The following is a 114,556-nucleotide window of genomic DNA, read 5'->3' as shown; positions in this document are numbered from 1 at the left end:
TCCTTTTTTCTGCATTCTTGTCTTCTCGTTTCATTTCACTGAGCTGGTCCTTGACTTCTGATATCCTTCCTTCTGCTTGATCAATTCGACTGTTTAAACTTGTGCATGCTTCGCGAAGTTCTCGTGTTGTGTTTTTCAGCTCCATCAATTCACTTATATTCTTCTCTAAATTGTCCATTCTCGTTAACAGTTCGTCAAACCTTTTTTCAAGGTTCTTAGTTTCTTTGCATTGGGTTAGAACAAGTTCTTTTAATTCACAGAAGTTTCTTATCACCCACGTTTTGAAACCTGCTTCTGTTATTGGAACACACGTGTAATCTATTAAGCCTTGTTCCGTTACTGATGAGGAATTGCAATCCCCTGTAGAGGGAGAGGCATTCTGATTTTGAGTATTCTCTACCTTTTTACGCTGGTTTCTTCCCTTCATTATATATTTGTCCATCTGTCGTCTTTATAATTACCGGCTTTCTAACTGGGTCTCTGACGTCCAACTTGTTGATTCCCTGCGCCGAAATCTGAGCAATCCACTGAGCCGGCCAAAACAGTGGTGTTAAGATTGCTGGTGCTTTTCTGCCCGGGAATCTCCGGACTCTGCACCAAGAACTGGCGTGCTAAGGCACCAGCAAAACCACCACGCCGGCCACAAGAGTCGCCCTGGCGACCCGTGGGGCTCCTCCACTGGGAATCTCCTGGTCCGTGAGCAACAAATATTCGTCTGAAAGTGTGGCGTCCTCTCGTTCTTTGCGCTTTCACTGGGAGGTACGTGCCCGAGCTGCTAATCATCAGCCATCTTGGATCTCTCTCTCGGCCCATATTTTCTTCTCTCCAGGTTTGTTTAATCTCTGTTTAGGTGCTGTGCCAGAAGCCACACAGCTGGCAAATAGTGGATCCATCTGGAATTTCTGTTTTTTTTTTTTGAAACGGAATTTCGCTCTTGTTGCCCAAGCTGGAGTGCAATGGTGCAATCTCGACTCACTGCAACCTCCGCCTTCAGGGTTCAAGCAATTCTCCTGCCTCAGCCTCCAGAGTAGTTGGGATTGCAGGTGCCCTCCACCACGCCTGGCTAATTCCACCTTCCTAAATAAGAATAAAACAAAATTCAATATGGAAATTTAAAAATAGTTCAAATGAAAACAAATGAAACATGTTTACCCACACCTGTAGAGTATGGCAAAAATAGTACTTTGAGATAAATTTGTATCGTTAAATGTATATATTAGAAAAGAAGAAAGACTTTAAATAAGTACAAAGCTAACCATTCAGTTAATTTTTTTTTTTTTGCATTCAGTTAATTTCTAAAAAGCCAAAATAAGCTCCAAGAAAGTAGAAAAAAGTTATGATAATGTTAGCAATAAAAATTAACAAAAAAGAAAACAAAGAGTCAACAAAGGCCAGAGGTGCAGTGGCTCATGCCTGTAATCCAGCACTTTGGGAGGCCAAGAAGGGAGGACCACTTGAGGTCAGGAGTTCAAGACCAGCCTGGGAACATAGTGAGAACTCCCCCATCTCTGAAAGAAGGAAGGAAAGAGGAAAGGAAAGAGGGGAGGGGAGGGGAGAGAAAGGAGAGAGAAAAAAAGAAAGAGTGGGACTATCTCTGCCCACTGCAACCTCTGCCTCCCTGGGTTCAAGAGATCCTTCCACTTTAGCCTCCCGAGTAGCTGGGACTGCAGGTGTGGGCCACCATACCGGGCTAATTTTTAGTAGAGATCGGGTTTCTCCATGTTGTCCAGGCTCATCTTGAACTCCTGGGCTCAAGCAATCTGTCTGCCTCAGCTTTTGACAATGTCAGTGTTCAAAAATTAATAGCACAATTGAGAAAATCAATGAAACCGAAATTAAGTCTTCTAGTTTGATTGATCAAAAAAAAAAAAAAAAAGAGAGAGAAGATTCAAATGACTTAAAATCAGGAGTGAAAAAGGAAACATTAATACCAGTCTTACAAAGTAAATAACACTATAGGAGAATGTTAACATGAATAACCATACACTGACAGATAACCTACATAAAACTGGCAGATTCTTTGAAACACAAAAATTACTGAAACTGACTCAAGAAGAAATAGAAAATCTGAACAGACTGTAACAAGTAAAGAGACTGAATCAGTAATCAAAAAACTTTCCACAAAGAAAAGCACAGGGCCAGATGGTTTCGCTGTTGAATTGTACCAAACATTTCAAAAAGAATTAACACCAATCTTTCATAAACCCTTTCAAAAAATAAAAGAATAGGAAACATTTCCAAACTCTTTCTCTGAGGTGAGCATTACCCTGATATCGAAACCAGGCAAAGATATCACAAAAGGAGAATACTACAGACTAACAACCCTTATGGATAGAAATGCAAAAGTCCTTGCTGAAATACTAGAAAACTAAATCCAGAAATATATCAAAAGGATTATTCATCACGACAAAAAGCAATTTATCCCAGGAATGAAAGGTTGTTTTAGAATCTGGAAATCAATCAAAATCACACTTCATATTAATAGAATAAATCACAAAACCCAGACAATCAACTCAATAGACAAGAAACAGCTTTTGACAAAATCTAACACCTTTTCATGATAAAAAACACTCCATAGGTGGGAACAGGTGACTCATAGCTGTAATCCTAACACTTTGAGAGGGTGAGGTGGGAATATTGCTTGAGCCCAGGAGTTAAGGACCAGCCTTTAAAAATTTTTTTTTTAAATTAGCCATGTGTAGTGGCACGTGCCTGTGGTTCTAGCTACTCTGGAAGCTGAAGCAGGAGGACTTTTTGAGCCCAGGAAGTCCAGGCTGCAATAAACTATGCTTATATCATTGCACTCCAGCCTGGGTGACAGAGCTAGACTCTGTCTCAAAAAAAAGAAAGAGAGAGAGAGAAAAAAAAAAACTCGACAAAGTAGGAATAGAAAAGTACTTACTTCCTCACTTTCTTAACCTGGTGAAAGGCATCTACAAAAATCCATAACTACCAACATATTTCAAATGGTGAAAGACAAAGTTTCCCCTTTTGATCAGGAACAAGAAGAGAATGTACATTCTCATCACTACTCAATATGGTAGTGGAGGTTCTATCCAGGGTTGTTAGTCAAGGAAAAAAATAAAAGGATTTGAAAGGAAGAAGTAAAACTTCTCTACTTGCAGATGACATGGTTTCGAATATGGAAAATACTAAGGAATCCACAAAAGAAACTATTAGAGCTAATAAATTTATCAAGTTTGCAGAACATATAAAATATACAAATCAGTTCTAGTTCTATACATTAGCAATGAATAATATGAACATGAAATGATAAAACAATTCCATTTGTAATAACATCGAAAAGAATAAAATACTTAGGAATAAATTTAATGAAAGTACATGCAAGAATTGTACATTGAGAACTACAAAGCATTGCTGAAATAAATTCTTTTTTTCTTTTTAGATGTCATTAGTGTCTCAGCAAAAGATCTAAATAAATGGAAAGATATCCCATGTTCATGTATTGGAAAACTTATTGTTATGATGACAATACTCCCTAGATTGACCTATAGATTGGATAAAGTCCTAAATCCCAACACAATATCAAAATTCCAGCTGCTTCTTGTTTAGTTGTTGCAGAAATTCACATGCTGGTCCTAAAATTCACATAGAAATGCAAGAGACTCAGAGTAGCCAAAACACTGTTTAAAATGAAAAACAAAGTTGAAGGACTCATACTTCATAATTTCAAAACTTATTGCAAAACTACAGTAATCAAGACCGTGTGGTACTGGCAGGAGGGCAAACACATAGATGAACAGAATAAAATGGAGGGTCCTGAGATAACTCATACCTCTATAGTCAATTGATTTTTCAACAAAGGTACCAAGACAATCTGGTGTGAGAAGAAGAGTCTCTTCAATAAATAGTGCTGGACAACTGGATATTCATATGCAAAAGAGTAAATTTGGACCTGTAGTTTCCACATATACACACATTTACTCAAAATGGATCGAAGACCTGAATATAAGAGCTAAAACCACAGAATTCTTAGAATAAAACTTATGTGGACGTCCTTGTAAACTCAGGTTACACAATGGTTTCTTAAATATAACTTTTAAAGCTCAAGCAACCAAAGAAAATATTGGACTTAATAAAAAGTAGAAACGTTTGTGTTTTGAGGACACTACCAAGAGAAATGAAAAGACAACTTATAGAATGGGAAAAATATTTGAAAATCATATATCTGATGAAGGTCTAGGATCTAGAACTAAGAAAGCACTCTTAAAACTCAGTAATAAAAAGACAAGCAAATTAAAATGGGCAAAGGATTTGAATATACAGTTGTTCAAATAAAATACATAAATGGTCAAAAAGTCAAAAAGCACATAAGAAGATGGTCAACATCACTGTTCATTAGGGAGTGCAAATCAAATCTACAATTAGATAAACCTACTAGAATGGCTATGATTTTTAAAAAAGGACAGTAACAAGAGTGGGTGAAGTTGTGGAGAAACTGGAACCCTCAGATGTTGCTGGTGAGAATGTAAAATGGTGTAGCCACTTTGGAAATGTTGACTGGGGTTGCACATGACCCAACAATTCCACCCTTAGGTACACACTCAAGATAACTGAAAACATATGTTTATACAAAAATTTGTACACAAATGTTCATAGCAGTATTATTTATAATAGCCCAAAATGGAAACAATTCAAATGTCCATAAACTAATACATGGACAAGCAACTATTTATCCAGATAATGAAATATTAGTCAGCCATGAAAAGGAATGAAGTATTGATACGTGTTTCAACATGGATGAAACTTGAAAGCATTATACTAAGTGAGAGAAGCCAGATGCAAAAGGCCACATACTGTGTGGTTTCATTTATGCGAAACTATATCCAGAATGGGCAAATCTATAGGAAGAAGATAAGTGGTTTTCAGGAAGTAGGACAAAGGGGACGTGGGGAGTGATGGCTCGAGATTGCAGGATTTCTTTTCAGGATGATAAAAATGTACTGAATTAGTAGTGGTGGTTGGGCAACCTTGTGAATATATTAAAAACCACTAAATTGTATACTTTAAAAGGGTGAATTTTATACTACATGAATTATTTCTCAATTTGAAAAAATTAATATCGTTCCTGAGCAACACCTTATTAAAAAGATAACAAATGAACTTACAATATCGAGAAAAAGGCTGAGTGTAGTGGCTTATGCTCTTTGGGAGGCGCTGAGGTGGGCAGATTGCTTGACCCCAGGAGTTTATGACTAACCTGGGCAACATGGTGAGACACTGTTTCTACAAAAAAACAAGACTGGGAGACTGAGGCAGGAGAATCTCTTGAACCCAGGAGGCAGAGGTTTCAGTGAGCCAAGATCATGCCACTGCACTCCAGCCTGGTGACAGAGTGAGACTCTGTCTCAATAAAATCAAGTTTAAGATTGGGAAAAGATATTTACAAGTGTATGATCAACAAGGAATTAATATCTAGAATACCTAAAGCACTTATATAAATCAATAAGAAAAATATAAAAAAATTGAAAATTGAAAGGTTGTCACCAAGAAATTCACAGAAAAGGACACCCAAGTGGCCAATAAACAAATGAGAGAAGCGTAATCTGACTAGTTGTGAGGATAATGCAAATTATTATTTTTTGACTTTTTTTTCCCATAGGTGTGGTGTTTGGTTACATAAGTTCTTTCGTGGTGATCTGTGAGACTTTCGTGGACCTATCACCCTATCAGTATCCACTGCACCCTATTTGTAGTCTTTTATCCCTTACCTTCTTTTCACCCTTCCCCGGCAAGTCCCCAGAGTCCACTGTATCATTCTCATGCCTTTGCATCCTCATAGCTTAGCTCCCACATATCAGTGAGAACATATGATGATTCGTTTTCCATTCCTGAGTTACTTCACTTAGAATTATCGTTTCCAATCTCAACCAGGTCACTGCAAATGCTGTTAATTCATTCCTTTTTTTGGGTGAGTAGTATTCCTTCACATATATATCTCTCTCTCTCTCACAGTGTCTTTACCCATTTGTTGATTGATGGGCCTATTTGGGTTGGTTCCATGATTTTGCAACTGTGAATTGTGCTGCTATAAACATGTGTGTGCAAGTATCTTTTCCGTATAAAGACTTCTTTTCCTCTGAGTAGTGGGATTGCTGGATAAAATGGTAGTTCTACTTTTAGTTCTTTAAGGAATCTCCATACTGTTTTCCATAGTGGCTGTACTAATTTACACTCCCTCCAGCGGTATAGACATGTTCCCTGATGACCACATCCATGCCAACATCTTCGTTTTTTTTTATTTTTTATTTTTTAATTATGGCAATTCTGGACAAAGCATATTATAACCACTCACACCCATCAAGTTGGGAAAATTAACAGGACTAATAATTCACCAAGTGGTTGACTTTTCACCAAGTATTGCTGAAAATGTGAGGAAACAGGAATTCTTATACATTCCTATTGGAAGTATATATTTCTACCATCACTTTGGAGAATAATTTGGCTATATATATCTAATAAATTTCGAGATGTGCATACCCTTCAACCAACCCAACACCTCTTTTTCTAGGGACATAACCTAAACAAGTTTTCAGACATGGTCACCACGAATAATTTGCCATAAAGAAGAATGTTCACTGCAGCACTACTTGAAAAGTGTAAGAGACAGAAACAGCATAAATATCCATTGATAAGAAAATGGATAAATAAATTGTGGTCTCTTTATGAGATAAAATATTATAGTTCAGCAAAAAAATGTATTGATCAGTTAACTTGCAACTCTCCAGGTATCCGATCTGACATCTAGAAACGACTATGTTCAGTGAGAAAAAGAAGTTACACAAAGATTCACAAACTATAATGTGAATATACAAAAGTAAAGCAAAGTAAAGCATGATACTGATGCAGATTGTTACAGGTAAACACAGATGAAGTGCCTTTGTGGTTGTTTGGTTGGGTTGTTGTTGTTGTTGTTGTTGTTTTGAGGCAGAGTCTCTTGTGTCTTCCAGGAGAGAGTGCAGTAGCTTGACCATGGCTCACTGCAGCCTCGATCTCCCAGGCTCAGGTGATCCTCTACCACAATTTTTTGACTTTTTTGTAGAGACAAGTTCTCACTATGTTGCTCAGGCTGGTCTGAAACTGCTGGGCTCAAGCAATGCTCCAGCCTCAGCCTCCCAAAATCCCGGAATTACAGATGTGAACCACTGCGCCCAGCCTGAAGTAAATGTTTAATAATATTGATTGAAGGATATGTATCATCTTTAGGAAAGTAATCACCTCTGGCAGGGAAGGGAGGAAATGGGATGGTGACAACTGTATTTTTTTGTTTTAATTAATTAATTAATTAATTAATTTATTTATTTGGAGATGGAGTCTCACTCTGTCTCCCAGGCTGGAGTACAGTGGCACCATCTCGGCTGCAACCTCCGCCTCCAGGGTTCAAGCGATTCTCCTGTCTCAGCCTCTTGAATAGCTGGGATTACAGGCATTTACCAGAGAACCTGGCTAATTTTTGTATTTTTAGTAGAGACAGGGTTTCCCCATGTTGGCCAGGCTGGTCTTGAATTCCTAGCCTCAAGTGATCCGCCCACCTCGGCCTCCCAAAGTGCTGGGATTACAGGTGTGAACTATTGCGCCCGGCCCAACAACGGTATTTGTATTGTTTTATTTTTTGCTAAAAAGCATCTGAAGCAAATACGTTAACAGTGGTTAAAACTGGGAGATAGACATGTGGCTCTCTTTTCATATTTTCTGTATTTTGTTTACCTTTGAAATATTTAATAATTTATTCTAAAAAGTAAATACAATCTTTGTTTTGTTTGATGGTAGAAATTGATGTTTGATATGGGGGAGTCCTTTAACCTCTGTCTCATAGGTTCTCTTTACTCAAAGGGGAATGGTGACCCTTCTTTTTCTATCTGCTAGGGTTTTGGTGAGAATCAAACTCATACACAAGAGAGCACTTTACAAACTATAAATTCTTCTTAATGCATGATACTTTTGTTATCACGTAAAATGAAATGGCGAAAAAGAAATAATGAGCTAAGAACAGGTCAATCTGAGATTTACGACTACAGCTCACACTAATTTTGAATTAGGTTATAGATAAAGAAAAGGTACTCAATTTCCCCTTCACATTTCCCCAGGGTGTTCTAAACTCTGCAGATACAGGCTGCTTGCCCAGGAAGGGGAGCCAGAAGGTCCTGGTTTCACTGTGAGCATAAATCAGTGTTCTGGCAGTCTACCATGCTATCCATCAGACTAGCCTTTCAGAGAAAAATGCCAGAGGCAGCAACCGAAAGCAGCTCGTGGGAGTCATCGATTAGGCACCGAGGCAAATCGTCTGAGAGAAGGTGAAGGTGAGCTCTTGACATTCCTGGGACAGGAAGACCTGCCCTGGGAGACTCCTCTGTGCACGACTCAGCTTCTCTTACCCTGGGGAAGGTAATTGATGAGTTAATTAATATGCACAGGAGATGCAGCACTGTCAAAAGAAGACGGGCTGTTTCTGGTCGTCACCCACTATCATTGCTAAGATGATCTGAGCCTTTCAACTTGATTGGGAGAAACCGGTTTCCTGGGGGAAATCTCAATAAAATTGTTTTCCTATCATCAGGTGGAAATCTTGTTAAGTGCTCCAAGGACCCTTGATTTTATGGGTTTGTTTTTCACAGCCCCCAGCAGCCTTGGCTAGGATTTCATTCTAAAATAACATTTTCTCTCTGTAAAAAATATCTTGTTGCTCCAGGCTCTGGGGCTCAGTGACCCTCATGAGTTTTTGACTGCAGGAGACCAAGGGGTGAACTGGAGGTTTGCAATTTATGTCAAATATGCACACAGGGACACACGGTTTGATCTGTCCTCTATGCTTCCTCTTTTTTCCTGTATTATTCTCTTAGAAGATGAGGTGATGACTCCTGCTGTGACTACCATGACAGCGCCCCCATTCAACAGTTCAGAATTAGCAGTAGATGTACAGCAAGTTTGTTTTTTTCCTTTTAAATAGATTTTAGGTTTTTTTTTAAGAACAGTTTTAGGTTCACAGCAAACTTGAGCAGAAAGTAGAGTTTCCATATACTCCTTACCCCAACACATGCACAGCCTTCCCCCATTGTCAACATCCTACCCCAGAGTGGTACATTTGTTACACTGATGAACCTACACTGACACATCATTATCACCCAAAGTCCATAGTTTGCATTAGGGTTCACTCTGGATGTTATACATTCTATGAATTTGGACAAATGTATAATGACATATGTCCATCATCATAGTATCCTACAGAGTAGTTTCTTGGCCTTAAAAATCTGTACTCCACCTACTCATCCCTCCCTCCCCCACTAACTCCTGGCCACCACTGATTGGCTTTTTCCAGAACGTCATGCAGTTGGAATCTTACAATAAGCTACTTACAAAGGCTACAGCCTTTCCGGATCGGCTCCTTTCACTTAGTAAAACACATTTAAGGTTCCTCTGTGTCTTTTCACAGCTTGATATCTCACTTCTTAGCACCTGATTATTTTGTGCAAAATAATATATCCTTGTCTGGATCTGCCACAGTTTATTTATCCTTTCACCTACTGAAGGACATCTTGGTTGCTTCCAAGTGTTGTCAATTATGAATAAAGCTGCTACAAACATCTGTGTGCAGGTTTTTGTCTGGACATTAGTTTTCAACTCCTTTGGGTATATAGTAAGGAAAATGATTGCTGCATATATGGTGTGAATATGTTTAGTTTTGTGAAAAACTGCCAAACTGTCTTCCAAAGTGGCTGTACCATTTTTTTGTTTGTTTGTTTATTTGTTTTTAGAGATGGAGTCTCTCTCTGTTGCCAGGCTGGAGTACAGTGGTGTGATCTCGGCTCACTGCAACCTCTGCCTCTCAGGTTCAAGCAATCCTCCTGCCTCAGCCTCCCGAGTAGCTGGGACTACAGACATGCACCACTATGCCCAGGTAAGTTTTTTTCGTATTTTTAGTGGAGACAAGGTTTCACCATGTTGGCCAGGATGTTCTCAATCGCTTGACCTAGTGATTCGTCCGCCTTGGCCTCCCAAAGTGCTGGGATTACAGGTGCGAGCCTCATATAAATTTTAGAATCAGTTTATTGATATGCACAAAATAACTTGCTGTGATTTTGATTGGTATTGCATTGAATTTATAGATCTACTTGGAAAAAACTAAAATCTTGGTAATATTGAGTCTTCCTATCCATAAATATGGAATATCTTTCCATTAATTTAATTGTTTTGTTTGTTTGTTTTGAGCCAGGATCTGGCTCTGTTACTCAGACTGCAGTGCACTGGTGCGATCTTGGCTCACTGTAACCTCTGCCTCCCAGGCTCAAGCCAACCTCCCACATCAGCCTCCCAAGTAAATGAGGCTATAGGCATATGCCACCACGCCCGGAAAATTGTAGTATTTTTTATAGAGATGGAGTTTTGTCATGTTGCCCAGGCTGGCCTTGAACTCCTGAGCTCAAGCCTGCCTGCCTCGGCCTACAAAAGTGTTGGGATTAGAGGCATGACCTACCTTGCCTGGCCTCCATTAATTTAGTGTTTAAAAAATCAATGTTCTTAGAGTTTTGTAGTTTTCTTCACATCGATTATATATCCTTGACATCCTTGCCTTGCTCCTGATGTTAGTGGGAAAGTTTCTGGTTTCTTACCGTTAAGTAGAACGTCAGCTGTAGTTTTTTTTTTTTTATAGATGTTCTTTACCAGTTAAGTTAGTTTCTTCTCTATTCCTAGTTTTCTGAGTTTTTACCAAGTATTTTATCAAAATGTTTTACCAAAATATTTCATTTTGGGGGTGCTAATGTAAATAGTTGTTGGACTTTGCCAAATGTGTTTTCTGCGTCTGTTGATATGGTTGTGTGATTTTTCTTCTTTAGCCTGTTAAGTGGATTACATTAATTGATTTTTGAATTGAACTAGCCTGACATACTTGATATAAATCCCATTGGGTCTTGGTATATAATCCTTATATACATTGTTGGATTCAGTTTGCTAACAATTTGTTGAGGATTTTTGCATCTATGTTTATAAGAGATATTAGCATATGGTTTTCTTTCTTATAATGTCCGGTTTTGGTATTAGCGTAATGTTGGCCACATAGAACGAGTTAGGAAGTACTCCTGCTGATTGCATTTTCTGAGAGAGATTTTAGAGAATTTATATAAGTTCTTCCTTAAATGTCTGGCAGGATTCATCAGTGATCCTATCTTCGCTATTAATTTTTTTACTAATTTATTTTTAATTCATTTTACCAATATCATTGCTACCAGCTCTGTTTAATAGTAATAGTCCCTTACAACTTTATAAAGTAATAGTCCTTTATAACTCACTATCAGAGTGGTTATGGGAAAAACAGGCTACGTGATTTTTGGGGCCTGGTATAAAATGAAAATGGGGCTTTTTGTTTAAAAATTATTAAGAATTTCAAGATGGCAATAATAGAGCATTAAATCAAATGTAGGACCCTTCTAAGCACAGGCCCTGTATGACTAGAAAAGTCAAATGCCTTGAAGCCAAACTGACTGTAGGGCCCAGAAGATGAAGCCAACAGGTATGGGAAGTCCTTTTGAATTTTGGAAGGAACTAGCATTTATTGAGCATTGACTGTGCCTGGCACATTGTCATTATAGGCATTTAATGAATGTTTATTTAATAAATCCCAGCGAATCCTCACAACCACTCTATGAGGTGCATACTGTTTTCCCACGGTTACTGATCTAGCATCTGAAGCTTGGAGAAGTAAGGAAATGTGTCTAAAGCACAAGGCTAGGTACCAGCAGCGTGACAATTCAAACCAGAATTTTCTGAGTTTTAAGCCCATACGCAGGCCAATGCAACATGCTGAAGATTTGTGCCTGCAAAAGCTCAGGGGAACTTCTGCCTGTGGAAGATTCACTGAGAGCAGTGCCACATCCCAAAATTTGGGGACTAATATAGAGGTAGGTGCCGTAGAGGGATGGAAAGACCAAAGCAGGTCAGTTAAGTGGTGGAGGGCAGTGCTTAGAGGTGTAGTGGAGGAAAATAGTAATCCATCTGGAAACCATGGGACATGCTCTGTTATCCACCGTCCCCTTCAATTTCTTCTTGGTAGAGGTGAATTGTATATTCCGTACTCATAAAGCCTCGTACATTACAGTCTCTATTGGACCTGCCTCCAGACAGCCAATCTGCCCTGACATCCTGTCTGCCCCAACCAGAAATGTTCTTGGATCTAGCTCTCTAGAGGAAAGTGCTTTGGGCCTTACATCTCACAAAGATTTGGCTTCTTTATTTCTTTCCCAAGCTCCATTCCTTTTTCCCACCCATGGAATGGAGAACTGTTGAAGCTCAAACGGAAAGGCCTTTGGTGGGGATGGTTTTGCCCTCCCTCACCTCTGTGTCCGAGTTCAGTCTTCCTGTCATATATTTCCAAAGCACTGTGGGATTTTCCTCAACATGGGTCACATGGTGCTTAATTTCCCTGTTTACTTGTCTGTGTTCCTAGCTGGACCGAAGCCACGTGACATCAGGGATTTATGTTTTGTTCAATGTCATGTTCTCAGCACATAGTGCCTGGCACACAGGATGCACTGATACATGTTTGCTGGATACCGAATGAATTTATTTTTATTTTTCCTTCTTGAGATGAAGTTGCCCAGGCTGGAGTGCAGTGGCTTGATCTTGGCTCACTGCAACCTCCCCTTCCTGGGTTCAAGTGATTCTCCTGCCTCAGTCTCCCGAGTCACTGGGATTATAGGCACCTGCCACCATGCCTGGCTAGGTTTTGTATTTTTAGTAGAAGCGGGATTTAACCATGTTGGCCAGACTAGTCTTGAACTCCCGACCTCAGGTGATCTGCCTGCCTTGGCATGCCACAGTGCTGGGATTACAGGTGTGAGTTACCACATCCAATCTCTTTTGCTTTTTATTCTTAAATAATGTTAGACTTACAGAAAAGTTGCAAGAATAGTAGAAAGAATTGTGTGTTTCTCAGTTTCCCCTAGTGCCAACTCTTTACATAACCGCAGGTCAATTTGTTTTTTTTTTTTTTTTTTAGAAATAGAGACGGGGTCTCACTATATTGCTCAGGCTGGTCTTGAACTCCTGGGCTCAAGTGATCCTCCCACCTTGGCCTCCTAAAGTTCGGGGATTAATTAAAGGCATGAGCCACTTCACTCACTATTTAATTAGTGCCCGGTTGATGGATATTTAATTAGCTTTCCATTGTTTCATCTCTCAATGACATGGCAATGCATTATGCCATCACAAAGGTGCAAGTATTATTGTAGGGCAAGTTCCTGGAGGTGAAAATGTGGCCAGAGGGTATGTGCATTAGTAATTTCCACAGATGTCAATGTCATCTCCTTATTGAGGCTTTATTAATCTGCACTCTCATCAGTAATACATGAGGAAAGCCTTTTCCCCTTATTAACATAACACACCATCAAATGATTTGCTCTTTGCCAACCTAATCAGTGAAAAATGATATCTCGGTGTAGCATATTCAAGTAATTTTTATTGACATATGACATAAAGAAATGTGGACCAATAAGTGTACAGCTCCATTCATTTTCACAAAGTGAATTAATCTGTGTAACAGCACCCAGATCAAGAAATAGAATTTACCAGAATCCAGAAGTCTTCCCTTATCCTCCCACTCACTGCCTCTCAAGAAAACCACTCACCTAACCTGTAACTCCTTCAATTAATTTGGCTTATTTCTAGACTTTGTATGACTATAATCATCCATGTGTCCTCTTCTTTCACTCAGTATCTCAGTGAGTTTTATTTTATAATTAATTTTATTATGAGTGCAATAGAATATCATGTCATATGTTTTAAGAGCCATTTCTTTTTTTGAGAGACAGGTTCTTGCTCTGTCCCCCAAGCTGGAGTGCAGTGGTGAGATCACGGCTCACTCCAGTCTCAAACTCCTGAGTTCAAGACATTCTCCTGCCTCAGTCTCCTGGGTAGCTGGGACTCCAGGGATGTGCCACTGTGGCTTTTGTTATTGTTGTTTTACAGAGATGGGGTTTCACCATATTGCCCAGATTGTTCTCAGACTCCTGGGCTCAAGGGATCCTCTCATCTTGGCCTCTCATTGTGCTGGGATTATAGGCGTGAGCGACCACACTCAGCCAGCAGCCATTTCCATAAATTCTCTTTTCTGTGAACCCTCTATTCATATCCTTTGGCCATTTATCTCTTGGGCTGGTAGTCTATATTCTTATTGATTTATAGGAGCTATTATATATTAGGAAGTTAGTCTATTTTCTGTGATGTAAGTTGTGAATATTTTTTTCTAGTTTATCTTTTTTTTTTTTTTGAGACAGTCTTCCTCTGTTACCCAGGTTGGAAAGTGGCGACAATATCTCGGCTCACTGCAACCCTCTGCCTCCCAGGTTCAAGCGAGTCTCCTGCCTCAGCCTCCCAAGTAGCTGGGATTACATTTGCCTGCCACCACGCCCAGCTAATTTTTCTGTTTTTAGTAGACACGGGGTATCACCATGTTGATCAGGCTGGTCTCGAACTCCTGACCTCAGGTGATCTTCCTGCCTCAGCCTCCCAAAGTGCTGGGATTACAGGTGTGAGCCACTGTGCCCCAGCCTTTCCTAGTTTATCATTTGCCTTTACCCATGGTGGTTTTTGCCACATCAAAAAAAAAAAATTCCTAGGTGGTTGAATATATTAGTTGTTTGAGGTTTGTGTCGTATTTAGTAAGGCTTTTCCTATGCCAAGATTATTTTTTAACTACCTATAATTTACCTAGCTTTTGGTTTACATTTAAATCTTCAAACCAATTGATTGTCTTTCGTTTCTTTCTTTTTTCCTCCAGGAAAACCAGAAAAGATGACTATCTTTCATTTCTAAATAATTGTATTTTTATCTTTAAATTTTCTCTTAACCTAATAGTTATTTAGGAGAATATTTTATTTTTCTAAGCAGATAATAATTTGGTTATCCTTTTAAAATAATTACTAATCCTAAATATTATTTCACTGCATTCAGAGATTGTAGCTCTTTATGACTTTTGATTTTTATAAGTTATCGAGTTTTCTTTGTCGCCTATGGCAGAATGAACTTTTTCAGAGTGTTCTCTGTATGTTGTTCGTGTGTATTCATGTAGTTTTAATGAATCTGTGTGTGGTTTTGTGTGTCTATGTCTTGGTGTGTTTAGGCTGCTATTATTAAAAAATACCATAAACTAGGTAGCTTAGAAACAACAGAAATCTATTTCTCATAGTTCTAGAGGCTGGAAGTCCAAAATCAAGGTGCTGACAAATTCAGAGTCTGGTGAAGGCCCTTTTCCTAGTGAATAGATGGTGCCTTCTCACTGTGCCCTCATATGGCGGAAGGAGCAAGGGAGCTTTCTGGGGCCTCTTTTTATGAACACCAGTCCTGGAAATGACGGCTCTACCTTCCAAAAGACTTCACCTCCTAATACCGTCACATTGGGAGTTAGCGTTTCCACAATTAAATTTGGGGCTGATGCAAACATTCACACTATAGCAATATACATGTATATGTGTGTGTCTATATATATATGTTGTATGTGTATTCATATACATATTTATATGTGTATGTACACATATAATGCAATTGCAATATATATTTGTATATGATTAAGTTTAATTGTGTTATACAATTTTTACTTATTTTTGCATACTTGATTGATGTACATGGTAAAAAAATCTACTATGTGAATTTATTAATTTCACTTTGTTTTTCTATTGATTTTCGCTTTACATATTTCAAAGCCATATTCTTAAGCCATATGGATCCATTATTTTGATATACTTTAATTTTATATAGAAGTTAATACATGAATTAATTCTCATTGTTAAAATGCAAATGATACAGAAATGCAAGTGAAAAATTATTACTCTGTGCTATGTACATTAAAAGAACAATGAGATGCCGTTTCTCACAACGGTTGATTGGCCACATTTTTTTTTTTTTTTTTTTTTTTTTTTTTTTTTTTTTTTTTTGAGCCGGAGTTTTGCTCTTGTTACCCAGGCTGGAGTGCAATGGCGCGATCTCGGCTCACCGCAATCTCCGCCTCCTGGGTTCAGGCAATTCTCCTGCCTCAGCCTCCTGAGTAGCTGGGATTACAGGCACGCGCCACCATGCCCAGCTAATTTTTTTTTGTATTAGTAGAGACGGGGTTTCACCATGTTGACCAGGATGGTCTCGATCTCTTGACCTTGTGATCCACCCGCCTCGGCCTCCCAAAGTGCTGGGATTACAGGCTTGAGCCACCGCGCCCGGCCTGATTGGCCACATTTTTAAAGACTGAAAAGAGTCTGTGGCTGGGTGCGGTGGCTCATGCCTATAATCCCAGCACTTTGGGAGGCCAACGTGGGCGGATCACGAGGTCAGGAGTTCGAGACCAGCCTGATCAACATGGTGAAACCCCATCTCTACTAAAAATACAAAAATTAGCTGGGCTTGGTTGTGGACGCATGTAATCCCAGCAACTCAGGAGGCTGAGGCAGGAGAATTGCTTGAACCCAGGAGGCAGAGGTTGCAGTGAGCCAAGATCCTGCCATTGCACTCCAACCTGGGCAACAGAGTGAAACTCTGTCTCAAAAAAAAAAAAAAAAAAATCTGTGATGGTAAGTGTGCAGGAGAAGCAGATACTCTCCTGTGTTGTTAGAATATGTCAAGTTCCTAGAACACTGTGGCACCATGGTAAGTGCAATAAATGTTACCTCTTAATACAAATGAAACTATTGGGAGGTGACATTGCAAGTTTGGTAGAGACTAGCAAAGTGTCCACCTAAAAAGCTTGAGTTGCTCTACACCAGATCCATTCTGCTCTGTGTCCCTGTTTTGCCTCCATGTGAAGGAAGTGCTATCTAAGTCATTGTTTCCTCTCCCTGCCATCAGGGCTGTGCAAAGATTCTGGGTTGTCTCAGATGCCAACCTACCGGGCTGGCCCCTCTGTAGCTCCCCAGTTCCACAGGCTTCCCTGGGCTGAGCTCTCTGCCATCTGCATAGTTCCTTCTCACCAGGGGACTCTGAGTCATGTGTGGGATAAGGAACACTTGGTAAGGTTGGGAGCCTGGGTGCCTAGACCCATCTGACATCTCACCATCCCCTTAGGAGCACTGATGGGCATAGTGCCCAGCTCTTTGAGCAGTGGAGACCCACAGACCTCTGTCTCTTTCCCAGGCCCCAGAAAATCCTGCTTCTCCAACTTCACACTTCTTTTGCTCTACCTTCCAAGACGCCTCACATAATTCCTTGTTCTGTGGCTTAACATTTTACAAAAGAGGGGAAGGGCCTTGCCTACTGACTGCTTCTGCTTTCTGACTTGTTCCAAGGTGAGGAGGGGGAAATTTTGTCCCCAGTGACTAGAATTGAAGGGGCAGGAGGGAAAACTACAGGTGAACAGATAAAATAGAATATTTCAATATATTTTCCAGCCACAGTATGTGTTATTATTATTCTACCTGAAAGAATAACACTACGTTATTCTTTCCCAGCTCCCTTTAAGTATGCCCCTTCAACATACACACACACACACACACACACACACACACTCTCCCTTTAAAAGGACGGCTGACTAGAACTTTCTGGCACCTCTCTGCGCAGCAGAGATCATATTCAATAGCTGCTAACTAGGCTCCCTGGCCCTGTCACTCTCAAGTTTTTCTCTCCTGTAGGATCATCAAGGTTGCCTGGCAACCACCAGCAGGTCAGCCTTTCACATGGTTTCCTTAAAGAAAATGGCAAAGCTCTCGTTCCTGCTACAGTCTAAGCAAGGCCTAATTAGTGTGAACCGGGAATCGATCAGAGAGGGGAGTGGGGGTTGGTAAAAGGGTGTGAAACACACAGAGGACGGCCTGTTATGGGCACTTGGGAGCCGGTGTGATAAGAGCCATGCTTTCCCAAGGGTCTGTGTCTGAAAATCGCCCACTGACAAAATCATCATTTCATCTCTTACTGCCTCCATGATGAAAATGGTGCAGGGCCCACAGCACGAGGGTGCTGTTTAGGCTGATGTCTGAGCTACTGTTGAAAGAACAGGGGATCTTTCACCTGCACGAATCTCCCTTCAAGGATGAGGGACATGATTATCTTCAAATATTTGGAGTCTGAGAGTACAGAAAAGGGATTAGACTGCTTCTAGCTGGCATGAGAAGGAAGCAAATGTGGGCTCATCAGGGAGTGGTTTTGAAAATACAAGTGGTTCATAAAGGAAAGCAAATTCACTGCAGTACAGGCATGCATGCTGGAAAAGGGTGTGCAGGGGTGAGTCTAACGCCTTTGATGTGTCCACCCAGCACAGACAGGCTCACCTTGGATTGCTCTGCGTTCCTGAGTGGACACAAATAGCACTGGGTCTGCCCCGCTGTCTTAGTTTAGGCTGCTGTAACAAAACACCGTAAGCTGGGTGGCATATAAATAACAGAAACTGATTTCTCACAGTTCTGAAGGCTGGAAGTCCAAAGTCAAGGTGTTGGCAGATCCGGTGTCTGGTGAGGGCTCAATTTCTGGTTCATAAATGGCACCTTCTAACTGTGTCCTCGGGTGGTGGAGGACAGCTCTCTGAGGCCTCCGTTATAAGGGCACTAATCTCATTCATGAGGGCTCTACCTCTATGACCTAATCACCCCCTAAAGTCTTCACCTCCTAATGCCATCACATTGGGAATTAGATTTCAACATATGCATTTTGAAGAGGACACAAACATTCAGACCATAGCACCCACCCATGCCCTGTGCGCCAAGGAACCACCACTCCCTGGCCCCTGTTGGCAAGTGTTGAGAGGCTGTTGATGTCCTTTGCATGCACCACAGGAATTCCAACCCAGTGTCTCCTGAGCCGACAGGTAGGGTTGGAGCCATGCTGTTGATGAGGGGCACACAGAGTCAGGGTTGGGGTGATCTCAATGGATTGAGGGTAGAAAGGAGTGATCTACTCTTGCTGCAGCGGGTGGCAGCACCTGCCTGGGACAGGCCAAGGCATATAAGCAGGACTTCTGCAGTTGAAATGAGGAGCAGGGGCCGGGTGCCATAGCTCACGCCTATAATCCTAGCACTTTAGGAGGCTGAGGCGGGTGAACCACCTGAGGTCAGGAGTTTGAGACCAGCCTGGCCAACGTGGTGAAAACCCATCTCTACTAAAAATACAAAAAATTAGCTGGGCAACCTGCGTGTGCCTGTAATCCCAGCTACTTGGGAGGCTGAGACAGGAGACATTGCTTGAACCCAGGAGGCAGAGGTTGCAGTGAGCTGAGATTGCACCACTGTACTCCAGCCTGGGCGACAGAGCAAGACTCAGTCTCAAAAGAAAAAAAAAGAAAAAAGAAATGAGGAGTGGAATCCTGGGGTCGGTGAGAGGTGGAGGGAGAGGTCTGGGTGCCAAGCAACATCAAAGTTTATTTCAGGACAAGGTAAGGACAAGGGAAGCCAGCTATTACATGGTAATGAGCGCTGCCATTTGGTGTGTGTCTTCGATGTGCCAGGTTTGCCATTTAATCTTTAATCATCGCAACAGCCAGTAAGACAGCCAACATCATCCCCACTTTGCAGGTGAGGAAGCTGGGGAGCAGAAAGGCCAAATGACTTGCCCAGAGTGACGTAGAAAGTGGCAGGGCCAAGATGCAAATACAGATGTGCCTTCCTCCAAAGTGCACGTCTTTTCCACCTTGCTGCTGCCTTGCCCTGCGCAGCCAGAGATCCAGCCACACACAGCCTGGGCCCCTTGGTTGCAAGGGTAGTGTCGCTACTCCTGAGAGTTTAGTGTTATTCAATTGTGCATTTTGTTTTTAAAGAATAGATTTTTCTTTCTTTTTTTTTTTTTTTGTGATAGAGTCTCGCTCTGTTGCCCAGGCTGGAGTGCAATGTCACGATCTTGGCTCACTGCAACCTCCACCTTCTGGGTTCAAGCAATTCTCCTGCCTCAGCCTCCCAAGTAGCTGGGATTACAGGCATGTGCCTCCATGTCCAGCTAATTTTTTGTATTTTTAGTAGAGACAGGGTTTCACCATGTTGGCCACACTGGTCTCGAACTCCTGTGTTCAGGAGATCCACCACCTTGACCTCCCAAAGTGCTGAGATTAAAGGCATGAGCCATCATACCCAGCATATTTTTCTTGTAAACTTATAAATAGAAGGATAAGAAGAGCAAGCGAGAGAGCAAGCTAGAGAGAACATGGATAAAGGGCACTTAAGTGTAGAGCTTGATGCTGTTTTATAAATGTAAAACCATCATCCAGGTCAGGATATAGAACATTTCCAGCAGCCCCAGCGATGTTTTTCTTAACACAAATCAGAACTCATTTGGAACAGCTAAACATATACATTAATGGGTCACGTGCTGCTAGATAGCGCCTAACAAGATCTGCTAACATAGGTACTGTGCTGTCTCCTCAAATGCTATGGTTTCCAGAGCCCAGACGAGGGGATGAGGTGATTATACTGGAGATAAGATTCTGAAGCCCAGCATTTGAGATGATTAATGATCCCTGGGCTGCTGCTCCAATTGAGTCTGATATGAAGAGAAGAAAAAGCCATGGTTAAACTCTCCCTGTTCCAGCCTCACCACTACGTTGCTCCGTTATCTCAGCCAGGTGAGAATCAAACTCCAGGGAGCCTTAGCGGGGGTCCCCACCCCTGCTACACTGCTGCTAGAGAACCATCTCTCAAGAAAGTAAAGAGGGATTTCTGAAGTGTTACCTGGGGACCCAGAATGCTGCCTGGAAGCAGCTGGGGCTTGGGGTCGGGGTAGGGGGGGACACTCATTCTCCCTAGCAGGTGTTCTGGGACCTCTGCAGCCCACTGCCTTTGAGGAGGTGGGCAAAGAGGCCTGGGTGGCCTGGTTAGGAGGATAAAAGTGCCAGATGGCCAGGCAGGTGTTCCGGCTGACTTAACAACCTTATCAGATGCACTGTGGGGCCCAGCCTCCAGCAGACAGTAATGATTTGTGAAGTTGGCAGGGGAAGGCATCCCACTGCTCTCTTCCCTCCTCCCTCCTCTTCAACATGCCCCATGTTGGTGAGAGGGCATCAAATGGTTCGCAGCAGCTGACTATCCCTCTGCCCCTATCATGTCAGGTTTCTGGCAGAGGCTGCTGGCCAGGTCCCTAGAAGGACCTTGGGTGCCTGTCTCCCAAGCTTGCCATGTATAGACCGGCAGGGGAATGGACTCTGGCAAGTCACCCCACTGGCTGGCCATGGGGACAGATTCCTGGGAGTTGCCGGGTGATTGATCTTACTGTGATCACACTGAATGGCACTGGCATTCCCAGGTACCCACACTCTGAGTGCTCGGGCCTCATGTGCGGGACCCAGGCCTCCAGCATTTTAGTTTTGTCTCATCGGAGATGCTCAATGGGGTGGAAGAAAGACAAGAGTAAATCTGGGTGGCCTCACCCATAGAAGAGGTGGCCAAACTTCATGCCTAATCCTAGCATAAAGACTCTCCTACGATTCCCACATTTTTCTTTCTAACCTAATTCCCTTCCTCATCCCTATACTCCAGTCAAACTGAAGACAAGGGCTCCCCTTGTTCTTGCTGTGTCTCCTCCCCTCACCCCGCAGCTCCAGCACCTAGCCAGGTGACCTCTGCACGGAAGACGTTCATATAAAGGACTTACTGAGCTGGATTGAGTTTAGCAGAACACAATGTCTCTGAGCTGCAGAATGAAGGAAACATAATTTGTCTTCACTGAGACAGTGTCCATGAATGACCTTGTTTTGAGGGAGAAGGGAAATAAGCAGCAGCTTGAAAACAACATTTTTCTAAACCTACCATTTTCTGCTGTTATTCCTGTTTTAAATTTTGCATTAAAAAAAAATTTTTTTTTTGAGACAGAGTCTCGCTCTGTCGCCCAGGCTGAAGTGCAATGGTGCGATCTTGGCTCTCTGCAACCTCCACTTCTTGGGTTCAAGCGATTCTCCTACCTCAGCCTTCTGAGTAGCTGGGATTACAGGTGTGTGCCACCATGCCCAGCTAATTTTTGTATTTTTTCAGTAGAGATGGATATCACCATGTTGGTCAGGCTGATCTCAAACTCCTGACCTCATGATCCACCCGCCTTGGCCTCCCAAAGTGCTGGGATTAGAGGTGTGAGCCACTGTGCCCGGCCATTTTAAAAATTTTAATATTTATTTATTTTGGAGACAGAGTCTCGCTCTGTCGCCCAGGCTGGAGTGCAGTGGCACAGTCTCAGCTCACTGCAACCTCCACCTCCTGGGTTCAAGCCATTCTCCTGCCTCAGCCTCCTGAGTAGCTGGGACCACAGGCATGCACCACCACACCCGGCTAATTTTGCTTGAACCCAGGAGGCAGAGGCTGCAGTGAGATCTCTCCACTGCACTCCAGCCTGGGCAACAGAGTGAGACTGTCTCAAAAGAAAGAAAGAAAGAAAAAAGCAATTTGTTTAAACAAGCTACAAAAGAAACATCAGCCACAATCTCTTATCCAAGCACGACCATTTTGTACTATTTCATTTTGGGCATGGTTCTTCCCATATGTTCTTGTTGACACATTTTATTGATTGATTTTTTTATTTTGGTTTTAAACTGTTCTTTTAGGTTCAGGGATACATGTGCAGTTTGTTATATAGGTGAACTCGTGTCACCGGGGTTTATTGTATAGATTATTCCGTCTCCCAGGCACTAAGCATAGTATCTGGTAGCATTTCTCCTGATCCCCTCCCTCCTCCCACTCTGCTCCCTCCAGTAGACCCAAGCGTCTGCTGTTTTCCTCTTTGTGCCCATTGGCTCTCATCATTTAGCTCCCACTTAGAAGTAAATGAGAACATGCAGTTGGTTTTCTGTTCCTGCGTCAGTTTGCTGAAGATAATGGCCTCTGGCTCCATCCATGTTCCTGCAAAGGACACAGTCCTGTTCTTTTGGTACCTGTCCAGTTTGGGTTCTACTCTGGCACTTACTTCATCATAAACATAAAATGCCATGCCTTAGATTTCGTCACCACTGGCTTTGGCAGCTGCTTAATGTCCCCTGAGGGCCTTGGTGGAGTTTCTGAGCTATTCCAGGCTGTGGGACATGTTGGTTGTGATGGCATTTTGGTATGGATGGTTCTATTGCCCTAAGCATTGTCACTGTAAATTCCTGTCAGGGTAATAGTCCTTCCCCCACGTTGCTTTTTTTTTTTTTTTTTTGAGATGGAGTTTCACTCTTGTTGCCCAGGCTGGAGTGCAGGGGTGCGATCTTGGATCACTGCAACCTCCGCCTCCCGAGTTCAAGTGATTCTCCAGCTTCAGCCTCCCAAGTGGCTGGGATTACAGGTGCATGCCACCACGCCCAGATAACTTTGTATTTTTTTTAGCAGAGATGGAGTTTCACCATGTTGGCCAGGCTGGTCTCATATTCCTGACCTCTGGTGATCCACCCACCTTGGCCCCACAAAGTGCTGGGATTAAAGGCATGAGCCACTGCACCCGGCCTTTTTCTTTTCTTTTCCCTCTCTCTTTTATTAGAAAATAAACTTGGTCTTTAATGGCAAATGGGAGGGAGGGCTGTCTGGGCAGGAATGAAGGTAGGATGATTTCGGGGTAAGTCAGCTCCGGGCTCCGCTTCTGATTCTGCAGCTCATATATGGTGTCCTCGCAATCATGCAATGTGGCCATGGCATAGCCCGCAGTGCCCAAGTCATAGCCGCTGGAGGAAACCAGCAAGTAGGCAGGCAGTGGCCACAGGACCTCCCAGCAGGACAAGGGCAGCTCCAGGCCCAGGGCTCCCATGGTCAGGGCCAACCAGGTGGAGCCAAGGATCCCCAGTTCCCAAAGCCATTGTGCTGATTCATCCTAGTCACTCTTCGCCCCACGTGTCCCCAAGTCGTTTTTCTATCTCATAGAAACCTTCTTCAAAACCTGCCTCCCTAATCTGTCATGAGATTAGAGTAAGAAATTTTTAAAAAATTGAAAGGAAAGAAAAACGTGCCTCTGAAGTGCAATGCATCCTCCAGAAGGTGCTTGTGCTTTCTCAGCTATCATCCTTTCCTATTGACTCCTCTCCCCACAGCCATGCGTCAGGCCCCATTCAAGACCCCTTCTTCTTAAAGACTTCCCCTAACTGAGGAACAGCTGGGCTGGGCTGTCGCCTGCTGTTTGCATCCACGTGGCCCTGTGCTTCCTAACTAGCCCTTTCCACATTTCATTCTGTTTCATGGTGTGAGTTACTCACCACTATATCCTCAGCAGGTGAAAGGGAGGACGTGGGGGACAGGGAAGGAGGGAATGCCCTAGCTCCTCCCAGGGCCTCCGGTGGCCTGTGGTCTGCAGGTGAAAGGGAGGTCAGTCCTACAGTAGCCACCCCCATTAGCCTCCTGCCCTTACAGCAGGTCCAAGCTTCACCATTCTTGGGCTTCCAGACCCCAGGAGTAGCGTGTTGTCTGGGAGGAAAGCTTAGGTCTTGTCTGTGGTCAGCCTACCCCTACTCCTCTGGCTGCTCCAGCTGCCCCATTACAGGGCAGTGCCGTTTGGGGCCAGGAAGGACTGTTTGTTCAATTCCCACAACACAGGGGCTATTACCAGCGGCGCTGGAGGGGAGGAACAGCTGTTCCATCTCCCGAGCCAGTCCCAGCCCCCCTTACCTGATTGCCTCCCTAGGTTTTATCGAATCTCTGTGTCTCACAATTACCTCTAATTTCATTGCCTTCATTGCAAAGAAAAGCGCTTTTCCCTGCAGCTAAGATTTTCTTCTGTTCCCTCAGCTCTGCCCCTTCAGTCCCCAGCCTCTTCCTTGTACTCCCAGTGAGCGACATGAGCAGCCATTTCCTGGGACTGGAGCTCGGCCTGCACCCCCACCCTGGCCACTCACACTTCAGCCATGCTCCCCTGTCCTGCCCCTGAGAGCAGAAAGCAGAGACTGGAAGCCCTAAGGCAACCCAGAGGCCCCCAGTTTAAGGAAAATGCTGCACAGGGCTTTGCTCTATGGTCCAAGCAGTTGCTCCCTCTGGAAAGAAGGTTTTGATGTGCTTCCTCCTTCTTGCTCCTCTCCAAAGACCCTCCTCCAACCCTATATCTCAGGCAGGCCGAAGTGGTGAGGACCAGGTTTCAGGAATGGCTTGTTTCATTCATTCAACAAATACTTATTAGATCTCTATATGTGCTAGCACTAGACAATCAGAAACTACTTATTTAACACAAGTTTTATGCTCAGCACAGTGTCTGATACTCATCCCCTTCCCTGAGCACGAACCGGTGCCAGAGGCAGTGCAAAGAGAGTATCTGAAAAAGACTGAAGGCTGCAGGGTCACCAAAGATAAAGAAAAGACCCTCCTGGGGCAGTGAGCATTTAGTCCAGGGCGTGACGGAAGGGTATGTCTGCAGACAGTGTGCTATCAGGGTATAGCTGTAGACATGGCACCTGCCTTTGAGAAGTTTCAAAACTAGGGCTGGGCGCAGTGGCTCACTCCTATAATCCCAGCACTTTGAGAGGCTGAGGCAGGTGATTGCCCAAGCTCAGAAGTTTGAGACCAGCCTGGGCAACATGGCGAAACCCCATCTGTACTGAAAAAAATCCAAAAATTAGCCAGGCATGGTGGTACATGCCTGTGGTCCCAGCTACTCAGGAGGCTAAGGCAGGAGAATCACCAGAGCCCAGGAGGCAAAGGTTGCAGTGAGCCAAGGTCACGCCATTGCACTCCGGCTCGGGCAACAGAGTTTCAAAACTACCTGGGCACAAAAGCAATGATGCATTGAATTCAGGTCCAGCACGACGGAGGTGATAGTCATCCTTGATTTAGAGATAAGAAAAATGAGCCTCAGAGGCGCTCACCCTTTCTCCTGCTGTGCCCACCTGACCCTCTGTGCTTCAGGAATCCTAACTGTGCTTTGTTCTTTGCAGATACCATGCTGTTTTGCATCTCACTGCCTTTTCCTGTGCGGTTCCTGCTGGCTGGAACACGGTTCCCACCATTCCTTCAGCATCGTCTATAGGTGAAGTGCCCATCCAACTGTTGGTGAGTATCTCTCAACTAGACTACAGGCTTCTCTAAGGCAGGAATTGTGACTTTGTCACACTGGTCCTGCCACACTTGGCACAGTGCCCGCAGCAGAGTCAGGGTTCTCAAACTATTGGCTGAAGAAGTAAATACATACAGCCACCTGTCTAAAGTAGTACTATTAGCATGAGGCCAAATGGGATTTGAATCATGGTTTCCCTCACATAAAGCACCTTCATGTGCATTAGGGAAAGACTCCCGCTCTGAGTGGGTGCGCTGCAAAAAGGCAAGTCTTCCGGGCAGACCAGCTGGGAAAAGGCACTCCCTCCTTGGCTAATGCAGCCCTGGGCCAGTTCTCAGTGCTTGGCTGAGCCAGTGAGTAGATTTTAGCCCTGACTCATGCTTCTTGGGCATGGTGACCCAGCTCAAGTACAGCCTGTTTGAACCAAAGTCAGCTTGATACTGAAACCCACACCTTTCTTTGCCAGGTGAACAGAGAGATGTGCCCTCAAAACATTTTCAAGCCAAGAGAAAGCCGTGTGTGTGTTTGGGAGTGGGTGGAAGTGTGTGTGTGTGAGGGAGAGAGAGAGAAGAGAGATTTTTGGCAAGGAATGGGTAAAATAGCAAAAGCCCCAAACAGCTGCTGCCATGTTCCTCTGAGCTCAAATTCACAAGGTATTCTCTCCCTGCAAATCAAGCAGAACAATCCTCATCCACTTGCCTGAGTACAAACAGGTGCCAGAGGCAGTGGGAAGAGAATATCTGAGAAAGACCGGAGGCTTCAGGGTCACTAAAGATAAAGAAAGTCCCCTCCTGGGGCAGTGAGCATTTAGTGGAGGGCATGAGGGGAAGGTATGTCTTCAAGCGGTGGAGTTCAGGGCTGCAGCCTGCTATGATCGTGCCTGTGAATAGCCACTGCACTCCAGCCCGGGCACTACAGTGAGACCATGCCTGACTCTAAAAAATTTAGATTTGAAATTTGAAGGCTGAGGAACTGCAAGCAGAAACTGAGCATGTTTTGCAAACAGCAATAAAGGATTTCGTATGAGGAAGTAAGCCTTGCAAAGCAAAAGTAGGATAGGGGATCTATGAAAGGGTCAAGTGAAACCGTCTCAGTTTGTGTATCTGTAAAATGGGGATGATAATATCTACCTCCCAGAGTCCTCACAGATGAAATTCAATGATATAGGTGAAATGAGTAGCATCTGGCATGCGGTAAACATTTACTGAATGGTGATGGCAATTGTTTTGATTAACAGATTGGTGATGACTGACGATGATGGGGGCGGTGGTGGTGGTGGTGTAATATTTAGGCTAATGAATGTCTGCCGCTGAATGTCAAGGTGAGAAGAGCTCTGCTGGCCTCTTCTAGAACGGGAGAAAGAACAAGAGTCTCTCATCCTGCTTTCGTTCCCATCTGCTCCTCTTGTGGCTAATGCAGATAGCGAGCAGAGTTGCTAAAAGCCTTGGCACGAGAACCACAGGACTGAAATGAGTGGAGAGAAAGCTCTCAAGCCCTTCAGGCCCCCCTGCCTGTCACTCCATCTTCCTGCTCCCTGAGAAGGATGGAGGAGGAAGGAGCATGCGGATACAGCGGGGGACTTAGTGCTCTTGGTAGGGTGAGAGGACAATGGAAGGAAGTGGAGAGGAATGAGAAGTTGGGACAGTTGAGATGGATGCTGAAGGGTGTGGAAATACATTGTGTCCTCTGGTGTGCTTGAAGCCTATACCACTGACGCCACCCATGTGTACAAGAGACTGTTATTTAGCAATCCACGGATATTTACTGAATGCCTATGTACCTGGCACTGTGGTAAGTCTTGGGGATCAGTGGTCACAAAACAGAGATGGTCTCTGTATTTGTGGAGCTGACTTAAATTTTAGCCCAATTTAAATATTTGATTACTTTTTGAGCAAAAGTAGCCACAGTTACGTAGGCCAAAGCCCTTGGGACATCCTGTGTCTTGTCTTTCTCTCACACTGCCGCTCTAATCCACTGGCAAGTCCTATTGGCTCCATCTTCAATATGCACCCCAAGTCTGACCACTTCTCACCACCTCCACCTCTATCACCCCAATCCAAGCCACCGCCATCTCTAGCTGAGACAATTGCCTTAGCTACTCCTCTGCTCAATGCCCTGACTGTGGCTCCTTATCTTACTCGGAATTGAAGGCCAAGTCCTTGCACTGACTCACAACACAGTCATCATCTTGCCTCTGATTGCCCCCTTAACACCTTGTACTGTGGTACCAATAAGACCTAGAAGGGCTGGGTGCGGTGGCTCATGCCTGTAATCCCAGCACTTTGGGAGGCCGAGGCAGAAGGATCATGAGGCCAGGAGTTCGAGACCAGCCTGGCCAACATGGTGAAACCCGGTCTCTACTAAAAATACAAAAATTAGCCTGGTGTGGTGGCAGGCACCTGTAATCCCGGCTACTTGGGAAGCTGAGTCAGGAGAATCACTTGAACCCAGGAGGCAGAGGTTGCAGTGAGTTGGGACTGCACCATTGAACTCCAGCCTGGGTGACATAGGGAGACTCCATCTCGAACTAATGATAATGATAATAATAATAATAATAATAATAATAATAAAGAGCTGGAAGAATGAAATGAAATCCACCTTCTGGAAAAGGCAAGGAGGCAAGACAAGCTTGGGCCTCCTCTACCACCAGCAGATTTTTCAGGAAGCACGGTGTAATGGGCTCTTACACTGGACCCTGACTTAAACGAACAAATAGCAAGAACAGTAATGGAAGGTCAGAGCATTTTAAAGATATCACTAGAAATATGGTTAAAAATTAAAGATAAGCCTCACACAGGGAAAAAAATGTTTGCAGTTCCAACAAAAGATCAATATCCAGAATATATAAATAGCTCCTATAAATCAATGAGAAAAATAATCCCAGTGGAAAAATGGGCAAAGGATATGCAAAGGCAACTCACTTGCCTTTAAAACACTAAAAATAAAAAAGGAATGGTCTCTTGGGAAAAACTTATAAGCCAAGGATCATTAGAGAAGAGAAGGCATAGGCTCTATTCTATTCTCCTGTTATCACCAAGCCGGGAAAAGGGCAGTGTGGGTCTATATTCCAGGAGAGGGAATTCTTATTCATGTAGATCAAGCATGAGTGTAAATTTACCTACGAAGATATACACAAGCTGCTTGGGTGCCGGGCAGGCTGGAGGGGAGAGTCCTTTTTGCTGTTATTATGGAAAGTTTCAAATGTATACAAAGGTAGAAAGAAAAATATGATGAATTCAATGTCCCAGAATGCTTTTGGCTTAAACCACTACACTTCTCAAGAAAAGGCTCCCCTGCAAGAAATCGGAGGAAAGTCCCACCTTCCCCATGGTGGGCAGGGGTGGGCAAGGGTGGGCTGTGGAGGGGTGAGAGAGTGTTGGGCTGAACCTGGCAGAGGAGCAGCATCTGACAGGCTGAATGGAGAAGTGGGAGGATTGCAGCCCCTCAGGGCTGGCTCCGCAGACCATTGCAGCCACAAAGCTGGGGACAATCTGAAAATTTGGGCTGTTCCTTTTTTTTTAAACTGAGACATAATCCACATACTACACAATTCACCATTTAAAAATGTACAATTCAGAAGGTTTGAGTATATTAACAGACATGTGTAACGATTGCCATTATCTAATTCTTTATATTTTCATCACCCCAAAAAGAAACCCCATACCCACAAGCAATAACTCCTTATTCCCCTTTTCACTTACCCCCAGCAACTACTCATCTACTTTGTGTCTCTACAGATTTGCCTATCCTGGATGTTTCATGTAAGTGGAGTAATACAACATGTGACCTCTTGTGTCTGGCTTCTTTCACTTGGCAGAATGTTTTCAAGGTTCATCGTGCTGTGGCAAGTATCAGTACTTCATCCTCTTTTAATACTGAATGATATTCTATTGTATGAATATACCGCCTTCTGTTTACCCATTCATCTACTGATGGACACTTAGGTTGTTTACCTATTTTATCTATTATAAATAATACCGCCATGAACATTTGTGTCCAAGTTTTTGTGTGGACACCTTTTAATTTCTCTTGGTTATATACCTAGAGGTATTTCTGTGTCGAATAGTAACTTCATGTTTAACTTTGAGAAACGGCCAAACTGTTTTCCACAGTAACTTCACCCTTCCCAGAAGCAGCATATGAGGCTTTTGATTTATCTACACCCTTACCAGTATGTGATGTTTTTCTTTTAAAGGTATTCTAGCCATCCTAAGGGGTATGAAGTAGTATCTCACTGTGGTTTTGATTTGCATTTCTCTGATAACTAATGATGTTGAAGATCTTTTTGTTATGGAAACAGGAGCCTAGGAGAGCCAGAGTGACACCATTTAAAAATCCACTCCATCTGAAAACTAGCAAGGCACATTCCTTGCTAATCAGAGATGATCAATACAATCTCAGTCTTCAAGGGGCTCACTATCTAGAAGATAACGTAGGTAGTTTCTCAGCATCTAATCAAAATGTGAAAGATTAATTCTATTCATATTTTTCAAATGTGCCCTGCAGGTGCAGAGACACTGCCATTGGAACTGACAGAGATGCCCAGGTTAGGTGCCACGTTAATTTTTCCTCCGCTGCCACTGAGCCTCTACGGATTCGATCCCTCCTCCGGGCACCAGGGTGCGCTGTAGACTTCTCTTAGTGTTGGCTGAACAGTGCCGCGCTCTCCCCTACGTCCCTCCTTGCTGGGCTGCACTTCCGGTAGCTGGCGGAAACGGGAACCTGCAGCCGCGGGCGCCGGGGTCCTGAGGCATGGCGGGGGCGGGGCAGGGGGAGGCGCGCACGGAACAGGCTGGGGCATCCGTCTCCTTGGCTCTTTAAGCCTGGACCAGACAGGTGAGGACTTACCATTTTTGGCCCAGCCTCCACGCCCGTCAGACCCTCCCCGGCAGGCTCCTCCCCGCATGACGCCGATGCCCAGAGGCCCCGCGGCCCCCGCCCTCCCTCAGAATTCTCTTCCCATTCAGGCCCCGCCCCGGGCTTTTCTTTCCGGGGGCGCCCCTTTGGGCATGTATGCCCGCCCCTTGGCATCCCCTTCTCGTTTTAGAGGCCGTCGCTAGGAATTGAGGGACATACACACCTTCCCCTATAGGCAAACTGAGACCCAGCAAAGGAAATGGATTTAGTCCCACGCAGTGAGTTAGTGTCCCAATTCAGTCAGGCTTTCTGAACTTTCGTTCCATAAGGTACCAAACGCCTACGGTGTGCCAGCCCCAGTGCTAGGCTCTGAGAATACCGAGTGACCAAGGTAGACCTGGTTACTTCCTGTCTGGAGAGTACAGGTTAGCAAGAGAATCAGATTAAACCCAACCATGCAAATGAAAGTATAAATACAACTTGCGACGATTACTATGGAGAAGACAAAATATAATAATAATGGGGAGTCCTGTTTTAGATAGGATGGTCAGGGAACACTTCCTAAAGGAGACCCCACTTAAGCTGCAACTTGAGAAGTTATGGCAAGGGTCAGGGGAAATGCATTCCAGGCAGAGGGAACAGTCCCTGTGGATGCCTGAGTTGGCACAGAACTTCCTATTAGATAGGTCCAATGTTCAAGAACGGAGGCTTACCACGTGTTAAACATGGTGATGAGCATACAGAATATAGTGTTCGTGTACTGGTCCTTGGGACCTTACCATCTAATGAGGGCCTTAAACATAAGTAAAATCTTCATATCAGCTGCTCAACTCTACTTATGTAGGGTAAAAGCAGTACATAGATTGGGTATGGCAGGGTTCCAGTGAACCTTGACTTACAAAAACTGGGAGGTGGGGGTTAGGCGTGGTGGCTCATGCCTGTAATCCTAGCACTTTGGGAGGCCAAGGGAGAAGGATCACTTGAGCCAGGGAGGTCCACGGTGGTGCCACTGCACTGCAGCTTGGGCAACAGAGTAAGACCCCCCAAAAACTGAGAGGTGGGAGGTGGGCTAGATTTGGGCCGACGGAAGTAGTTTGCATACCCTTGCTCTAGTCTAGATCAGAATATATTTTATGTCCTTACTCAGTGCATGTAACTCCAGTGCAATTGAAACAAACGTTTTACAAAACAATACTTACCATTACAATATGTGACAGCTTGATATTTTCTATTTTCTATGTCAGTAAGACTATTCACTAAATTAATTCAAGGCCCGATTAATGAGGTTTGACTAGCAGTTTGAGAAACTTGTTCAGTCATGGAGGTATGGACATTTTTAACTTGACTGGGTATTATACTAATACAATGTATTTGGAACCTTTTCAGAAGGGGACAGAATATGAATAAATACCTCATTGTGTGTGTGTGTGTGTTTTTTTGTTTTTTTGTTTTCTTTTCTTGAGAGGGAATTTTGCCCTCGTTGCCCAGACTGGAGTGCAATGGCTTGATCTCAGCTCCCGGAAACCTCCGCCTTCCGGGTTCAAGTGATTCTCCTGCCTCAGCCTCCCAAGTAGCTGGGATTACAGGAATGTGGTGCCATGCCCAGCTAATTTTGTATTTTTAATAGAGATGGGGTTTCTCTATGTTGTTCAGGCTGGTCTTGAACTCCTGACCTCAGGTGATCCACCCTCCTCAGCCTCCCAAAGTGCTGGGATTACAGGTGTGAGTCACTGTGTCCGGCCCATTGTGTGTATGTTTTAAAATGCAGATTGGATCCAGTCACTCCCCTGCTTTCCAGTCTTTTTCTAGGCCTCTCTTATTACTCACTCTGTGCTTCTTGTCCTCTAACCACTTGGAATTACTCTGTTTCCCAAATGTGCCATGTCATGCTTTTTTAAAGTGTGTCTTTTAGGTACCTTTTTTTCTGTTTTGTTCTTTTACTTTGTCTAGTGTATTCTTATCCTTCAAGGCCCATGCCAATTGTTGCTCCGTTAATTCATTTAAAAATATTTATGAGCACTTAACTGTCCCTTCTCCTAGGTGCTGGGAATACAGCAAGGAATTAGACCAGTTCCCTGCTCTCTGGTATGGGGGGATGGATACTAAAAAGGTAAACAAATAATTTAACTTCGGAAAGAGATACAGGCTATTAATACAATAGGATCTATCAGTAGATTCATGTGGGTGGAAGTAAGGTGTCCGGGGAAGATTTCTGAGGAGGTGCTATTTTAGCTGAGACTTGAGTGAGGAAATGGAGGCAGATATTTCAGCACTTAAAAGATGTTCCACTTCTTTCTGCCTCCATGGTTTCTGATGAGCAGTCTACAGACATTTGAATTGTTGTTCCTCTATAGGTGATACATGGTTTCTATCTGGTTACTTTAGAAATTTTTACTATATATATATATATATATCTTTTAGTTTTTTCCAGTTTAGCTATGATGTATCTGGGCATGGATTTCTTTGGATTTATCATATTTGGGGGTCTCTGAACTTCTTGAATTTGGGGTTTATATCTTTAGCCAAATTTGGGAAGTTTCCTTCCTTTCTTCCTCCCTTCGTATCTTCCTTCCTTCCTTCTTTCCTCTCTCCCTTCCTTCCATCCTTCCGTCTTTCTTTCTTTCTTTTTTTCCTTTCCTTCCTTTCTTTGTTTCCTTTTCTTTCTTTCGACAAGGTCTCACTCTGTTGCCCAGGCTGGAGTGTAGTGGTGTGATCTTAGCTCACTTCACCCTCTGCCTCCCAGGCTGAAGTGATCCCTCCCACCTCAGCCTCTTGAGTTAGCCATGACTACAGGTGCATACCAGTGTGCGCAGCAACTTTTTGTATTTTTAGTAGAGGTGAGGTTTTGCCATGTTGCCCAGGCTGGTCTTGAACTTCTGGGCTCAAGCAATTTGCTCGCCTCAGCCTCCCAAAGTTCTGGGATTACAGGTGTGAACCATCACAGCCAGCCATTACGGCCATTATTTCTTAAATTTATTTTTGTTTTTGCATTGTACTTTCTCATGATCAGGGTGTTAGACCTTTTGATATTTTCCTTAGGGTCCTGAGGCTTTATTGACTTTTTTCAGTCTTTTTTTTTCTCTCTTGTTCATATTGGGTAATGTATACTAATCTGTCTTCAGGGTAACTGACTCATTTCTCTGTTGACTTCATTCTGCCCTCTTGAGCCCATCAGTGAGTTTTTAATTCTGTTTCAGAATTTTTTTTTTTTTTTTTACTAGATTCTATGGAAGCTAGAAGACTTTTCTATGCTGGTTATTGCTTTACAGCTTCAAACTTCTTATCTGGATATTTAAGAAATATCCTCTGTTTTTTAGCTGAGACTTTGTTTTTCCATTATTTCAAGAGTGTTTGTGATTGCTTGTTGGAACATTTTTATAATAGCTACCTTAAAATTTTGTCAGAGAATTCCAACTTCTGTAGTATCTTAACATTGGTGTCTGTTAATTGTTTTTTTTTTGGATTGAGTTTTTTCCTAGTACTTCAAATGCTGAATAATTTTGGATTGTATCCTAGACATTTTGAATATTATAAGATGATAGGGCTTGTTTAAATCCTAAGAGGAATATTGGTAATTTTTGGCTTGGTAGACAGTCTTCCTAATTAGCTTTAGGAAATTTGCATTTTGCAACTCTCTTTCCTTAGGCTATGATTCTAATGGCAGATGAATTTTTGAAAAGTCTTTGCAGTGCTATTAGGATCTATCCCATGTGTGTGACACTCAGAGGCCAGTCTGAGATCTAGATGGTGGTGATTTCGGTTCTCAAAGCCTTTAGTATGATTTGGACCACATCCATATGTGTGTAGCTTGGGAGCCAGCTTGGGAGTTGATAAACAACTTCGTGATGTTAACTTTTCTGGCTTTTCTCCCTCTGAGATCACCCCAGTACCTTCTGGTTCCACTGGGCTTTCTCTTTTGATCCTCTGATGACAAAATTGGGGCTTTAATTATCCTTCATTGCAAGACACTTAATCTTCAAGCAGCAGGAGGACCAGGGGAGACAGTGTTAACCTCACTGTCCATTCAGTGGTACTTTCTTTTGAGCCAATTGGTTTTTCTCATATGCCTGTCTTATGCATTCTTTCTAGGTTTTATAGCTGCATTTTTAGTGGGAGAGAGAAGGTGGCGTTTGCTTATTCCGTCTTATCTGGCAACAGCTTTATAACTTAAATTCTTCACTAAATGCCATTGACTTTTATGGCCTGTGATTTAACTTTGATTTGAATCAGATATAATAAAACATTTAGAAGACTATGCCATATAATAGATGCCCCATAAATATTAAAACTTATTTATATTGTGATTTTAAAATAGCATAACATTTACCATCTAACCATTTGTAAGTGTATAGTTCAGTAGTGTTAAGTATATTCACATTGGTAAGAAATAGATCTCGAGAACTTTTTCATCTCGAAAATCTGAAAGTCTAACCCATTAAACAGCACCTTCCCTTTTCCTCTCCTACTAGTCCCTGGTAACCACCATTCTTCTTTCTGTTTCTGTGAATTTGATTCCTTTTTCTTTTTTTAATGATAAGCATTTTGAATTAAAAAAATTTTTTTTAGAGATTGGGTCTTGCTCTGCTTGCTCTGTTGCCCAAGCTAGACTCAAACTCCTGGGCTCAAGTGATCCACCTCAGCCTTCCAAGCAGCTGGGATTATAGGTGTGTGCTATTGCACCTGGCTGATTACTTTTGATACTTCATTTAAATGGAATCATACAATATTTGTCTTTTTGTGATTGGCTTATTTGACTTCACATAATGTCCTCAAGTTTCAACGATGTAGCATATGTCAGAATTTCCTTCCTTTTTAAGGCTGAATAATATTCCATTTTATGTATATACCACATTTAGTTTATCCACTCATCCATCAATGAACTTTGGGTTGCTTTCATCTCTTGACTACTGTGAATAATGCTGATGTGAACGTGGGTGTGCAAATATCTCTTAGAAATCCTGCTGTCAGTTATTTTGGATTTATACCCAGAAGTGGAATCACTGGATAATATGGTAGTTCTTATATTTTTCGAGGAAACTTCATACTGTTTTCTTTAGTAGCTGTACTGTTTTTCAGTTCCACCAACAATGCGCAAGGGTTTACCTTTCTCTCCATCCACGATACTTGTTATTTTCTTTTTTAAAAAAAGTAGTCATTCTAATGGGTGTGAGGTGATATCCCATTGTAGTTCTGATTTACATTTCTCTGATGATTAGTGATGTTGAACATTTTATCTTTTCATATGCTTCTTGGCCATTTGCATAGGAGAAATGTCTATTCAAGTACTTTGACCATTTTAAAATTGGATATATGATTTTTTGTTGTTGAGTTATAGGAGTTCTTTATGTGTTCTAGATGTTAACCCTTTATCCAGTATATGATTTGCAGATATTTTCTTCCATTCTGTAGAAAGCCTTTTCACTCTATTGATTGTGTCCTTTAATCACAAAAGTTTTAAGTTTGATATATTCCCATTTGTCTCTTTTTGTTTTAGTTGCCTATGCCTTTTGTGTCTTATCCAAGAAATCACTGCCAAGTCTGATGTCATGGAGCTTTCCTTATATTTTCTTCTAGTAGTTTTATAGTTATGGGTCTTATATTTAGGTGCTTAATCTATTTTGGGTTAATTTTTGTATAGGGTGTAAGATAGGGTCCAATTTCATTCTTTTGCTTTGCATGTTGCTATTCAGTTTTCCTAACACCATTTGTTGAAGTGACTGTCCTTTTTCTATTGAGTAGTATTAGTACCTTATCAAAGATTGTTTAACCATATATGCCAGAGTTTATTTGTGGGCTGTTTATTTCACTGGTCTGTACTTGTCTTTATGCCAGTACCACCATTTTTTGATTACTGTGGTTTTGTAATATATTTTGAAATCAGGAAGCTTGAGTCTTCTTTGTTCTTTTTCAAAATTATTTTGGGTATTTGGAGGCCCTTGAGATACCATATGAATTTTAGGATGAATTTTTTATCTTTGTAAAAAGTGCTATTAGGATTTTGATAGGGTTTGTATTGAATCTGTAGATTATTTTGGGTAATATGGACATTGTAACAGCCCAATAAATATTTTTTTGTTGGAATTAATGCACAGTGAATATGATTTGTTGTTGTTGTTGTTTGAGATAGAGTCTCACTCTGTTGCCCAGGCTGGAGTGCAGTGTTGTGATCATGGCTTATTGCAGCTTTGATGTCCTGAGCTTAAGCAATCTTTCCACCTCAGCCTCTCAAGCAGCTGGAACTACAGGCATGTGCCACCATGCATGGCAAATTTTTTTTTTTTTTTTGGTAGAGACAAGCTTTTACCATGTTGTGCAGGCTGGCCTTGAACTACTGAGCTCAGGCGATCCACTTGCCTCTGCCTTCCAGAGTGCTGGGACTACAGGCATGAACCACTGTGCCTGGCAGAATGCATCTCATACTGTTTAAATTCGCAGTTGTAGGTTTTTTTCTGTTGAACATTCCCAACAGCTGAGCATACTTGGAAGGTATCCTAGTGAACACTAGATCCTTCCCTTAAATCTGTTTCTAGGCTTAGAAATGTTAGCACCACTTACTCACTATAATCTGTGAAGCAGTAATGCCAGTCACTGTTATCTTGGGAGCTCCAAGTTTCAGGATATAAGAAGGGAAATCTGTTTGACTTGTATGTATTTATGTTTTGGTAAATTTTGTTTCATTTTCTTGATTTCTACTTTACTTTTCCATGTAGAGATGTGATAATGGATCATCATGTTTCCACCATCAAACCTCGAAGAATCCAAAACCAAAATGTCATTCACCGCTTAGAACGGCGGCGGATCAGTTCAGGCAAGGCAGGTACCCACTGGCACCAAGTCCGAGTGTTCCATCAGAATGTCTTCCCCAACTTCACAGTTGTCAACGTTGAAAAGCCTCCTTGTTTCTTGCGTAAATTCTCACCTGATGGACGCTACTTTATTGCTTTTTCTTCAGACCAGACATCTCTTGAAATCTATGAGTACCAGGGCTGCCAGGCAGCAGAGGACCTACTGCAGGGATACGAAGGAGAAATCCTGTCCAATGGCAATGACCAGCGGTCAGTCAATATCCGGGGCCGGCTCTTCGAACGCTTTTTTGTCCTGCTACACATTACCAATGTTGCGGCCAATGGTGAGCACCTGAACCGGGAGTGTAGTCTCTTTACTGATGACTGCCGGTGTGTCATCGTGGGCTCAGCTGCTTACCTCCCGGATGAGCCTCACCCTCCATTTTTTGAGGTATATCGGAACAGTGAATCAGTGACCCCCAACCCACGGTCCCCTCTAGAAGACTATTCCCTGCACATCATTGACCTTCACACTGGCCGCTTATGTGATACACGCACATTCAAGTGTGACAAGGTGGTCTTGTCACACAACCAAGGGCTATACTTGTACAAAAACATCCTGGCCATCTTGTCCGTGCAACAACAGACCATCCATGTCTTCCAGGTGACTCCTGAAGGCACTTTCATTGATGTGCGGACCATTGGTCGCTTTTGCTATGAGGATGACCTGCTCACTGTGTCAGCTGTTTTCCCTGAGGTACAGCGGGACAGTCAGACAGGCATGGCCAATCCCTTTAGGGATCCTTTCATCAACTCCCTCAAACACCGGTTGCTGGTGTATTTGTGGCGCCGGGCAGAACAGGATGGTAGCGCAATGGCCAAGAGGCGCTTTTTCCAGTATTTTGACCAACTGCGGCAGCTGCGCATGTGGAAAATGCAGCTTCTGGATGAAAACCATCTGTTTATCAAGTACACTAGCGAGGATGTAGTAACACTGCGAGTCACAGACCCATCACAGGTATGAGGTGCACTCCTGCCTTTTACTTGTTCAATTTCCTTGGCAAAATGGGAAGTTTTCTCTGTTTGCTTATGGGCCACCCCTCAGAAATAGACATTTCATGGCAGGGCATGGTGGCTCATGCCTGTAATCCCAGTACTTTGGAGGTCGTGGTGGGCGGATCACAAGGTCAGGAGTTTGAGACCAGCCTGTCCAACATGGTGAAACCCCGTCTCTACTAAAAATAGAAAAATTAGCCTGGCGCAGTCGTACATACCTGTAATCCCAGCTACTTGGGAGGCTGAGGCAGGAGAATCACTTGAATCCAGGAGGCAGAGGTTGCAGTGAGCTGAGATCACGCCACTGCACTCCAGCCTGGGCGACAGAGCAAGATTCTGTCTCAAAAAAAGAAATACACATTTCACATAGTCTGAATCGACATCCTAGGGCTCAAGCTTAAAATCAACTCCATTTTTCTCTGGTCATATGTATTTATCTGGACAAATGGAAACTAAAGTTCAAGTCATTGACAGGAAGATAGTCAACTGATTACTGCCCTAACTCTTCTGCAGAGCATTTTCAGTACTCATAAGATGGAAGCCCAAATGGTACAAGGTCAAGGTTTGGACTACTTATGGATAACCTGCCTTGATTTTGTAAGACTGTGCTTATTGGTTTGGCTGTTTTAGTTCTGGCAATGAGAATGAGTACACCATACAAAAAGAAAATTCTCTAAGTAACCCTACTTTCCTCCTTAAGTGGTTAATGTCTATTTACTTCTCCATAAAGTCCTATTTATAAGGTAACGAATAGGTGCATTCATGTGTCAGAATTCAGTTTTGTGACTTTACCCTGACCTTGCCCTCATGCTGGGACATGGGTTGTAGAGCAGTGATGAGATCAAAAGGAAGCTGAAATTTATGATCCATGAGGAGAATCATCAGGACAGTGAGTTTTAAAGGTTTTTCAGTTTCGGGGAAGAATGCCTTTCTTTCAGTAGAGGGAAGAAGCATTTCCCGAAAAGTAATAAGGTGATATAAAGAGCACAAAACTGCTAAGATTTAGGGGTTGAAACACTATGTTGAAATTCGGGGTAATTTGGGCATTTGTCTTTGAAAAGCTCTCTACTTCAGTGTTGACCAAGTTAGAGAACTACCTTTCTACACCTTTGTCCCCTACTTCTCCTGTTTGCAGATTGTCTCCTTAGACACTAGTTTGGAAATTCAGAACAACCAGCAAATAGTAAGCCACAAAGTCAGCTGAGTTTGGTATTTCTTATTGACCTGTAGTTAATTCTACCGTTAACAGATTCTGTACAGGGCATCGTGTCCTAAAACCTCACACCAGCTACCTGTGGTAAAATATCTTCTAATATTTTCCTTCTGAATCATAGTTTATGTGTTCTAAAAAAAAAAGTAGGGGAGTAATATGGTTAGAGATCATTTATTGTGGGTTTTTTTCTTCCCTATCAGTGATGGAGTCACCCATTGAGCGATCATGGGTGAGCATCTGGTTCATCTTATGTATCATGGGATATTGCAGTGAAGTTCTTGACTTTTCTACCCTCCTGTTCTTTATTTCCCAGTCTGCCTTGGAGGGAAGGCTAATAAATGTTTGTGTAATTCCATATCCATATAATTATGAGAGATTCTGGTGAAGCCCTGATAGGATCAAAGTATTGTCCAGGGCTATAGAAAGGACATGAATCAATCTTTTATTTAGGTTTGAGCTATAATTACCTTTTTATTTTGGAAGGAATAAGTTGTCTGTGACTGCTGCCTTTGAGATTATCCTTTTCTTCTTTGCTAAAAGGTGACCTAGTTTTTTCTGGTAACTACAATATGTTGTAGCTAGAAACATAACTAGGGCTCTATGTTTTGCTTATAGAGTTTGTAACTCTAAACCTAATCTTTCTGCCCTAGTTGTCCTCCGCACTCCCCCCTCAGTTTGATAGGTTCCGGTAAGATTAATAAGTAAAAAGTACATCCAAACACAGGCCCTCGGTAATATTATGAGTATTATTCTCAGGTTACCCTCTAGCCTCTTTAATTTACACCTAAATTTAATTTGCAGGTGATTGCAAAAGCCATGTAATATAAGCTCTGAGGAGGATTACTTACTAGTAAAACAGGTGGGTCGAATGGCTCCAGAAATTGGTAATAGAGATTTAAACTCAATCATAGGAGGCTGAAGTACTAATCCTAGTGGTCTGAGAACTTCTAGAGTCCTGTTAGAAGCTTGTAGTTAATTAACACTGCTACATTCACTGTAACAAAAATTAGGGGTTCTTGGAGCTTCCTTGTTAGGCAGAGCAGAGCACTGGTGGTTTAAAGGAAGACAGCTAGCCACCGAGGGGCCCAGTTAGAAAAAGCAGTAACTCTGCCACCAATGGCATTTGAATGCTTTCAGGTTCCCCCTCTGATCTTAATTGCTACAACTCTCAAATGTATTTTACAAATGCTCTTGGCCGAAAGAACATTTATGAAGAAAAAAGTGGAAAATGCCTATCTGATTTTTCATTTGTTCAGCAGTACCCCGCCTGTATACAACTTGCCTGAGCAGTTTAGAACACGATGTGCTTAAGGTGCCTCTCTGTATGTTAGAAATATTAAGAGGGGAAATAAGTGCCCCTAAATTGAACTTTCAGCTGTACATATACAAGAGAAAATAATTTGCCAACAGGCAGCCCAGGCTGCAAATCACTTGCTCAGCAGGAAATAAAATTAAATCTGGCATTTTAAAAAGTGTTTTTTATCTCAGGGTGGGTTGGGGAGCAAGTAGGGGATAAACACATGGAAAGACAAATGCTGAATTTGCACAGTTTGAAGTGAAAATTTAAAACCTTTTTATACTTATATGCTGGCCATCTCAGTGATTCTAGCAGCACAGATACAGTGGGAAATCTGGCAACATTGAGGCTCTCAATTGATAAATCCCACTGTTGCTTCCGCTTTTCCCAGAACCACTTGGAGCCATGTTTCCACCTTAGTGGTAAAGCTGAGGTGTTTGCTTGTTTTTGTTGTTGTTGTTGTTGTTATGTTTTGTTTTGTTTAGGAAAATTCATGCCTTGAATTTTAGCCAAGTGATAAGTTTCCTAGGCATGGCATTATACTCAGCTGTCCCATAGCTCTCTCTTCCTTCTTTTGCAGGCATCTTTCTTTGTGGTGTACAATATGGTGACAACAGAGGTGATTGCTGTGTTTGAGAATACGTCAGATGAGCTTTTGGAGCTCTTTGAGAACTTCTGTGACCTTTTTCGTAATGCTACCCTGCACAGTGAAGTCCAGTTTCCCTGCTCAGCTTCTAGCAACAATTTTGCAAGGCAGATCCAGCGCCGGTAAGCTGTTCCACTGGGCTCAACAGTCTTAATTTTTCTTCAGAAAAATTGGTGTTAGGCCAGTAGCTGTTTTCTCCAGGAAAGTTTTTCTTCTTCTGTCTGTCCACATAGCTTTAGTTAGTCTGCCTGTTGTAACCCCTGTTACTTCCTGAACTTCTTTCTATCTCAGCACCTGTGGAGTTATTTGTGCCTTGTCTGTGATTCTTCCTAGACTGTATGTGAACTGCAGAAATTAGAGACTGTGTCTTCATTTATTGCTTTGTCCTCAGTGGTACACTGTCAAGCACTTACATGTTTATTAAATGACTAAGGAAATCATTTTAGAACTTTTCGTTAAACATGATATGTTGAACACATGTATTTATCTTTGCTTCATCCCTAAATCCCACTAAAATGACAATAAAGGAATAAGAGGTAGAAACCTGTAAGAACAAAGAGAATAAGAGAGGAGATGATGGGAAACAGGATATACTAACAAAGTTTTAAAAGCAGAAAAGCCAATGAATGAGTGAGAACTGACTTAGCATACCTCAGAGAGCAGAAACACAAGGCTGCAGAGCTTAGTCATCAAGAAACAAGCCGCCTCACACCAGAGAACTCTGGAAAGGGCCAGGAAGTTGGAGGTCCTAGGTGCCCCTGAAGGTACCTCTGAAGGTATCTGCGAGGTAGGCTGAAAAATGAAGAGGATTGGTAAAGTTCTTTTTTTTTTTTTTTTTTTTTTTTTTAAATACAGAGTCTCACTCTGTTGCCCAGGCTGGAGTGCAGTGGCACAATCTCAGCTCAGTGTTAACCTCCACCTCCCGTGTTTGAGCAATTCTCCTGCCTCAGCCTCCTGAGTAGCTGGGACTACAGGTGTGCACTACCATGCCTGGCTAATTTTTGTACTTTTTAGTAGAAACAGGGTTTCACCCTATTTGATAGGCTGGTCTTCAAACTCCTGACCTCATGATCCATCCACTTCAGCCTCCCAAAATGCTGGGATTACAAGCGTGAGTGGTAAAGTTCTTAAAAGGAGCAGTCAGACCCTCTAGATCCATTTTCTAGGTCTGCATAGCCAAGTGACTATCTCTTCTACCTCCTCAAAAGGCTGGAAGTTTATTCTCTGGACAGATTGAACCAGATGGGCTCTGGTCTCAGGTTCATGAGGTATATCTAAAAGTAGGGATAAGACATGTTATGCCAAAAACAGGAATTAGGAGAAAGTTGACATGCTGAAGGGTAAGACTCCTATCCCCCTTCCTAGATATTGCATCCAGGCTTATCCTCTCCAGGCAGGAGATTAGAGATTTTTCCCAAGGGAAACTGACCAACACAAAGAGGAGACTTCCAGATATTGACACTTGGAGTCCCTTTACAAATCACTTAGGTCACCCTAAATATATACGCACCAGTCAGCAAGGCTCTTCTGTGAGCCAGAGCTTCTAATAAGTGCTGTGGTACATTACTATGAAACAAATACTTAGTTTGGGTCAAGGCCCTAAACTGAATCCTACTTTAGTTAGGCAGTGCTTTATCATACTTCACATACTTAAATTGTTTCCCTTACTTTAGGCAGTAATGGTAATGGAAACTACCTGTTTTAGGTCCAAAGATAGATAAGACCATAGTGAGTGGATGAATCAGAATAAGCATTACTGCCATTGCGAAAAACAAATATCTTAATTCAGTGGCATCATACTTACATAAAAAGATAGTACTCAATTACAGATAGATGGCTATTGATTTCAGACAACTGACTTGCATTTTCCTTTTACTTTGGTTCACACAAATCTTCTGCCTTACTAGTATCTCTTCAGTATAGAAGAATTTTTAGATGCAGAACATGGGTCAGATTTTGCTTTTTTCATTTTGGGATGAATTTTCTTTTAAAATTTCTTCAAAATTAAGCAGATAATTAACAAGTAACAGTCTGAGTGTGGTGGCCTGTGCGTGTAATCCCAACACTTTGGAAGGTCAAGGCAGGTGGATTACTTGAGCCCACATTTCAAGACCAGCCTAGGCAACATGGCAAAACCATGTCTTTACAAAAAATTAAAAAAAATTAGCCGAGCATGGTGGCACATGGCTGTAGTCCCAGCTACTAGGGTGGCTAAGGTGGGAGGATCACTTCAGCCTGGGAGGCAGAGGTTGCGGTGAGCCGTGAGTGTGCCACTGCATTCCAACCTGGGTGACAGAGCAGGACCCTGTCTCAAAAACAAAAAACAGAAACAACAAAAGATGGGTACACTCAGTCAAAACATCAAAGAAGTCACCTGATGACTTAAGCTCCATGAAGGCAGGGATTTTGTCTATTATGTCTACTGTCATATCCACAACACCAAGGGCATTGTCTGCCCAGTGGGAGGAGCTCAGTAGTTATTTGCTGAATGAATGAAGTTATCTAGGAATTAAGGGAAGCTATTTTCCAAAAATTACTTCAGAATACATCTGGAATTAAACAAAATTACAGAAAGCGCCAGAAAAGAACTGAGGAGAAAGGTGGTATATTCCAGCTCAGTGATCTTCAGAGTTTCCTTTACTATCAAAAGATTTTGAAAAGCTGTGGGTACCCTCACATATTTTTAAGTTGATTTTTAATTTATTTTCCTGTTACTACTATATTTAAGTAGTTGTAGAGGATGCTATTTTCAGTGTATATTAAACACTGACATTTAAAATAAAGTTATTCCAACACTTTAAAATATAGCAAAAGGATGCTAATTACCATAGTAATTTGGTATTCAAGTATTTTATATGAAAAGTTCATAGCAAAGTATACCCAAAACTGGGAATTTTACATTGTTTCTTCTAATTCTCAAATTTATATATCTATTCTATCTCCCCTACAGAATTGTATGCTAATATATTTTGTTGACCACTAATCATACTTTGCTATATTGAAAATATAATGTATATATAAATTGAAATTTTTTTTTTAACTTCTTGTGAACACAAGGTTCTAAGTATTAAATTTTTATAGTAATCTTTTCCCAGTAATATTCTGATAAAAATCAATGAAATTGGGACTTTTATAGGTCAAAATAAATGTTCAGGAATAAAAATGGACACCAGGGATCATGAGTCATTTAAGGAAAGCCTTTATCCTAAAAGAGACCAACACAAAACAAACAGAATAAGGAATAAAGAGTAAGCAAACAGGCCTGGCGTGATGGCTTATGCCTTTAATCCTAACTCTTTGAGAGGTTGGTGTGGACCGATTGCTTAAGCTCAGGAGTTTGAGACCAGCCTGGGTAACATGGCAAAACCTTGTCTCTACAAAAAAAAAAAAAAATTATCTGGGTGTGGTGGCATGCAACTGTAGTCCTGGCTACTTGGAGGGGCTGAGGCAAGAAGATTGCTTGAGCCTGGGAGGTGGAGGTTGCAGTGAACCGAGATCAAGCTACTGCACTCCAGCGCTCCAATGTGGGTGACAAAGTGAGACCCTATCTCAAAAAAAAAAAAAAAGGAAACAGTGTTACACTCACCAAAACAATTGAAGTTCTAAAAACAGGAACATTCCTAGAACAATGAGAAATTTTTGAAAATTTAAAATTTGTTAGATATAGTAGAGGAACCCTCCAACAAAGTAGAATAAATACATAAGAGATGGGACATAGAAGAGAAATATTAAAAAAAAAAATAGAGTATATGCCTAGGAGGTCAAATATCTGACTAATTCCTGAAGGAGCAGTAGAGAAAACAAAGTGGAGAAATAATGAGATACCTTCACAGAACTGAAGAACATACATTCTTAGATTGGCAGGACCATCCATTGCTGGAGCTGGCTTGTACTGGCTTATGAGACCTGACTGTTAAACTTTCAGGAATTTTTGCAAGCTGATTGTTAAACAAAGTTGTTATTAAATATTATTTCCGATTTATTTCTTATTTTACTGTTACTTAGGCTCTTGTGGTTATTTGCATCTATTTTATCTATATGGTGTAAATACTATATAATAATATGCTACTGCTCATTTTTTGACAACTGCACATTCAGTAATGTCACATTGGTACCTTGGTCATAGCAGGAAGATTTACTCCACAGAAATCGGCAAGCACTACAAACCATGGCTTTTTTTCCCTGAGAAAAATTAAACCTTTACCCATGCACCAATGGATTCATCTAGTACCCAGTACAGTCAATGAAAAAGACCCACACCGAGAGGCATATCATTGGAAAATTTTGGAACATTAGGGATAAAGAGAACATTGTAAAAACTTTGAGAAAGAATGTACATTTCACATGTAAAAACAATAAGTCATCATAATTGCATTAGACTTATCAATAATACTGAAAGCTTGAAGTCATTAAAATCATGCCCTCAGAATTCTATGAAAAGGGTGGTTTGCAATTTAGAATTCTATATCCATATAATAGGGTGGAATGTAGACATTTTCAAACTTGTAAAGTCTGGAAAGATTACCTCTCATGTACCTTTTCTAAGGAAGCCTATGGAGATGTACTTCAATAAACCACAAAAGAATGGTATGTAGAAAATAGTCTGACACTGGAGAGAGGCAGACGGAGGATAATGGTAAAGGGAATTTGCAGAATGACTGTCCACTAGTCAGACCAGATGGAAGCAGGAGAGTGGAGGAGTCTAAGAGGAGTGTATCCAAGGGAAAAATAAAATGGTTAGAATACTGGTAGGTACAAGTATATGAAGAAGAGATTGTCAGTTCTTTCCTAGTAGAGTTGTCAGCCTTCACTGAGAAGGTGGTAGATGAGCAAAGCTTTTGAAGGAAGTCAGCGAGCAAGCCATGTAGTTAGCAGGAGGAAGTATATACCCAGCAAAAGGAATAGCATATCTAAAGGCCCTGAGTTGGATCTGATGCATTTGAGGGACACCAGGAAGGCCAGGGTGGCTGGACTGGGGTGAGCAAGGGGCAGAGCAGTTGGAAATTGGCGGGGAACGTAGGCACATACGTAGGGCCATTCTGTGGCTTTGGCTTTAACTAGATGAGGTAGATTGTGCCATGTTTCAGCAGAGAAGTGACATAGTCTCACTTATGTTTTAACAAGGTCACTGTAGCTGTTCTGTTAAGAGTAGAATGTAGGCAGGAAGTGTTGCCACCTTCCTGCCTACAGGGATACCAGTTAAGAGACTGTCTTAACTGGTATCTTAACAGGGATACCAGTTAAGAGACTGTTGGAGTGATCCAGTAAGTATAACTATGGCATTCTGTTTCCTGCCACTAGGATTTAAGTTCTTTACTGTCCACTGATGTATCCTAAGCACTTAGAAGAGTGCCTGGCACATACCAGGTCCTCTGTGAGTATTTGTTGCTTAACAGTGGTGGCTTGGATCAGGGTGGTAGCATTGGGAATAGTAAATAATTATATTCTCAATGTATTTTGAAGGTAGAGCCCAATAGATTAATGGAGGATGGTCTATGGGCTATGAAAGAACAAAGTCAAAGATAATTCTAACATTGCTGGATTGAACAGCTTCCAAGAGAGAGTTGCCATTAAACTGTGAACCTATGGGTGGAGCAGGGTTAGGGGAGAAGATCAGAAGTTCCGGAAGTGGAGATGTCTCAGTTTCTCAAAGGAGTGTTAGCTGTGTCACAGCCACTTGACAAGTACAATAGGGACTGAAAATTAACTATTGGAGTTAGCAACATGGAGATCATCAGTAACCTTGACAAGAGTAGTTTGGGTGAGATGGTGGGGTGAAAGCCTCTTTAGGGTGGGTTTAAGAAAGAATGGGAGGAGAAAAGTTGGACAGTATGGAAAAGTATTTTGAGGAGTTTTATTACAACGGGAGCTGAAAAGTGGTGCTTTAGCTAGAGGAGTAGGTAGTGTTAGATTTTGTTTTTGTTGTTTTTTAAATGGGAGGAAAAAAATGGCATGTTTTTATACAGATGGGATTGATCCTGTAGACAAGGGGAAACAGTTGAGGAAAGTGGAAGAACTGTTTAAGTGTATGGGAGGAGTTGGGCACCAGTGCACAGGCAGAGGGATTTATTTTGCATGGGAGCACAGAAAATTATATATGTACAAATGTTGGGTAGATGTGTTGATGGGAGCTTTAAAAACGTTATCTTCTGCTAACTTCTATTTGTCAGTAACAAAGTAAGCAATGCCGTTAGCTGAGTGAGCATGGAGGAGGGGAGATGAAGTAGTCATGGAAGAGAATGGGAGTCTGGAAAGACTATGGAAATGTAGCATTAAGTGCCCTGCAGCATTAAGGGCCCACATAAACGTCATGGCCATAGGTTTAAAGTGAGCATTGTATGATTTTCTACAGCCATGGAAAAAAATGAGTGGTACAGGCCTGGAATAGGTAGAGTTAAGCCTAGCTGGAGGTTATAGTTTTTCTAAGCAAGTACAAAACAAGAGAATTCAAGATTGTTGAGGATGCATGCAATAGAGTGATTTAGTGATTTCATCTTATGTGGAAGGAAGGAAGAGAGGACATAATGAGAGTGTCAGATGTCAAGAAATTGGTAGAATCAGTGGATTATAGGTCCTGTGGGGGTTGAAGGATTGCCAAAGTTGGGACGAATAGAGGGAGTGAACTGGAAAGATGGGAGAGAAGATGGTTGGAGAGCGTGATGGTCTACCCTGTGACTAGAGAGGGGTTGTAGTTGTTGGTAATGGTAAGGTTGAGGGTGTGACTGTGAAATAAGCAGTTGAGGTTGAGAGGAGGTTAGGGAACTCGTAGGAGGCTATGATGCTGTAAAGAACATCTCTGGCCAGGCACGGTGGCTCACGCCTATAATCCCAGCACTTTAGGAGGCCGAGGCGGGTGGATCACGAGGTAAAGAGATCGAGACCATCCTGGTCAACATGGTGAAACCTTGTCTCTACTAAAAATACAAAAATTAGCTGGGCATGGTGGCGCGCGCCTGTAGTCCCAGCTACTCAGGAGGCTGAGGCAGGAGAATTGCTTGAACCCAGGAGGCGGAGGTTGTGGTGAGCCGAGATCGCGCCATTGCACTACAGCCTAGGTAACAAGAGTGAAACTCCATCTCAAAAAAAAAAAAAAATCTAAAAAAAAAAAAAAATCTCTAAGAATTTTGAAATTTCCGAGAATTAGGAGCGGTGTAGTTGGACAACAGTGACACTGAGGCAGGAGCTATAAAGTGTGAAGACATCAAAGGGAGTGACTGCTTTTAACCAGTGGGGAGCGTGGAGAGTGGAGGTGGTAGGTGCTGCAGAGAAAGAGGAACTGCTTCAAACTGTAGATTGTCACAGATGCTTTGATTTGTGGTCATCACAAAGCTGTGAGTTAGCCCCCATCATTTTACCTTTGAAAGCCAGGGAGTCAGTGAGTCAGGCAAGGCTAGAGTATAGGTTATGAGATGGTGCTAGATCATTGCTGAAAACCAGAGTGCCCAGGATTTTTTATTTCAGCTCAAATGAAAGGGAAAAAATAAGCTGTATTTGGCCCAAGGTTTATTTTTATGTTTTATACTGAGGCTGCGAAAATTACTGTCAGAAGGAGTAATGGAAAAGCAGCGTTGCTTGCTAGACTTTCTTTGGGGGGAGCAGAAAAGTATTCACGTCCATCTAATACCATAGGTTAATAGTGAAAATAAAAATTACCCTCAATTAATCTCTCTGGTCTCACGGAAGTCAAGAACATTGAAGTTTTTTGTTCCATTTGTTTCAGGGATGAGACATTATACTTTTCCCCCAGACTAAAAAAAATTATATCCCCTTGATTGTTGAACCATATGATATGTTTGAATATAGAGGTTTAAAAAATATATACTGATAGACAATTGACATTCTTTCTGAGAAACTGTAGGAAAGTGAAAAATAAAAAAATTCAAAATGTCATTCTACAACCATTAACATTTTAATGTATTTCTGCTAGTCTTTGCTTTAAGTGTGAGTTTTTGTTTTCTTTGTATTTTTAGCCATATTTTATAGACAGTATTGTATCCTTGTTTTACTTACATGCTAAACATTTCACCTGTTGCTGTATAATCTTTGAAAATCATAGTTTTCTATTAGCTTTTTAGTTTTTTCTTCCTCTATAAACAGTACTGTATGAATGTACACAGATTTTTCTGCATCTAGGAGTGAGTTCTTAGGGTAAGTTTCCAGAAGAATAGAATATTCTTTTCAAAGAATATTAAATTTAGTTTTGTGGCTGGGCACAGTGGCACACGCCTGTAATCCCAGCACTTTGGAGGGCTGAAGCAGGTGGATTGCTTGAGGCCAGGAGTTGAAGACCAGTCTGGGCAACATGGCAAGACCCTGTCTCTACAAAAAAATAAAAAAATAAGAAAAATTTAGCTGGATGTGGTGGCATGTACCTAGCTGAGGTGGAAGGATCGCTTGAGCCCAGAGGAGGCAGAGTTTTCAGTAAGCTGAGATTGTGCCACTGCCCTCCAGCCTGGGCAACACAGTGAGACCCTGTCTGAAAAAAAATAAAATAAAATTTAGTATTCGTTACAGTTATGAGAAATAACTGTTCTGTCATTATTTTCAAAGATAAGTCAGATACATGACTCGGTCTGTTACTGTTCTTCTAGATACTGGTGTTTCTGCAGGAGTATAGGTAGCTAGTTTCCAAATTTTATTTAAACAAACAAAATGGGTAATTTATTTGTGAAAAGGCTTGCTGGAAGTTGGTGATCCCAAGAAGAGTCAGAGGGAGGCTGATCTGTTCAGGGTTCTCTATTCTCTATAACTCCTCCCTAATTCAGTCTAATGCACTTATTTGGGGAAAGTAAGTTCTTGACCTTTTTCCCCAGTTGAGCTGTTATTAGAAAACAGTAGAAATAGTTGTCATAAACTAGTTATACTCATTTTAAACTTGTTTGTAGAGTCTTTGTTGACTTTTCTAAAGTAGGGGCAGGTTTGGTGGCTCATGTCTGTAATCCTAGCATTTTGGGAGGCCAAGGCAGACAGATCAGTTGAACTCAGGAGTTCAAGACCAGCCCAAGCAACATGGTGAAATCTCATCTGTATAAAAAAATACAAAAATTAGCTGGTTGTGGTAGTATGTGCCTATAGTCCCATCTACTCTAGGGGCTGAGGTATGAGGAATGCTTGAGCCCGGGAGGTTGAGGTTGCAGTGATCTGAGATCATGCCACTGTACTCCAGCCTAGGCAACAAACCAAGACCCTGTCTCAAAAAAATTCCCCCAAAAGCCCAAACATGTTTCTAAAGTAATTTATTGTTTTCCATTTTTAGTTATATGTTTTGCTTTTTAAAAGTATTTGTAGCTGGCCAGACTTGTAGTATGTGAGAGAAAGTTCCGTCTCAATTCATTACCTAGGTTTTAATGTGTATGTAAAGAATGAGTTGTTCTTAGACATGTATTTGTCAATTTAAAATCCAAGACAGCTTTGTGTACCCACTAACAAAGCCTTCCTCACTGGCCCTTTCATTTAGGTTCAAAGACACTATTATAAATGCCAAGTATGGAGGGCACACAGAGGCAGTACGCCGGCTGCTGGGTCAGCTCCCCATCAGTGCTCAGTCTTACAGCGGTAGCCCCTATCTGGATTTGTCTCTCTTCAGTTATGATGACAAGTGGGTATCTGTCATGGAGCGGCCCAAGACTTGTGGAGATCACCCAATCAGGTACAGTGTCTCTGCTGTAGCTACAAACTGCTCAAGGCCTACAGATGGCCTGCTTTCTTCTTCTCTTCTTCTGGACATCATTTCATTGTGACTGTCTCCACTTGTACTCATGGGTAGGACTGAAAAGGCAGGCTATTTCTATAATGCAGTGAGTGCTTTGATCATTTAGGTACTAGTCTCATTAATTATTCCTATTCCTTGCTTCTCATCAGAACATCTAATTCAGATAATTGTTGTCCTCTTTTAATGGTTTCCAGGGGAGGAAGCTGTGTTTTCCCATTTAATAATCTAATACCATTCCATAATAGTTTTTGGTCCTTGAGACTTTATAATTATGCATCTAACACACATTATTTTATCCTACCATGTTACCTAATAGAAAAAATAGCAGAGACAATTTGGGGAACTGCTGGCAGGTTTAGGAGAAACTCATGCTTCCTCTCTTGGAGGAATTTTGGAGTGTAGACTACTGTGTTATTGTTGGAACTTTGAAACTGACCTCTTACAAGAAATTCCTTCCTCACAGAAGTCCAGTTTACAGACCCATCTGTCTCTCCATGTATGGAACTGTGTGTTGTAATAGTACTAGGGGGAGAAGCTGGAATTAACTGTCACTAGTGGAGTTACCTCAAGGTGGGTGTGTTCCTGGAGCTCTGAGCTGGAGCTTGGAAGGTCTTTTTGACATAGAAACAGTGGTAGTTAGAGCTTTATCATAGATATATTTCATCATCCAGCCTCATTGTGTATTAAATGGGGCTGTGTGACATATTCTGTATAATTAATCACCATTTATAGTTTTTTTTTTTTTGGGAAATTAGTCAAGTTCCAAAAACTAGTTAATTTTTTTTAATTATGGAAAGTTTTTAACATATACAAAAAAATAGAAGAGTGTAATAAACCTTAATGTACCCATCACCCACTTCAACAATTATCAGCTCATTGGCACTCTTTTCTCACATATTTCCATCAACACCACTACTCCCTCCCTTTCCAACCCCTGTCCTGGGTTAATTTAAAGGAAATCCAAGTTATCCTAGTAAAACAAGTAACACAATTATCCCATCTTAAAAAAATTAACAAAAAATTTTTAGTATCTTCAAATATATAGTTAGTTTTTGTATATCCCTGTTGTCTTGTGAATATTCTTTTTATAGTTTATTTGTTTGCATCAGATCCAAACAAGGTTCATGTGTGGCATTTGGTCATTGTTCCCTTCAGTCATTCTTTTGTTGTTGTTGTTGTTTTGAGACAGAGTCTCACCCTGTTGCCTAGGCTGGAGTGCAGTGGTGCGATCTCGGCCCACTGCAGTCCCCCATCCCGGGTCAAGTGAGTCTCCTGCCTCAGCCTCCCGAGTAGCTGGGATTACAGTTGCCTGCCACCACACCAGCTAATTTTTGTAATTTTGTACAGTTGGGGTTTCACCATGTTGACTAGGCTGGTCTCGAACTCTTGACCTTAGGTGATCCACCTGCCCAGCCTCCCAAAGTGGTGGGATTACAGGCTTGAGCCACCCCTCTTGGCCCAGTCATTTTTGTTTTATAGGTTCTTCTTCCTTCATTTATTTTCTTTGCAATGAAATTGTTGAAGAAACCAGGTTGTTTGCCCTCTAGCATTCTCCAAATTCTAGATTTTGCTCGTTGCATCCCTGGGGTAGTATTTACTATATTTCTTATTTACCCGTATGTCCTGTAAATGGGGAGTGAGATTTAGAAGCTCAAAACAACTCACTTTAAATTACAGTCCCTTTGTTTTTGGGGATTGTGGGAGTAAGACCATGTGCTTTTTACACATAAAAAAGATAGGCCTCATCTGGTGTAAGTCAGGTACCATGAGATACATTTCTCTCTCCTTTCTGACTTTCCTACCTTTCTAATCTAAAATCTGGAAATGCCATTGTTCCTGAATAAAGAGGTTTCTCTTATAATTCTTCTTTATATTTTTAATTTAAAATGAGAAATGTAAGGCTATTAAGGGCATTTGAAGAGAGAATACCATTACTCCAATATCTTTATTGTATAATCCAGTCTAGTCTTTGTCAATATGCATATTTATATTTATATTTAAATGTTAACCGTGATTACAACTGTGTAAATATAAATATAAATTTACACAGTTGTAATCACGGTTAACATCATTTTTTGTAGTCTGTCTTTATTTTATAAACATTATTTTATGTTGTAATTATGCACAGTCCTTACAATTACAGTCCTGATGATGGTGTATTATTCTGTCAAGTAGGTGTACCATGATTTATTTAACCATTCCCGCATTACTGAGGATTTATTCTCTTTCTGCATTTTTACATTAAAACAAATGCCATAGCAGTCCTCTTTATTCATGTACTGGTTATTTCATTTAAATCAAATTCTGAAGATATAAATTCTTGGATATGGGATTGTGGAGTCAAAAGGCATAGATATCTTTAGGTCTGCTTATATATTGGATTTCCAAAAGGAGATTATAGGTCTCTTTAATTCAAGGCTTTTTATTTTCTAGAATCCTCCCTGCCACTCCATCCCTACCTGCCTCCCCACCCCCACCTGCCTCTGCCATTCAGCCTCCACTCACTCATCATCTGTAGTTCCCCAAACCACGGGGCATTTATTTTGCATATGGTAAAGACATTTAAGTACTGGGATGGATGGAAGCATCTTTAGTCTCGTGTATTAGAAGAAAAATTAAGCGCTATTTAGTATTTTGTTTCTATGCATGAAAAAGAACCTTTTAAAAGAATTTATTCTTAAAAATGAAAAATGCAAAAGGTGAGCCTAGATCCACACTGTCTAATATGGTAGCCATTAGCCACATGTGACTATTGAGTACTTAAAATGTGGCTAGTTCAAGTTGAGGTGTGCTTAAGTGTCAAATACACACTAGATTTCCACCATAAAGAGAAATATCTCACTAATATTTTGATATTGATTATAGATTGAAATTATATTTTAGATATATTGGAGTAAATAAAATGTATTATTAAAATTAATTTCCTCTTTTTATTTTTACTTTTTTTAGTACGGATGCATGAAGATTTAAAATTACACATGTGGCTTGCATTTCATTTCTAGCCCTGGCCTAGACAATCTTGAGGCAGGAGCATCTGGAAGCGAAAAGGCTGTAATTAAGGCTAAAACTGAGTCATTCTCAGGAAAGAGAAATGACCAATGACTCAGTACAACATAGTTAGATTTATAATTACTCTTCACTAAATGAGCTGACCATACCAAAGTGATTTTATAGTTCTGATAACCTGGGGCTGATATAAGAGGAGATTTCATTAATAAGGTAGAATAATGAGTTGCCATATTCCCCTGCTGTCTACATTTCAGTTTGATGTTGAATATCAATACTGTCCCTTCTTTCTCTGTCTCTGTCCTTGTTCTTTTTAGGTTCTATGCCCGGGACTCCGGCCTGCTCAAATTTGAGATCCAGGCAGGGTTACTGGGCCGCCCCATCAACCACACAGTGCGACGCCTTGTTGCCTTCACCTTTCACCCTTTTGAGCCTTTTGCTATTTCTGTGCAGAGGACTAATGCTGAGTATGTTGTCAACTTCCATATGCGACACTGCTGCACGTAGGTGCCTCACCAGAGCCAGGTTTTCTGGTCTTCCAAGACTTTGTCACTCTCTTATCTCAGTGGACTCCAAGGCAAAAGCTCCTGACTACTAGCTTTGTTAGTTCCAGCCTGGTATACCTCAGATGGGAGAGAGCCAGAGAGAGGAGTGAGGGTGGCTCAACCTAATGGAATTTTTAAATTGTATACAATACTTTTATTGATTGATATAATATCCTCTTGCCTTTTCCCTGTGGGAATGCCCAGCATTAATTAAGTCCATTTCATGATTGCTTTACTTTGCATTTTATTGCTGTGAAGATGAAAGCATTATGCTTTTACCCCCTTCATGTCACTTCTTTGGCATTATGGTTTGCATCTGAAAACAGTTAAATCATGTTTACTCATGAGAACTGTGTACGTCCTTTCCATTTAGCCAATAAGCACGGCTATCTTTATAAGAGAAAAATAAAACCATGGTATTTTCATACTTAAATATATGTGGTTCAATGACTGCTTTATGTTCCTGTCATACCCAAAGCTCTTCAAGTACTTGGGTTCCAGGAAGGACTGTGAAAGAAATGAGAGGCCATGGATGCAGCAGCTGTTCCTGGGAGAACTAAGTGGTAAGTGCCAGCAGGGAAGACAGTTGTCTGCCAGGATTGTTTCCTTCCCTCGGGTTTTCTCTTGGTAATTGTCACAGCTGGAGGAACTGGGTGTAATTGCACATCCTCGTGTGGAAGCATGCTCCCATCTGTACCATCTGTGTCATGCAGGTGGAAGAGTGAGCAGCTTTCCTTGGCCATAGCAGAAACAAATACTATGTAGCACGTACTATAATTTGGGTAGTGGAGCTGGCAAGCCGCAGGTGTCCCTACAGAGACCAGACTGGCTGTTCTTGGATGGCTGAGCCATCACAGCCACCCCATAAACACCTGCTGGCCCCAGCCACATCCTCTGTCACATTCTCAACTCTTGCCAGCCTGTTTATGTTTTATCTGCATAATGCCAGTAGTGTAGTAGGCTTGTTTAGTAACATCTTACTTTGAAGGTAGCTTTGAAATTTTGGGTTCCAGAGCAGACTGTGAAAGGAGGCATGTATACAAACAGCTGGACCTTGTATTTCCTCTGCCATCCAGACTGACTTTCTTTGGGAAAATAATAAATGTGGTATAAAATGCTGAGCCCCACCAAAAACAGCTCATCTAATTTCAGTGTGATCAAAATGGAGCAGCTAAATGCAGTCTCATTCAGCATTCAGTGTAGGATGTGAGTACCTACTATGAGTCAAGTAGAAACTGTGTCAGGATGCCAAGAAAGGATGAGGAGACAAATAGAGATTATTATAATACAGTACAGTAATAGCTTTAATTGTGTCTCTCTAGGGACAGTGGAGGGAGATGAAGGAAGGGCAGAGAAGGACAAGTATACTGGGGAAGAGCACTGGAGTTGGATAAATGGGAGTGTGTTGTATGACCAAGGGTTGAGGACATTTCAAGGAGAGGCCCAGCATATGCAAAGGTACAGGAGTATGAAAATGGTAAATAAGTGAATACAGCTGCAGCATACACTGGGGCGAGGGAGACAGGGAAAATGTAACTAAACAGGGAGACTGAGGGGATATCGGGAAGAGAGGTCTTGTGCAAGTTGCTAGGGTTTTATGTGGTGGAAGGCATAGTACGAATTTCACAAGGTAACTTGAAGCAATTCAGAAGATGGCTTGGAGGGAATAGAGACTAGAGGAGTCAATGGTGATTCATAGACCAGGTGAATCAATGGTGGTTATCCAGAGGAGAAGAGGAGGATGTGAGTGCTGCCACTGGGCCTCTGGATGGATGAAATAGTAGTAGATCATGAAAAATACAGGGTCCCAAAGCATGGTGATTCTAATTATGTATTAACAATACAGATACTCCTCAACTTCTTAGGGAGTTAATGTCCAGAGAAACCCATTGTAAGTCGAAGATATCTGATGATGGGTTTATCTGGGCATAACTTGGTCTTAAGGACTTTACTGAATGTGTATTGCGTTTGCACTCTTGTAAAGTAAAAAAATCCTGAGTTGAGCCTTTGTTAAGTCAGGTACAGGCTGTAATTGTGTTCTTGTAGTGTACTACCCATTACTCCAGGAGAAGTTGTATTACATGTTTGTGGGGCTGAACTAACCTTTCTTCATAGAAACACTTTACCTGCAGCCTTTTCTTTGAACCAGGTGGTTTGATTGTACCTGAGGACCTGGCAGAGTGGAAAGAGCATGGAGTGTGAAGTCACTCGGGTCTCGGTGGGAATCCTGGCCCTTCTGCTCATTCATGTGTGATCCTGGGCCAGTCTCTTATCTTTTCTGAAACTTAATTTGCACTTTCCTTCGCCTTAGCCACACATTCCATTGGTCCTATCTTAGATTTTTTTTTTTAATCACCTCTAACTGCTCACCTCTGAACTTTCCATTTCATAACTCATACACTCCACTCTGACCACTCCCTTTTAGCCTTTCACCTCACTTACTTCACTGCCTCCACTACAGAGGATCTTAGACCCCACTGAAGCCTCCAGTCCCTGACCCAAGTTAAGGTAAGGTTAAACTGCTATAGCTAAAAGACCCTACAATGCAGTGATTAGACAAGACAGGAGTTTTTTTTTTTTCTCTCTCTCTCTCTCAGGTCACAGTGCAGGCAAATGTTAAAAGTCAGTGAGTGGTTCTGCCACACACAGCCTGAAGGACCCAAGTATCTTTCATCTTGTTTCTTTTCAATTCACTGTGGCATTGTCCCGGATTGAGATAGGGAAAGGGTGAGTGTGGAGAAGACTCTCCATTAGGAGCACACATCACTACCCATCATGTTCCATTGGAGATGTCCTCACCATATGGCCACATAACAAACAAGGGAGCTTGGGAAATGTAGTGTGCCTGGCCAGCAGTGTGCTGGGTAGTCTTGCATTCAGAAGAAGAGATAATGGGTTTTGGTGGACCACTAGCCTTTGCTGGGATACCAGCATCTTCACTAGCTGTCACCTACCCTCAGATCCTCTCCTCTTTCCTTAGCCTAGGTTGCATGATCTAACACTATAATCACTCACTTAACTTCCTTGTTATTCTACCTCCTTCATGTAAATTCTGAAAACTCTCAACTCTGTACATGTCTGTCTGAACAGTTGAAAATAGCTGCAGAAAAATCATGTCTATTCTTAAATTCCTGACCACAGATCTAAAATGGGCACTCAAGAATACTGAGCAATCCTTTCAACCTTCTAGGACTCTCCTTATCTGTTTACTTTCCAACTCTCTGAAATTGCTGTTTGGCATCTTTGCTTCTCCCTTCAAAACCCCTTCTTCAGTAGGCCAGGCTTGGTGGCTCAAGCCTGTAATCCCAGTGCTTTGGGAGGCCAAGCTGGGAGGATTGCTTAAACCAAGGAATTCAAAGTTACAGTGAGCCTCACTGTACTCCAGCCTGGGCAACAGTGACACCCTGTTTATTAAAAAAACATTAAAAAACTCCTCCAGTATCTCAGCTGGTCATCTTGCCACTTCTTCTTGGCAGAAATAGAAACAATCGGGTGGGAACTCCCTACCTTTACCATGTTAATCATATGACTTGCATCTATACTTGTTCCCTGCCCTTTCCTCCTACTGCAGCAAGTGAAATCCCTGCTTCTCTAAAGGCAAGACCTTCTGCCTATCCAGTGAATCCTGTCTCCTTGTGACTTTTCAAAAGACCTTGGTCTTTGTTCCTGCAATTATTTTTCTCTCTTTCATTATCTGTCTCTTGATAAATCATTTCTATTGCTCAAAGATCTTTGGTCTTTAAAAAGTCCTGCTTTGACCCCTTATTCTCCTTTAGTTACTGTTCATTTCTCTGCTACCCTTCATAGCAAAACTTCTCAGAAGTCGAAATTAAATGATTTCACTTCCCTGTGGCCCATTTCCTCAACTTACTCCAGAGAAGGTTCTGTCTCCACCACTCCTCTGAAACTGCAGTTTTCCAGGTTACCATGTTGCCAATACAGTAGTCACCTCTTGTCCTCCTTTTACTCAACCTCCCAATATTGGATGTAGTTGATTTTTCTCTATACCAAGAAACACTTGGTTCTCTTGTTTCTGAGACAGTATATGGTTTGCTTCCTGCCTTACTGATTGTTGCTTCTTGGTTCCCTTTGTTGGCTTCCCTTTCTTTGAATATAGCTTTCAACTGCAAAAACAGAAAATCCAAAATTTCTGGCTTAAACAATAAGGAAATTTATTGTCTCACAGAATTGGAAATCCAGATATAGAGTGAGTTTCAGAATTGTGCTCTAGGTCAGCAGTCCCCAACATTTTTGGCACAAGGAATTGGTTTTATGGAAGACAATTTTTCCACAGGTTGGTGGGTGGGATAGGATGGGGTAAGGGCAAGGGGAATGGTTTGGAATGATTCAGGCTCATTACATTTATTGTGCAATTGTTTCTGTTATTACACTGCAGTATGTAATGAAATAATTATACAGCTCGCCATAATGTAGAATCAGTGGGAGCTCTGAGCTTGTTTTCTTGCAACTAGACAGTCCCATCTGAGGATGTTGGGAAACAGTGACAGATCATCAGGCATTAGATTCTCATAAGGAGCATGCTACCTGGATCCTTTGCATGTGCAGTTCACAATAGGGTTTGCGCTTTTATGAGAATCTGATGCCACCGCTAATCTGACAGGAGGTGGAGCTGAGGTAGTAACTCGGAGCGGCTATAAATACAGATGAAGCTTCACTCACTTGCCCACCACTCACCTCCTGCTGTGTGGCATGGTTCCTAACAGTCCATGGACAGGTATTAGTCTATGGCCCAGGGGTCAGGGACCCTTGCTGCAGGTAATCAGTCGTGTCATCTATGAGTCATATTCTTTTCTCCTCTTCCTTCTGCCATCCAGAAAATCAGCTTCATCCTAAGGCAGATTCTTTTTGAGTATGCGCGTAGAGTGGATAGTGGTAATGTGGGCTACATGTTTCTTCACTGACATCCTCAGAAAAGAAATGTTCCCAAAAATCTTTACCTCATTGTACCATTGACTTGAATTCAGACACATGACATTCCTAAACTGACCCCTTTTATGCAGACTGATTTTGGCCTAGGATCCTGGTCACTAGCAAGGAGTATGGGACTATTGTGATTGGTTTACACTGCTCAGGGCACATCCCTAGAGTGAAGTCGGATGTGTGGGAGATGGTCAGAACAGAGGGGGATGGAAAAAAGAGAAATTGAGAATAATTTCTAAGTTTTGGGCTCAAATAATGGATATATATTGAAGCTATATGAGAAATCCTGGAGGAAAGACAGGTTGGCGGGGGCGGGTGGTAGAATCAGTGTTTTAGACATGCTAGTTTTGAAATGCCTATTACATATCCAAATGAGGATGTCCCTTTAAGTTATGGGATGAATGAATTTGGAGTTCAAGAGAGGAGTCAAGTCTTGAGTTATAATGTTAAAAGGCATCAGCATATAGCTAGAATTTAAAACCATGGGAATGGATGAAATGAACGAAAGAAAGAATACATAGAGTAAAAGGTGAGGAATGGCACTGGGACTCTCCAATAGCTGAAGGGAGAGCAGAAGGGAAGCACTCACCTCATTGAGTACTTGGCCCATATTAAGTTATCAATGCCTTTGTTTTTTTTGTATATTAGTTTTATTCCTAAAGGATTTAAGGCAACTCTCAGTAAATTCCAGTGTCTTCTCTCCACAAATGTCTGATGAATCTCAAGAATCCAGAGAAACAAGTTCTTTGGAACCAAAACATCAAGAAAAGCAGGGACAGACTTTCAGATGCAAATTCTTCCCTGAACCTCTCTCTTCCTATCCCTGCTTGGCAGAGAGCTGACAAGTCAGCTATCAGTGCCACGCTGCTCTGGACCTTGAGAGAAGTGCTCTATTTGAAGATAGCAAAACCTCTTTCATTTGGAGCCCTTGCAGAGCACAGTACAAATGAGTGAAAAACCTAAATTAGATAATTTTTAAAAGAATGGTAGCTTCATTATTTTCAAGTACACAGAGTAACTTAAACTCAGTCATGAGGTGTTTCTTTGTAGAAGCCCTCAGAGACTTTCCTTAATGAGTAGATTATAATATTGGTAATCAGCATAATGGTTCTCTGCAATGCGTGCTTTGAAAGCAATTGAGCATATTAAGTGATTTTGATGTTCCACAGAGCAATTTTGTTTACAGCATTTATCTGCTCAGTATATACCCTTTATAGCTATAACCCTCTGTTTGAAACAAAAAGAGTTCTGAAGTCTGTCCTTCAGGCAACGTTTGATTACCAGTATAGGAGGCAGGGAGATACTTAGTAGGACTTGGATTTTTTGGCCATGGTGCCTGATAGAATTATGGGAATAAGTTCTATGAGAAGACTGGTGCAAACCCTGGCTTTGTCACCTACGATGTACCCCTGAGCTTGATGGTAAGAATTTTAGTGAATCGGTTTCTCCTCTGTAAAATGGGAATGATTTCTACTTTGCAGGGTTGATGTGAGCTGTAAATGAGTACTAATTAGAGCTCCTGATATAATAAGTGCTCAGTAAATGCACACTGACTGCCTTCTCCCTTCTCTGTAAATCTCTTGGCCTGTGTGGGAGGGTCTCCTGCCTCTATAGTGTCACAGTCTGCTTCCAGCCCAGGTTGTACCTGTTCATTTCCTAGTGACCAACTGACATAAGCTTGCCACTTCTCTGGGCCCAACCCCTGCCCACTCATGGCACTTGAGGTGGTGCCATTCTGTAGCCATGCATCGCCTTTGCCCCTGCATACCCAATTCTGAGAAGACCAGAACATCTTTAACCTGCTTTGCTACCAAACGTGTTGTTTAAAGGGAGCTTTGTTTGCTGAAGGTTTGTTATTGGTGTGTTGCTGATGGCTAACATTTATTAAAATCTTACTTACTATGGGCCAGATGCTATGCCAAGCACCTTACATAGGAAAGTACTTACTGGATTTCATCAATTTTGAGATGTATGTTTTGAAATTGGAGTGTGTCTTAAAGTTGGTGTTTTATCAGTCTCGGCCAGGCAGCAGTTGTAACGTTATTGTCATTGCCTGTGCATGTGCAAATTGAGCATGCTCTTCCCATTGTCATCATTTTTGTTGAGTAAATGTGCATTGTTGATACCACATGTGCTCAATGTAAGAGCTTTTTAAGATGCCTTCAAAAAGATTACACTATGATTTGGTATTATAACGAAAAGGTTGTTTTGTACTCAGAAAGGCAGAACAATGGGGTTAATTTGATATTAGTGAAGCACAGATAGATACGCCATTGAAGGAATGAACATGATTTTTTACAAAGCAGGACGTGTTTTTTGAAACTAAGTAGGAAAGATACCCACTAGTAAATGAAGTTTTATTGACATGCTGAGATTCATGCAAAAGGATTGCCTATTGGACAGCAAACAAGGCAACTGAAGGAGAAACTGACCCATCCTTTGGAATAAATGGAAGATGTTTTAATGTAGTGAGAGGCCTAGTGTAACCAATTCATGCAAAGCACAGGACTCATCATTGAGGTGTGAATTGATTTGTTATATGCTTCCTGCTGACTTTGAACAGGAGCTAATTAACTTCCAGGGACATGTGATTCAGTATAGAAAAAGTGAAACTAGATTTTAAGTCAAATAAGAAACAAAATAAGGCCAAAAGGCTTTTTGAGTAAGTATGCCTTAAGGGTACTGGCATTTGTCTTAATCAGCTGTGGGAAGGCACACAGAGAAATGACTGTCATGAAGAAAGATGTTTGTTATAAGCATAGGTCCTTAGAAACTGTATGCCATGCAGGGCCATGGGGAAGCACCTGGATAGGTCAGGAGGCAGAGGGAGCAGGTGAAAACATGGATAAGGGCCTTTGTTGTGGTTTCTGCAGAAAGGGATGGGCCAGGCAGCAGGTAAGCAGGTTTGGGATTGACTAATTTAAATTTTGGTGGGCTCTGGGGTCTAGCTAGGTGCTACCTGACCTTGGGGTGATTAGGTCTGAATGTGAGAGCCCTCTCTACTAAAAATACAAAAAATTAGCTGGGCATGGTGGTGCGTGCCTGTAATCCCACCTACTCAGGAGGCTGAGGCAGGAGAATTGCCTGAACCGAGGAGGCGGAGGTTGCAGTGAGCCAAGATCGCGCCATTGCACTCCAGCCTGGGTAACAAGAGTGTAACTCCGTCTCTGAAAAAAAAAAAAAAAAAAAAAAAAAAAAAGAGATGGTTGGGGATGTGGGCTCTGGATTGGTTGGTTTGCATATGAAGGACATGTTCCCAGGCAAGTTGTTTGCTTTCTCCAGGAATTAGCAAACTCTGGGAGGGGCAGTCCAGGGTCAGGATGGCCCCAAGAGGTCAAAGCATCAGAAAACACAGGCAAACTTCTGGAAAGACCTCCTTGCTGAGGAACTGAGGCTTCCTGCCAATAACCATGTGAATGAAATATCTCAAAATCCAATCCTCCTGCTTCATTCAAGCCTGTAGATGACAGCAACCCTATCAGAAACCCTGAGCCAGAACTGCCTAGCTAAGCTGCTCCCAGATTCTTGACTCTCAGAAAAAGATAATAATTGTTTTTTGGTTGTTTTTTTTTTTTTTTGACACAGGGTCTCCTTCTGTTGCCCAGGCTGGAGTGCAGTGGCACGTTCATGGCTCACTGTAGCTTCTTTTTTAATGTTTTGTACTAAAAGGGCCTTCCTGTGTTGTCCAGGGTGGTCTCAAACTCCTAGGTTGAAGCGATTCTTCTACCTCAGCCTCCCAAAGTGCTGAGATTACAAGTGTAAATCAATTTATAATGTGTAAATCACAGCTCTGACCTTACCTTTCTAGTCTGGTAATGTCTCTGAATGCCAATCTCTCTCTCTCTTAGAAAGAAAGAGGTGCCTTGTCCTCTCTCTCAACTGTCTCACCATCAGTAAGGGAACCAGGTAACCAGTCTTTGAGTATGGAGTTAGCAAGAAGGAGCTGAGTGTTGGGCTGCTTTTTTGGGGAAGCTCCCTGCTTAGCCATGTAACATTTCATTAATTCTTTGATGCTGAAGTTTCACCTCCTGCAGGGAGCATTTGCAGCACCCCAGGAGAGTTGTCAGCAGTTGCTGCCTGGCAGTAGCACACATTAACTAAAGAGCAGAAGTGGGGCTTGAAGCCTCCCCACACTGCTGCACCTTGAGCTGCTCTTCCTGGCCCAGCCCGTTCTGCTTCCTGGGACCCAAGATCTCCTGGTCTCCAACTCCCGTTTTTCTTCTAAGTGTAGTCATTAACTTCCCAGGGAGAAGAAGAGACTAAAAAAAAGGGAGAGAGAGAGAGACTGTCTCTTATTTTTAATTAATTGTTGAAAGAATAGAGAGGGACCTATATTTCTACTGAAAGAAAGGGGAAGTTGGGGAATGGGAATATTCTCAACAGGAATGAAAAAGTGAATGACAGGTAATTTTTAGACTTGGTCTCTTTGCCCTAGTCTTTAAATATTTCTGTTGAGGGCTACAAAGTTTGAAATCTGCCTTAAGGAGGGATGTATTACTCAAAATAAATTGCCTCTATCATACAGTGTGATACAATGGATTGTGGAGACTCAGAAGGGGTAGAATGGGAGGAGGCAAGGGATAAAAATGTACATATTGGGTACAGTGTACACTACTCAAGTGATAGATGCACTAAATTCTCAGACTTCACCACTACGCAGTTCATGCATGTAACCAGAAACTACTGGTACCCCAAAAGCTGCTGAAATAAGCAACAACAACAACAAAAACAAATGGACTCTAGCTTGTTTTCATTTCAAGTCTTCTTTTTAAAATGTCATTCTGGCTAAAACAAATTTTTTAAATGTTTATCTGAAAAGTGATTGTCAACAGGATAGGTTAGGGGTGAGATTGCTGTAGCAGCCATGTCAGAATCCTGAGAGGGATTTCCTTTGCTGGGGGCAGTCGGGGGGAGGGGGAGGGGAAACACCTCAGTACAATTGTATTGGGAAAATGCAAAATGCATACATTTTCATATTACAAACCTCAGAGAGTTTCAAAAACAATCTTGTCTGATACAGAAGGCACAGTGATTTATAACTGGGGTACATTCCCTCGAAATCTTAGAGGAACATGAGATTTACCTAGTTACCAAACAAGGGGAGAAGTTTTAGAAGGTTAAGAAACATGTTGGAAAAACATTGAGTTTCCTAAAAACGCAGAATGGAGAAAGCTGGAGCCAGATGCAGGAACATTTCTGTGCCTCTCCTGATGGGAGGGTACAGAGAGGGGCAAGCAACAAGGGCCAAGTTTAGAGAAAGACAAGGATGCCAAATGGACCTGTGATGGCCTGTTCTTCTGGGTTTCTATTTATAATTTTGCAGTGAGAAACCCCCTTCTAGGGGGAAAAATCCCATAAAATTGAATACATACAAATGAAAACACATGCATGGCAAAAAAAACAACCACCAAAAAACAAAAAAGTCAAATGATAACACCTTTAGCAAAGGATTGATTTCCTTACTACAAAACATCCTATAAATATATAATAAAAATATGAACACTACAAAAAAGTGGACAATGTTATTAGCAGAGTGTTCTCAGAAAAAAAAAATAAACATAGTCAACAACCAGATGACAATTGCTTATAATATTTATTTTCACCCATCAGATTAGCAAAGGTTAAAGATGTGTGATGACCTAGTATTGACAAGGATACAGGGTGCTCTCACCCACTGTTGGTGGGAGAGTAAGTTGGTTCAGATTTCTTGAAAGACACAAAAGCTATTATGTTAAAAAATGCACATAACTTTTAACCCAGTTAAATTCTAACTCTAAATATGTGTCAATACCAAAGGTATCAGAAGAAAAAAAAACAAATGTGTCAGGGCAAAACATTTCTATATGTGAGCAAGACGTGTTCATTGCAACTTTTTATGAAAACGTGGGAACTGTTAAATGTGCATCAGTAGAAAACAGACTAAATATATCATGAAACAGCCATACAATGGGATCTGATAGAACTGTTAGAAGTAATAAGGCGAATCTGTATGTATTGATTTGGAAAGCTCTCTGAGACATTAGTTGAACTGTTTAGCATGATGCTGTTTTTCATTTGAAGAAAAAACTGCTGAATGTGAAGTCAGTATACATATAAATACATGCTTTTAGAGTCATAGAATGCTTTTAAAAGGAAATAGGAAGGCTTTTAACAATGGTTACCTCTGGAAAGTGGGCATGGAAGTGAGGGAAGATAGACATTTCCCTTTATCTTTATACTTTTTTTTTTTTTTTACTGTGAACATGCATTAAGAAAATTTTTTTCATTGTAGCAAAAACCATAAAATTTATCATCTTACCTATTTCTAAACGTAACACCACTGCGAGTGCAGTAGTGCTAAGTACATTCACGTGGCTGTGCAGCCAGTCTCCAGAACTTTCATCTTGCAAAGATGAAACTCCATACCCATTTAACAACAACTCCCCGTTCTCCGTCCCCACAGACCCTGGCAGCCACCATTCTACTTTCTGTCTCGATGAATTTGATTACTCTAGTGCCTCATATAAGTGGAATACTAGTATTTATCCTTTTGTACTGGCTTATTTCACTTAGCATGATGTCCTCAGAGTTCATGCATGTTGTAGTGTGCGTCAGAATTTCCTTCCTTTTTAAGGCTGAATAATATTCCATTGCGGATAGATACCACATTTTGTTTATCCATTCATCCATCAATAGACACTTGGGTTGTTTCTCCTCTTGGCTATTGTGAATAGTACTGTTATGAACAATAGATGTATAAATATCTCTTGGAGAGCCTGCTTTCAATTATTTGGGGCATATACCCAGAAGTGGAATTTAATGAGATTTTCTTAAAAGTATTTAACAGATGAATTCACCTGCAGCAGTAGAGGTGGTATTAGGTGGACACTCTGTGGAGTAGTTGAACTGAGTAGTCTCAGGCCAGATTTTCTTTACCAGCCTCCCAGGGGTTTAGCAATTTCATTCCTGCCCCCTGAGCCTTTCCTTTGCGCAGAGACAGGAGGAGGCTTAGCAGGCTTGTGAACCAGCTGCTCCCATCTGCATTAATTCAGCACATTTCTATAGCTCCCCGAAGGAGGAGACGCTGCAGCAGCATTTAATTAGTGGCCAGGAACATGCTTTCCCAAGGACACGACTTATTTCTCAGCCAGCTGCTGCCTGTTGCTCCCTAGCAACATGAAGTACTCACATCTGATTGCTCTAAAGCCCTTTCTCTCCAGATGAGGGGGTGGCCAGTTCACCTGCTGTCATAGCCTGGGGTGGAGGCGGTGGTGTCCTTGGGTCTGGGGCTAATTCTTCAGAAGAGAGTGGTCTGAATGTGTTATTCCTGCCAGCTGTGGAACTAAACCTCTTGATCCTTGAACTGGTGGTTCAGCTGCTCCACCGCTCCTCTCCTTCAGGTTCATGATTAGAGCAGACAGAATGTGACACAAACAGAGCAACATAGTCTAGAGAAGTCCACTTGGATTTTAAATACAGCTGAGAGACTTTGAGGAAGAGGGAATGATCTCACCCCCAATTGGAGGCCTGCCTTTCAGGATGGACTAGGGGAGGGAGATATTGGAGGCCCTGGCACAACACCACTGTGTGTAAGAGGAGCAAGGGGAGCTTCCACCTCATCCTAGGTGGCTGGCTAACTGCTCCTGGATTCTAGGGCCCTTGGGAAGAGAGAGTGGGGTGGCAGATATCCGAAGGAGCCACCACTATGAGTCTGAACTTGCCTTCCTCACTAGGTTTGAGAAATGGTTGCTCAGAGACTAGACTTCAGACCAGGCTGGTTCCTCCCCAGTGCTTCTGCAGATGTTGCAACCTAGAGCCCTGAGATGAGGTGCTGCTCACTGACATGCTTTATTTGGTGTGTTTGCAGTTTTGAAGTTTTTAAGAATATACTACTTTTTCATGTTGCTGTCAGGAGGCCCAACTGTCCCACATACCAATAATCAGGCCCCTTTTTAGACTGAGCATGTGTGCTCTCCAGCTTGCACAATCCCCTCATTACTCCTTCAGCCCTGTTACAGTGTGAGACTCCTGTGTTCTCTAGCCACAATGGTGAACATGGCTGCGTCTGCAGGGGCCACCTTGTATTTACTCATTCATTCATTCCACAGCATTTATTGGGTTTCTTTTGAGTATCTGACCCTGAGCTAGGCACTGGGCTAAGAAGATCAATACAGTGTGGTCTTTGGACTCCCTGAGCTCATGGACCAGGTTCAGAGACAGACAAGTAAATGGGCTGGGGGGATTTACTGAAATCAGGTGACAAAGAGGTACACAAGGGTTGGGATAGCACAGGGACCTTGGGTATGTGACTAGATTGGGAGGCTGGGGAAGTCTTCTGGCAAAGATGTCACCTGAGTTGAAAATTCTGAAGGATGAGAGGAGTTAGCTTGATGACAAAAGGGGAGAGGTGGAGGAATGGAAGAGAAGGGCATTCCAGCCAGAGGCAGTGAGGTACAGATGCATGGGGACACCAGAGAGTTTGGAATGCTTGGGGACCAGCAAACAAGACCTTGCCTAAATCTGAGTGGCCAGGGAGGCAATGGGGAGCAGATCATGAAGAGCCTTGTCAGCCTGCTGAGCATTAGCCTTTAGAGAGCCCTTGAAGAGTTTAATTGGTGAAGCCACTTGTCAGATTTGTGTTTTCAGATTACCCTGGCTACAGAATGGATTTGATGCAGGAAGCAGGGAAGTCTAGAAAAGAGGCCTTTGCAGTCACATAAGAAAGAAATCATCTCTGCATAGGAGACTCCTGAAGTCCTCCCTTCTGCCCTGTAGGAGATATGATGAAAGGGAGGAGCAGACTTTCAGAGGTACAGAAACTGCCCTAGGTTTGGCCCCTGCTGTTTGCATTCAGCCCACACTCTTACTGCTTCCTCTGCCCACTTTGTTCCTGCTTCTCCTACCCTGACTAGCTTCTTATAATGGCAGCTGGACTTGATAATATCAGCAGAGACTTGGCACAGTGCTGGCACTGTCAGTGCTCAGTCAGGGACAGCTATTGTGGAACAACCTGGCTGGCAGAGATCTGATCTCAGCTTCTGTCCAAGCTGCTGCCTCTCAGAGCTCTCGGTATGCTGGACACTGTCTCATGTGGCCTGTCCCAGCCCAGGGCACCGTCCCCTCTATACCTGACCAGGCCTCAGTGCTCTGTGGCCCAGGGGGGATGTTCAGGAGTGCTGGTGGGTTGGCAGTGGCCAAGAGATGGGGAGGATGGGATAGATGGGCATGATGTGGAGGAGTGTGCAGTTACACATGGCTGAACAAGGGAAGGACAGAGTCAGAGGTGAGTCAGCAAGTGGGGGAAGATGGTGCCCAACCAAGACTGGGGAGCCACGAAGAGGACAATTGGGAAGGGAAGACGCTGGACATGGTTGGTGGTGCTTGTGAGAAGATAACCAGTGGGGACATGCATAGGAGAGGCAGGTAATGAACCTGGAGCACCAGACCTCGAGACTGGAGGTCAAGCTTGAGGACCCAGAGGTAGAGCATGCAACTGGTATCATGAGAGCCACCAAGTCACCCAGAGGAGTTTTTGAGCAGTGACTGTGTGCCAAGCATGGTGTTATCACTATTAACTGCTTAAATCCTCACAACAACCCCATGAAGTGAACTAGGAGGTGTTTCTGGACTGCTCAGTTACTAGCCCCCAGTTACTCAGTGGAAGAATCAGGATTTGAGCTTGAGTGATCTCTGCTTCCAAAGCTTCCACAGCTTCTGTTGAGAACTGTCATGTGCCTGCATTGCTGCCTTCTCTGGGCTCCTGTCCTAGGAAGTTGTCACACATTTCCACCAATCTAAACGACAGCTCTGTGAAGGAGGCAATAATATTCCTGTTTTCAGATGTGAACACTGAGGCTCAGAGACTTGTCCTAAATAACACACAGAGGATTTGAATCGAGTCTCTGATTCTGAAGCCTGAGTTGTCATGAGCACATACTGTCTTTAGGGCTAGGTTGGATAGTGAAGGAGGCGAGGACAGGGTAGGTGCGAGAGAGGGAGGGTGCCGGAGGCACAGAATTCATCACACTCACCAAGGGAGGGAGGCTGGTGAGTTGCATAAGATTTGATCTCTAGAATTCTGACTCCATGCTCCCTCAGCTATCTGACCCTGTTGTATTGTCTCAGCCTCAGTTTCTTCATCTATAAATAGGCATAATACTGACTTCTGAGTGTTGTGTTGAGGATGAAATGAGAGAGACTGCATGTCTGGCCAGGGTCTAACATGGAGTGAGCCATCCATAATAGAAAGCGCTTGTCAAGTGCCAGGCTAGGCTGCCCTCTCCAGAGAGCGTCTCAGACAGCATGGGCACAAGTGCATGTTTGAAGGGTTAATTTGGCATTTTCAAGTCATTCTACCCATGGTGAGAAAGGACTAGCTTTTTCCATTTCTAGGGAGACTGTAGGAGATGACAACCCTTGGTTCTGGTGTCCCTTCCAGCTGCTGCTTATTGATGAAGTGAAAATAGGAAGCTACCACCTCTCAGTTCTCCTGCTGTGCAGGCAACTCCAACTTGTCTCAGCCTGCAGACTTTCTAGGTGTGTGTATTCTATATTGTGTGAGCCACAGGACAACAGGAGTCTGCCTTTGGGGTGGAAGTGCAGAGGAAGACTGTCGAAGGCTGTGTCCTCTCCACACCTTCCTCAGAAAATACAAAGGAGTGGCTGGGCTGTGGCCACTGAGTGCTGCAGGTAGCACAGAACTGCGGGCAGTCTTACATTGCAGACTTACACTGAAGCAGTGCTTGTGGGGTCACCGAGGCCACCTAAGTCAGAGGCTCCCAACAGTTTCTAGTCCAGGGCCTCTGTTCACCCATACAGTGACTTCAGTGGGATCACCCCTATGGTTCTACTTTTCGTAGCCTTTGAATGATGTGGTCATTTGATTGGTTCCCATAGCATTCGAGCCTCTTTCTGGGTTTGTGCGGTTCTACACTTTCTGAGTTCTAACTGGAAGCAAAGGCCAGCCTCCCTCACAGGGGCACTGCTGCTGAGGCTCTGCCAATCAGCCCACCTGTGCCAGACTTCTGGAGCCAGCTGTGCAACACAGCCCGGGGGAGTTCCCTTTCTAGGGCAGCAGCCCCCAGATACTAGTATTTCAGTACCAAAGTTGAGTTTTCCAGATCACATCTGGAAACAGCATGAAAAATTATTTTACTGCTGGAGTGATGAGAGTTAGGCAAGATGATTCCTACTGTATAGACTGGGAAACCAGTAAGAGAACAAGGACAGGGAGTCACTGACAGGGTCACAATTAGCGTGCAGGCCTTCCGTTTTACAGTCTTTCCACTAGATTCTTAAGGTCCATTCATAGGTTTCAGAACACTTTCTGAAGAGGTTCTAAAGCTATTCCTTTGGGCCTCCTTAAAGTCTAAACAGATGAGCTGAAGGCCCTGACTGAGTTCAAGCAGGTGTCTACAAGCCCCAGAGGGAGTGCAGGGAAGCTTAGAACAGTGAGCACTTCTTGGGCACTTGAACCAGACACTGTGCTAAAATTCTTTGTGTATGTCAATTAACTTACCTTTCTGCTCAACTCTCTGAAGTGCCTACTGTTACCATCTTCATCTTATAGACAAGGAACTCAGGCACAGAGAAACTAAGTAACCTTCTGGAAGTCACAAAGCTGGAGCCAGTATTCGAACTTAGACTTCAAGTCTGCGGCTCAGTCATCTTTACCTTGCGACATGAGGCACTGGGGAAGGGCACGGGGTAGGGGAGGACAGACTGTTTATCTGGAACTCACACTGCATGCAGGTGGCCAGCCATGTGGGAAGGATGGAAAATCCCCATCTGAGCCACAGTTCCAAACCAGAAGGAACTGAATGAGATGCTCTGAGGGATAAGGCCTGTCTTAGAGACATCCTCACATCTAGGAGAGTGGGTGGCAGATGGACAGCCATGGAGCCCAGCCCGACCAGCTGCTGTTTGCAGGGGAGAGCTGCCCTTGTGCCCCTGTGGTGAGTGTGTGGTGACTGGGATTAAGTGTACCCAGCAACCTCAGTGACCATTGGGTGGAGGTGCACAGTGGGCCCTTCTGGCTGGCCCTTCCAGCAACTCTGGGTGCTGGGTACTTAGTGCTTGCTAATCTCCATCCCCATGGCAGCGGGATGTGTCACAACAATCACTGAGGCCATGGAATCTCCCACCACATGGCCAGGCGGTTCACCCAGCAAATGTCTCCTAATCTGAAGAGCTGGGAGAGCAAAAGATTTTATAAATTGTCAGAGAACCCCCTTTAACCTCCCTTTTAGAAAGGAAGATGTAAACCAGGACAGTGGGCCTGGAGTTGGTAACTGAAGTGAGAGAGATCTCTCCTCTCTTCCTCTCAATTCTCCTTCTTTCAAGTTTTCTACATCCCCCGTGATTTGGGTCTGCTGATTTCATTTGTTAGGTCTGCCTTCTGTTTCCCGCCTCATTTCACAAAGGATTTGAAGCCGCTCTCAACAACACATTCAAAATAATAGGACAATACAGTAAATGTTTGAGTAATTTGGAGCCAGAGGAATATATGATAAACTCCTGAGGTGGATGGAATGCCAGGATTTCTTAGTGACCCCTTTTTAGAATACCGCATCTGGAACCGTTCTAGCGGGACTTAGTTTCTTTTTTTATATTATATAAGCAGTTTATTCAATGCATCTATTTTATAAAAAGAAAAAACTCATTTTGACTTCTAAATTCTTTTGTCACATTTTGGAGACTTCACTATGGTGTCCTTTCAGGATCAGACCCTGGTTAATGTTTTGGGTTCTAGATAACACTGTAGAATCCACCCCATGTATCATTTTAGTCATTCATCTTGTTAATCCGGAGTTCATTTATTGTTTTGAAATGTTTCTCCAGAAACATTGTAGAAAACCATCTTAAAAATCACATTTTGTAATGCATGCCAGTGTTCCCATGGCGTTTTCTGGAACGTGGCTGAATCTGGAGCTGGGAGTTTGCTCCTCTGCATTGTGAGGCAGGTCAGGGTAGCTCTGGGCAGCTGACATGGTTAGACGTGAGGCCCCACTCCAGCCACTGACATAGGCTCTTCTGTTCAGTGAGGCCCTTAACACACACTTTCCTAGGCCCCAGCTATGGCAAAGCCACAAAATGCCTTCATAGAGTTACATTCTAGCCCAAGACATAGAATATAAACAAGAAAACAAATAAACGAGTGACATGATCTGACTTGTGCTTTAAAAATAACACTCTGTGAGGCAGGCGGATCACTTGAGTTAGGAGTTCAAGACCAGCCTGGCCAACATGGTGAAACCTTGTCTCTACTAAAAATACAAAAAAGCCTAGCCAGGCATGGTGGCATGCGCCTGTAATCCCAGCTACTCAGGAGGCTGAGGCAGGAGAATGTCTTGAACCCGGAAGACGGAGGTTTCAGTGAGCCGAGATCACGCCACTGCACTCCAGCCCGGGTGACAGAGGGAGACTGTCTTGGGAAAAAAAAAAAATCACTCTGGATGTTGGGGGCAAAATGGGGCTGTGGTTGGAGGGTAAGATGGTAAAAACAGCCAATTAGGAGTGCAAGGCAAAGGGCCAGGCAAGAGTAGGCTGATGGCAGGAGAAGTGGTGAGAAATGGTTAGATTGGGACATATTTTGTAGGTAGGGCCAACTGGACCAGTGGATGAGCTCAGCACAGGGGTAAGGAAAAGGAGTCAATGACTCCAAAGTCTGTTGGCCTGAACTGAGTAAGTGGCTCCCTTAGGTAGGACTGGGTGAGAGGAAGGATTTTCTGGGGATGGGATGAAAACCAAGAGTTGTATAACTTTGCCATGTTGGGTTGAGCTGTTTATTAGACATTCAATAAGAAGATCTATATATTTCTAGTGATCAGTGACCACTTTGCTAAACCTGGCCTGGGTACGTGGGAGTAGAGAGGATGGTCCCAGAGGAACAGGCCGCCAACCTCACAGCCTATGACCAGGGCAACCCTGGACTCCCCTGGAAGACCCCTGCCCATGGCAACTTGCTCTAGTTTTACAAATTCATTCATTCAGTTGCCACATTCAACACATATATTTTCAATGTGCCCTGCAAAGGCACAAGTTTATGGTATAATCTAAATGGATGGACAACATATTCTTTTCTGTTGCCCTATTTAGTGCCCTAACTTTTGAAGAAACACAAAAGCCAGCTGAGGGAATGGATCTGTTTATAAAATACAGTTAATAAGGCCCATGAGGCCTGACTCCTATTCCTCGGCCAGTGGGAGGACACGTGAACACAGAGCCCTTTTATTCTGTGCCTCTGTCCCTCGGGCCACTCTTTCCTGGCCACCATCTCGTCACTGCTGTCCACTCTCCATTCTCCAAGTGTTTCCATGCCTCTGATCACAGCCCTGCTCAGGACCTTTAGGCATGTCCCAGCCTCCTCTGCAGGCCCTTCACTGCCTGGCCTCAGCCCTGTTTCCAGTCCTTCCCCTCAACCCGCACCTGCACTGACTCCACCCCATCCTGTCCACGTCACTCAGGAGGGCTGTTTCCTGGATCCTGAAACACAGCCAGTGTGTTTCTTTGCCTTCTCCACATCATTCACACCATGGCTTTTGCCCACTGATTGCCACAGAAGGCCCAGCCCAGCAGCTGCCACCCTCAGAGGACTTCCTTCCCTGATCCCTGCCCATCCCCACACCCAGCACAATGACTGCCATGCTTCTCAGTGCTCCTGAGGTGCTGGTCCTTCGAGGAATCACAGGTCCACCCAGGAAGTACTGCTGCCCTGTGCTTGAGAGGCTGGACTTCGCCTCGGTCACAAGGTGCAGACAAGGCAGGTGGCCTGTGTTCTCACTGCCCAGCTGGTTCCATGTGCAGTTAGGAGCCAACTCACTGTGCGTTCTTGGAGGCTGAGGCAGGGTCGACAGTCTAAAGCTGTGCTTTTCAGCAGGTCCAGGGTGGGGTTACTGCAAAGGCCTTTCCTGGAACTTGCTAGAGATGGAGACTTTCAGAGCCCACCCAGGGCCCACTGAATCAGCACCTGCATTTTCACAAGGGTCCCTGGGGATGCACGTGAACAGCCGAGGATGAGAAGGGCTGGTAAGAGAAGGGCTAGTCACCTCCAGGGAGGACTTAATAAAGGACAGCAAAATAAATTCAATAGTGGCCAACCATTCCAGGCCAAGTAAGAGATTAGGAATTTGAAAAGGTGTATTGTGCCAGCCGGGCTCTCAGTTACAGGAAACAGAAACCACCCTGGCTATTTCAGGCTGAAAGGATTTGTTACTGGACCATTAGGTGTTTACATATCCTTGGAGGGGCCCAGAGTGTCCCTGCAGATGCCCTAGGTTGCTGCTGCCTTGGTCCCCATCAGGGAGGCAGGGCTTCTGGAGGGATTGTGGGGGTGGGTGACCTTCAGCTCCTTGACCCCAGTGGAGAGGCTGTCATGGCCACTGTCATAGCCACCCCTCAACACCCACAAAGCTGCTGTGGAAAAATCCACCATCTCCCCAACCAAAGGGTGGGGAGCAAGCAAATGCTTTCCTAAAAAGTAAAAAAACCCAAAACCACCAAGGGCAGGGGCTGGGGGTGGGGCATGAGGATGGTCTCTGCTGCTCTTCTTCCAATTCTTGTGCAGGCACAACTAGTGAGAGATCATATACAGTCACAGCTGCTCTCCATTACTTGGAAGTCAAGCGATGGGCGGCTGGCTGGCCTGTAGAGTGTGGAGCCTATCACAAGCACAGGGTGGTGTCTCCTGCTCTGGCTGGAGATTTGCTGAGCTGCAGAAAACCTGTGAGCCTACGCCATGCTACCTCTAAAGTAGACTTTAATGAGAGAGTTCTTGGGAGCATAGCATTGATGGTACCTCATGTGACTTGGCTAGGGCATAACCATGCAGGTCGAAAATGGAGCGTGCTTCTTCCAGGAGAAGCCTGGAAATGGAAGGCTGGAAGAGCAGCCTGTATAGCAAGGCAAGGAGAGAGGGGCAATGGCTGGGTAAGTTATGCTGCTGGAAACTGGTGGCCCCCGATGCTCCTGCAGCTCAGTGGGCACTATGAAGGGAGCTGGACTTGAGCCGACATTGCTGGTACCCCTCTCACTTAATGGGGCTCAGAGGTTCCCACAGTAGGAGGCTGGATAGGGTGGGCCACAGGGCAGGAGCTTAGACAGGTGAGGAGAGGCAGTGCAGAGTGCTCAGGCTTGTCAGGGAAGGGGCTGTGTTTGGGTTCTCCAGGAAGTTGACTTGGAGACAGTTCTGTGTTGGAGATTAGGGGAGTACCCCAGGATCAATGCCTGGAGGAGGAAGCAGGATCAGGCAGAGGAAGAAGGCGAGCTGTGCTGCAGGCCCCTGGGGGTTCAGTTGGAGCTGAAAGTGTCTGTCAGGGATGTCCCCTATTGGTGAACATGCCCTTGGAAGGGTGTGGCTGGGCTGTCCCTGGTGCTGACAGTATTCCCAGTAGCTGGGCGATGGGCCCTTCCATGAGGAGGTCTGGGCAGTACAACTCCATATCCCCCTCAGAAAGGCATGGGGCAGAGGTCTCTGCAGGCATGGATGGTTGGGGCAAGCCTCCAGAAATCTCACTGTAGGGCCCATGAAAGATGCCCTGGAGTAAAGGAGGTGTGGCCGCCAGGGCTGGCCGAGAGCCCCACGTATATTGCCTGCTGAGCAAAACAACCTGACTCTCCCCCAGTTCCATCTTCACGATCCCAGACCTGGAAGAGCCTGAAGATGAGGAGGGAAGCCGTATGTGGGCTGCGAGGTTGAGGTTTTATTATAGACTTGACTGGACTTAGGTCCCTGGAGAAGAGTCGTAAATATCAAATGGGATTTATTCTTGCAATTAAAAGTAACCAGGCCAGGTCTGGTGGCTCACTTGTGCAGAACACTTGAGGTTAGGAGTTTGAGACCAGCCTGGCCAACATGGAAAAACCCCATCTCTACTTAAAAAAAAAAAAAAAAAAAGTAACCAGAAAGCCATGGCGTCTATCTGAGATGGAGCTTCAGGAATCTACAAAGGGAGATGTGAGGAAGCTAAGATTGGAGGCAATGATGGGAGAAAAATAAAGGGTATCCTGTCAGCACTCAAGTTCAGCCCACTACTGAGTGTGTACTCCCCTCAGTGAGGGGCTGGGGGATACGATGGTTATGTCTTTGGGTGGTAGGGAGCAGAGGAGGTGGGGGATACTGCACTTTTTGCTTGTCGCATCCTAGGAGGCTTTGGAGTCCACGTGTGACCCAGTTTTCTGCCTCTGTCTGAGCAAAGTGAGCTCTGATTAGAGGAGGTGTGAGAACTCTAAATGACTGCAAAGTTCTTTTCAATCAGACAGAAAATAGGTGAGAAATGCATTTCCGTTAATGCCCCAATTATCCCAATCCCAACAGGACAAAAAATGTGCTTTTGCCTGCTCCCAGGGACAAGACCACCAGGATCCTCTGAGTGTCCTCTCCCAGAGGCAGCCCGGCTGGCACAGCAGAGGAGGCTAGAGAAGGGTCCTTGCAGTGCACCAAGGGCTCCCCCGCCCTTTCAGAGAGCCCAGGATCAGGGCCAGGTGAGTCCCACGCCTGAGACAGGGTCCACACAGGCTCTGCTGGTGGCGCCCCTGCACCCGCTCCTGCACTTTGCACCCCTCTTCCACCTGGAAATGACACCTTTGCCTCTGCTGTGGTTTGGATGTCCCCTCCAAAACTCATGTTGAGATTTAATTGCCATTGTGACAGTATTAAGGGGTGGGGCCATTAAGAGGTGATTAGGTCATAGAGTGGATTGTTAGAAAATCCAATTTGAAAGCCTTTGGATTCTCTCTTTTTCTTGTGCACACACACACACACACACACACACACACACACGCGCCCTTTCTCTCTCATACACTCTCTCTCTCTCTCTCTATCTCTCTTACATCCCCTTTCTTGCCCTTCTGCTTTCCTCCATGGGATGACATAGCACAAAGGCCCTCATCAGATTTGGTCCCTCAACCTTGAATTTACAGCCTTTAGAACTGTGAGAAATAAGTTACCCAGTCTGTGGTATTCCATTACAGCAGCGCAAAACGGACTGAGACAGCCTCCTAAACCTCCCTAGAATCCACTCTGCCTGGAATCCTGCCTGTGGCCGTTTTCTGCCAGACTCATCTCTCACCTGGATTCCAGCCATGACCTCCTGTGGGCCTCCCTGCCTCCAGGTGCCTTTAATTCCTCCATCCAGTGCCCCAGACTCCAGCCTGCTCTTTCTAAAACTCATCTCCGACCATGGCAGGGCCCTGTTAAAATCTCTCAGGGGCTCCTGCTGCTGACAGCCAGCAGAGGACTCTCCTGGTGCCCCAGTAGTGTGGGGCCCTTCTGATGTTACCAGGCCACCAGATGCCTGGCTGTCCCTCCCTCCCTCTTATTCCACCTGTAGTCCACCCTAGCCTTGCCCATTTTTCTCTTCTGTATTCACCCTCCCCGACTTCTCTCCATCCCCACTGACTTCTCCAGCATTCTTTTCTACCCCTCTCTACTAGATTCCTGTGGCTGCTGTGACAAATGACCAAACACTGGGTGCCTAAAACCACAGACATTTGTTCTGACACAGTTCTGGAGGCCAGAAGTCCCAAATCAGCATCACTGGGTCAAAATCAAGGTGGCAGCAGGGCTACGCTTCCTTTAGAGGCTTTAGGAATGAAACCATCTCCACAGGGTTGACAAGAATTGCATGCCCAGTTCTGGACAGAAATATAGTTAGAATGAAGCATCGATCAGGCAGCACTTTAGCCCTGTTCCTTGTTGCTACAAGTCACGTGCACTAGTTACTGACCATTTGCATCCCCATCGTTCCTACAGATAGGATTTCTGACATTAGGATCCTGAGACTATTTAAGAATTGATTTGCATCCACGTTGTTCCTGTAGATGGGATCTCTGACATTAGAATCACAGAGCTTTTGTGTACGGATGGGTTAAGATATTTTCCAGGCCCCGCATTCCAGAAACCAGTTTGAAGACCCCAGAATGGGATTGGCTTGAGAATATAGTTGTTTCATCTCCTTGTCCCATGACTTCACCCTGCACTCTTCCATCCACCAATCAATGATCTCCACACTTCGGCCCACTCAAAGACTCTTAACCCTAGCTCCAAACTCCTTGGGGAGATGGATTTAAGGTCTCCATCTCCTCATTCAGTGACCCTATGATTAAACTCCTTTCTGTACTGCAAACTGGTGTCTCGGCATATTGACTTGCTGTGCACATCGGGCGATAAACCCGTCACAGTTTCAGGAAGAATCTGTTGTTGCTTCTTCCAGCTTCTGGTGGGTGTTGGCATTTCTTGGCCTATGGCTGAATCTCTCCAGCCTCTGCTTCTGTGGTCACATGGCCTTTCCTCTTTTGTCTATGTAGTCAAATCTTCTGGCTCCATTTTATAAGGATACCTCTGACTGCATTTAGGACCCACAGATAATCCAGAGGATCTCCCCATTTCAAGATCCCTAATTTTTTTCTTTTTTTTTTTTAAGAGTTGGGGGGTCTTGCTATGTTGCCCAGGCTGGACTCGAACTTCTGGACTCAAACGATTCTCCTGTCGTGGCCTCCTGAGCAGTTGGGACTACAGGCATGCACCACTGGGCCTGGCTTTCAAGATCTTTAAGGCTGGGCATGGTGGCTAACGCCTGTAAATCTCAGTACTTTGGGAGGTCGAGGCAGGAGGATTGCTTGCACTCTGCCCTTTGTTCTTGCCATCTTCTTTGCTGGACACTGCCCCCATCACCCCTCATCACTCATAGTTGCCTCCTAACTCTTACTCTGATTTTGAGCTTGTGTCTCCTCCTCTAGGAAGTATTCCTTGATTCATCTTCTCATCACCAGCATCTCTCTCACACATACACTCTCTCTCTCTCTCTCTCTCTCACTCACTCACTCACAGGTGCCCCATCCTGTGGTAGCACCCTGTGGTGTCACAATGGACTTTTTCTGAATTTTCTCCCCAGCTAGCCTCCTAGTCTGCTCAGGCCAGTTACCAGGGCCTACCTCTTGAATCTGAGTATTGATAGATGCTTAAGGATGGAGAGAGGGAAGAAAGACTCAGGGATATACTTTCCAATCTTTTGGCATTTTCATTTCATTTTTGGCTACAATTTTTTAAAAAAACAATCTGGCTTCATCTACAGTTAGATGAATTTAAGGAAGTAGGAAGATGGGTGATTGGCTCCCACAGAACATTTTCTGATTAAAATTACAGGAAAAATATTTGAGAATAATTAATAATCATAACAGCAGCAACAAGATGGGCGTGCATCTGTATTCACCACTGTGCTCCCCGCCAGGGCCCCACAGAACCAGCCAAGGCCCTGCAAGGATGGAAGCTGCCATCTTAGCAGAGTGAAGATCGGGAGGGCAAGGCAGGAGAGGCAGGGCCAGCCGGGATGACACTCGCTGTGCCTGAGCAGAGAACACAGTTGTTTTACAAATCCCCCTGCCAGTCCTGTGGAGGTGGGAGTAGCTGAGGCTCAGAGAGATGCAGCCATTCCTCCAAGGTCACACAGTAGAGCTGAGATTCAAACCCTGGTCTGTGTGACTCCAAAGTCTAGCTCTTTTCAGCCCAGCAAGCTAGAAGGAATGGGCAACTGGGCAGGGTGGGCAGCTGGGGGGCATAGACAGGGAGCGGGCCTGGCCTAGAGTCTAGGGGAGAACTAATTGGATTTCCAGGGCCATTGAATCTGGTTTGTGTAGCATCCCTGATGCTCTCCCTCAGAGCAGTTTAGTGAGTCAGGATCCAGGCTTTCTTCCTAGCCACGAAGGAGCTGTAGGCTCCTCAGATGCCGGAGCTGTGTCCCACCCAACACCCTTATGGTCCTGAGGGAGAAACTGAGGTCTGGGGTCGGGGAGGGAGTGTGGCCTGACAGCCTGCATGCTGAGTCTGGGCTCAAGCTGGGTCTAGAGAACAGGTGTCCCCCAAGCCAGGTCCCCCCCTACCCCATGACACCATGCCGTCCCTCAGTTGACATTTCTTTTTAGTTCAAGAGGATTACGCAAATCCTAGGCGGTTAAGCTACCACAGGGCACTATGGCAACAGATCGCCCTGCTCTCTCTGCCTCTTCCTCCCAGCCAAGCGATAATGACACTGAGGCTGACTCCTCTGGCAAGACTTGTTATGCTAATTCAGGAGCACGTGCACAGTTTGACTTGAACCTGGGTGGGCAGTGGGGTGAAGCCAGATTAGCTACGAGAACAAATTTCAGAACCAAGTCAAATGTTTTCCCCCAAATACTGGACCAATAATGGAGATGGGGAGTGGTACAGGGTCCATGGGTGTCAAAATATATACTAAAAAAATGTTATGTGCACATTTCAGCAGATAACTTATGTAATGCCTGACTGCAGCATCTATACATTTTGGAAAAATCAGTAATTTATTTTTATTTTAACGGGCTCATTAATTAATCTGAATAAGTAACAACATCAGTAGAGAGTGGAGTCTGCCTTCCACCTGCCACTCTGTCACCCAGTGTCCCTCCTTGGAGCCGAGCACACTGCCAGTTTGGGGTATATCTTTCCAGATGCTCAATGCATACACAAACATGTATGTACACGTCTTTTCTCCTTTTCTACAAAAATTAGCAACTATACTATGCACAACGTTCTGCCCCTACTCATTTATTTTTCACTTAGCAAGCATCTTGGCTTGTTTCAGGGCTAACATTCCACTATATAGATGTACTGTATTATAATTTAACTAGCCCTCTATTAGTGGACATTTAGGTTCCAGTCTTTTACAGTACCTCCAAAAATATCTTTGCATACTTGGTACACATGGGAAAGATATTCATAGCTGTGGTCCCACACTCACTCACCACATGTAGCTATTTCAAAGTAAATTAATTCAAATTAAATAGAATCGGAAACGCAGTTCTGGTCACTTTTTAAGAGCCATGTGGGGCTAGTGGCTACCATTCTGGCAGGGAAGCTGTGGGCATTTCTGTTGTTTAAGGAGTTCTAGTGGACAGCGATGCTGTCTCTATGTGATACAGTCCTAGAGGGAAATAATGAAGCCACAGGTCTTGGCATCTTGTGTTGACAGATATTGCCAGATTTCCCTCTAAAGAGGCTCTAGGTATTTACTTTCTCCCCCAGTAAGAGCTGAGTGAGAGCGCGAGAAAGAGAGAGAGAGAGAGAGAGAGAGAGAGAGAGAGAGAGAGAGAGAGAGAGAGAGAACGCTCTTTTATTTCAGAACAATCGGTATAGAATGTTGGAAAGAACACAAAACGTTCCCTGTGTACTGATTGCAAGGACATGTTGTTTCCATTATCAGTACCCACGTTGCTCACATCAGATACTGCTGTTCCCAATTTAAAATGGGCATGCCTGTCCCTGGAGTCCCATGCTGCTGACTCCCTCAGAGGCCTCCCTGCCACCTGGCTGAGGTCTGCTTCTCCATAGCTCTAAGCCTCTCCTCATCTCCCCTGTACACCCTGACTCTTCGCCCATCATGGTGCAGGGGAAGTGCTGATCCCATTTATTCTCCATCACCACAAGACAGCTTTTACTAGAAAACTCAGCACCCTTGGCCCAGACCTCTGTTTCTTCACCTACCGGTGTCCCTGACCCTCTCTCCCTTTGGTGAATCATGACCTCCATGTGGCTAAACCTCAGGGGCACCTCATCTTGCAGAGCTCTTATCGGGCTTCTGCACAGCCTGCACTCCGTCCCACCTCTTTCACAGTCTCTCCTCCTTGCACTTGGCTGTCTTCTTTTCCTTAATCTGTACCATTTTCCTGGGCTGTCTCATCCCATCATGGCATTGATTGGCATCTCTGCATTTGGGGAATGATGCGAAGGCATTTAGCTTCTATGTCCTTGATTACTAGTAAGATTAAACATCACTTCACAGTTTTTGAGCTTTTGAATTTCTTCCATTATAAAGTCAGGTGGAAGCAGAGTAGATGTTGGGTATTAAGAGATTCCAGTCCAGTTCCTGGCTCCTGTGGGGCTCTGGCCCCATGCTTCCGATTTTTCATGCTCTGGGCATCTCTGTCCATGGCCGCTGCATTTTCATCACCCCTACGTTCCCACCATGGTCCCTACACCTTCAGTCTACTGAGGAGAGACAGCCTCTCGTCACCATCGTTTCCCCAGCACTGTGCACGCCCCCGCTACCTCCCACCCAGTGGACAGGGATAGGTGTCAGCATGCTCCCACCTCCTCAGCCCCTCCGGGGATATTGTTCCAGCGCCCCTACTCAGCCCTTCTCTTTTGAAGTGCATACAATCTAGTACTTCCCCCTTCCTGAACTCCTGGTCTGCTTCCCACCCTCTGGGCCACTCTACTTTGTTTAGGGACTTTGAACCTTGTGGACTTCTTCTCTATCCCTTTCCTTGACATCCACTTTCAGGCTTCTGGCATCAAGGTAAGTTTCTTTGTCCACATAATTACTTGACTTAAACCTCAGTGACTTATATTTCCACTCTATTTTAGACACCCATATGCCTCACTTCCTCTCCTGTGAATGAGCTCTCTCTTGAATCTCTAACTCTGAAGTTCCTGTTGACCCCAGCTGTTTACACACCCACCTCCCTTTGTCCAGTCCATCTGTGGAGCCTGCTCTTTATCCTTATAGTGTGACTTCAAGTTTTATGATCCCTTCCATTCCCTCTAATCCTCTGGTAAGCTGTTCTCTCCATCCAGTCTCCCTATCCAGTCTGAACCCCATGACCCACCATGCAAACTCAGCTGGAACCGGGAACCTGATGACCTCTCTCACTCCTCAGACTTACATGTTGTTTTGAGCTCCTGAGGATGCTCATTCTCCCATGTGTTCCTCTCGCATGCCTTCTCCTCCCCAAAGCCTTCCCTTCCGGCCCTGAAGCTGAGGGGATGGCTCTTTCACTCAGACGCCAGTACCATTTGTGCCTCTTTTGTGGAACTCCATTCTAACTCAGCCGCATACCTGTCCTGCCTTCTCAGAGGGTGAGCTCCAGGGTAGTGACAGCTCCAGCCGTGTTTCCCCAGTGCCCGGCCTTCATGTTTGTGGACTAGCCTGTGTTGGCTTAATTTGGTGAATGGATAATTTCTGCTTTGGCAAGTGACAGCTTCATCCCCTTGGGCTGATAGTACCCAGAGCAATGTGTCTTTCCAGAACAGGAGAAAAGAAGTAGAGAAAAAGAATAAAGCCCAGCAGGAAGGTATACATGCATTTTTTAAAGGAACATGTCAGCGCCAGGTTGTGGGCAGATACAGTTGGGAAATGCTTCCTCCCAAGCTGCCAGTGAAATTCTAGCATTCAGGGGCTCTAGTGGTAAACAGGCTTATTTTGGCAGTCACCGTACATCTCAGTGTCAGGTGACAGCCTTGGTTGAAGGATGTGAAAACATCGCGTCTATGCTGAAAGGAGAGAAATTGCATTTGTTTTTTTGCTTGCGTAGGAGGATAGACTTTCCTTATGTAGCCAGTCTTGTGCAGCCAGCTTTAGAAGCAAAACTGCAGATGCACCCATAGAAATAATCTGAGGCCCTACTGCCAGAAAACGACGTGTGTCACACAAGCTGATGCCAACACCCTGCTTGTACAAATACCTGGGGCACACATGCTGGGCTTTGCTTCTTTCTGCCTGGGAAGTGCAAGCACATTCTACCTGTCGCTGAGAAGGGCTGTGGCAGCAGGGACAGGGCAGCCCAGCAATTTAGGTAAATAATCACTGCCTAGATCGGTCAGCCTTTGGTGATGGTGCCTTTGTCTCCTCACCGGGGTGGGAGGGTCAGTCTTTGAGAGGCCAAGACAAATGATTAAGAGCCAGCACAGTTTAAGACAGCACCAGCTTTACTGGCCACTCAGAGCCTGGAAACAACACTGTGCACAAGAGCTCACAATAAAGGAGCACGCATTCCCCAGTGCACAGTGAACAGGACGGCCTTCCCACAACTAGCTCCAGGGGTTGTGCCAGACGTCCATTTCCAGGCCCAAGATCATTGGTCATTAAGGGTTCTCTGTCCTGTCTGCAGATGTAGGCTCTCCTGGGCAGGATCTTCCTTTCTAAAGCCCTCTTGTGAATAAAATAAGATTTTAAAAACTATGGTGTGTGGATCAGCCTCAGTGAGTGGCTCCTGCCTGTAATCCCAGCACTTTGGAAGGCTGAGGTGGGACAACCGCTTGAGGCCAGGAGTTCAAGACCATCCTGGGCGATATGGCGAGACCCTGTCTCTACAAAAAATACAAATATTATCTGAGCATGGTGGCATGTGTCTGTAGTCCCAGATACTCAGGAGGCTGAAGCTGGGGGATCATTTGGGCCCAGGAGTTTGAGGCTGCAGTGAGCCATGGTTGTACCACTGCAATCCAGCCTAGATGACAGAGCAAGCCTCTCACAAACCAAAACCAAAATAAAAATGTATGGTGTATGGAGGACTTTCAGGAGCCATAGAAGCCTCCTGTGCTTGCCATCCTCCACGTGCCCTTCAGATCCACTCTGCGGCCTGGGAGGCTGAGCTTCCGGTACTGCAACACTGAGTTCTCTTCCTTTCTGCTTCCTTTTGGGATCAGCCAAGGGGACCCCAGCAAGGGACTATAGGGCATTCTTCCCTCTCCCTAGGCCATGGTTTTGGCAGCACTCCTTTGCTGTGGCAGCTCCTGCCAGGTTCTAGGAACTGTTCCTTCCCCTGCCTCTTCTAGCCTAGGGTGGCTGCTTTGTAGTCCACCTTCTTTGTCTGTTCCCTTAACCCTGCCCTGCCTCTGCAGTTTTCATTGAGCTTTTCACTAAAACCTTGGGAGCTGTTTCCTGCTCAGGCTCTGATGAACTGTCCGACTGCTACAGGCCCTTTATCTACCAAACCATATCAGATCACAAAGTACGATTCTCAAGAGCACCAAGTTTTTACACATCGTGTTTATATGTAGTTTTGTGGTGAAACCGTCTAATTCCTTCCGACAGTGGCTTTGATCTAAGACACCTCCAGCTGGGCTTCACTGGTCACAAGATGGCCTTCATAGGTCCTGCTAAGGATTAAAGAGAAGGCAGTAGGGAGGTATTTTTCCTTCTAAATTCACGTCTTGGTTCATGATCTTCCTCCTTTCTTTGCCCTAACACAGTCTCTTGCCTATTTAAGGGGCATCTGTGTCTTTTCCTATACTGAGTTCAGGCAGATCACAGTGCTTAGCTGGCTGGGCACAGAAGTAAAACTCCACAGTGCCTTTCCCTTCTGGTCAGCAGGCCCTTCCTGCACTCATCTGGGAGGAACGGTGCTTTTGTGTACTTGACCACTCCTTCTCAGCTTCTGGTGATACTCTCACCCTTGGGTCTTTTCTGCCTGTGGAAGAGGGGCTTCTCTGGTCGTGTCTGTAGGGCCCCCACCTTTGGATTCCGTGCTGTATCCAGGAACCTGAGCCCCAACTGAGGAGCAGTCAGCCCTGCCTGGGGGTCCTCAGTTGCATACCCCTGCCAGCACTACCCAGGTTCCATATCAACTTGCTTTCTGCACTTCTAGATTTGGGCTCTACTCAAGCCCATCCTGCCATCCTCCCTATTTTCTAGAGAATCATAAGGGTTTTTTTGGTTTGTTTCAGATAGAGTCTTGCTGTCACCTGGGCTGGAGTGCAGTGGCACAGTATCAGCTCACTGCAGTCTCTGCCTCCTGGGTTTAAGCGATTTTCATGACTCAGCCTCCAGAGTAGCTGGGATTACAGGCGCGCACCACCATGCCTGGCTAATTTTTGTGTTTTTAGTAGAGATGGGGTTTCGCCATGTTGCCCAGGCTGGTCTCAAACTAGACTCAAGTGACCCACCTGCCTTGGCCTCCCAAAAGTGCTGGGGTTACAGGTTTGAGCCACGGTGCCTGGCCAAAAATCATCAGTTTTATACAATGCTACCCTCTCTGCTTTTAGGGCCACTCCGTCTTTAGTGCTGAGACTGCTGAAGCCCATGGAGTGTAAACGATGACTGCCACTTCAGTGTGGGGAGTCTGACTGTCCACTTTAGAAAATCCTGTGCTGTTAGGGCTAACTTAAAACATGCCCATAATGGTGAAATCTGTCAGAATCCAGAGGTAGGTGGCCAAAAGCTTTCAATTTGGGGCCAAATTACAAGTCATTAATAAGTTACTAGGATTAGCTCTGGAAATTTTGAGTAAGGGGCTAGAAAAGTATCTGAAACCAAAGGTTTCTGGTAAATAGCAACTCACATTTACATTTTAACTCTTTCATTTAAGGTCTCACACTCTTTTTTTCAGGAAGAAGTAGGAATTATGTAACTCTGAAAGCAACAATCTCAAACTTCCAACAACAGATGGTACAGATATTTTATTTTCTCAGAGCAGACATTGGGCCTAGGCTACGGCTGCCCCCATAGCTGCCCTCTTGTCACGAGATGCAAACAAAGCTCACTTCTGGGGCACACCTATCTCCAGCTGGAGGTACAAGCAGAGACCACTGCGTAAGGAGGCAAAGCTCACCCTTACTGTCTGAAGAATCTCCAACAAGCATATTCTGGATAGAGCTCTGACAGGGAGCTTTCTACAAGGTCTCACTGGAGCTGAGGCTTGACGCCAGGTCCAAGTACAGGCTTCCTTCCCATCACAGCCTCCGAGCCTTCCTAGGACGGCAGCCGTTGTGTGGGATGGGGGTGTTGTCTGTGATTGAGATCACTTCCAGGCCCCCCATGGTCAGTCCATTGATGGCAGACTGGAAGGAGCAGAAGGAAAAGTAGAATGACATGGTCCCAAAAATGATGATCCAGTGTCTCCAGACAGGGTTCAGAGAGGGACAGAGTGGGGTGGGGAAAGGAAGGGAAGGGAGGTACCCACTGGCTTTGATACCTATAATCCCAGTCCTGTTCTACTCTCACAAAGGTCTCCACCCAAACCCCTTAACCAGGTTCTCAACACTGTCCCCCTCTCAAATCATACCCACCACTTTCCACCTTGTGCTTTCCAATCTGAGAACAAAGACTTCTTGTAGACCTTGGCACACCTTGGGTATCACACTTCTGTAGCTTACTTAGGCAGTTTGTCTGCCTGCAATGTCCCCCACCACCTGCTGTGCCTCCACCTCCCTAATACCTCATTATTCCCTCAAAGTCGGAGATGTCACCTCTTTGAGGAAGCTACAGATTACCTGTGCTAATGATCATCAGGAAAGATTATCCCTGCTAGGTTCAGGATCCCCTGATGGACTCCCAGCACTCTGGGGACATGCTTTACCACTGCATTCACCAGTCTGTCCTGAGGGATTTGTTTGTGACAGTTCCCCCAGGAACCCCCTTCCCACTCCCAGTGCCTGGCACACAGCAGACACTCAGTAAGTGTCTGATGAATTATACTAAGTGATCTAGGCTTGCTCTGAGGGGCTTAGTTGATTACAGAAACAACAGACAGGAACTTCAGGCAATCATGAAAATCTACTAAAGGTGTTTTGTCCTCTCTGTACTCTTCTCTCAAGCCCCAAATTCTCTCAGTAACTAGGAGGCACATACACTATGGAAATCATTGTGACTTACCAAGCGTCCTGGCCCCAGGCCTTTCACCACAACTCGGATGTGGGTCACACCCTTTTGTGTAGCTTTCTGGAGAGAAGCAGTGAGTGGTTAGTGCCCCAGAGACAGAACTACTGCATCCACATCTCTTGCTACTGCCTCCTAGAGCAGGAGGGGTACGAGCTCAGGGAAAGGGCACCCAGAGAAGCAAACAGGGAGGCAAAGGGCAGATGGCCACAGTGGAGGTCAGGTACCCACAGAGACCACAGAACTTGGCAGGTTACAGACTTTGTGTGACTGTGATCTGTTAGCCTAGGACAGCACCGCCACCTAATGGAGATTTCTAAATATTGCTCAGGTTTTTCTCAGGTGGATAAAGGCAGAATTTCAGACCAAGAGGTGCCACCCTAGGCTTCAAGGCTGAACCTAAATACCCACTTCAAAAGTGTTAGATCTGTCCATGGTTGGGCATTTACAGTGTTTTGATTTTTGATTGTAGTACGTGCAGTCAATATTTTGGGGTGTCTTGCCTTGTTTGAAGGTCAAGGTTTTCCTTCAGGAAATACATCTGAGGGTCTTTTGAAGATTCAAGATAATGAAAGTAAAGTGTCTGGCACATTTTCATGCTCAATAAATATACCAATAGCAGCACCTTGCCAATTTGCTTCTAAAAAAGGTCTACAGCAGTTCACTGGAACTGGTATCGTATGAATCCTCATCATACTACATCCTCTCCAAATAGACTATCACATCTCCCCCAACCCCAAACCATGGGTCTTTATTTTTATTTTTGGAGACAGAGTCTCTGTTGCTCAGGCTTCAGTGCAGTGGTGAGATCATAGCTCACTGCAACCTCAAACTCCTGGGCTCAAGCCATCCAGCTTCAGCCTCCCAAGTTGCTGGAACTACAGGCATGTGCCACCACACCTGGCTAATGGTTTTTAAATTGAGGGGTCTTTGGTTCTCAAACCTTTGGTATCTTGGCTCTTACATCCTAGAACAAACCAACAGGGGCTTTGCCTCTAATGAAGCTAAGAGAAAAAAACCAGAGAAGCCTTTCACATAAACCTTTTCAAACCAATGCTCCAATGTCAGGGCATCTAAACTGCCATGACAAACCCTTGCTTCTGAATGGGTAGTATAATGAGGATTCTCCACTCAGTGATGAGCCATGCAGAAAGCAGAACACACTACAGAGGGAAGCCTAAGGAACACACACTCACCGCCGCTGCGGCTATGCCTGCTGTCTGTGCTGCGATGCCCGTGCCCTTCCTGGCATTCCGAAATCCCTCTGTGCCACAGGAAGCATGGGCAAGGGGCTGGTTACTGGCAGAGACTACCTGGATCTGTGTGCTGAGAAAAGTAGAAGAAGCATATAGGATATAACTCTTCTGCAGAGAAATAAGAGAGAGCTTATCTAAGCTCCTAGAAACCTGGGAAAAAGGAATGCATGAACATGTTTTGAACTCCTACAGGAAGTGTCGGGAAAGGTCAGAATTCTCCCCTAAGCCTAATTGAAAACTGGTAAGTCACATAATCTAAAGAGTGCTCTATAATCCAAGAGTAGTTAGTTAAGCATCATCCAGAGGAAGGGTGGCATGCATTTCTCCTAGGGTTCTCCCTGCAGCCAGTATTTAAATTAGATAAAGGCCTTAGTCTCATTTTCCCGCTCCCCCCAATAAATGCGATATTTCACATCAGGTAATTTTAAAATGACTTTCTTGGAGAAAGTTTTAAATTTACACAAAACTGAAGAGACTAACATATGCAATCTGATGGACCCATCATCCAGCTTCAGCAATTAGCAACTCATATCCAATTCAGTTTCATCTACAAACCTTGTTCCCACAGCACTCTCCTCACCAATGGATTATTTTGAAGCAAATCTCAGACCTATCATTTCGTCTGTATATATTTCAGCATATAGCTCTAAAAGGACTCTTAAAAAAATTACCAATACTACCATATTGGATACTTTTGATGCTTTTGACACCATATTCCATGAGCAAAAGTTATAAAATATGTAAAACTTTTCTTTTTTTCTTTTTTTGTGAGATAGGGTCTCACTCTGTCACCCAGACTGGAGTGCAGTGACACAATCACAGCTCACTGAAGCCTCCAACTCCTGGGCTCAAGCCATCCTCCCACCGCAGCCTCCCGAGTAGCTAGGACTACAGGTGTGTGCCACCACGCCCAGCTAATTTTTGTATTTTTGTAGATACTGGGTCTCACTATGTTGCTCAGGCTGGTCTTAAACTGGCCTCAAGTGATCCTCCCAAAGTGCTGGGATTACAGATGTGAGCCACTGCACCCACCTACAACTTTTTTCTAATCATCTGTAAAGTTAACTTATTAATACAATTAAGAATGACTTTAAGAAATCCTCAGATACGCTTTTGATTTTCTCTTTAGTCATCATCATCCTACTTCTGGTCTGGAGAGTTGAGAGCTCACAGAAGAGGGCAGGAGAAGCGACTGAAGGGGAGGCCTGCTGGAGTCAGCCTAGGCTCCGGCCACCTGCTTGTCAGCCTGGCTGTGGCTCTGCCATTCCCCTTACCAGAGTTTATAGGATTTTCCATACTGAACAGATGCATAAGATAATTGCTTGTCTCTGCGACAGCCTAAACAATGCTGTAGAGTAGACCACAGACACTTAAAAAATGCAGAGTTAGCCTATGTCCTTATTAGCCTGAGAGGGGAAGAAAAAGAAATCCAATTGCTGTCACTTTACGTTTATCTGACACATGCTGAAATGAATCCTACAGCACTTCATCTGTGCCACACACTTTAGTTCATGACTGTAGTCTCTTGTGGCGTTCTCTAAATTGCTGGGTGGGTTGGCTGTGACCAAATACTGATCTCATTTCCAAGTGCGGGCCAACCTGCAAAGCTGTCACTAACAGCAATGCTTCTGTTGCCAGCACAGGATTGGGAATTCTCTTAGGCACTGCACTCGTCTGTAAGCCACACAAAAACACTGGTCTTGTCACTTTAAACCCCCCATCCACATTTAGCCCTACAAGGTAGAGGCCAGTGCACAGTGGCCCAGAGTGGTGAGTACTTTAAAGGGACATTTATTTAGAGGTTTACATTCTGATTAGTTTACTAATAAATTACATTTAAAATTTTGAATCATATCTTTTTATTTATGTATCATCCATTCCCTATCAGCAACACTTAATAAGCACCTTCATGGTGGGACCATCTGCCCCTAATATACTTCCTCCAACTCTTGAGCAAAACCAGGAAACACTATTTTCAAGGAAAGCAAAGAAATCTTATAACTGGGATATGCCCACTCTATTTCACATTTTCATGAAACCTGAATAAACTTTGTAAAGACAGCGGGTGGTTCCTCAAGCAAGGAGGAAGACAGTGCTCTACATTAGTGCCATCATGCAGCACTCAATACCCTCACTTCTACCCCAGGGTATTCGGGGCCAAGCTCAACTTTTCCTGTGAAGCGGAAAGAATCTCACAATAGGTCTGCCCTGTGTTCCCCGTCCCACTTACTTGTTGTAGGATGCTTTAATGTGTGCGATTGGGATCTCCTCAAACTTCTTTCCTGCCCACCTCAGAGAGCTCTCCTCTCCTGGAATAGGAGGGTAGATGCTGCAATGAGAAGAAAGATTTTATTTAAAATTGTCTTGACTTTTTAAAAATCAAAGAAATACAACACATGGTTAAAAAACCACAGCTCTCTGCCCCCTGCTGCTCCTGAAGTGGCTGCCCCCACCATTCCTTTTCTTCCTTCTGGTGCTACCACCGTATCTGTGACTGCTGTGCTTATGAGGCTATTTCTTGACTTGCTGACTTCAGACACATCTAGGGACTTTCTGCTTTGAGAAGAGATTTTCATTCATATTCCCCATCTTCCTTGTCCCTGCTAGTATACCTATATAATTATCTTCAGGTCCTTTATAGGTTCCTCTTCCCATAATTTAAAAAATACAGTCAAACATCTGTTTCTTGTTTCATCAACCATAGACAATATCTAGACTCTACTTTATAAAAAAAGAGACAAAAATAATACTCATATCATTACCATTAAAAAAAAAAATCCAGAATCCCCTAGAATAAAGGACAGCAAAGTTTTTCTGTAAAGGGCCAGATAGTAAATATATTAGGCTTTGCTGGCCAAGAGGTCCATCTCAATTACTATACTTATCCATTATATCACAAAAACAGGTATAGACAACAGTAAATTAATAGGCTGTGTCCCAAAAAAACTTTACCTCCAAAACAGGCAACTGGCCAGATTTACCCAGTGGACCATAGTTTGTCAACCTCTACCCTAGACCAGTGGTTTTCAACGCAGGATGAACATCAGTCACCTGTGAAGCATACAGATGCTTAAGTTCCACCCTGGTCTTCTGGATGGGATCTGGAAATCAATGTGTCAGATGTCCTAAGAGAATCAGATGTGAATACATTGTGTTGAGTTCAAGATCTTCCACTGTCTTAGTCTAAGCTATTTTGTGGCTATTTCTAGCTAAGCACTCTTTATTGGTGAAAATTAGGTACCAGTAGGGGAATAGGGTTAGTAAGAGAAGCCAAGCATTGGACCTAGGAGATCTCAGTCTAGAGCTCTGCTCACCAAACTGTGCTTTTTAAAATTTGAACACACACAATCATCTTTCAGCAGTGGAACTGGAAACAAACTTGCTGTTCCACTAGGCCTACACACACAAATCAGATTCATGTGTGTACCCACTATGGCCACTTGAAATACAATGGATTCCATTTTAGAAATTACATTATGATCTGAGGACTACTCTTACCCCAGCCCTTCCTGCTTTTCTAGAGATATTTTAAAAAGCAAAGCAAAAACACAATGGTATTCAAAGGTTACTTTCCTGTGGGTTTGACCTTAGCAGTGATTAGAACTGCCTGGCAATCGTACAGCATATCCCCAGTTCAATTATCCTTCCATTCCCCTGGATGACTCTTTTATACCTTCTTTTGTCTCCTCTAACCTCCAGCTCTCTGCTTCCTCATTGCTGAGCGGATGACCTTTATGAGGGAATAGAAGCAATCAGACGTTCTTCCAGCTCCCACTACTGAACATCTGTGCCCACAGCCTTTGTGCTCTCTTGTTACGGTGCTCCGCTTGTGTATTAGCCCCTGAAGGACACTGTTCCGCAGTGTTCCCACTCCAGTGCCACTTCCCTCTATACCGCACTACTGCCAACAGCAAAACATACTACGTTCCAAACCGAAATAATAACAAGACCCTCCAAAACCTCTTGAACCCACCTCGCTGCAGCTACTGTCCATTTCTCTATTCCCTTAGAGCAGGGCCCTCTTAAGGAACTTTAAGGTACTGACTGTACTTGTTTCTTCCTATCCTCTTCTATTCTCCCTCAATCAGATATTGGCCCCTACCACTCCACCGAAAATGCTCTCATCTGATTAACTCCACATTGCTAAATCCAATAGGCAATTGTTATTGGTCTATCAACCAGTCATATCTGCAGCATTTGGCACAGCTGATCTCCCACCTTGAGCCAAATTAAAAAACAAAGGATCCCTCCTGGTTTTCCTATTATCTCTCTGAAGTTCCTTGTCTCTTCTGTTGGTTCTTCCTAGTCTCCCAAATCTCGTCAGAGTGTTCTAGGGTTCTGGTCCTTGGCCCTCTTCATCTACATTTACACTATTAATGATTTTGTTCTCTCACGGGTTTAAATATCATCTCTATGTCTTCCAACTGCATATCTAGCTAGTCTGTCCCTCCATTTCTGATGGTCTACATTGTATCTCCACCTGAGTGTGTATTAAGCATCTCAAACTTAACGACCCCCACCCAAATGCCTGCAGTCTTCCCCATCTTAATCCATGACAACTCCATCTTTCCAGTTGTTTAGGCCAAAAAATCTTGGGGTCTTCCTTGGCTCTTCTCTTTTTCTCACACTGTGTATTAACAAATCCTGCTTGTTCTACCTTCAAAATATGTCAGACCATTTATAATACCTCCATGGCAACAACCATGGTCCAAGTCACCATCATTTCTTGTCTGGACTATTTCAACAGTCTTCTAACTGCTTAGAGGACTCTTCCCAGCTTCCATTCTTGCTCTCCTACGGCTTAATATCAACACAGCAACCAAAGAGATTCCCTCGTAAGCAAGATCACGCCAATCCTTTATTCAGCACTTTCCAGTGGCCTCCCATCTCATTTAGAGTAAAAGCTGAAGTCCTCACAGTGGCCCACAAAGTCCTACAGAATGTGGCTATGCAGGCCTGCTGGACCTCCACCTCCCCTTTCCAACTGGTATACTCCTACATTTTACTTGTTTTCTATTTACTGTCTTCTACCTACTGTAATTTAAGTTCTATGAGGGCAGGGCTTTTTGTCTGTTTGCTTAGGGATATAGCCCCAACACTCTGAACAGTGCCTGGCATTGTTGAAGAAATGAGTACAACAGAATCTTAGTTTAGATCCTTTCAGCAGCTCCTCACTGCCCTGATGGGGACAGTGTAAAAGCTCCAGTGTGACAGACAAGACCCTTGGCATTCTGATTCCTTCTTGTCTTGTTGGCCTTATCTCCCATCGCATACACACCTGAACACAACATGTTTTTTAATACCACATGCCTTTACACAGACAGGTTACCTCTGTCTCCAGTGACTCACTTCAGCTTGTCCAGATGAACTACCATTCACTTCTCAGCTACATGTTCTTTTCTCCATGGTCTTCCCTGATTTCCACAGGAATGAGACACTTACTCTTCTTTTTTTTTTTTTTTTTTCGAGACAGAGTCTCAATCTGTCACCCAGTCTGGAGTGCAGTGGCATAATCTTGACTCACTGCAAGAACCTCTGCCTCCCAGGTTCATGCGATTCTCCTGCCTCAGCCTCCCGGGTAGCTGGGATTACAGGTGTGGGCCACCACGCCTGGCTAATTTTTGTATTTTTAGTGGAGACCGGATTTTGCCATGTTGGCCAGGCCGACCTCGAACACCTGACCTCAAGTGATCCACCCGCCTTGGCCTCCTAAAGTGCTGGGATTAAAGGCAGTGCACCCGGCCAGGAGTGAGACACTTATTCTTTCATACTTCCAAGCAATGTTTACCTCCGTTCTACTATTGGGTAGATTATGGTGAAAATGTCTGCATGTTTGTCTTCCCTCAAAGACTGAACTACTTGTGGGGAGGAATGATCTTTTGTATTTGTATTCACAGCACGTGGCATGGTGTCTCATACATAGTAGATTCTGGGTAAATGTTTGTTAAATGGATGTGAAGTTAAGAGGATGTGTACAGGGCATACAGAGGTGACAATGGTGGGAAGCAAGATGCCAGTTCCTAAGGCTGAGCACAAAACCCATCCTGGACCATGTATAAGAAGTGCAGGAGTGTCTGTTCCATCGCTAGCGCCCTCCACCTCCCCATTTGGTGTTGGAGGCAGGGAAGGTTTGACGTGATCTCCATCTCAGAAGGAAAGAACGCTGATATATGTTATACACATTTCACATTCACTCATTCATTTAACGAATGTTCACTGAATTTACTCTGTGCCATGGCTCACCTGATTCTCACAACCTCTCTCAGCATTATCCGCATTTTTAGATGAGAAAGCTGAGGCTCAGAGATTCATTTGCATAAGGTCCCATGGACAGCAAGTAACAGAGTGAAAATTCACTGGTTCTGACTCTGGAGGGTGTCAGGCAAGAGTCAGGGGTTGCAGGTCTCCCGAGGGCTGGTCCAAGTGGGGCTCACCTGAAGCTGGTGTGTCTGGGAGCTGCCGTCTTCTCTTCAACTTCCTGCTTGGCCGCAGCGTCTTGCAGCTGCCGGGCGCCTGTGTGGATGGTCCGGGCCGGCGTCCTGGTCACGACCCTGCCAGGAAGAAAAGCTCGGTGAGGGACAGGGCCTAACAGTAGCTGGGGCTCAAGGGACACGCATAGGAGAGTGGACCTGGAGGTGGCAGTGGGCACGAGGGGGACAGTCATTGTTACCCAGTCGTCTGGGGCCAAGTCCGCAGGAGCCGCGACCCCGCGTTTCTTACAGCCTGCATGACTTGAATTGACCCCAGTCAGTTTCCGTCGGCAGCGTCAGTCATAGCTGCGCCGGCGCCGGTACCATGAGTGCCTGACGGGGAGGGGACAGAAGGGAAAGTCATCTACTTTTAATCATAGCCACTGAATATTTTTACTTCCATTTAAATGCTCAATAAGACTTTCGGTGGTGGTTCACCAGGGTTATCTCCCTTTTTTAATGTTCTGAAATGTTGACCCACCCCTCCATATGCGAATGGTTCGTTCTAGTAGTTCCGGGACTGAGCTCTCCCGGAACTGAGCGGCTCTAGTTGGCCGCTCCCGCGCTGCCTTGTGGGAACATGGGGTTGGCTGAGGTTTCCTTGGGAGCCGCGGTACATTGTGGGAGAACAGAAAGATGGCGGCGCCCGTACGGCGGACTCTGTTACGGGTGGCGGGGGGCTGGCGGCTGTTCGAGAGCCTCTGGGCCGGTAGCCTAGGCTCTCGCAGCCTGGCCCTTGATGCTGCACCTTCAAGCAGCGGATCCCCGTGGCGCCTGTTGGGCGCGTTGTGCTTACAGCGACCGCCTCTAGTCTCCAAGCCGTTGACCCCATTGCAGGAAGAGATGGCGTCCCTACTACAGCAGGTGGGACTGAGATGAAGGGTTCAGAGTGACATTTATTCTGTGTGACCTTGAGCAAGTAATTTCACCTCCCTGAACTTCAGTATATGGTACTTACCCGCAGAATGGGCACCTTACTGACTTGGTTTGGTGCATAGATGTTCAACAAAAAGGGATTTCTTTTCATTGGCCGTCTTTATTATCACTTTAGGCAACTCTTTGGAGAGGCTCTACTTAATCATTCAACACAGTAGGGGTCCAGTGGTGAACAAGAATCGGTCCCTGTCACTAGGAGCTTACAAATTTGGAGGGACAAAGTCTTTGTGATGGGATGAATGTTAAGGAAATACAAGAGGCAGCGGGCACATCTGTAAGATGCCTATGATAGTCCTACTCTGTTTAACCTCATGGGGCTGTTTGTGTGAAGGGCAAGTGAGGAAACATGGGCAGAAACAGTATAGTGGCTGTGAGGGTGTGAAGTCGCTACAGGAAGTGATTTAGGGGTGATATGTTTCTTCAGAATCCGAGACTTTTTTTGTCTTGGTCTATTGAGAGTTATAAATTTCTCTTCTGTGCTTTTTGCTTGATCTATTCATTTACTCGCTCACTTGACAGATACTCATTACTCATCCTACGGATGTTCATTGTGCCCATACTAGGCATCAGAGAGTATGTTAAGTGCTAGAGATGCTGTAATGAGTAAGGCAGAAGTACCTGCTATTCTCAGAGTACTTCAGTCTAGTTAAGTGGAGGGGATCAGTCAGTAACCAAATAATTATACAACTAAATGCAGATCCTGATAAGTGTTAAGTAAAACGCAGGACACCATAAGAGTGTTTAACAAATACATCAAATTTTGATTTTATGGTAAGTGTCAAGGAATGTCTCAGGCTTTCTGAATGCAGGTTTTTCTCTATATGAGCAATGTCTCTCTGAGACAGGCATATTTAAATTGAAATCAGAAGGATGAGTAGGAATCTCCCAGAAGAAAGAATGTGAGCAAAAACATAGGAAGAAGGAACAACCTCCTGAAAGTCCCTGAACAGGAAAGTCCTTGGTGGGTGAGATTCTGATCAAAGACTGATATGACTGGATTGTGGTAAGTAAGCAGGCATTGCCCAACCCAGCTCTATGTTTTTGTAGCAGTCTTGACCTCCAATGACATTCTAACATTTTTGGCAAATGTAACTCAAGCCCAAAGTTCAGAGGACCATTTTTTTTTCTGTTTCCTTTCCGCATGATGTTTTGATTGTATATCTGGTTATGTCGGGTGATAAACTTCTGAGCCTGTCAAGTGTGCCATATCTCTCATTTTATTCTTCCTGGTTTTCCCCCCTTTTAATTTTTGCCAGATTAAGGTAGTTTTTTTGCCCTTTTAATTTTCCCAGATTGAGATAGAGAAAAGCCTATATTCAGACCATGAGCTTCGTGCTCTGGATGAAAGCAAGCGACTGGAAAAGAAGAAAGCTGACCTTTATGATGAAGAAGATGAACAGGATATATTGCTGGTGCAAGATCTGGAAGATATGTGGGAACAGAGATTTGTACAGTTCAAACTTGGAGCTCGCATAACAGGTTCGTGATCCTTTTAGGCCAGCAAGAAGGAAGGGAAAGGGGTATTTGGGTTCCCAAATAAAGGACAGATGCTTAGCCCCCTGCTTTGTGTTTTAAGTAGCAAGTAATTTCAAATTCTTTTCTCTGTTGCTCACATCTACCATAATGTGACTTTTAAAAAGTCTGTCTTATTTTTGAGTGAGAGGTAAGGGTATTGGAATGCCTTTTCGCTCAATTAAACTTTGTGAATGTTATCTGTGTTTAACTCCAAGTTTGAGACTGAGAGTGGGGCAAATGAAGCCTTTTCCCACTAGTTCCTGTGTTTTATGTGAAATCCCTCTTAAAGGGGGAGATTGAGTTCTGTTTTCCTTGTTTCACAGATGAAGACTGAAGAACAGAGAAAGTAGGAGCTAGTTAAGTCAGTAATCGTATCAAAAACAATGAAGTAGTTGTGTTTGAATTAGTATGGTCATTGTTTCTTTTTTGAAGACTCAAAATATGATTTGATATTCAAAGAAGTTTACCTGTTGATTTCCTATGTTTTAGTTTTCTCAAGATTGTGAGACTCTTTCCTGGAAGAGGTCAGAATTAGAGAGATGGGTCAGAGGTGTAATTTGGTTCTAAGCTCTTTGAGGGCAAGGATTGTGGATCTTAAAGGAAGATTGTAAAACTCCAGGCTTCTTGGTTCTGGTAGATCACAGTCTTGTTGCCTCTTCTGACCCCCTTTTCTGTAGAAGCTGATGAAAAGAATGACCGAACATCCCTGAACCGGAAGCTAGACAGGAACCTTGTTCTGTTAGTCAGAGAGAAGCTTGGAGATGAGGATGTTTGGATGCTGCCCCAGGCAGAATGGCAGCCTGGGGAGACCCTTCGAGGAACAGCTGAACGAACCCTAGCGACACTCTCAGGTGGGTTCTCTGCCTTCCTCTAAATCCCACAAAATTCACATCAGATTCAGCCAGAAGATTTATAGGCTGACTGGGGAATTGAATTAAGGGTAGGGATGGGAAGGTTAATGGAAACTTTGATGTTTATAAAAATTTCAGCTAGAAAAATCCAGGTAAGTATTTCTTTTTTTTAAGGTCAGGTGAGAATCTATCTTTGTTCCACTGAGATTTTAAAATTTAGTTCATTGAAAATTGATATTTTTTACCATTTTCTCAGCCTGCTTGTCTTCTTATCTTTGCAGCATTGCTTATTGGGATCACTGCTTATCTATTCACTCAACTAGAAACCTCAGAATTATACTTGACCTCATTCCTATATCCATAAGTCCTTGAGTCCCTCATGATCTGTTCTAAATAGTCCCCTCTTTGTTCTAACAGCTTTAGCTGTGACACTTCTCACTAGACTAGGGTTTCTCATCTTTGGCATTGATGTTTGGGGTCAGATAATTGTGGGGAGCTATTCTGTACGTTGTAGGATGTTTAGCACTGGCTCTGGCCTCTTCCTACTAGATGCCAGTAGCACTACCTCATCCCTCGACCCCACCCCCATGCAACAACCAACAGTATCTCTAGACATGGCCAGATACGACCCAGGGAGCAAATTACAGTAGTTGAGAAACACTACACTGAGCTATTGAATTAGATGCCAAGTAAGGTTAACCTTGCTTTTGTGGAGTGCCCTTCAATGCTGCCAAAATGAGCTTTCTGAAACACAAATCCCTTGTCGCTTCTCTGCATAGAATTCTTAAAAGGTTTCCCATAAAAATTCTAACTGTCAAGCATGGCCTGCAAATCTTATTTGCCCTGATCCCAGTCTCATCAGTCTTCTGTCTTGCTGCTAATTAATGTATAATTCAAGTTCTAACCTAACAAACCTTTTGCATTCATTGAATAATGTGGTCTTTCATGTGTCTCTGCTTTGGGGTCTGCTGGTCTGTGATAAAATGCTTTACTCCTTCCTGGCCTGAGTGCTCAGTTTTTAAGACAGCTTCAGGAAGACAGTGCTACTAGAAGCTCCATAGCACTTGTATGTATCCTTGTTCCATTTATGCAACAAACATCTAGGCTCTCAGTGATGGACTGGACACTACCCTGCTCCCTAGGAGCTTATGTTCTAGTGGAGAATACATTCTTTCACTTAGGCCATTGCACTATAACTTTTTACTAACACATTTTTCTCCCTAGTCAGAATTTTGACTTCCTGAACATATGGGCAGTATCTATTCCTCTCTATGATCCTAGCTTTCAGTAAAGTACCTGGCACATAGACATTTGTTGAATGTTGACTAAATGGATTTGGCGGTGCACAGCCACTTTACCTGCCTGCCCCCCAGCACAAGTACCTGCTAACGAAATGGCAGCAGCCAGTGTGTTCCCTCGATTCTCCCAAGGGGCCTGTGTGACCTGCAGGAAAGACATCAAGGCAGAATGGAATACGGTGGGAGGGGAGGCTGCTTCTTTCTCAGTTGCCTCAGCCATCACGCAGGAGTTGGCAGTTGAGTTTCCTGCGAGGATCATTGTGCTCAGGTGCTCAGCCTCTCTTAATGTCAAACATTCACGACTGATCCTTGCTCAGCTCCCACTTTGTTTGCAATGTGGAGAGGGGTTCCAACCCAACACTATGCTTTCCTTTAAACATTGCCATTGTAATAATAAATGGAAATACATCAAATATATTAAAAGGGATTTATGTTTAATAGATGCATATAAAATAGTATATTGACTTACTACAAATTTACTAAACTGGCAAATATAAAATGGCAAAGAAAAGCTCAAGCAATATGAGTATATACTGTATTTTTAAAAAGTGAAAGTGCACTCCTCTCCTCCCCACTGGCTCCACACTTGCATTATTGCTGCAAGGTGGAATTGCTGCTACAGGTAGAAATAATGGGTCAAAGGTGTACACACTCCAGTTTTGGTAAGTTGCCCTCCAGAATGTATATAACAATTGATGTTTTTCAGGAGTGGTATATGAGAGTGCCTCTTTGTCTAGACCTCACCAACAAATGACATAATCCCTTTTTAAAATTTTACCTGTCTAGTCAGTCAAAATGGTCTCTTTCGGATTAGCGTTTTCCTGTTTGCTGGTGAGATTCACTATGTTTTCATATGTTTGTTGCTGTTTGGACTTCTTCTTTTGTGAACTGCCGATTTAGATTGTTTGCTTATCTTTGTAATAAGCCGTTTTTTCTTTTTAATTTGTTTATGTTTTTAATCCATCTTTTCCAGATTATAGAAAAGTAGCATGCATTTATGGAATTAAGTATAGAAAATTCAGGAAAGTGTAAAGAAATACACGAATACAATTCCACCACTCACAGAGACCCACTGCTAACATTTTTTATTGTACATGAGCTCACACTATATATAAATTTTTCATCTAATGCTAGTAGTGGTTTTTTTGTTTTTTTTTTTTTTTGAGATGGCATTTTGCTCTTGTTGCCTAGGCTGGAGTGCAATGGCATGATCTCAGCTCACCACAACCTCTGCCTCCTGGGTTCAAGCGATTCTCCTGCCTCAGCCTCCCAAGTAACTGGGACTGCAGGCATGCACCACCATGCCCGGCTAATGTTTTGTATTTTTAGTAGACACAGGGTTTCACTGTGTTAGCCAGGATGGTCTTGATCTGTTGACCTCGTGATCTGCCCGCCTTGGCCTCCCAAAGTGCTGGGATTATAGGCGTGAGCCACCGCACCTGGCCTAGTGTTGTATTTTTTTTAATATGAAAAAAGCAATTCATGTACGTGGTAAAAAAAAATTATTGTTGTCTAGTAAATATAGGGTAAGATATAATTCTCCCTTTCCAGAGGCAGCCTCTATTAGTAGTGTTTTTCTGTATCTCTTTAGAAATTCTCTATGCATATATAAATGCATAATTGTTTTCTTTTTTCCACATAATGTTTTAACTTTATTTCTTTAAATTGTTAATAAGATTGAATACCTTTTAATGTATTTATAGGCCAGTGATATTTATTTTCATGTGAGCTTACTGTTCATATGCTTGCTTCATTTTTCTTTTTAATTTGTTGCTTTTTTTTCCCCTCATTGATTTCTTTCTGTTAGAGATGGAATCTTGCTATCTTGCCCAGGCTGGCCTAAAATTCCTGGACTCAAGCAATACTCCTGTCTTGTTGAATCTTTGATCTATATGGTAACAGTTTGAATGTGAGGACGGAGCATGGGATCCAGCTTGGTTTCTCCTGTCTGGCAGCCACTTCTTCAGATGCCAGTTAGTAATTAGTCCATCATTTCCCCATCCTTTGAAATGCTGGATTGGGGTTATTAACCCTAAGTTATGGATTGCAGATATTGTCTACTCATCTGTCTTTGTCTTTAACCTTGTTTATGACTTTTTCATTACGTAGGAGTCAAATCGGGTCCTTTTTAATGCTTTCCACATGACACCCTTTTTAAAGGTGGATGAACTTTGTTTTACAGCCCAAATATCCTGGTCCTTCACCAACAGATAGTGACTGGGCTGAACATAGGAACTAGGTGCTCTGATTCCCAGTTGTGATTGTAACTGTGTTGCTGACTTCCAGTCTAAAAACAGTAGCTTGGCACATGGGAGTGAGCCCAGTGAACCTGGACTCCATGGGCGAGGAAGCATTTGGACTGAGAGGGGAGGAGGTGCTTTTCAGGAATGGCTCTAGTCCTATTCCTACGGATTGATTTTACCTCAGGGCCAGATCTTGCAGAGACCCCCTATAGTTTCGGGAGCCAGAGTAAACAGATGGCTGTATCCTTACCTTAAAATTGTGATTTTTCTTTTCCTCCCTCTTCAGAAAACAATATGGAAGCCAAGTTCCTGGGAAATGCACCCTGTGGGCACTACAAATTCAAGTTCCCCCAGGCAATGCGGACAGAGAGTAACCTCGGGGCCAAGGTGTTCTTCTTCAAAGCACTGCTGTTAACTGGAGACCTTTCCCAGGCCGGGAAGAAGGGCCAGCATGTGTGGGTCACTAAGGATGAGCTGAGTGACTATTTGAAACCAAAATACCTGGCCCAAGTTAGGAGGTTTCTTTTGGACCTCTGATGGGCTGAGCTGCCTGTGGACGGTGCTCAGATAAGTCTGGGATTAGGGCCTCAAGGACATTGTGTGGTTGCCTCACATTTGCAGGTAATATCTACCAGCAGGCTAAATTCTGAGAAATAAATGAGTCTATTACTCTGTTGGTCTCAGCTGATTTGCCCTTTGATGGCTCAGTGAAGAGAGAGCCATCTCTTAGGGTGTCTTTCCATTTGTTCCCAAGGTGATAATTGAGGACTGCATTGTATTAGAGTGCATCACTGGCTTACTGGGCCCAGGAAGAAAGAATGGAAGGAAATGAATTGACTTCCCGAAAGCCTTGAGTTTTGTGAAAGCTTCTCTAGGCCCTTGGGAAGAAACTAGTTCTACTTAGTTTCTTAGCCATTTCCAATTTGTTTTTTCCCTCCCTCTCCATTTAATATGAAGGTGTTTTAATCTAGCCTGGGAAATAATCCCTCCTTCTTTCCCCCACTTCCTAAAAGCATTTTATTTTAAAAAGAATTTAGTTATGTCTTACCTTTTTTTAAAATAGTCATGTGAAATATGCAAGGTTAGTTTATCTCCATTCTACAGGTGGAGGAATCATGGCCAGGCTGTGACTTGGCCCAGAGTCATCCTGCATGTCCCTGTTGGTGCCAGAGGGGACTGCCGACCCCTTGCCCCTCGCCTCTTTGGGGCTCTTGGCTCTTCAGTGTGTTGCTCTGGTCCTCACTGGTCCCCAGTGCCTGGCACATACAAGGCACTCAGTAAACATTTGTTAAGTGAGTGGAAGAGCATCGGGGAACTCAGGCATTCCTTTGTCTGCCCAGAAGAGTGATTTTAGTCTGCAGTCCTAGATTCCATCAGATGCTTCCTGGTTTCCTCTCAGACGGCCTGGGTTAAACAGGCTGTGAGCACGTGAAATGGGATTTCTGTTTCTGCATCGGAAGCAGCCTTGTGCTCTTGCCCAGGGTAAGGGAAATTGCTTTCTGTGATCAAAATTGAGGGGCCTAGTCCTGGTATTCCTCTCCTCACCTTTTTCCTCCTGCACGTGTTCTCTCCCCGACATTACTGAGGGGAGATGTCCCCCGGCATAGGCTTGCTGATTTGAGCTGTAGTGGTACCTTTAGAGTGAAGCCTGGGTGCAGCCATGGGGCCAGGATGCACTTTCTGGGTTTTGGAGTGAGTTGTGTGTGAACTATATTGCATATTCTTAGGGCCATGGGCACCTCTGACCTACAGGGGAAGGAATCACCAGAGTGAAGTGGTGACTCTTCATGACCATGCATGTCTGTAATAACGTTGTTTTCTTTGGTGGGAAATAGCAAATATGCAGCTGGGAAATAGAGAAATGGTGTCAGAATGACCCAAAATTATGTTAGATTTTCCTCAGAAAATTCATACTTTAAAATGATCAGGACAAGATTTAATAGCTTAAGAAAAATGCTGAAAATTTTATAGAAGCGCCTTCCTTTATTGCAAGTAGGGGCTGGTTTAGTAGCTTCTAGAAGTACTGCTAGCCTTTCCATGATGTTTGGCTATCGGGGAAGCTGTGAGTGGAATGGAAGAAGCTGTGAAGACACCTCACCCACCTTGTTTTAAAAAATTGATGAAGAAGGCCCTGTCCTGCATCACAGTTTTAATTTTGATGGAACGCATCTCTGCTAAGACTACATCTCAAAGGCCCTACGTCTCAGGACGCAGTATGAGCCCCAGGGTTTAAGGCTGCTAGGGACTGGCGTCCAGGTGGTGGGGATACTGCATTTGCATCATCATTAGGCTTGATTGTCTCGTTACTGCTCTGGCTACAGAATTCCATAGGTTTTGAGTGGTCTGCCCCAACCCCCTTATCTGTTATTTTTGGAGTGTGATATTGCAGAATGCAAGATTTTTAGCATTATAGTATAAATAACTATAATTGCCGAGTGCCAGCTCGAATCTTCTGCCGGCTGCCAAACATGACCAAAAAATGTTTCTAGTGTAGCCTTTGGGGGAAGATTGCCAGGGAACAAAATATGAGGTGATGTTCTCAGTGTGGGAGGAGAGCGTAATGTGTGTGGTGCTGTGGGGATGAGGAGTTCCAGTCTGAAGTGTGTACAACCTAAGAAGAGAAATGCCTGTGTGTGTGTGTGTGTGTGTGTAACATGTGCAACAGACCACACAGTTCACTCTCAGGATCCTCCACATGTTAAGGTTTAACCTCTGCCTCTTGACCATTGCTTTCCCAAATGGTTTCTAGTCTTCTGGTTTTCATCTTTGCTGGTTCTACAGAGAATACTGCCCTGCTTACAAACTTGTTTTCCTGGTAACTTACTTTCAAGGGTTACCTCCTGCTGGGCCATTTCCACGCCTTGTATGTGCTTCTACACTTAACACTTTGTAGGATAACTAGTTGTTAATCTGGCTCCTATACAGGTTGAATATCTCTTATCTGAAATGCTTGGGAGCAGAAGTATTTCAGATTTCAGGTGTTTTTCTTGGATTTTGTAGTATTTGCATTATATGTAATGAGCTGTCTTCTGTGTTTTATATACATCTTGTACACACAGCCTCAAGGTAATTTTATGCCATATTTTAAATAATTTTGTGCATGAAACCAAGTTTGTGGTAAGTACTTGACATGTGGCTTTTCTACCTGTGGTGTCATTGTGGCCCTTAAAAAGTTTTGGGGTTCAGAGCATTTTGGATTTTGGGGTTAGGAATGTTCATCTGTACCTACTGGACTTCAGAAACGATGTGTAAATTAGCTCCTTTCTCCATGAGCACTGGACTTGGGGTCAGAAAATCTGGGTTTGAATTTTTATGACCTCAGTTATGTTACTACTACTATCGATGACTGCATAGTGACTCCTGAGTGCCAAGAGCCCTGTGAGCGCCCTTACCTACAAGCTACATTGTTATTTAAACCAGCAGAGCAGGCATCTTTTTCCCTCATATACATGAGAAATAAACTCAAGTTAGTTAGCTTACTTAGAGTTACTTCCTAGTAAGAAGTGGGGCCAGAGTTCAAACCTGGACCTGTATCCAAAGCTGGTTCTTCACGTTCCTTAACCTTACCTTTCTCGTCTATATAATGAAGATGCTACTACTTCTCAGGTAATGTGGTAAGTTATGTGAAAGTACTTAGCGCCATGCGTGGCTGGTTCTAAACACTCAGTAAATATTTCCCTCCTTCCAACCTATTTAGGCTCCTGCATTCTGCTCCTTCGTTTAGCTGTAACATCTTTAGCTTTTACAACTCCCATTCTCACCTTTTCTAGGTTATACATTGTGGCAACGAAGCTTTTCTGACCTATCTGGAAAGGGACCTCAGTAATTTGGACGTTAATGGATTCTATCAGCTGATCTCAAAATGGGTGTGTGGCAGGTCAGTCCCATAGCCAGCCACACCCAGCTGGTTGGGGATGTTAGCCCTGCCTTCCCACTCTGGGCCAGGAAATCCAGAGCCACTGTTAGGCACAGGCTTATGGGGCACTAAAAACAGAATAGACTTGCTGACCCGTTCTATTACCCCAGCAGGGGAAAAGGAGTGCAGCTGAAAGGTCGGCAACCCAATTATTGAAAGCTCACAGATCACTAAGCTTCAAACACACAGCAAGATAAAGGCTGTTTGCCTGAAATCTCAGGGTAGCCTCAGCCCCTGCCCTTCTCTGCTGTATTTTCTAGAAGTCCATCGAGCCTGGATTACGGCCAGTCACTTTAGGCTTTCGGTCACCTTTCACCTGCCTTGGCATTTCAGTGCTTAAAACAGGAAATGAAGGAGGAAAGTGTTTTCTCAGGCCAGAACAGGTGCTGTGGAAGGCTCGGGGATAGATCCAGACAGCTGAGTCACTGCTGTAGCTGAGGGGCTGGGGGTGAGAGGTCCCCTGCAAGTCAGGTGGTGGGCATGGCCAGCGAGGGTCTTACTAGCCTAGAGCAAAGCATAGGTGCACATGCACACACATACAGCCACCCTCCCCTAAGCCACTCTGAAGTAGGCCTGAGAAGCTGGTCCCAGGTTTTTTTCAGAGGCTTTGGCAGTACAAATAGCAATGATTGCTCAGGTGTCAGATACCAGGCCCCAAGTAGCTGCTGAGTAGCTACGGTGGTGGGGAGAGAGAATCCCAGGTTCTCTGTCCCAGTAGGGAAAAACTGTCCTAATAATACAGTCAGATGAGGGTACTGAGGCTAGGGCCTTTGGGGATGACAGGGCTAACAGACAAAGTTGAGAACACCCTGGGTTTAAGGGGTTTGGGACACACCTCCAGGTCAGAAAGCTTTGGGGTAGATCAGACTGAGAAAAGGAGACAGGATATCCTCAGACCGAGAAACTGGATGGGGGCCCAGAGTGGAAGGCAGGGCTTTGTGACAGCCGGAGTGGCTCATACACATGAGCGCCACAAGGTGGCAGGGTTTGCCTTCTTCCGGAAGTAGAGAGGCTGCCCCTGGAAACCTTCACGGCGCCTGGCCTTAGGCTGCTGCCTTTGGAGAAGCTTCTTATCTCAGGGTGAGCAGAGTCCCCAGCACCCAGTCCCTGGGGGTTAAGCAGCAGTCAGAAGCTGGCTTGCAGCCAACCAAGACAGATGTGAGGTCCTCCTGGCCATCCACCTCCACGCATCAGCCCCAGGGAGTGCCACAGATAGACGCCGTGCCCTTGGGAGGGGAGGGGACTCAGACTGCCATGTGTTGGAAGCACTTCATGTAGCTTGTGCTAGGCCTGCATGTCCACAACATAATCTGACTCACCTAGGAATTATCTTGGTCTTGTGTGGCAGTCTTTACTCTTGCCGTTTTTAGATCAGCAGACAGGCTTGGAGAGGGGAGGAGACCCTGTGAAGGTATGTCAATGCTTGGTAGAACCAGGATTTGAACTCAGAGCTACATGATTCTAAAGCCACCTATTGTCCCATGCTGCCTGGACCCTGCCTTTGTGTCCTTGAATTCCTGAACTGGTCATGGAGGGGCAATCTACTGCAGGCTCATAGACTCCTTGGAAAACCTGAACTGGGGTGATTTGTGAGAGGATTGGAGAACAGTGAGGGTGAAGGGATTGAAATTATTTGAACCTGGAGAAGAGAGTGATGAGAGTCATGGTTTTTAAGTGTGTATATTACTTACGCAGAGGATGCCAATTAGTCATCTTGGTCTGAGTTAGAGGAAGTAAGCAAGCTTCAAAACCTAACAGTAGGAATTTTGAGAAGTTACACGTGGGAAGAATTCCTTGACATTTAGGATTATTAAATATTAAAGTGAGTTTTTTTTTTTGAAGATGCTACTTCTTAGTGCAAAAATCAACAGTTAAAGCATGAGTTGGGAAAGCTAATTAGTAACAGTGGGTGAGAATCTCCATGAGTATTAAAAATAAAACAAGAACAAATGCCATTAAAAATAAGGTCAATTCTAAGTAGTTCAAGAGATTAGTCTTTTTCAGTTTCTTTGTCGGTCACCTCACCACATTTTCTACAGGACAGTAAATCCTGATGACAAGGAAAACCTCAAAGAGAATTCTTCAAACATTCCAGTTAACCCTTCAACAAATATTTGTGGAAGGGGTTACTTTACAGTCATGCACTGGGAATAAAATGGAGATCAAAATACATTTGGCCAACATCCTCACGATGGTTTAGTGCTGAAAGCCAAGGGGAGCTGTGCTGTGTACCACTCTGTGAGGGCCTCAGGGTGGGCCTCAGAAGAGAGGGGAGGGACTCCGGGAATAGAGGAGAGTAGGGATCACGTGCACAAAACCCAGAGAGGCCTGGAAGAAGCTCTTGGGGGCTGGAGGGCAGTGCACAGGGGAATTATTTTACAGTGTTTTGGTCCTTAGCTGTCCAGGACAGCTTAAGAGCAGTTTTATCTGAAGGCAAGAGAATGAGTTCCATGATGCCTTGCGCGGAGTCACATTGTACCTAAGGGCTGGATTCTAAAGTCAGTGTATAGGTCACAAATCACCTAAGACCAGAGTTACCATGGAAATATCCTTTAGAAAGGTAACACATTGGTGACTGGCCAGGTCTCTCTGAGAATCCAACATGGCCAGTGTTTCTTCCGGTGGTAGAACCAATCATGATTTATTTAGATGAGCACAAGATTAAACAGTTGGCTTGTGTTTAGGAGCCATGATGTATAAAATACTTCCTGTCTCTGTTCCTGAAGGGCAGTTGACTGTAAGTCTGTGCCCTATCCCTCAGAGGCTTGAATGGGGCGGTTTGGGAGAATTTGAAGAGGATTCTGAATTACACCAAATATCATGAGATGCTCGCACAAAGACAGACATTCGAGGTCCAAGATGGAGTTGTCTCATCTATCCCAGGCTAACTCCAGAGCAGGAGGCCCAGGAAGAAAATAGTGGATAGACTTTTGCTGGGCACACAGACTATGAGAGCAGACCCCAAAATTTTACTGGGTCATGGTGGCATGGATACAGTAAGAATTTAACTTTTTAAGGTGACTACTTTGAAACTCATTTGGATCAAAAAGTCTGTTTATTGAGGCAAATTTTGTGTTTCTTATAGTCACACCTCACGCACAGCTGTCTTTGAACACCATCTTCTTAGCCATTCTTCATGTATATGTGAGCATGAAAAGTTTATATGCATTTCTGTCCCCAGTGAAGACAAGTGGCCACATTTCCTTCTATGGATGTAGGGAACATTTTTGTTTACTGTGTTCTTCCATCCCTGTGTCTTCTCACCAGACTCTGTCTCTCTCTCTCTCTCATTTTTGTGCACTCTGTTCTTCCCTGCCTGTGTCTTCTCACCAGACTCTCTCCTCTCTCTCTCTCTCTCTCTCTCTCTCTCTCACACACACACACACACACACACACACACACACCTTGGATGAATATCACATCACACAGCTCTGAACATTCGTATCACATATACGCCTCCTGAACATTCACAGCACACACACACACGTCCCCCAAGAGCTTTAAATATTCTCACCACACATACACATAGCCTTGAATGTTCGCATCACACACAAACCCTTGGGTATTTGTTCCTATCACACACAGGTAGAAACCTTGTTATCCGTCTGATACATACATACCCTTGAACGGTGACACTAAACCACACACGTGCACACTCTGCAGACACAGCTTTGACGCTGATGTAATACACACGCCTGTTCTTGAGCATGCACCTCACACACTGGGGCATTTGCCTGTTGCTCTCAGATCCATTCCCTAGCCTTTTCCTGCTGTGTTTGCAACACATATGTGTGTGTGCATGTTGGGGAGGTGCTAACCATTGCAAATTACATTTCTTAAACTTTTTTGCCAACTGGATTCCAGCTGGAATTGGCTAATAAGAGGTACCAAGAAGAGGCTGAAAGGAGGAGCAGCCAAGTATTTCTCCTCATTCTTTTTGTGTGTAGCAATCCAGCGTCTACTCTGGTCCCAGCTTTGCTGGCAGCTGCCTTCACGATTCAGATTTCTGCAGGTTGTCAAGGCTTTCTGAGAGTACCATGTCGTTCCTCTGTCCCCCCAGCCCTGGGAGTGGTAGTGACTTCTAACTTGCTAATCTCTGGGTTGTCTCACTATCCTCTGTTTTCAGTCTTCCAACACCCTTGTAACTAGTTCCTCACGTTAAACTCCCTCTTCTGAACTACCTGGCATGGCTGACTTTTTTCTAATTTGACCCTGACTGATGCTCAAGCAACACCCACAGCTCATCTTAAAATTTTCTCAACTCACCTACAACCCTTCCTCCGACTGTGGTCAGATTGTTGTTGGACCAAATCCTGGTACAGGGTTTTCAGTATTTGTTGAATGAAGGAGTACACTGGCAACCGCCCCCCTCCCTGCCCCGCTGCACCCCAACCAGTCCCCTTTGTTCCAGGATTTTTCTGGATAGAGCTTTTTGTATCCCTGAGCCCTTGAACTGCGTGGCTCTGGGACATCTTCATAAATGACAACAGTGACGACACTGGTCATCTTGGGCAGAGTTCATTTGGAGTGTGGAGGGTGAACCCTCAGTGGAGTCAGGCCCTTGTGGGAACTTCAAGGGCCATCAGGCATAACCAGATTTTGCAATAGTAGACCAGATATGGCTTCAGAAGCAAGGGGGCTCTCACTACCTGGGATAAACAGGAAAGAATGAGGTCGTCTCTCTCCCCGGAGATTTAGGTGCACGTATGGTCTGAGGATTGGTCCTCAAATCTACATTTCTGTCTTTGAAACTGGCTTTGAAACTAGACTTGGGCAAGCTGCTCTCTGCCTCAGCATTCATGCTTATGGAATTATGAGGTGCTATTACAGATCACTTTTTCCTGTTTGCAAAATGCCTAAGGAACTGTTTGATCTTGAACAAGTTATCCACCCCTACGTGGGCCTTGGGTTTTTCACTGACACCATAAGAAAGTTTCATCCACAATCCTGGTGGGAACTGCCAGGGGCTGATAGATGTTGGCAATCAAGGTGGGTCCCGGGAAGTACCTGTGGTGTCCACAGGGAGGTGCCACACACAAATGTACACACGTCCCAGACCCTCCAAGTGGAAGGCTGTGCTGCAATCCAGAAGCCCACATTCCCCCTTCCCTCACACCTCCTGGTGTGTGAGCACCACTGAGTGGCCATCTGCCTATTACAAACTGAGTGAAGGTGTTGAAGGCCACTGCAAACGTGCAGCTATATTGGGAGGCCGAAGTCACCAACCAAGTCATTAACACATTAGGGTGAGCTAATGGGATTAAGCAGAGTCACGAACAGGGTGTGGGATTCAAGAGAGGTGAAATGTGAAAGGGTAGAGAGAGCCGGGAAAAAAGGTAATCACCCAACATCCTGTCATTTCTGCACGTATTTGATTCGATTTAACATACTTTCGCTTTGAGTAGACTGATAGGCTAGATTCTGTCTGTAGTCTGGCATCCTCATTTTTGTAACCCTCACAAGATAACGTGAGGACAGCGGGGTTGTATAAGCCTGGCTAGGAATGAGGGTGGCGTGGAGCTGCGAAAGTGACGTGCATGGCGCCCACCTCGCTCTCGAGAGTGGCAGAGCTGGGACTTAAATCTAGTCCTCTTGAGCCAGGGAGCAGACTTCAAGGGCACTGTTGGGTACTGGAGACAGTCAGTAGGCTGGGGCGCCTGCCTCAGGATGGTCTTAGGTTATTCTCTTTGGTCAGCAGCTCCTGACGTGTGCCAGGGAGGCAGTGCAGGCCTTGGGCTCACATGTGGCTACATGCAGAGCAACGTGGACTTTTGAATCGCCTGCCTCCACCTTCTTGCTTTACATTTGGGGATAACCAGGCCTGGACGTGGGGAGTCACTTGTCTTAGACCTCACACATAGTGGAGGCAAAGGCAGGAGACTCCAGGAGTCCTGATTCCCAGCCTGGGCTTTTGCCCACGTGCCATGTGGAGTCTGCTTGGCCCCAGCGTTTTGGATCTCTGATGCTTGCTAGGAGCCACTGGGAGCCTAGGGTCTCCTCCCTGTCCTCAAATACCAGGCTTCCGAGGAGCCAGCGCTGCCCTGGTGACAGCGTCTCCTTAGCCTCCTGGCAGAGCTGCTTGGCCTTCAGAAGCCCAGTCCAGTACAGCAGGGATTACCCAGCATGCTGGGCCTGCGGAGGCGGAAGAACCAGGCTCTTTGCTTTGCACAGCCCTCCCTCAGATTACAAGATAATGCATATGAAGAGACATTCGCTCATCCAAGTTCATGGATTATGTGGAAATCAAATTGTAGTAATCTCCCTGGCCATCTGGTCTTGATGCCTCTAGCCAGGACCTCCCAGAGGCCTGCCCAGGCCCCTGTGCAGGGCTGGGGCAAGGGCTGGATGTTCTTGTGATGCCTGGAGCCAGGCCAGCATTTTCCAAGGGGCCTGGAAGGCCAGGAGGGTTTATGCCCTTGGTATCAGGGAACAGACGGCAGGGCAGGACCAGGCAGCTAGAGCCAGGAGACAGAAAACCATCCGTTACAAATGATACTGCCTGTAGACAGTCCACCTGTTTTATTAATGAAAACATAACCTTGCATTTTAAATGGCATCACTAGGCACATTTCTGGGGTGAGGGTGTTGGGAGGGGGATTTTTCTCAAGATTCAATGCATACATCTCCCATTCTCCTGAAGAAACGAGGCCTGAGCAATGGAGTGTGTTTCTGAAGCCCTGGGCCTTCCCTGCTTCTGGGGACGGGGAAGTCAGGTTTTCTGTAGCTGGTAATTTGGGCTCTGTATTCATGACCCACTGCAGCTTTTGAAAGGAGGAGAAGAGGAGGAGGACAGTGCTGTGTGGTGAGGCACGTGGATTCGGGCTCCGGCCTGTCAGGTGTGGATTCAGCACTGCCACTTAGAAGCTGTGTGACTTTGGGCAAGTCGGTTGAAAATACTAACAGGATGTATTTCGTGGGGTTGCTGTGAAGGTTAAATGAGTGTTTATATTGAAAGCCCTTAGAAGACTGCCTGTCATCGGGGTCCCAGAGTGCAGAGACTGTCCTGAGGGTGAGTGGGCTTGCAGCTGATACTGAGTCACTACCAGCTGTGTACAGGTAAACAGGCTCTTGAAAGTGTGGGGATGGGGTGGGTGCTATTCTGTAGCACTTACTCGTCCGTCTCCATGGTGCAAATCTTCCCACCATGGCTGATTTTTGAGCCACCATTATGGTGTCACTAAATGCAGAATTGGGAAGAGGTGTGCACAGTTGGCTCTCAAGAGTTGGGCAAGCTGTTTCCAACAGAGCTCTGGCCCGGCACCCACTGGTCAGTATTAAAAATGTTCGTTCTGGCTGGTCAATGCCTTAAGAGTCCTCCTTCTACTCTGTTAATCATGGCTTCTCCCCTAGTGGTCTTTCCAGACTTCCCACTGATCCATTAACTGAGGAAGTTATGAGGACTCCGCTCCATGATTTGACCAGTATCAGTTCTGACAGGTCAAGGTGGTACCAGATGAGCAGAAAAGTTGTGTGAATGTCACAGGTCTGCAGCCCCAAAGGTGCCAAGTCAGGAAGCCAAGTGGCCCTGGCTTGTGGGTGTGATGCCTGGCGTACCACTAGCAGCTACTCTGTGAGATCACCTCCCTGTATTGTCACCCAGCCCAGCCATGAGACAAAGGTAAAGCCCTGTATCTGGACTCTGAACTGAGGCAAAAAGGTGTCTATCACCGTTAAAATAGAGTTTGCACGTGATTTACTCAAATGATTAAAAAACGTAATCAATATGACATACTTCACCAGCTTGGAA

At 43.9% G+C, this 114,556-nt stretch overlaps 3 protein-coding genes across 8 annotated transcripts; 2 read left to right on the top strand and 1 right to left on the bottom strand.

Moving 5' to 3' along the window:
• Positions 1-30,595: 30,595 nt before the first annotated feature.
• Positions 30,596-87,467, top strand: DET1 (DET1 partner of COP1 E3 ubiquitin ligase). 6 transcript variants are annotated; one of them, XR_001105138.3, is made up of 8 exons: positions 30,661-30,735; positions 32,797-32,866; positions 37,467-38,559; positions 41,688-41,875; positions 51,211-51,402; positions 55,495-55,579; positions 77,281-77,417; positions 86,713-87,467. XR_001105138.3 is itself a non-coding variant. In XM_012438667.2 (8 exons), the coding sequence occupies exons 2-8, from the start codon at positions 32,844-32,846 to the stop codon at positions 54,976-54,978; spliced, it is 1,227 nt and encodes a 408-aa protein (XP_012294090.1). In that variant the 5' UTR covers positions 30,661-30,735; positions 32,797-32,843; the 3' UTR covers positions 54,979-55,478. The 6 variants fall into 6 exon arrangements, 5 of the variants coding, with proteins under 5 accessions (XP_012294084.1, XP_012294086.1, XP_012294090.1 ...); XM_012438667.2 differs by lacking the exons at positions 55,495-55,579; positions 77,281-77,417; positions 86,713-87,467 and adding an exon at positions 54,789-55,478 and having other exon boundaries at positions 37,467-37,569; positions 37,709-37,885; positions 38,206-38,559; XM_012438665.2 differs by lacking the exons at positions 55,495-55,579; positions 77,281-77,417; positions 86,713-87,467 and adding an exon at positions 54,789-55,478 and having other exon boundaries at positions 37,467-37,992; positions 38,206-38,559.
• LOC105707644 (small ribosomal subunit protein uS11m) lies at positions 87,112-96,344 on the bottom strand. Its single transcript, XM_012438669.3, has 6 exons — positions 96,251-96,344; positions 96,015-96,131; positions 91,811-91,909; positions 89,521-89,650; positions 88,322-88,387; positions 87,112-87,507 (listed from the first exon to the last, which is right to left on the bottom strand). Exons 1-6 carry the CDS (start codon positions 96,307-96,309, stop codon positions 87,400-87,402), a joined length of 579 nt encoding a protein of 192 aa, XP_012294092.2. The 5' UTR covers positions 96,310-96,344; the 3' UTR covers positions 87,112-87,399.
• A 305-nt stretch (positions 96,345-96,649) lies between these two features.
• MRPL46 (mitochondrial ribosomal protein L46) lies at positions 96,650-103,565 on the top strand. Its single transcript, XM_012438668.2, has 4 exons — positions 96,650-96,914; positions 98,279-98,465; positions 99,179-99,352; positions 103,180-103,565. Exons 1-4 carry the CDS (start codon positions 96,687-96,689, stop codon positions 103,428-103,430), a joined length of 840 nt encoding a protein of 279 aa, XP_012294091.2. The 5' UTR covers positions 96,650-96,686; the 3' UTR covers positions 103,431-103,565.
• The last annotated feature ends 10,991 nt before the right edge of the window (positions 103,566-114,556 follow it).

The sequence above is a fragment of the Aotus nancymaae genome, unplaced genomic scaffold (assembly GCF_030222135.1).
Source record: "Aotus nancymaae isolate 86718 unplaced genomic scaffold, 86718_ANA_hifiasm-v0.15.2.pri h1tg000014l, whole genome shotgun sequence".
In the NCBI taxonomy this organism is placed as follows: Eukaryota; Metazoa; Chordata; class Mammalia; order Primates; family Aotidae; genus Aotus; species Aotus nancymaae.
This window is presented reverse-complemented; position numbering and strand designations above follow the sequence as displayed.

Coding starts and splice junctions, on each gene's coding strand:
- MRPL46 (XM_012438668.2), top strand. CDS start 96,687: ATGGCGGCGCCCGTACGGCGGACTCTGTTACGGGTGGCGGGGGGCTGG. Junction 98,466..99,178: donor ACTTGGAGCTCGCATAACAG/GTTCGTGATCCT, acceptor CCTTTTCTGTAG/AAGCTGATGAAAAGAATGAC. Junction 99,353..103,179: donor AACCCTAGCGACACTCTCAG/GTGGGTTCTCTG, acceptor CTCCCTCTTCAG/AAAACAATATGGAAGCCAAG.
- DET1 (XM_012438661.3), top strand. CDS start 32,844: ATGGGGGGATGGATACTAAAAAG. Junction 38,560..41,687: donor GAGTCACAGACCCATCACAG/GTATGAGGTGCA, acceptor CTTCTTTTGCAG/GCATCTTTCTTTGTGGTGTA. Junction 51,403..54,788: donor TGTGGAGATCACCCAATCAG/GTACAGTGTCTC, acceptor TGTTCTTTTTAG/GTTCTATGCCCGGGACTCCG.
- LOC105707644 (XM_012438669.3), bottom strand. CDS start 96,309: ATGCAGGCTGTAAGAAACGCGGGGTCGCGGCTCCTGCGGACTTGGCCC. Junction 91,910..96,014: donor CCCAGACACACCAGCTTCAG/GTGAGCCCCACT, acceptor TTCTCATTGCAG/CATCTACCCTCCTATTCCAG. Junction 87,508..88,321: donor GCCTGGGGCCAGGACGCTTG/GTAAGTCACAAT, acceptor TGCTCCTTCCAG/TCTGCCATCAATGGACTGAC.